Source organism: Lepus europaeus, chromosome 1 (assembly GCF_033115175.1).
Source record: "Lepus europaeus isolate LE1 chromosome 1, mLepTim1.pri, whole genome shotgun sequence".
Lineage (NCBI taxonomy): Eukaryota > Metazoa > Chordata > Mammalia > Lagomorpha > Leporidae > Lepus > Lepus europaeus.
In genome coordinates, this window is record NC_084827.1 from 97,174,900 (window position 1) to 97,319,078 (window position 144,179).

Below are 144,179 nucleotides of genomic sequence, written 5' to 3' on the forward strand. Positions count from 1 at the left end.
GCTTCGTTTAAATAAATTTAGTACTTTAAAATAAATTTAACAAAAACTATCGACTAAAATATTTTATGTACAGCACTTTTTTTTTAATTTTAAAGCTATATAGTTATTTTTATTTGAAAGTCAGAGTAACAGAGAAAGAAGAGAGAAAGATAGATCTTCCATCTGCTGAGTCACACCTCAAATGTTGAGATTGGGCTATGTAAAAGCCAGGAAACTAGAAATTCATACCAGTCTCCTAGTGAGTCACAGTGACCCAACAACTTGAGTTATCACATGCTGCCTTCCAAGGTGAGCATGAGCAGAAACTCGAAATGGAATAAGAGGAAGAAGTCAAACTGAGACACCCTTATATGGGATATCAACATCTTCGCCATTGCACCAGTTGCCATTGCATCTTAGCCAATTGCCCAGTCTGCATTAGCATTTTTTAAATCTGGGGCGGGGGACAAGTACATTCATTTTATCTTTTCAAAATCTTCATTTTGAAGCCCCAGAAGTGATAGCTCAGTGAGATCAAGTTACTTTTCAAAGGGCACAAGGGTAATAAGTAGAGGAGCTGGGACACTGATCTTGGTGTTAATATCATAGCAAATTTTCTTTCTACATCACAAGGATAATTTAGATAAGTGTTTTTGTACGTACAGGATTACATTTAAATAAATCAAAATAGGGCAAGAATCTTTATAAAGGTATTGGTAGTCTCTCCTTTTATATCACACCTAAAATTAATAAAAATAATTTTATGCACAGTGAGATTAAAAAAAACTACCATAACTTCCAATCACAGATTGCAAGAATATCTGTAATACACTGTAAAATCTATACAAATAGGAGAAGGGAAAGTTAAAGGCAATTTATGTGCTTTTTTTTGTTAGTCTTCCTTGTTCTATCCTTTCACTTTTTCAGCCAAAGCATCCATTAAGCTCCAGAAGAATTTGGATTTTATTGCTGAGATGCAAAGATAATGAAGGCAGAACTTCAGTATTTGAATTCCAAATTAGGTTCTTGAAACCAGAGTTTTGAAATGCAAATGTTAGGGAAGAAAGTTTTGGAAGACATTGATATACGAAAAAGCAACACCTTGAAGAAGCAGGCAAAATCTTATGAAATAAACTGAATTGTTTTGGTTTTATTAAAAAAAGAATAGAAAATACTAGAGGTGATTATTTCCTTGAGAAGAGAATTGAGGTTGCAGTGGCCGAGTGGGAGCTAAAGATGATTTGAGCAAAGGAGCCAGCCAGGCCTGTTGTAGCACTGAGAAGTTTCTCAGTCTCTAATCAACGAGCACCACACATGATCTACCCATGCTCTGGAACATGAGCCCGTGTGTTTCTAAGTGTTCAGGAGCCGGCACAGTAGTCCTTCTCATTGCTATCTTTATGGAAAGTCTCTTGACAGTTGCCAGAAAGCTCCTGTTTGTTCTCCATAAAGAATGAAACATACAAGACTTTGCTCTCTTATTTAAAATGCAACCTCTCCTTGTCAGTCATTATCATTATTATTGGTTGTAGCCCTGAAACACAGGATATGGCATAGTAGCACCAGTTGAGGTTAGTACCAACATTTGGGGGGAAAAAAAAATCACTCCAACCCTCAGGACCTATACTGGGATCAAACTAATTAGATTCAGTTTTAATTTTACCCTCCAAGAGGGCAGTGAAGAATTCATATCCAGCACGGGTGTTGTGGTACAGCAGTTTAAAATGCCACCTGTCATGCCTATATCCCATATCAGAATGCATGGGATCAAGTCCCATCTCCCTTTCAATCCAGCTTCCTACTAGTGCATCTAGGAGGCAGTAGATGATGGTCCAATTTCCTGCCATCCATATGGAATATCCAGATGGAGTTCCTGACTCCTGGCCTTACCCTGGTCCAGCCCTGGCTGTTGTGGGTATTTGGAGAGTGAACCAATGGATGGAAGATTTCTCTCTTTATCTGTCTCCACCTCTCTTTCTCTGTTACTTTACCTTTCAAATAAGTAAATAAAGTTTTAAATAAAATGAATAAGTATCCAGCTTGTGAGGATTTGATTCCTGCTTCTTTTTTTTTTATTATTTAGTAAATATAAATTTCCAAAGTACAGTTTATGGATTACAATGGCTCCCCCGCCATAATTTCCCTCCCATTTGCACCCCCCCATCTCCTGCTCCCTCTCCCATTCCATTCACATCAAGATTCATTTTCAATTATCTTTATATACAGAAGATCGATTTAGTATATATTAAGTAAAGATTTCATCAGTTTGCACCCACACAGAAACACAAAGTGTAAAATACTGTTTCAGTACTAGTTATAGCATTACTTCACATTGGACAACACATTAAGGACAGATTCCACATGAGAAGTAAGTACACAGTGACTCCTGTTATTGACTTAACAATTTGACACTCTTGTTTATGGTGTCAATAATCTCCCTAGGCTCTAGTCATGAGTTGCCAAGGCTATGGAAGCCTTTTGAGTTCGTCGACTTCGATCTTATTCAGACAGGGTCATAGTCAAAGTGGAAGTTCTCTCCTCCCTTCAGAGAAAGGTACCTCCTTCTTTGATGGCCCCATTCTTTCCACTGTGATGGCCTCGTTCTTTCCTGCTTCTTAGAATAGTTTTCTTTCTGTTGTTCATGCCTACAGTCTCTTGTTTTATATCAACATCAATATATCACAGTTGTTTGAATTTTGATGTTTTCAGGCACATACATATTACAAATATATTCCAATAAGTCTACACACATTTATTGCAACACTGAAGTTAACTGCAATCCAAAAGCTGAAATTTTATTTCTTGTATATTTCAAATGCCCTTGTTTCCAAACAGTTTATACTACTTTTTCAATGTCATCTGTGCAATTCCCCATTCCTTACACAATGTTCCTGTCTCATTGGCCTACTTTAATATTTCCAGACAGTAAAGTTTGTTTTTTGACATGCAGCATGTGTCAAAAAAAAAGGCCTAAAAACAAAACCAACTATTCCAACTATTCCTCTCTCCTCATTTTCTTCCACAAAATTCTGTACCACTTTTCAGAAGAAAAGAGTAGGGGGAAGATAACTTCAGCCCTTCTCTTATTCTCATTCATCCACATCTACCAGGAGAACAACCTACTTACCTGAGTAGGAATTTTGGGAAAATGACCTAAATAGATGTGACTCAAAGCCTTCTTCTCAAAGAGCTGTCTATCTCCAGCAGTTTTGTGCCTGTAGGCACATTTGCACATCTCCTCTCTATAGTAAACCAGTGGGCAGATTCCAGTCTTCTTGGAAAAAAGGCCTGATATTTTGGGCAGGTAAAATTAATTAGGCATACGAAAAAGTTCTCAGCATCACTAATTTCAGAAAGTTTATATTAAACCACAATTAGAGATCCTCTCACACCTGTTAAAATGACTATTACAAGAAAAAAATGGAAGTATAAGTATTGACCAGGATGTGCAGAAAAGGGAACATTTTACACACTATTGATGGGAATGTAAATTAATTTCATTATTATGTAAATGATTAACATTATTACTTTCAAAAAGTAAAGACAGAGCTATCATATTACCCAGCAATCCAAACACTGAGTATATGTCCAAGGATATGAAGTCAGTATATAAAATAATTATCTCAACTCTGATATTTTTAGCAACATCATTTACAGCAGCTAAGATAAAGAATCAAATTGAGTATTCATTCATGAATGAATAGATTTTTAAAGTGTGATATATATATACACAATGAAATATTATTCAGCCTTGTAAAAGGACATTATTTAATGCAGCATGGATTAACCTGGAGGACATTATGCTAAGTAATATAAACTTAGATTTATATTAATAAATATATAAAGTATATAAATAAATTAAATATAACAAATAAAATATAAATATAGAAAGCTGAAAACTCCATAATCTCTCAAATATGGAATGCCAAGATAGTAATTCTAAGTTTACCCTCCACATAGAAAACAAGTATGTGTAAATCAAGGCTTATGTTAAATAGTTTCATTACCAATTCTATAATGTTTACATATATCAAAGCAGATTATATACCACAAATAGCTAAATTTTTACTTTTCATCTAAGCAAACTTAAATAAGAAACTAAAAACATTTTATATGGTTGTGCTTAAGTTTACTGGTTAAACAAACTACACCATGTTAGATATTTAAGACGTGTTTTCAAATACATGATTCTTAAAATTTATAGAAGGCATTGGACCTTCCGGTAAATGTTTTATTAAGTTCTTATCTAAGGGTTGAAACGGTTTGCTAAGTATTCATGTAATATTGCTATTGTCAGCAAGTGATCTAGGACTTGCTCCCTCATTTCTCTATTCTAAGCCCAACTTGTTCTTTCACTTCTCTATTCTCTTCAAGGTAGGGAACTAATTCTATTATGAAGGAATCTGTAGGATGCACAATTTAATCTTTAGACCTTATAAGAGATGGCTAACATTTTTCTGTAATAGCATAGCCAAAATAAGAACTTAACTAATAATCTCATAGCTAGATTCACATCGCCATCAGCGAAGTATACAGTAAGTAAAAAAAAAAAAAACCTCCCTTTCAGACCAAAGGGAAAGAAAGTTTTAAAGTGAGAATATAATTTTCCTCATGGGCATTGTCTACCTTAGAAAAACTACTACAGAACATGCCTGTGACTATAGACTTGTAGTTCAGGCCACCAAAGATTAGAGATGGGACACGGGCACTCCCTTGACTTGCATCGTCTGGTCTGCTTTAACACAAACCAGGAGGAAAAGAAAGCTAGGCATCAGAAGCAATGGGTGGCAGGCCTATTAATGGCTGATCTGTACAGTGATCTGCCCTCAAGGAGATCCAACAGGCCAGTCCACTGCAGTGGCTTTCAATGTGGTAAGCCTGGGCTTCAGCAGAAGTCAGCTTGTGAAGAGCCCTGGCAGCTCTGCCAAGAGTTGGATCACTGGAAATGGACCTGCCCTGGAATCGAAGGATGCCCAGGTCAGAGCCACAGATCTTATTGGCTCCAAGCTGAAAAGCCCTTCACTCAGCCCAACTTCCAAAGTGACCACTGCAGTTGAGGGGACAGCCAAGTAGGGTCAGCAACATTGCAGGCAGAACTGTAAATTTCTTGTTAGAGATGCCCCCTGCCTTTACCTGGCCAGCTCTCCTCCCAGGCCAGCCAAGTAATGAAAGTCAACAGAGTGCCTTCCCCTAGGAGGTTCACACCTCCCTTAGGATATACCCCATGTGAAGAGATAGATAGGTCTGGGCCTCTTAACTTACAAGGCCTAAAGCCCACCAGATTATTATCAAGCCCCTTCTATCAGGTTCTATTTGCCTCTCAATCAGAAAAATTACTTGTAGCTTAGACAGCACCTTTCTTAGCTCCTCTAATAATGACTCTGTCCTTTGTTCTAGACCCTGTCTAGTCCACTTGGGCCTCATTCCTTTGTAATCATAACCTCTACTCTACCACCAATGGCTCTACTCCCAACCTGTGTGTACTGATGGTCCTCTTCCCCACTTAATGCTGTATAATTGTTCAGACCTGGTTAAGGCCACTCTTAGGATCATTGGTTACTATCCTCACTCTGTCTTTTACGACCTTGTCTAAATATGATCAGAGTCGGGGAACTTGGAAGGCTTCCATAGCCTTGGCAACTCATGACGACAGCCTAGGGTGGTTACTGGCGCCATAAACTAGAGTGTCAATTTGTTGGGTCAATAACAGGAGCCACTGTGTGCTTGCTCCTGATGTGGGATCTCTGTCCTTAATGTACTGTACATTCTGATTTAATGCTATAACTAGTACTCAAACAGTATGTTTCACTTTTTGTTTCTATGTGGGTGCAAACTGTTGAAGTATTTATACTAAATTGATCTTCTGTATATAAATAGAATTGAAAATGAATCTTGATGTGAATGGAAAGGGAGAGGGAGCGGGAGAGGGGAGGGTTGCGGGTGGGAGGGAAATTATGGGAAGGGGAAGCCATTGTAATCCATAAGCTGTATACTGGAAATTTATATTCATGAAATAAAAGTTAAAAAAAAAATAATGGCTGGTGCTGTGGCATAGTGGGCTAAGCTTCCGTGTGTGGCTGCAGCATCCCATATGGATGCCAGTTTGTGTCCGAGTTGCTCCTCTGCCAATCCAGCTCTCTGCTTGTAGCCTGCGAAAGCAGCAGAAGATGGCCCAAGTCCTTGGGCCCCTACACCCGCATGGAAGACCCAGAAGAAGCTCCTGGATCTTGGCTTCATATCAGTTCAGCTCCAGCCGTTGCAGCCATTTGGGGGAGTGAACCAGTGGATGGAAGAGCTTTCTCTCTGTCTCTCCCTCTGTCTGTAACTCTACCTCTCAAATAAAGAAATAAAATCTTTTTTTTTTAAAAAAAAAAAAAAGAAAAGAAAAATCTGGAAAATATTGAGGCACATCCATCACTTACATTAATGTGTCCATGATGAATCTACCATCTAAATTAGAAGTCTATGGTAATAATAAAGTTACTTCTATGGTTTTCAAACTTCTTTCCTCACTCCAACATCCACTGGAGAGGAATAGCTTCCTAGTGACAAACTTAGAAATAGCCCCTGAATGTGATCCAATAGTTTTGTTATGGTTTGGGTGTATTTCTGGAACTTATGTGAAAATCCCCAAAATGTTAATGATCTTCTTTGGAAGGGAGGCCTTTGGGATGTAATTAGGATTTGATGAGGTCATTAAAGTGAGACCCTACTGATATCGGACAAGACCCCCTAAAATTCACACTAAACCGTGGCCCCTTAAAGTTCCATAGAAATGCTAGCCGGGGTGCCACATGTACTACCAGAATTTGGGGTGCCTTACAATTTTACCACGGGCTTATTACTAAATCCCCAATATTAATAAGCCCAAGAGGGTTCTTGCCTAATATTTAGAGAAGAATTCTAAATACCGGCACAAATAAACGAGGCAGCATGGTACATTTTAAGCTTTTATTTAGTAAGAAAGATGCACAGGAGAGTAAGAGCTTTATTTAAGAAAAAGAGGTAATTAGGGGTTCATACCGAGCACCAGGAACCAGCCACGTGGAAGAGCATCTAGGCCAGGATGCCCAGAGCACATGGCCCGAAGGCCATGCGCCCTGGAGGCGTGGGGCTACAGCAAGCCCCTTCCTAGCAAGACGCCAGGGAAAAAGAGCAGGCTGGGCACACTGTGCCCCAGGCTTTTAACCCACTCCAAAGGGGAGTGGTCAATTAACCTGATTGGCTGGTGGGCACCCCGGTAAGGTCAGGTAGGGGAATGAAGCCACACAAGGGCGTGGCCAAGGCATCAGGTAGGAGCATGAGGTCACACAGGGGCGTGGTCTTCCAGTTCACAAATCCGATCAACTCCAACCTGTATGCCTGCCTACTTCACTACTGATTGCATTAGTTGTTTTATAAGAAGGAGAGAGATTTAAGCTAGCAAATTTGTTCTGTCCACATGCTATGCTCTGCTCCTATTGTGCCTCTGAAGACTCCACCAGCAGGAAGAACTTCAACAGGTACAGCTGAATGATCTTGAGCTTCCAAGCCTTCAGAATCATGAGTTGAATAAACCTTCAATTTTTATAAATGACAGTCTGTGCTACTTGGTTATAATAGAAAACGGACTATGGCAAGTCTCTTCTCTAGTTTACTTTGTGTGCTAGCATTCTACACTAGACATGCACCTGCATTAATTCATGTGATAAGACCATTGGGACAGTGTCTGCCTCTGCATGGCAGGCACCTTCAGTTTGGGATAGGGAATTTTAATAAAGCTGATGTATTTTTCTATCTCTGAGTATCTTTAATTGTTCATAATCAAATAAATAAATAAAAGTGATGCATTGTTATCAGCAAATTCTAGCAGTAATATACTTCCAATATTTTAAATTTCCAATAGCCTTCCTTCACTTTGCAAAATCCCTTTAGTCACATAGTATTAGTTCTGAGGACAGATTTTATGGCCCCTTACAGAGCTTGTTGCTCCATTTTGAAGGATGACACAACACTTTGCTGTGTATTTGTCCCAGTTCCTTTCATTTGATCTATTTCCATGTCTTCCTCCAAAGAGTATATAATAAATAGTTCAAAGGTAGCACTTATCTATTTTTGCACCCCTTCGACATAGCATTTAAAGATATTTATTAAGTAGATTAACCACACCCTGCTTTTACTGTGGGTGACATATATAGCTTTCTCAAATACAGAGGTAGGATAATTTTAACAAAACCTTAAAATCACATCATTGAAGCAAAAATTCATTCTGGTTTGATATACTTGGTATGCTTCTTTTTTCTGTGTAAAGGAAGATTCTTAAGTTTTGTGTCTTGATTCCTTTATTACCACAAGAGCCTGGCTTATGATGGACACTCAAAGTTAACCATTACAAACCAAAAAAGGAGGTATTTCCACCTCTTAGCAGCAGTGTAGTACATCTTTGCTTCAAAATAAATTTTCTCATTTAGTCCTGTTTAATGGACATATCAGCTAAACTATCCTGTTTGCAAAATACCTTCTAATTTTTCTAACAATTAGAATATGATGCTTAGAGGTTATAAGCCCTACTCAGGTAGTATAAAAGCACTCTTATTTCCTTACACAAAAGTCACAGGAAAACTTTAGAGAAATATTGTTATTCAAACTATATATTAAGAACTACTGGGCAACTTTCTGAAAAATATAAATGAAAGTGTTCTTCTGTAGTTTCTGATGTATTTTCACATATGCATTTGATACAGAAAAAGATATTCAATGCTTTAAGAAAAGCAATAGAGAACAAATGAAACTCATGTTCCAGGAAATTTAAGTAAAATTGGAAGATTAACTTTTAGATGTGTCATGTTCTTTTTGGTTATAAATTAATGTGATTTTTGATACAGATATTACTGTTTCCTGCCTGTGAAGAATTATTTTTTAACTAGAAGATTAAAAAAATTAAGCAACCATGATTTTTCTTTTATATTTATGTTGCTTGTTGTATACCTCTTTAATCTTTCAGGTCTTTAAATTGCTTAACCTATTTGAACTAAAGGCTTTGTGAATGAATATGTTTCGTGAATTTTGGATATAAGTAATCAAATTTTAGACACATTACAATATATTTCTTGTGAATTATCCATCTCAAAGAAAGAAGATTTTCTCCATACAAATGGTAATTTGGGGCAAATATTTGCATAAAACTATTTCACAGTATGCAAACTGTGAGAACTGAAAAGAGTTTTTGTGTGAAAACTAGCAGGAGGATAGATATTGAAAAGACAGTTAACAGCATACAATCTCATTTTAAATATGCAGAAAATGGCTTTAATGGCCTACAGTGTTACAAGCTAGGTATGGACTTACTTTCACTTGTCTATTATTCAGTTTAATAATTCTTAATATGTATTATGTGGAAACACTGTGCTAGAAGATATAAATGTACTGTTAGGAAAAAATAGAGCTATTTCCTGTTTCTCTTGGTATTTAAAATCTCAGACACTAGATAAATATGACATATTTAGTCTTTGTGCTTACAGTTGTAAGGTTGACTGAGAAACAGACATATCATTAAGAACTGTGAAATGAACAGTTGTGAAAATGGCAATGAAGTAGAAATATGGAGATATACAAAGACATCTTTGAGACATTTGTACTGAGATCTGGAGGATAACAAGCAATTATTAATTGGAATTTGGAGGCAGTGATCCTTGAGTTAGAAACAGTCACATTTTGCCTAGAAGTTAATTCCAATTTGGAGTGTTTGAGTTCAAGTCCTGACTTTGTGCCTTATTCCAGTTTCCTGCTAATGTGTACTCTCAGAGTCAGAAGACGCTGGCACAAGAGTGCATCCTTGCTACTCACATGGGAGACACAGGTTGTGTTCTTGTCTTTTGGCATTTGCCTATCCCAGTCCTGGCCATTAGAGGCATTTGGGTAGTAAACCAGTGAGTGGGAACTTTGTGTCTGTCTGTCTGTCTCTGTTTCCCTTTCTGTCTCCATCTCTCTATGCCTCTCTTACTGTCTCTCACATGAATAAAATTTGAATAAGAAGAATATAAAAAAGGAGGAGGAGGAAGGGGAGGAAGGGAAGGAAAGGATAAGGCCAAAGAAGGAAGAAGGGAGGAGGGAGAGGGGAGGAATAGCTTGAATAAAGGTATTAGGCAAAGAAAAAAAGTATAATGCATGCTTAGAATTAGAATAAGTTGTTGAAAAAGATAAGGTTCAGATCCTGCACTGCTTTGCCTAATTAGAAATGAGAAAAATTTTATTTTTATTGTAATTTCATTAGGAAGACATTAAATTATTTTAAGCAGAGAAGTTATATGAAGCACTTTTAAACATTTTTATCTTTTTTGATAAAAGATCACAGTGTCTAGACTTGACAATAAATTGTCAAAAGTAGTAGGAGAGACAGTCATTTAATGTAGCAGTCAAGATGCTGCTTGGGATGTCCATATCCCATACTGAAGTGTTCTGGTTTGAATTCTGACTCCATTTACAATTGTAGGTCCCTGCTCACACACAGTCTGGAAAGCAGTGGTTGGTTCCTTGCCATTCATATAGGAGTCCCAAATAGAGTTCCAGGCTCCTGGCATCAGTTTGACCCAGTCCTAGCTTTTGTAGGCATTTGGAGAATGAACCAGTGACTGGTGATCTCTCTCTCTCTCTCTCTCTCTCTCTCTCTCTCTTTCTCTCCCCCTGCCACCTTTGTCCCCATCTCCCTCTCTCTCTGTCATTCTGCCTTCCAAAAAAATAAAATAAACTTTAAAAAATCTTTACAGATGATGATACCTAAGAATCAAATGCTGATAAAGGAGAAAAATTGTAAATTCAATGATATTTAGGAAAAAAAGACTAAATTGCATTGTTGATTGATATAGCATAGCCTAAAGTCCAAAATAATTTGTACATTTTAGATAATCTGAAACAAGATACTCACCAGTGATCAATGCTCTGAGATTTAACGCTCATCTGCTGAACAGCTGTGTGTTGTCTGAAGAACTAAAAGAGCTTCACCAAGCATGGAATGTCTCAGACTTATTCAAGTTATAAATTTGAGTCACTACTGAAATCAGTCTTTTGAAAATTAATTTACCTCAAATTTCTGTTTCAGGCTACAAACAATCTCAAGTTACATATTTTTAATCCTCTTTCCATTTTTATCTACATAGACTCTAATTCTCTTTGTAAGCTTAGAGATCAGTAGACACCCCATAGGGTTGTAAGCTTTCATCACCAGCTCAGTGGCTCATTCTTGCCAATAATCCACATAGCAGTAAACATGCCATTCAGAGTTACAGCCTAACAAAATGATAGATGATTTATGTTATAGGCACGGGAGTTCTACTAAAATGATTGTTTTAACCATGGCACACAAAGCTCTACCCTTTCTATTTCTTAACAAGCTGGTTGACTTGTTCTCCTTCCACTAACCTGGGTCAATCTGCTCTTCCCACTGATGCTTGATCATGGCAAAATTAATGCTGCTTCAGGACCCCTGCACCAGCTGTTGCCTTCCCTGAAATGCAGTTCTGCTAGATCCCCTAACATTTCTTTCCCTTAGATTTTTCAAATTTCTTTTTTTTCTTTCTTTCTTTTTTTTTTTTTTTTTTTTAATTTTTGGCAGGCAGAGTGGACAGTAGAGGGAGACTGAGAGAAAGGTCTTCCTTTTGCGGTTGGTTCACCCTCCAATGGCCGCCGCGGTAGGCGCGCTGCGGTAGGTGCGCTGCGGCCGGCGCACCACGCTGTTCCAATGGCAGGAGCCAGGTGCTTCTCCTGGTCTCCCATGGGGTGCAGGGCCCAAGCACTTGGGCCATCCTCCACTGCACTCCCTGGCCACAGCAGAGAGCTGGCCTGGAAGAGGGGCAACCGGGACAGGATCGGTGCCCCGACCAGGACTAGAACCCGGTGTGCCGGCGCCGCAAGGCGGAGGATAATCCCTCTTCATGTTTTTGGTCATCCAATCTTTACTGTCTCCATCACTCTGTGTCTCCATACCCTGTTTATTTTTTAGTCAATACACCAATCAGTATCTGATATTATTTTATATTTTAAAATTTTTGCTTCTTTTAAGGCTCAATAAGGCACTTTTCTATCAAAAGATATCCATGTCTCTCTGTAATCTACCACCTTACATGGTTAGACGGACTTTCCAAACGTGATTAAATCAAGAATTTCTCAAATGATGGGATTATTCTGATGTCTCTAAGGTGATCATAAGGATGCCTATAATTCAGGCAAGAGGGTCAGATTGGTGGAAGCAAAAGGCTGGAATCACATCAGGAAAGGGTCTCAAACTTCCCTTTCCTGTCTCTAAAAGAAAGTTTTCCCTTGATTTTAGATTCCTGACTTTCAAAATTATCAGAGTGAATATGTTTTATTTTAAAGCCATAAGACTGTAAACTGTTATAGCAGAAGTAGGAAAGTAATATGAAGGACTACAAAATGCTTTGGAAGATGGAATTAAAAATAAGTTTATTTTGATGCAAAAAAGTTTAAAATAGTATATTTGGAGTAGGACACACAGTTAAAAAGTTCATGAAATGGGTGAATATTGTGGTGCAACAGGTTAGAATACTACTTGGGACACCCACATATCTGAGTGCCTGGGATCAAGTTCCACCTCTGCTTCCCATACAGCATTCTGCTAATGTGCACCCTGGGAAACAGCAGATGATTGCTTAGGCAGTTAAGTCTCTGCCACCAGTGTGTGAGACACAGCTAAAGTTCCTGTTCCTGACATCAGCCTGTTCCAGATATAGCTGTGGCAGCTATCTGGGGAGTGTATGATAGGATGGAAGATCGATACTCTTTTGCTCTGTCACTCTATCTTTCAAATAAATAAGTAAATATGAACATTTTTTTTCTTTTTTTAAAAAAAGATTTATTTATTTATTTGAAAGTCAGAGTTACACACAGAGAAGAGAGGCAAAGAGATAGAGAGAAGTCTTCCATCTGATGGTTCACTCCTCAAGTGGCTGCAACAGCCAGAACTACGCTAGTCCGAAGCCAGAAGCCAGGAGCTTCCTTGGGGTCTCCCACGCAGGTGCAGGGGCCCAAGGAGCTGGGCCATCTTCTACTGCTTTCCCAGGCCATAGCAGAGAGCTGGATTGGAAGAGGAGCAACCGGGACTAGAACCCGGTGCCCATATGGGATGCCGGCGCTTCAGGCCAGGGCATTAACCCACTATGCAACCGAGCCAGCACCAATATGAACATTTTTCAAAAATTTCATAAAAATGCATATTATAAAGAAATTATGCATTGGATTTTTAAAAATTTGCAACAAAATAAAGTCATACTTTTTTTTTTTTTTTTGGACAGGCAGAGTGGACAGTGAGAAAGATAGACAGAGAGAAACGTCTTCCTTTGCCGTTAGTTCACCCTGCAATGGCCGCTGCAGCCGGCGCGCTGTGCTGATCCGAAGACAGGAGCCAGGTGCTTCCTCCTGGTCTCCCACAGGGTGCAGAGCCCAAGGACTTGGGCCATCCTCCACTGCCTTCCCGGGCCACAGCAGAGAGCTGGCCTGGAAGAGGGGCAACCGGGACAGAATCGGGCGCCCCGACCGGGACTAGAACCCCGGAGTGCTGGCGCCGCCAGGTGGAGGATTAGCCTACTGAGCCACGGCGCCGGCCTAAAGTCATACTCTTAATTCTAGTTTTCTACAAATATTTTGAAGTATCCTCATATATGTTATACATATATATATATATATGCTACGTATATGCATATAAGTACATTTTGAAGACAATTTATTATACTTTTCATTCTCACTAATGTAAAAAGAATGCAGATGAAGAAATGTTGATTTAGTATAATACCCATTCCCTAGTGCATTAGGTGAATCATGTTAATTAAATAAATGAACTCTTATACCAACACTTCTTGGTTCACATTGCAGTGCAATTGAAATAAAGTTGATACGGCTTTTATATAATTTATACTATGTGTGTTTTATACTATATGTGTTTTATTTCTTGAAATAAAAGAGTGAAAAAAACTTTTGTAACAGCATTTTTTAAAAAAAATATATTTACTTGTTTATTTGAAAGTCAGAGTTACAAAGAGAGAGGGATAGACACAGCGAGATCTTCTATCTTCTGGTTTACTCTTCAGACGGTCAAGGCCAGGCCAAAGCCAGGAGCCAGAAGCTTCATCTGGGTCTCCCATGTGGGTGGCAGTGGCCCAAGTACTTGGGTCATCTTGCACTGCTCTTGTCAGGTCATTAGCAGGGAGCTGGATTGAAAATGGCGCATCTGAGACACAAGCCAGTGCCCACATGAGATGCCAGCATCACAGGCGGTGGTTTCACCAGCTATACCACAATGCTGGCCACTGTAACATTTTTAAGCTCTAGGGGGTTCAGCAATAGATTGCTGAACTTAAGAAGAAGAAATGTATAATCATAATACAGCCCTGAGGAAGAAAATATAATATGCCATTACTGTATTTACAGGCTGACTTCATACTTTTGGGGGAGCAAGACTACTGCTGGAGCCAGCCAATAACTCAACAATCAACACTGAATGGCCCAGCCTGCCACCTACAGTAATATCCTGGCAACCCTGAATGCTTCATTCAAGTCAGAAGCCTTATAATACTCCTACTGTGGATTTAAGAATGAGATTGTGATGCCTGATTTGTTTGGAATTAAAGTAAAAAGGCTATTACCAAAGGTAATTCAGATGCTCATATCAATAAGTGGTTTCATCTTGCCAGTTACACACCACAGTTCCCTTTGTGGTCTTGTTACATAAAGAGAATACTCTTCAGCTTCTTCCTTTGCCAAATAAATTCCTTACCTACACTGATGATGCAATTTCCTAGTCTTCCAATGTATTCAGCTATTAAAATAGAATAGCAAATGTTGGAAATTTATATAGAAGCCGATCAGTGGTGTACATTTTTAGAATAGCTAAGATTCCAAATAGAGATGTTAGGGAGTTGCAATCTGCCATTTTTGTGTTTGAAAGTAAGGCCTACTCATTCAACAAATAGAAATAAAACCACCAAGAAATCATATTCTTTAAATTTCCTGGTCAATATAAAAATATGTGTGTTCTACTTTGTAGGAAAAAACTCGTGAAAACTAAAACACCTTTATTCAATTACATTATTTCAAGCATATTCAGCAGAGACATAACTCAGTATGTTTAAAGACCTTGATATATCATTATAATTTATTCAGAAATCACTGCCAAAAATCTTGAACCATACTATAGTTAATAAGCTTTTGTGGAAACAACATTATATCTTGATCCTTATTTAGTACTTAGATTGATTTAGGATATTTCCAACCTTATTCAAGTTTGCTACTAAAAATGAAACGTGTCTCAACTCAGAAACTGTCACATAACAAATTACTTACAACTGTGGAGACAATTTTTATACTTCGTTTTGTTTCTGTCTTCAGAATTAAATATCAGTTAAAACTCCCACATGTAAATGCTTTGCTGAGTTCAATTTAAATATACACTTAAGATTAGAACTATTTTTGATTCTGTGTTTGACTTTTCAGAAAGCACTCATTGTTTATAAATTTGTGTAGCATTTTAAAGATTTTAACATCACATTTTAAAGCTTAAATTGAGACAGTGACAGCAGAGATGGCAGAGTAAGAACTTCTGAAGATCTTCTTTTTATAAAAACAATGAGGATATTGCCAAACATTTTCAAAATCAACAGTTTCAGAACTCTACAAATGAACCAAATATTTCTCCAAACATAGACAGAAAAATGGGTTCATCTTGGTAAGAGCAAAAAGCTTTATCATGTTCTAACTTGCTGTATTCCTATTACCTTTTTCCTAGTTTCAGAAGTAGCCTTTAAAATTAATAGCTGCATAATCCCTGTGAAAATCAGAAGTCTATCAGACCCGTGAGGTGGCAGAATAATTAGAGCTCTTCAAAGACCCCATTCTCAGATAAATGCCTTTATTTTCCTCATTTGATACTTTCCTGAAAAAAAAAAAAAAGTAATACTTGGAAGGTTTGTCTTCATTTGGTACAACTCAGAGTTTATTTGGTGTAAAGAGTCTTATAGATGTCTGTTGAAAACAGTGACAATAATTTAACATCATCTCCTTATGAGCTGACAATATGAACTGGGGCAAATCAAATAAGAGGAAAACCATTACAGGAAAACCTAGACATAAACTCACGTGTCTACAGCCTACTAATCTTTAAGAGCATGCATTGGAGACGGGATAGTCTCTTCAATAAATGGCTCTGGAAGAAATGAATATCCATATGCAGAATACTTAAAGCAGACTCCTATCTCTCACCATGTACAAAGATCAACTGAAAATAGAATAAAGATTTAAATTTATATTTAAATCATGAAAGTGTGAAACTAATAGAAGAAAATGTAGGGGAAATGTTTCAGGACATGGAAATGAGTCAATCCCTAAAAGAACAGTTTAAAAAAAAAAGCAAAATTAGACAAATAGGATTTTATCATTTTCATTTATAGATAAATAAAAAAGAACAAAGAGAAACAAGAAAATATTTTCAAACTATACAGGTGACAAATGTTTAGTGTCCAAGATATATAAGGAACTCAAACAACTCAATAGCAAAAAAACACAAAAACTACTATTTAAAAAGATCCACAAACTCAAGTAGACATTTCTCAAAAGAACACATAAAATGGTAAGTATATTATAAAATGTCCAAAATCACTAATCATCAAATAAATGCAAAAAAAAAAAAAATCACAATGAAGGACCAGCATTGTGGTGCAGTGAGTTAAGTTGCTGCATGCAACCCTGACATCCCATATTGAGTGCTGGTTCAAGTTCTGGCTGTTTTGATTCCAATACCACTCCTTGCAATTGCTCCTGGGAAAGCAACAGATTATAGCCCAAGTACTTGAGCTCCTGACACCTACATGGGAGACCAGAATGGAGTGCAGAGCTCCTGGGTTTGGCTGGACCAGTTTGGGCCTTTGTGGCCACTTGGGAAATAAACTCAGGATGGAAGATTTCTTTCTCTCTGTCTCCCCCTCTCTGTCATTCTATCTTCCATATAAGGAAGCACATACCTAAAAAAGGAAAAAAAAAAAAACACAATGAATTATTGACACTCAAAAGTAATAATTTTTTGGTTTTGGATGATTTATTCATTTATTTGGAAAATACAGTTGGTGGGGGGGGGGGGGGAGAGTCTTCCATGTGTTGGTTCACTCCCTAAATGGTTACAACCAGGAAACCAGGAGCCAGGAGCATCTGGGTCTCCCACATGGATGCAGGAGCCCAAGGATTTGGGCTGTCTTCTGCTACTCTCCCAGGAGCATTAGCAGGGAGCTGGATTTAAGTAAAGCAGCTGGGACTTGAACTGGTACCCATATAGGCTGCCAGCATCCCAGGCAATAGCTTTACCTGTGATGCCACATAGCTGATCCCCAAAAATCATGCATATTCATGTCAATTGTTTTTATTCTTTCTTTCTTTCTTTCTTTCTTTCTTTCTTTCTTTCTTTCTTTCTTTCTTTTTCTTTCTTTCTTTCTTTCTTTTTTTTTTTTTTTTTTTGACAGCCAGAGTGGACAGTGAGAGAGAGACAGAGAGAAAGGTCTTCCTTTTTTTTCCGTTGGTTCACCCCCCAATGGCCGCTGCGGCTGGTGCGCTGCAACCTGCGCACCGCGCTGATCCGAAGCCAGGAGCCAGGTGCTTCTCCTGGTCTCCCATGTGGGTGCAGGGCCCAAGGACTTGGGCCATCGTCCTCTGCACTCCCCGGCCACAGCAGAGAGCTGGACTGGAAGAGGAGCAACCAGGACAGAATCCGGCGCCCCAACCGGGACTAGAACCCAGGGTGCCGGCGCCGTAGGCAGAGGATTAGCCTATTGAGCTGTGGCATTGGCCAATTATTTTTATTTCAAATTAAGCTACACTGAATGCACTTTTTGAAGGATTAACTCACTGCAACTTAGGCAACACCCTCTTAAGGGAAAACTTAAAATAGAAAACTTAAATGGCCAACAGTGAGTAGTAGTGGGTAAAGCCTCTGCCTGAGAAGCTGGCAGGCCATTAGGGTGTCCTTTGGTATCCTGCTGCTCCACTTCAGATTCAACTGCCTGCTAATGCCTTGGAAAAAACAGAACTGGATGACCCAAGTGCTTGGGCCCTGCCACCCACGTGGAAGATCCATGAGAAGCTCCAGGCTCTTGCTTCAGCCTGGCTCAGCCTTGGTCATTGTGGCCATCTAGGGGGTGAACCAGTGGATGGGAGATTGTCTCTCTCTTTATCTATCTTTATCTCTCTCTCTCTCTCTCTTTTTCTCATACTCTGCCTCTGTCTCTCTCTCTCTGTAACTCTTTCAAATAAATAAAATAAATCTTGAAAAAAAAGAAATGATCAAAGGAAATTAGAAACTTCAATCATCCCAACATAATAGAGATTCCTGATTCAAACTTCCCTCTCAGGTGCTGAACTTGGAAGGAAATGCAATCCAGACTGATAAAGGAAGTTCCAGCCATTCCCTTGGAGGCTAAATGCAAATGGAGGCTGATCTGGTATTGTAGAAAACATCTGTCTCAATAGACATCAAAGGCAAGTCAGATAAAAGATAAAAAATTTACTCTAAGTCACCTTGATACAAAAGAACTACATGAATGTCTCCAGTTTTTAAACAAGAATTACTAGTAGTGGAAATGCTAACAAATGATTAAAATCTAATGAGGTTATTTAGATAAAATTAAATGATCATGTTTATTGGAGGTTCTCTCATGTTACTTTTTATTTAGTGGTCGCTAATAAAATCTTAGAAATCTAAATGAAATATCAAATGTTCAATTAATCCTATTGTGTTTTCAGACATTCAGTCTTTGCTTTCTTTTGATAATGTATGTTTCCACTTCATCCATTTGTCATATTTCAGTCATGATAATACTTTTTTAATTTAGGGACATTCATGTGATTGAAATAAAGAAAAAGAATGAGGAATCATTTTTTTGTCTTTTAAATCATAGTCACATGAAGTACAAGTAAGTCTTTAATTTTTTTTCTGTAGAGAAGGGTAGATTAATTTATTGACTGATGAATTTTTAAAAAATAAAAAATACTACTCATTTGAATTTCAGGCCTAATTAGTCACAAAGCAGATGATCAAATGTTCTCTCTCGCTACCACCTACTCTTACCATTTTCATAGATCACTGACATTCAAAATCACATCCTAAACTGCAATCTCTGGTCATAGTGAAGTGACAGGCATCTCAGATCCCAATTTAGATGTGATGATCTCATACAACTTTATTTTTCTGGTTTGTTTGCTTTTGCTCTTTTGTAAACAGATACAGGAATGCTTAAATCCCTCCATAAGTTTATCACTCTTTTCTTTAAAAAAAAGTCATCTTTTCCATGACTTTCTAGATGAGCCAGATTTGTGTGTTCATTGTGAAATATGTTCTAGTCCCAAAATCATGGAACCAATGACACACAGACTGGGACATGCCAGCAGTTGCATTGTGAATTTTTTACCTGTTTCTTCAGTTATTTGTCTTCTAGAAACTACTGCATAACTCTTCACACGTTAAGCCATCTTTGTAAAACAATTATTTCTATTTCCCATTTTTCTTTGATCTGTTAGCTTGCACATAACTGGTTCTTGACCTCTTACTAAATTTGTGGTTCATAATTGCTTCTATCTTTTGAACAAGTGAAAAAATCACTGTTAAAATTATGTCTGCACTTTACTGTATATAATTTGTGTCAAAATCAGTCCGTTATAAACAATTATGTTAATAAGAGCAACCTGTATTATTTCTCTGATTACTGCTTGAAATTACAAAGTACTAGCAAAACTGAGGGAGGTGTTGTGGCACAGAGGGTTGAGTCACTGTCAATGCCCACAATCCATAGCAGAGCAGAGTGCTGGTTTGAGTTTTAACTACACTGTGCTTTTTTTTTTTTTTTTTTTTTTTTTTTGACAGGCAGAGTGGACAGTGAGAGAGAGAGACAGAGAGAAAGGTCTTCCTTTTGCCGTTGGTTCACCCTCCAATGGCCGCCGCGGCCAGCACACCACGCTGATCCGATGGCAGGAGCCAGGTTCTTCTCCTGGTCTCCCTGGTGTGCCGGCGCCGCAAGGCAGAGGATTAGCCTATTGAGCCACGGCGCCGGCCAACACTGTGCTTCTAATTCAGCTTTCTGCCAACGCTCCTTGGAGGCTGTCAGTGGTGGTCCAAATGCTCGGGTTCCTGCTACCCACATGAGTGACCCTGATGAAGTTCCAGGCTCCTCTTAGGACCAGCTCCAGCTGTGCTGCCATTTAGAGAATTAATCAATGAATGGAAGATCTTTCTCTTTCTTCTTGTTCTCTCTCTCTCTCTGTGTTGCTCGCCTTTAAAATATATATATATGTGTGTGTGTGTGTGTGTGTGTTTAATCAAATATATATATTAAAATCACATAGAATAACAGTTAAAAATAATTTTAAAATAATTATTTAATCATGTATAAAATATAAAATAATAAGGGTAATTTGTTTTAAAAAAGAGGAAGGGAGTAGACATACTAGTTTTGCAGTAAGAGAACTTGCCTACAAGGTTTCACACTTATTGTAAGCCAAGAATGGCAAGAACCAGATGACAACTGAATATCTGGGAGTTACAAACAATAAAATGGACTAATAATTCTCTGAAAATAAAGAGAAATTTTATAATTATATATTTCAAGTTACCGAATCTTCTAAAGTAAAACTAACGTTTATAGCAAGGGATACTTTATGGTAAACCAGTGAGTACCTAGGGAACTGAGAAATTTTTTCAAAACCATGTAACTGAGAGAGACACCTAATCAGAGCATTGGATTCTGTTGACTTAAATCTGCATTATAAGGGCTGGCATTGTGGCACAGTAGGCTAAGCCTCCACCTGCAGCGCCAGCATCCCATATGGGCATCAATTCCTTTCCAAGATTTTCCTCTTCCAATGCAGCTCTCAATATGGCCTGGGAAAGCAGCGGAACATGGCCCAAGTGCTTGGGCCCCTGCACCTATGTGGGGGATCTGGAAAAAGTTCCTGGCTCCTGGCTTCAGATTGGCCCCTTTATGGCCATTGTGGCCATTAGGGGAGTGAACCTGTGGATGGAAGACCTCTCTCTCTCTCTGTCTCTCCCTCTCTTTGTCAGTAACTCTACCTCTCAAATAAAAGTTGTATTACAAAATATGTTAGAGTTTAAATCCAAATGTTAGAAAATATAAATTCGGATATTGTGGCAAATATATGTGAAGAAACATTTAAACTATTAACTTTGAAACTCTCATAGACAGTACTGTGATTGATGACCACTTAAATTTGACTGTTCTTATTTGCTGCAGTGTCTTAATGTTGAAAAGTTTATAGCCTTCCAAACAGTTCTAGTGAAATGAAAGCCATTAGTAGTCAAACAAAATTAAAAAAAATAATGCATTATGATTTCATTACTTAACTTTAGTCCGTTTTTGTTGTTATCAAATAAGTTTTACAATCTAAAGAGGCAGGTATTTGGGTTGACAGTTCTTTTTTAAAGATTTATTTATTTGAAAGTCAGAGTTACCCAGAGCGAGGAGAGTCAGAGAGAGAGAGAGAGAGAGAGAGAGAGTGAGTCTTCCATCCACTGGTTCACTCCCCAATTGGCCACAATGGCCAGAACTGTGTCAATATGAAGATAGGAGCCAGGAGCTTCTTCCTAGTCTCCCACACAGGAACAAGGGTCCAAGGACTTGGGCCATTTTCCACTGCTTTCCCAGGCCATAGAGGAGAGCTGGACCAGAAGTGGAGCAGCCAGGTCTCAAACTGGCACCCATATGGGACGCCAGCATGGCAGGCAGCGGCTATACCCACTACACCATAGTGCCAGCCCCTGAGTTAACAGTTAAGATGACACTGGGAACACTTACAACCCACATCAAAGGGCCTGAGATCAAGTCCCATCTCTGCTTTTGATTCCAGCTTTCTTCTAATACGCACCCTCATATTCAACAGATGATGGTTCAAGGACTTGGGTATCTGCTACTCCTGTGGAAGTCCCAGACTGGATTCTGGCTACTGGCTTTGGACTGGTCCAGGCTCAGCCATAGTGAGTATTTGTGGAGTGACTCCAAGGATGACAGATATGTGTGTGTCTGTCTTTCTGTTTCTCACCATGTTCCTAAAGTTGTAATTATGACAAGTATGAAGTTTGTATTCCTTAAATAAAAGGTTTCTGGGGAAAAAAATAAAAAAATAAATAAATAACTTTCAAAAATCTAAGTTGGCTTTTAGTACTCTTACTTAGGGGACCTGTAGTTTATATCATTTAAAAGTACAAAAAATTCAACATCATAGTTTAAATATATATTTTAAATATAAATTAAAACATCAAAATCATTTGTTCCTGCAATTTATCGGGTATCAGGATTTAATTTAATAACTGATTGGCTGTGATTTCTTGGAAATCATGCATCTTTGGCAAAATCCAATCACAGGGTTGAAGGAGTGAATCCAAGAAAAAATAAAGTTGAACGTGGAGATCCTTCCCTAAGGACAGAGTTCAGATCATGATGGAGAGAGGAAGTCTCAGCTCACTGAGAGTCAATCACTAGTGTCAGAGCTTGTACACTGACAGTGGGAAAGCAAAAAACAACATTCAAGGGAATAGGCAAGGTGCAGCCAAGAGCACAGGGCCTTTTGTGATGGTGCCCACACAAGGGAGGGCCACAGGAAGGTGATCATCAGGCTGGCTGGGACTGCAGCAGAGAGGCCTTTTGTTTCCAAGTGTAGGACCACAGAGGCAAAGCACAACCCAATGTACTTAGGTCTTCATTGCTGGCCATCAATGACGCAGCCAGAATGGACAAGAGCAGCTCCCTTCTTCTGCATTGTCCCTCCATTACCTTCCCTTGAAAACCACTAGCCTCGTGTGTACTGTAAAGGAGAAAAGCTTCCCAGAATTCTGTCCATTATTACAAAACAGTTATTGAAGAATGAATTTGGAGCTGAGAGGCAATACACTGATAGCTGGTTTGTGTTTAACTAAGTTGAGCATCAATCCTACTGATGAATCCCTTAGATAGCAGACATTTTTGTAGAAAATTTAATGGTTTTAGGTTCAGGATTAATATAGAATTCACATTTAGAATGGTCTCTGCTCTCTTTCTCTCCCCAGTGGGGTCTGAATCTCAAGAACAGATCTCACTCCTGCCTTCTCCCCATCAATGGTACTATAGCCTTTATTAATTTATTTGGTTTTACTCTTTTTGATAAAAAATAAAAAATATGAAAAGGCAAGTTTTGATATTCTTCCCATAAAATTATAAGTCTTAGATTTCAGTTGATTTCCTTTTATTAATTTATTCATGAATAAACATTCTTGAGTGTCTATACTGGCTCTGACACTATGTTGTGCAATGGGGACAAAAGATATGGAAAATACATTAAATATTTGCCCTCAAGTAGTATATTTTTGTGTAAGAAACATTCCTCCTGAAGCAACCTATCTTTAGGATGCTTGACAGCTATACCTTTGCTATGAAGCCAAAGAAATATTTGGAGATGAGTATTTCAAGAAGATAAACTTTTCAATTTGAGAAGATAGGAATGAGATAAACAGAGAAAATTGGAAGATAGATGGTATTTAGGAACAGGAGAGGCAATCCTAACACACATTCTGATTCAAAAATGGACAAAGGAATTGAACAGACATTTCTCTAAAGAATGTATGCAAATAGGAAAGATGTTCAGGATAACTAACAATGAGGAATGCAAACTCAAATTGCAATGAGATGCCACCACACACACATTAAGATTGGTATTATCAAAATGACAGAAACAACAAGAAATTCCATTCTCAACATGTACTCAAAAAGAACTGAGGCATAATCTCAAAGAGATATTTTACACTTGTTCTTAGCATCATTGTTTATAATATAAAGCAGGAGAGCCACCCAAGTGTCCATTTGTGAATTTATGTTTAACCAAAATGTGGCATATACACATAACAGAATTTATTCAACCTCTGAGAAAGATGAAATTCTGAAATGCTGCTAACAGAGATGAACCTTTAAGGTGTTATGATAAGTGAAGTAATCCCATCCCCAAAAGACAAATGCTATATGACTTCATATACATATATCATACAGAAAGTAAAATAGTGGTTCCTAGAGACTTGTGGGAGTGGGAGAACGGGGAGTTTTCATGAGTGGGATGGAGTTTTACTGCTACAAAATGAAAATAGGTACATAAATGAATGGTTGTACACTTTTAAAGTATTTAATACCATTTACTCATCTACTCAAAAATATTTTGATTTTTGTATTGCACATATTTTCACACAATAAAAGTTGTTAAAAAATTAGGTAACTTTTCCTTAGATGCACTGGTAAGATATGAAGAAACCAGCATTTAAGGCATAGGAATGTCTGAATTCAATACATGAATTCCTTATGTCTATACTGTAAGAACCAAATAAAGCTACTTTACTATTGAATAAACTACAATTTGAATTCCTCATGTCTATACTATAAGAACCAAATAAAGCTACTTTACTATTGAATAAACTACAATTGACCTAGAGAGTTATATTTTCAGATTTTCTAATATGAATTATTTAGGGTCTTAACCCTTTCTGCTGGTAAGAGGGAGAAAGAATATGGCAAAGGTTAGGTGTGGTGAAGAAGTCTATTTCCAAAGGAAAAAAAATGCGGCATAAGGAGAAGCTTTCAATAATAAACAGGTTCAGAAATGGGCACAGCTACAAATGCTAGACAATTTTCAATATGCATCTTCAGATTCTCTTGCTTCTAGAATCATCCCTCCACTCCTTTCATGAAAACGGAATATTTAAACATTTGTAGAACTGTTATGACACTGATTTAGAAAAGATGTGGTACCTCCTATGTGCTAAGTACAACATTAGTTAGGAGCTAGTTAGAGGGGTGAGTAAAAGCAGACCTCATGAGGCTGATAGTTTGGAAAAAGTTCTGTGATAGACAGGGTTGGCACTATGGCTATGGGGACGGGACTTTGGTCAGAGACTATAGGTGTGGATGGCTCTATGCAGCCTCTGAGAATTTGAATATTTCATGGAATGCTGCAAATCAATGTTTCATTCTTACTAAAATGTTGATTTTTTAAAGATATTTGTATTTATAGAAGGTAAAAAAATTTCATGTATTTCACATATACAGATTTAAAAGCATAATGATACTTCCCACCCACCTTCCTCCTTCCTTTATTTTTCTTTTAATTTTTACATTGACATGATTTCAGTTTACTTTATAATCACAAGCTTAACCCTTCACTAAATAAAGAATTCAACAAGTAGTAAGCAGAAAAACTACTGTTCTTCAAGAGTATACAAGGGCTGTGAGCAATAATCGAATCTCAAAATGTCAATTTTGCTAATATACATTTTTTGTACTCAGTATATTAGCTGCCACAAATCAGGGACAATGTGATACCTGCCTTTTTGGGACTGGCTTATTTCACTAAGTATAATGGTTTCCAGCTGCATCCATTTTGTTGCAAAACACTGGATTTCATTATTTTTATGGATGGGTAGTATTCCATAGTTTATATATACCACAATTTCTTTATCCAGTCATCAGCTGATGTACAATGGGGTTGACTGCATATCTTAACTATTGTGAATTGAGCTGCAACAACTATGGAGGTGCAGATAATTCTTTCATAAGATAATTTCATTTCATTTGGGTAAATTACTAGGGATGGGATGGCTGGTCATATGGTAGAACTATTTTCAGATTTCTGAGGTATCTCCATACTGTCTTCCATAATGGTTGTACTAGTTTATATTCCCAACAACAGATTAGAGTACCTTTTTCCCACATCCTCTCCAGCATTGATTGTTTTTTGATTTGTGGCTGATAGCCATTCTAACTGGGATGAAGTGAAACCTCATTATGGTTTTGATTTGCATTTCCCTGATGGCTAGCGATCCTGTGCATATTTTCATGTGGATTTTTTCCCTCAGGTATACAATTACCTTCCATAAAGTGGATTCATATCCACCTCAGGTATAAATCCTGAGTATTTTAAGTATCATTTCTCAAACTTTTTCATTGGAATCACCAGGAGGACTTGATAAAATAGTAGACTACAGAATCTTGTTCTTGGATCCGGTGAGTTTGGCCTGAGAGACTGCCTTTTTAACTAGTCCCAAATCATAATGTTGCAGTTCAAAGGATAATAGTTTGTGTACTACTGATCTAAGCTAAACATGCTAACCTCATTCTTCTTGCTGATTTAGTATGAGTGCACAATGTCATTCTGGCCTATGTAAAGGTTTATGTTTTGCTAAATTCCTGAGAAAGGTCTTCTTGCTATTATATGGGATACTCAAGAATAGAAAATCATTGTTTTACTTGAGTTTGTGGTCACTTTCTTATAATTCAAAGCCTGAGGGAGCTATAAGTACAAATAAACTAGGGATGATGGAGTAGCAAGACAATACCAATCCTGGAGATGCTCTATATTTTGACTTCTTGTTATAATAACAACTGTCTTTCTGTCTGGGGGATGGGCAGAGACACAGAGAGGCAATGTAGTATTTTAAGACCAACTGAAACTTCATAATTGCCAGAGAGGAGTAATTGAGATGATTTGAGAGGAATTGAGAAATTTTAATTCATTTTATTATACATGAATGTTTTCATCTGAAATGTTTTAAAATTTTATTGTGTTATAATCTAAAGAACATACAGCTAGCTCATGGTCACTCGCATACAGTAGAGCTGCCCAGTGTGGCGAAAGGACAGTCAAGCAAAGACACAAGCAAAACCATCATGTTTAATGATGAAGAAATAACACGTTACAGTAAAAGGGAAGCCCTGACTGAGTCTAGATAATCAGGGAAGTCACTCCTATTCGTTCTCTTTAAGCCATAATGGATGTGGTGGTAAATTAGGCAAGGTGTGGAATGATCAGTTGCCATATGGTGCAGTGGGGAAAGAACTCAAGGTACAGGAAACAGGTAGACTCAGGTAAAACTAATTTTGGGGGTAGAAATTTTGGTCCATTATATTTTCAGTCAATTTGAACTCTCCTATCATTTACAAGGATGCACTGTAGAATTAGGGTATAGTTAGTGTACTAAGGCAACATCTCAGTTCTACAGCTTCACTATTCTTCCATTTAATCTTCCTTTGCATATGTCATTTATTTTCCTTAAAGTAGTTGTGTGATTTAAATCTGAAATATTTAAAAGTGAATTTCCTACATAGCAAATCAAATTCAAAATGCACAATCTGTTTTCCTTCACACTGTCTATAGATCATTTCTAGTTTTTTAAAATACACTTGGCTTGCACTATAGTACATGCCAAATGTAGACTCAGTTTTAAGGTTTTGTTATTTTTTATTTAAACAATAAAATATTTCCATAAATTACCTTGTAGTCCATTTATCTGTTTCATTTTCTTCAGGTAGTTATTATTAAAATGATTGTTACCATATTAATTTTGGTTTCCTGGTTGCCTGCCTCCTGACACAGAGTGTAAATTCCATTGAAAGAAGGACTATCCAGCCTTTTTCATTAGTGTTCTCATAACAGGAGATACAAGGATACTACAATTGTTCGCAGAAAATTGAATTAAAAGATAAATTTATTTTGGTTCAAATAATTTAGGAACTCATTCAGAGTTTTTTTAATAGCACACATTTTCAGTGATCTTTTCAAAGACTCCTCATACACTATATCCATATTTGCTAATACTTTCTTTTTTCCTTCTTAGTTTCCTTCATTCATTCATTTCTTGTTTGCTTGCTTTTTTCAGCAAATGTTAATGGAGCACTCTACAAGGGGTATTCAAAAAGTTCATGGACAATATGCATTATGGAAAAAACTATTCATGAATTTCAAAAAGTTTGCACCCAAATAAACTTGTCTTTTAGTTTCACTTTCCATGAACTTTTTGAAGCATCTTCATGTATAATATATAACTATGCTTATTAACATTACCTTTGCATTTAAGTAAATGCATAGCTTTTAAAAGTATTATTTGCAAAATTTTATAAGGAGAGAGTTGACAGACACTATAGTAGGAAATTATTGCTCACATAATTACAGGAGGAAAGACAGAAACCATCTTTTTCCATTTAAAGGTAGGCAGCAAAACTTGTGGAATGAGAAACAAAGCATAATTTAGCATTTAAACTCATGTCAGAGGAAAGTCATTATACTAAGAGTTTCATATAGGATAAAAATGGATAATTTCAGCTTCTGTTAGATATGATTTTTATTGCATTGACATGTTCCATTTACTTTTATGGTCTAAAAATTGGCCTGAACTCTAATTTAAAGCAAATCCCATAAAATAATTATGAAACAATTTTACTACAAGTAATGGGAAACATAAAATACTGTGAGGCTCTTAAAACAAACATCAATTATAACACATTCTTGGAGAACAATTTTGCAGACGATTTGAACTAAAAACTTTCACATGCATTCTCTTGTATTTGTCTGTATAACTTTGAGTTCTAATAACGTAGCATAAACATTTGAGCTCTGCCTTATTTTTTCCCTATGCTAGTAAAGAGTGTAATAAATAGAGGTTCTTGCGTTAGTAAAGACGAATAGAAAAGTTGCCCAATTCGGAGGATTTATGGATCCGTTATATTCATCCTTCTGAAACTATCCTGCCTATTTGTTTTCTCATTTTTCTTCCTTGAAAATTTCCTACAAAATAAATTCCTAAGCTCAATTTGAGCCTTAGAAGATGGAATTTAAGTACAGTTTTATTTCTTCACATATTATTTATCAAAAAATGTATAAATTCATGATATTATACAAAAATTATCAAAGTCCTAAAAGAAATAATGAATTAAAAATCTTTGCACTCTTTAGGATTGACATTTGGATTAGTGATTATGCCACAGTCGGAATGTCCTTATTCCTTATTGGGTTGCATTGGTTTGATTCCCTATGTTCAGGTCTTGATTCCACTCTCAGTTTCAGCTTCCTGCTAATGCAGGTAGACAGCTATCGTGATTCAAATAGTTGAGAACTGCCACCTACATAGGAGACCTGGATTCAGTTCCCAGCACCCACCTGGGAGACCTGTATTGAGTTCCTTGTTCCTGACTTTGTCCTGAACATTGCCTTACTGTTGGAAGGTAACCAGAGGATACAAACTGTCTCTGTCTGTGTCTGTCTCTCAAAAATGCTTCTCTGTCTCTGACTCTCCAAAAAAAAAAAAAATTATAAAAAAATTTTTAAAAATGTTCACCCTTCTTGTCTGTAATTCAATTTAAAAATAAATTGCCACTAATGCATCAGAAAAGTCTATCATTTCACTATATTTAATCAGCAATTATTTTGACTTTCCAGCATATATAATTTTGGGGGAAATTATATCTAAGCATATTACATATTATAAAGAATGATTTATGGAAAAGAAATTCTGTAATTTCTGTGATTTTGAATACTTATAGGTTATTTATTATTGTTTTAATATCTTATTCACAAGCTATGAATCAGTCAGAATTTATAGTATAGTATCAAAAATATATAAACTATTGCATTTTTTCAATCTTTTTTTAAAGATGTATTTTATTTACTTACTTGAAAGGCAGAATAACAGAGAAGGAGAGACAGAGATAGAGATCTTCCATGCACTGGTTCACTCTACAAATGTCTGCAATAATTCAGGCTGGAAAGACTGAAGTCAGGATCCAGGAACTCCTTCATGGTCTCTCACATAAATGGCAGGGCTCAATATTTGGGCCATCTTTTGCTGTCTTCCCATGCACAGTAGCAGGAAGCTGGATTATAACTTGAGTAGCTGGGACTTGAACCGGTACTCATAATGGGATGCCAGTGTCGCAACTGGATAACATAACCTCTTGGGCCACAATGCCAGCGTCTAAACTATTACACTTAAAAATATCTCAAAACCAACCTAGCAAATATAGCCCTTGACATTCCATTTATGATTGCAAGGCACACTATTCTAATTCACTGAGTAGCTATACAAAAATATCAGGTACATATACAATTTCTCCTGCAAATCTTTGACTCTTGTTTCAAATAATTTCTCTTTGTAGCTCTAGTAATGGAAAGTTAAATTTATAAAAGCAATCTTTCCTCTTGTATGTACATCATATTTTATATGTTAATGATTAATTTGATATGTCCAAGTTGCAATAAAAATAAAAGGAATCATTTAAACACAACAATAAATATATACTAATGTCTAATTTCTTCCAAATGATAATGATATGCTGATCATCCATGATGTACATCATTTGTGATGTACAAGACATGGTGTTAATTAATTTGCACTTATCACAATCCAATATTTTAGTTCCAAAATCTAGTATCCCTTTATACTACAGGAAGTTATTGCCCAGAGAAGATATCTTCTCAGTTTATATGGCTCATACATGATGGATTTTATATTTTAAACATTTTATAGATCTGCTACCCATGTTTAAGATACTGTATCTTTTTACTTATTTATTGTTCTTATTTAACTTGATACTTCCAAATTATCTTCCAAAAGGTTGTTTAAACTTTCATCTTAAGAAAATAGAAGGATTTTAGTAAGTACTTTACAACATTATCAATTCTAATTACCCTAACAATTAGAATTTGCCTTCTCAGTGTGGTAGAAACATGAACTCACTGGGCACATCTTTGGATATGCTGAGTTTATGCTCTGAATTCAGTAGATTCAATTCGTGATAATCTCATAACTGGAACTGAAATATCTCCATTTGACATATACAAAGGCGTGAAAGTATGTTTTGTTTCATTTATGGTCATTTCTTTCTGTGACAAAAAAAAAAACAAAACAATCGTTGTTTGGGAACCTGATTTCACCACAAAAATAGTAAATGAATGAAGAGACACATCACAATTACCTCATAATCTTATTACACAAGTTTATCAACATCTTGATGTTAAGGACATTGGGTGGGCTATGTGAATCTAAAAGAGAAATTAACATGCACTCAGAATGTCCTCTCTCTATCTTCTAAATAGGTGTCTTGCTCCTAATTGCACAGTCTTTTGAAGTCATACCCTTTCAAGGAAAGTTAGTGATTGAAAGTTGACATACTATTAGCCAAAGGATTGATGTTAGATAATTGCATTGTGGAATATAGCAGTTACAAACAAGAGTCTTCTCATTTTCACCAGCTTGGCCTGTTTTCCTGATAAAGCACCAGAATCTCACTTCGCAACTGTTATTATTCACACTTTGCTTTATAACCGAAACACAATATAAGAACAAAAGTGGTGGTAAGATAGGAAGAATGCCAGAGTTAAACATTAATATGGTCATATTTACCTCATATTAGGAAAACATTAATATGTTGTACAGATCTAAGGAATACACAATGAAATAAACTTCAAGTAAAATATGCAGGGAAGAGGAATCTTCAGAAATTCCACAATCAACAATTAGTATAATTAAAAATTAGTATAATTAAAGAAATAGTTCTTTTAAATTTATTCAATTCAATTACTTCAAAACTAAGTATTATACTAAATACTTGAAAAATAAAAGTGAAAAGAAGAAGTCTGTGCTCTTAGTGTGGAAATGTACCATCTGACAGATAAAAAATGTATGGAGTGGTCTGTAGGTCTATGAACAAATACTTTACACAAACTAGAAGTAAAGAAACATCAGAGAAGCTACTATACCTCAGAGATACTTGGGATTTCAATTAAAAGGAAAAAAGGATAATTCCAGAAGCAGGAAATTACATAAATGAAGGAGACACAATGAAACTACACGGAGCATTCACATAATATTTTGCAATTCTGCACAGCTAACATAGAGTGCCTGCAAGCAAGTGGTGGGAGACAAAATGAAAAGGTGGGTTATACAATCTAATTACCAACTCCAGTTTAGCAAGATAATTGTGGCAGAAATTTAGGGCAAGGAGTAAAAACAAAGGATTAACAATTATTTCTAAGTCTGTGGAGATATCTAAGTGACAGCTGATAAGTGAGTCTAAGAAAGTAAATTAGAGGTTGAATGGACTCAAGAACCAGAGCAGGGTGCAGGTAAAGTCACTTTCAACCCGGGATGTGTGTGTGTGTATGTGTGTGTGTGTGTTTGTGTTTTAAAGAAACTGGTATACTTCAACTGTGAAAAGTGTGTGATGCTTTGAGAACTTTCATTCACTTATTTGAACATCTCTACCAGCACTCTATTCCTTATTTGTTGATAAGACAACTGAAACCCAAACATGAAGTAGTTTACTATGTTCACAGAGATTCAAATCTATAAACAAAAGCTATTCTGGCTATCGTTCTGATAGTTTAAAAAAAAAAAGAATAGCTTTATTTATTTATTTTTTTTTACATAGCCATAAAAACGCTAGAAAAAGGGGATGTTTAGTCCACTTGTTAATCTGACTACATCCCACATCAGAGTACTGGGATTCAACTTCTGACTCAAACTCCTGACTCCAGATTTTCTTCTGACACAGACCTAGGGAGGCAGCAGTGATAGCTCATGAGCTTGATCCCTACCACTCACATGTGAGTTCAGGATTCAGTCCCTAGCCCTTGGAGTTCCCATCCTTGTCCACCCAGATTGATACAGGCATTTGGAGATGGACCCTGCAGATGGGAGATATTTTTCTCTTTTTCTGTCTCTGCCTTTCCAATAAAGTAAATAAGTAAATAATTTGTAATATATTAGAAGCACAGGAGAAAATTTAATTTTTTTTAACTTGATAGACGTCAGTCAGCCTATCTCAATGAGTGACATCATATATGCAACAAACAAGTAAAGAAAAATAATATAAATAAATAATTCAAAGAAACATTATGTTAAAACTTCATATATTAGACAACTCAAGAAATTCCAATGAGTTTCAAAAATTTAAGAATCCTATATACCACATTACATGACAATAATGCAATAAATCCAGAATATAACAACAAAAGTATGGCCCTAAAAGTGTGTTCACTCATAAATTCACTTCTAATTATAATTTCACAAATTAAGCTGGCATTTAGATATTTTAGAACTCAAAGGCAATTATGATTATTCATTTATCTATGAAATATAGTCAAAACAGTGTTCAGGTAAGATGACAGATAAAAGCCAAAATTAATAAAATTCCTAAAAAATGAAGTTGTGATCATCAAATAATTTGAAAACAATTCGTTAAAGCTATCAAAGATAATTAAAGGCATGGTGCTAAGTGAAATATTTCAAGTACAGAGAGGTAAATACTGCACAATATTTATCTATAGAGTCTTAAAAAATCCTACTAGCAGAAGGAGAGACTAATGGACAACAGCACTGGGCAGTAGACAAGGAAAGAGGAGATACTATAAAAAGGTATGAAGTTTACCTATGCAAAAGAAACAGGTTCTGGTGATCTACTACACAGTGTAATTTCTACAGTTAATAATAATTATTACACATGAATATCTCAAAATAAGTAAAAGTATTTAGTTGTACTCTCTACAGACAATTGATAAGCATTTGATGAGCTGGATATGTTAGTTAACCTGATTTCATCATTCCATAATGTAGACGTGCATGGAAACACCATCTTATATAGCAAAGTATAAATATTGTTTTCCAATTTTAAAATTTAACTGTAAGTAAAAATAATTAAGAAAATCTAGTGATGCAAATAAATGTTAACAGGAAAATCCATGAAGAAACAAATTTAGTAGGCATATTACATTTTTATATAAATACATTTGAACACCTAGAAATAACAGATTAATTCTTAGGGATACGTAAAGAACCAAAATGTAGCAAGAAGTAGTAGAAAACCTGATTTGATTAGTAACTATACAGGAAATTGAATAGACAAAGTTAAAGGATGAGCTGTATCAATCTGGAAAATAACACAGGATTTCTCTGAGTAAAGATTTAGTAAGTAGTAAACCTGAGATTCAAGCTTCCCTTGGTCACATTAAAAATCCGTTGTCTTAAATATTATACTAAAATAATAATGAAGAGACTAATGATATTGTAGTACAGTATACCCTAAAACACATTTGAATTATTATGAATTATTTGAGACTGAAATATAATATGAAATTAATAATTTTTCATATATTAAAGCAATTACAACCACCAAATATAATTAAAAGAAAGCATCCAACGAAACAGTTATAAATGCTATAAATATTAAAAAGTCAACACAAATAAGAATTTATTGTTTTTATCACTTTTTGAGTATCACAGAAGAGAAACAGAAAAATACTCATAATGTTCATGTATTGGTAAGTATGTGATGAAGTAGGCATTATCACACATTTATGAAGGAATGTGAAATTGTCCATCCTTTTAGAATTAGAATTTTCATTGCAGAAGAAAAATGCATAAATTTCACTGTCAGTTTAATTGCCCAGTATGTGTGGAGGGTGGGGAGAAATATCCATAACAGCACAGATTGTAATTAAAAATTTTTTAAATACAAAAATAATTTTCAATGAATTATACTAAACCCATTGCCTGAATCCAGATATATCTATGTGGAAAGTTCTCCAATCCACAAAATTAGGTGAAAAACAGCAAGTTTCTTAATACTAGATATAGTACAATCTTTTATGTTATCACACATTAAAGTTCACTGGGCCTTTGATTTAAATAATTTAACAATTATATTTATAGGAATATTATTATTCTTTTTATCATTGTTAACATACCTGAGATATGTATTTTACTGTTGCTCCTAATTTTCAGGAAAAAAGATAGGAATTTTATATATCTCAGATTATTATTTTTAATTTACATATAGATAGTATTAGAAATTTCACACACTTGAATCAATGAGCCATTTTGGCTCAAACAACAAAGTTTTCTTTCTCATTTTTCATTGTATTTATATTTATTAAGTAAATACTATCATATTAAGTTCAGATTTTCTGACAAAACCTATGTTTGATGTACATTTTGTTGAAATCACAAGCTGAAACACCTCAGTGATTTTAACATACATTAATAAATCTCTAAATTGCATTGCCTTGTGACATCTTGATAAACTGTTAATGTAGCAGTCAGATATTTTGACTGTCTTCAGATGTAAAAAGAGAAAATAAATAAGTGGTGGAAAACTTCAGTTTATTCGTGGTTTTGTCACTCTTCCTCCAGTTTGTTGAAAGACACTCCAGGAAGGGATGAGGGAGGGAAAAAAGGAATGTTATTATGTTTTTATAATTATATCTATAAATCATGTTGAATCTATGCAAAAAAAACCTAATTGAAATTAAAATTTAAAAAATTGCAAGAGGTTGGTGCTGTGGCATAGTGGGTTAAGACACTGACTGCAGTGCAAGCATCTCATTTGGGCACAGGATTGGGTCCTGGCGCTCCACTTCCTATCCAGTCCTTGCTAATGTGCCTGGGAAAGCAACAGATCACCTAAGTGCACGGGCCCCTGTACCCACATGGGAAACCCAGAAGAAGCTTCTGGCTCCTGGCCTCACTTAGCCATTTGGGGAGTGAAACAGCATATGGAAGACCTCCCCTTCCCTCTGTCTCTGTGTAACTCTGCCTTTCAAATAAATAAAATAAATATTTAATAAATAAATAAATAATTTTTTAAAGTTACAAAAATTGTTAGCCTGTTAGATATTTAAAGTTATAAAAACTGTTGGCCTGTTAGATACTGTCACATTTTTAAATATATGTTACATGGAGTGGTATATTTACTTAAATTCTTCTTTTATTAAAATTTTGGATAGAGTTAGATAACTCAAAGCATACAGTCTGCATCATATATGAGTATGGGAAAAATTTATTGCAAGCTATTGGTAACATAATAATTATTCAATCGCTCTACCTCCTTTGAATGTCTCTGTAAGAAAGGGAAATTGATATTAATAAACTTCATGGAAACAATTTCACGAAGAACATAATTATTATGTTCTTATATTCTAGAACAAATCACAACACTGTGTATACACATGTGTTTAAAGGAATGAATACCTGTTTACTTAAATTAATAAATGGATAGAAAACTAGGAACACAGGATAAAGACTATATTACCTTTAAGTACATGCCTGTAGGTATAATGAAAGAATTATTTAGAAAGTTCATTTCATTTTATCTACTAAGCAGTTCACTGAACACTGAGACACATATTAATATCCCAGAAATCACATCTGTCATTAAGATGTAAACAGTATAGAAAAAGATAAAACCAAAAACAGAATTTAAAAATAAATAAGTTAAATATTACCAAAAGTGGAGGCCAGATTAGATTCATAGAGGAAACAAGAAACCCAGAAAAATCTAACGAATCAATAGAACTTATTCGTGACAAAGAAGATGGAGAAGCAGTAGAGTGTTGATGTCACAGGTTACAGAACTAGTTCCTTGAGTGTCTTATAGTATCCTCACATGCACAGCGTAGAGATCTGGAATTCATTTTTTTTAAAAAAATCTCAATTGGCCAGCGCCACGGCTCACTAGGCTAATCCTCTGCCTGCGGCGCCGGCACACTGGGTTCTCATCCTGGTCAGGGCACCAGATTCTGTCCTGGTCGTTCCTCTTCCTGTCCAGCTCTCTGCTGTGGCCCGAGAGTGCAGTGGAGGATGGCCCAAGTGCTTAGGCCCTGCACCTGCATGGGAGACCAGGAGAAGCACCTGGTTCCTGGCTTCGGATAAGCGCAGTGCGCCGGCCACAGCGGTCCTTGTGGGCTGAACCAAGGGAAAAAAAGGAAGACCTTTCTCTCTGTCTCTCTCTCTCACTATCCAATCTGCCTGTCAAAAACAAAAAAACAAAAAACAAAAAACAAAAAAACAAAACAAAACAAAAACAAAAAAAAAAACTCAACTAAAAAGTCAACCAAGATGTCTTTAATCTCCACCTCTTTCATGCAAATTATGCCTAACACAGTTTTTAAAAGTTTCTTGTAGTGTTGTCCTAATTCTGATGCTTCTCATCTGTCTTGGGTGATTGCAGTGGGTTTCTAATCTCATCTTCCCACTCCCATAGAGAATTTTTTCCAGTGGATTCTTTTTATTAATGATTAGTATATTTCTAGAAGAGCAGATTGATCGTATAATACCTGTGGTTATGAGAGTATCATGGCTCCATGGATGAACACTCTTACAATGACAAACAACTCCCACTGTGTGGCATTAAGAGAAATTTCTCTTGTCCTTTTCTAACTAGCATTACCATTATAGTGGAACAAGAAATACTGTGTTACTTTAATCATAATGTTTTCTAAACTTTACATTATTTTCCGACTTTCTTCATTCATTCATTCATTCATTGAGCATGAATATGGTGACTGTCTACACTAGGCTAGGTACAATGTTTGGCATGAAGAACAGTAGACACTGGAATTGGTCAATGCCATAAAAGAAACATGGACAAAAACTGATGCAGTTCAGTGTTTCAATATTTTTTCTTCTTTTTTAATAAAGCTTTTATTGAAATCTTGAAAAGAAATGAAATTCATTTTTCCCTTTTCTGTTATAATACTTTCATTGTATCTTCATTGGAATGCTATTTAATGCTTTTTTGCATTATTATTTCATTTGGTTATTCAGTGAATATTTCATTGTCAATTGTGCTACATGTTCCTCTGTGCCCTCTACTGGATTATAAATTATTTTAGGATCCATTGTATACAGGATTCCATTGTTTTCACTTTAACTAGAAAGATCGGTGTGTAGATCAATGTATTTATATATTCAATGTTTCTTTAAGCAGTGTTTAAAATATCCATTTGTAAAACATAGATTTCCAGAGGTAAAAGATTTATAGCAGTATGTGGAGACTGGGCTAGATCGAATCTGAGATGTACCTGAGAAACCTGAAGGACACTTCAGGGGACGGGGGCAAAAGTCACCGTGCATCATGTACTAGTCTGAGAATGTTCCCTGGCTGAATACTGCAACCTCCTTTTCGCATGCATCTGAAGGCTTTATCTGTCCTTGAAAGCAAATATTGTGACCACCTTTTTAATACGGATTGTTCCTTCAGATTATATGAAACGTGAATATTATCTCCTTTAAGGGAAAATACATTTCCTTGAACTAATCTTATACTAACTCCCTAAGAAAAGAAACATGCTGTGATTGTGCCAGTTTAAAAGCACTTGTAAAACTAAGAAAATTTGACTATTGCTCTGACAGTAGTTCCTGCCCATCTTTCAACTCGCGGTTCTAAACCTCGCTGGAAAAAGCACAGCAGTATAAATTAGCAAGTTACTAAAAATGTAGGGGTTCTTGCAAAGTATTCATAGGTTGCATAATTAGTCATAAATGAAGTAACACTTGTTTCAAGTATAATGCTCTTTCTTAATATATGTACAATTGCAAAAACTGTATATATTTAACAACATTAAATATACAAATATTGTATTTGCTTGACATGGCCTCAAATACTGCATTTGTTTGACATACTCTGCTCTTTTACACACTTAGTCATAGTACTTACCATGTTTATATAATGTCAAGATAAACACTATGTTAAAAACTGAATCATAAATCTATCAAAGTATTTTTGGTGTAACATGATAATAATGTTTGATGAAAGAATGATTAGTAAATCTTAAGGAGAAAAGGACAAACACAGTGATGAGACTGGATAAAGATATCTGTAAAAGAAGAATTAATAAGATACATTCCTTCCGGCACCGTGCTCAATAGGCTAATCCTCCATATGCGGCGCCGGCACACCGGGTTCTACTTCCGGTTGCCCCTCTCCCAGGCCAGCTCTCTGCTGTGCCCAGGTAGTGCAGTGGAGGATGGCCCAAGTGCTTGGGCCCTGCACCCCATGGAAGACCAGGAGAAGCACCTGGCTCCTGCGTTGGGATCAGCGCGGTGCGCTGTAGCGCACCGGCCACAGTGGCTGTTGGAGAGTGAACCAACGGCAAAAGGAAGAGCTTTCTCTCTGTCTCTCTCACTGTCCACTCTGCCTGTCAAAAAAAAAAAAATACCTTCAAAAATTCATAAGAGGAACAATCCATAAAGTGACCAGGTTCACGGCTTTGGGCCATGTAACCAGCTTCAGTCTCACTTTTCTTGCCACTATAGTGAGGTTGTTATTACAGATTACCTGAAAAAAATCCCTTAGATTTCTAAACAAATAATTTTATAAAAATTCCTTCTGTGTTCACCAAGAAATAAAATGCATCCAAATGCTTTGAGAAACAGATAGTATTTATTATTTGGACAGGAAAGATATAGCTATTATAGCTTTGGGAATATCTTTGAATTATTCAGTTTGGGGATATCCATTACTTTTATTTAATTTTGTTCATTCCATTGCCTACTTTAAGTTACTTTACAGCTTATTAACACCAGAGGACTTGTAAGGAATAGATCATGTGGGATATTAAAAACAGCAAATGCTGCTACTATTTGCTCCTTTTAATAACATGAGTATGAAATAGATTAAAATAAGACTTTTGAATTAACCATGGACCAAAGGATTTCCTTCTCAAAACTATGAATAATTAAAATGTTGGTACTAGTACTACAGAGCCATTTGGTAAGAATTCCCTCCTTAAAACCTAACTAAAACCAACAAAAATTAAGATATAAAAATAATTATAATTGATACATTTAATTATTAGTATCTTGCCTAATGGGAATATTAGATTTGGCTAGTAATTAAGGTCATGAGTTTAAATATTGATAACAGTTGTATCCCTAAGGCTAGAACAAAGTAAACAAATCATAAAAAGTATTCATTCTATAAAAATCTGATTTAACTTGGATGTGCAGTAGTGTAACACAGATACATGTCACATAAATGAAGACATTAATTAGCAATGTAAGTACTCATAAGTCCAATTAAGATAAACAATACAATTAGGTTTGTAACCTTGACAAACAAAATATGCTAATGTAGCTTATAGATTTGTTTGTAGAGGACACTATAATATAATTTTAAATAGATTTTTGTGTTTTACCAAGTAAGATTTGGCCTGATGAAACATTTTATGTTCATGTCATTTGAGCAGCCTTCACTTAATGACAGCTGAGGAATTACAGATATCATCACTGGTTTTCTAAATGAATAATCATAAAAATTGTTTAATGATCTTTGTATATCATTGTTAATATCTATAATGTATTGATACAGATTACAGATTCGAAGAGCTCTTCCCTTCTTGTACAATGATCACATAAACATGCACTATCTACATAGGTCTGTTCTATTCTCATTTAGCTGAAAATGTTTACCACTAATGGGCATTCATTTTTGACAGGTGTTTTGTATGACGTGTACTAGATTGTGTTTTCCAAAAGTGGCTGCAAAAATATTTCCCATTCAACATGTTTTCTACAGTCTGACCTTGCCAACTGAAGTTTATTTCGCCATTCCCTTGAATTTGAGCAGACGTTGGGATTACGTTCTTTGACAGGGATGCTAGGCTGGCTAATTCTGGGTGTGGCATTTTACTGCATATGTACTTTCTGCTATCTGACAGTTGGAAGATAGCCACCATATAACAAATGCAGCAACCCTGAAACTGCCATGCTGTTCTGAGAAGTCAAGTCACCTGGAGTGATACTGGAAAATGATGTAAGCAGAAAAGAGGGATAGGCCAAGGAGCATTAGGCACTAAATATGCAAGTGATGATGCCATCAAGGTAGTGGATATTCCAGGCTTAGCCACCCCAACTGAATTCAAATGAAATAGACAGTCACCCGGATAAGCCCTTCCTGAGTTTCTGACACACAGAAGAGGGAAAAAAATAAAGTTGCCACTTTACCAACTAAAAACCACATTACTTGTAATGTAGCAATAACTAAAATATACAGCTATTGAGATGATTATATAAATTTTTCTTTTTGATTCTGTTAGTGTGATTAAAAAGTGCACTGCTTCATCTTCAAATATTGAAACAAATTTGTATTATTGAAATACAGTGAATGTATAGGATGCATTATCCATTTATATTGTGCTGGACTTAATTATTACCAATTTGTTGAGGATTTTTATTTATATGTTCATGAAGAATGTTTTCTTGTTTTTCTAGTAATTTCTTTGCTGATCTAAAAAGAACAAACTGCTAAGGGATTCCTCCTTTATTTATATAAGATTGATTCTGTTTCTTTAAATGATTGACAGAAATTATCCAAGAAAACATTTGACCCAGGGTATAACTTTGCTTTATATTATAAAGTCAACTGATTTAATAAGAAATGGTTTTTATTTCTTCTTGTCTTTTAATGTTTGATTAAAATTTTTATATATGTGAATTTTATATCTGTTATATATAAAATATGAATTTAGATACATATTAAAATATGCATTATATATTATATATAATTATATATCTTATATATTTGTACAAAATTTTATTAACTATAACTGTACATATTTAAGGGCCACAGCATGATATTCCAACACATGTATACATTGTGTACTGATCAAATCAGGGTTATCATTACTTTATGACTAGGTTCCTGTAGCTGTCCTCTTCCACTTGCTCATAAAATATGTAATAGGGTAACGTGACTTAGATTCATCCCACTATGGCATGTAACTCCATAAATTTACTCTTTGATCTATGTCTGATTTGCTACCCATTATCTAAACTCTATGTACCCCCTACTCTTCCTAACTCAGTCTATTGCAGTAACTTTTCTGTGTTCAGTTGAATACAGTATTTGTTTTTGTAACTGGCTTATTTCATTTAAGCTGATGTACTCCAGTTCCATTCATTTTGTTGCAAATACTGGATTTCATTCTTTTTATGGATAAATAATATTCCATTGTGTATATACACACCAGATCCATTTATCTGATGTTGGACATCTGGTTTTATTCTGTATCTTAGCTATTGAGAATAGTGTTGCAAAGAATATTGGTACAACAGGTATCTCTTTGATGTGATTTCTTGCCTTTTGTATATATACAAGCAGTGGATTTCTGGATCTTATGGCAATTTTGTTTGTATTTTTTTAAAGAAATCTCCATACTGTTTACCATAGAAACTACACAAACCACCAATACTTGGTAAGAGTTCTCTCTTCTCTACTTCCTCACCAGTCCTTGCTATATTTAGTCTCTTTGGAAATAGCTAATCCTACTGACATGAGCTAATCCTACTGGCACAATATCAAATTGTGGTTTTAATTTGCATTTCTTTGAGCATTGGTGATATTGAGTATTTTTTCATGGACCTGTTGGCCATTTTTGTATCTTCCTTAGAGAAATGTTTGTTTACATATATGGCCCATTTTTCAGTTGGATATTTGTTTTACTGTTATTTAGTCGTTTGAGTTCTTTATGGATAATGGATATTAATGTCCTATCAGATATATAGCTTTCAAATATATTCTCCCATTCTCTTGGTTACATTGTCCAGATTGTCACTTACCATTTTACCAATTTTTGCTTTTCAGGTCTGAACTAAAAATTCCTTGATCATTCCAATGTCTTGAAGTGTATTACCTGTGTTTTTTTCTAGAGTTTTCAGTTTCCAGTCTCAGATAGAGTTCTTTAATCCATCTTGAGTTGCTTTTTGTACATGGTGAGAGGTAAGGGTCATGCTACTGCATGTGGATGGCCAATTTTTCCAGCACCATTTATTAAAAAGTCTATCCTTGTTCCACTGTGTGTTCTTATCACCTTTGTCAAAGATCAGTTGGTTATAAATGTGTGATATTGTTCCTGTTCTGTTCCACTGTTCTATAGATCTGTTGTTATGCCAATACTAGGCTGTTTTAATTAATGTGGCTTGATAACATGTTTTGAAGTCAGGTAGTGTAATACAATGCTCCCTGTTTCATGCTTTTTATCAAGATCACTTTGGCTAGTCATGATCTTTTGTGGTTGCACAAAAATTTTTACAGTGGTTTTCAAGTTCTGTGAAAAACGTCATTGGGATTCTAATAGTAGTATCCACATTTTAACAATATTGAGAAACTATAGTTTTCAGATGAAAGATTGCTGCTTAATTGTGTTCACTTGCTTCCATTTCTCTAGCTAATCTCTGTTCTACTATTGAATCATTTCTCTGTGTTCTCTTGAATATTGTTGAGTTTCCTGAAAACAATTTCTTTTAAATTTAAAACTGTAAGACACTGGTTATGGCATTTTATTTTAGTCTTTAGATGAAGTTGTGATCCCCTGGAAGTTCTTGTATTTGTTGTTGTGCAGCTTCATCTAAGCATTGACAGATTAGTTTTAGTAACCTGGCTTTATTTGCTGCTCTCTGGAAGTTGTAAGCAGTTTATTTATTAGCTATTTCAGCACTAGACAGCACTCTGAGTTGTGGTTTGCCCCAGGTTTGCTGTTGATATATTTTTACTGACCCAGTCCTACAATACTCCCAAAATACAAACTTGTCTTAAATGTGCAATTGATGTATTATTCAGTATGAATCTGAGGAAATGTTTAAAAAGAGGGTAATCTATCCCTACAAATCTCTTTCTTGCCAGTGTTAGGCTGACTCCTTATCCTGTGTCCATGAAAGCTATATTTTTATTAAGTACTTTCTAAATTCCATTTTCCTTCAGGTATCTTAATAATATGGATATTAGTTTGATTAATGATATCCCATTATTCTTTTTAGCTTTTCTTTATTTACCTTTTATTCTATGTCATTCAAGAGGATTATCCTCAGATCAGAAATTCTATCTTATGCTCAGTCTATTCTGTTGTTGGATTTCTCAATCCTGTTTTTTTATTTTATTGACTAAAGTTTTCAGCTCCAAATTCTGGATTGATTTCTCTTAATAATTTCTATCTCTTCAATGAATTTCTAATTCATATGAACTATTTCTTCATTTTTCTGAGTTATCTATCTGCATTCTCCTATGTCTCATTGAGTTTCTTCAGAATTATTATTTTTCATTCCTTTCTAGCATTTCACAGATTTTCTTAAAATTGGGAAATGTTGGCCAGCGCCGTGGCTCACTTGGCTAATCCTCTGCCTGCAGCGCCGACACCCCAGGTTCTAGTCCCGGTTGGGGCGCCGAATTCTGTCCCGGTTGCTCCTCTTCCAGTCCAGCTCTCTGCTGTGGCCCGGGAGTGCAGTGGAGGATGGACCAAGTGCTTTGGCCCTGCACCCACATGGGAGACCAGGAGGAAGCACCTGGTTCCTGGCTTCAGATTGGTGAAGTGCAGTAGCGGCCATTTTGGGGGTGAACCAACGGAAGGAAGAGCTTTCTCTCTCTTTCTCTCTCTCACTAACTCTGCCTGTCAAAAAAAAAAAAAATTGGGAAATGTTGCATTCTTTTGGAGACACCATGCTTCCTTGCTTCTTCATGTTTCCAGTATCCCTACATTGATGTCTTCACATCTGATACAACAGCTGCTTTTTCTTTTTGGAAAGGCTTATTTCTCTTTTAGATGGAATGCACAGTTTTAGTTAGAGTAATTGCTTTAGCTTTGGTTCTAGGTGAGCCTAGAAGTGTAGCCTCAGTGATTTGTTCAATTTAATCAATGTTAGCATTTCTTTTGAGTGCCACAGTTATCTAGTCTGTGGAAGGTCACAGAGGTAGTGGTGTGACTTTGAAGTGAACATGGGCTTGGGTACAGTTCACTATCCCCCTCACAGCTCTTTGGAGCTGAGGGAGAGGTGACATGGGCATGGTGTATGTCTTCATCCATAGTTGTGTGTCTATCACACTGGGGATATGATGTCAGTAGCCACATTCCTAGTAGATTTGGGTCACAGGGAGCCTATCCTCTCATCCTACTAGCTAAGTCTGCATGATTTTACAACTTGTGGCACCAATAAGATCCTCACAGTGTCCTGCTGGGGCTTATAACACTAAATGCCCCATCCTAGCATTTGAGTGGTATGATGAGTATTTTATCCAGGTCACATTGGATAATATAGGCTATGTGGAGAAGTGTACACTGACAGGTGTGGGCATAGAACAGTAGAATGGAGACATGAAGGACCTTCTCCAGATTTTTCAAGGTAAGTCCAGATGTTTCTGGCACTTAAAAAAACAATGGTCATGGTCCCACAGCTGCAGGATACAGTGAGGACCTTCCTTAGCTTCCATAGATTGAGCAAAGTTTTTCTGGGAATTGTACAATGGCAGGACAACATCTGGAGCAGTGAAATACAGATAATTAATTTCTCAGGCTCCATCAGGTAAACTCAGGTGACTCTGGGTTATAGCTTCAACAATCATAATCACAGAAGGGCCGGCATAGTGGCGCCCTTCTGGGCATCTGTTCGAGTCCCAGCAGCTCCTCTTCCAATCCAGCTCTCTGCTATGGCCTTGGAAAGCAGTAGAAGATAGCCCAATTCCATGGGCACCTGCACCCACGTGGCAGACTTGGAAGAGACTCATGGCTCCTGGCTTCAGATCAGCTCAGCTCTGGCTGTCGCGTTCATTTGGGGAGTGAACCAGCAGAATGTAAGACCTCTCTCTGGCTCTACCTCTCTCTGTAACTCTTTCAAATAAATAAAGTAATTCTTTAAAAAAATCGTAATTGCAGAACTTCAGTAATAAGAGGGTAACATATCCATGTCTCACAGGCAGATTCTAGGTTATTCTGGGGTTTTGCACCAGGAGATGCAGTCCTGGAGTAGTGGAATGCAGAAAAGGTCTTCCTTCTGAGTGAGCACAGGAGTCTGTGGAGTTTGTAGAATCAACAGTCACAGTCTCAGAGCTAGAGGATGTGATAGGGTCCTAACCCAGGTTTCAAGATGTGAGTGAAGGTTGTTGTGGGGATTGTGAACTGGTACCCACCATCCTGAAGCAGAGTAAATAAAATAAGACCCTTAATGTGAAAGTCATTTTGGAGATTGTAGCACTAACAGTCACAGTCCCTGAACAGCAGAACACAAAAAGAACCACCTCTAGTTCCCACAGTGCATGCAAGGGTGACATTGGGTCTTGTGCTCTGGTCATCCAACACCCTGAGCTAAAAGATGCAGAAAAGAACTTCTTCAGGTATTGTCTTCTGCCTTGTGTATTGGCTGCTGTTGCTGCTAAACCCCAAGAAACAGAGGAAGTTTTCCTAGATCATGCAGAGTGAGGAAGCATGGCTCTGGATCTTGTCCCCTGTAATCCTGCAGCTGGATATGAAGGATATATAGCAGCCTGCTCCCTGCTGTGTGAAGTACACTGGCTCAAGGAGCTTTGGAAACTGGCAGGGACTGCCTGCTTGTCCCCTAAGACAGAAGGGAGTCTAGCAGTGACTGTGCTATGGTAGCTCGGATCTGCGACTTGGGAGTAAGAAGGAGGACTGTGGGTCGTTTTTCTGGCACAAAGCAAGCACTTGGACCCCAATCAGCTTTCTAGACTGGATTTAAAGCCATCAAGGGTTGTTGAGTTTCCCTGCAGTTTGGACTGCATGTTTGCAGCCAGCAATGATTGGACACTGAGCTCTCCTGTCCTTTTTTGGCGATGTGTAGCCCCCACTAAAGAGCCAAGATAGGAGTCATGGTAGGCTTTGTTTTGGTCTCTGAGATGGCTTTACTGAGTCTGCTTTTAGGGGCCTGCTACTTTTTTTAATGGAGATTTTCCCTCAATTTCCTGAAAACACACTCCTTTCTGTATTATTGTGGTTCTTCTCTGTGACAAAGGTGAGCATGGGACCTCACTATTCAGTCTTCTTAGTTCTCCCCTGAATTAGTCTTGATAAATTGTTTTCCAAGGAATTTTTTATTTAAGTTGTCAACCTTGTTACCATAAAATGTATCCCTTTATTTTCTTTTACTATGTGTACAATGTATAATAATAAACCTCTTTTATTCCTGATATTGGTACTGTGTTTCTTCCTACTTCTTAAGTTATTAAGAGTTATCAATATTACTGATAATTTCAAACACCGAACTTACAGCATTGATAATTTATTCTGTAAGTTTTTATTCTAATTTATTATGTCTACTGTAATTTTTATTATTTATATCCTTTTACTTACTGTACTTATAGGTTTACCTTACTATTTCTTTTCAAACTTCTTAAAAAGGAGACGTGGGTCCCTGTTCTTAAGCCTTTCTCCACTTCTCATATTTAAAGCTTTGTATTAAGCAAGTACACACAACAAACAGTTTGAAAATTTTATGACTTGATTTGAGTCATAAAGAACAAGCTTTAAACTCTTTATCTCATGATGCCTCTTAATGAATGTAAATAAAACATCTGGGAAAGGTGGCAAAATCTGTAATTATATATGAGTGTCAGGATATGAGATATCTTTCTAAGATAGTGGCTAAAATTGAACATATTTGACATTTATTTGATACCAAAAATTAACATATTTATCATTAAGGTGGAATTTTGATGCTATTTGTTTTTTTTAAAGATTTATCTTATTTTATTTATTTGAAAGGCAGGATTACAGAGAGTAAGACAGAGAGGTCTTCCATTGGCTGGTTCATTCTGCAGATAACACCAACTGCTGGGGCTTAGCCAGTCAGAAGCCAAGAGACTGGAGCTTCATCCATGTCTCCTACAGGAGTACAGGGTTGCAGTTATTTGGGCCACCCTCTACTGCTTTCCCAGGTGCATGAGTGGGGAGCTGGATTGAAAATGGAGCAGCCAAGAGTCAAACTGGTGCCCATATGGGATTTTGGCATTGTAGGTGCAGCTTAACCTACTATGCCACAATGCAACCATTTGTATAAGTTTATTAGTTTAAAAACCAGGGAGAAGGAGATGTGAGAGAGAAGATGTGGAATGACAGGAGAGGAAGTTGTTCATCTGCTGGTTCATTCCCCAAATACCGCACAGTCAGGCTGTGTCAGGCCAAAGCCAGAAACCCATAACCACATCCAGGTCTCCTATGTGAGGGACAAGGACGAAGTCCTCTGCTGCCTCCCAGGGTGTGCATTAGCAGGAAATTGGATTGGAAGTAGAATGAGAAGTCAAACTCAGCCTCTCTGATATGGGATGCCGCCATCCCAGACAAGGTCTCAAACCTGATGCAATCCTTCTCCTGATGGCATAATTTAACCATACATACAAAATGTACTTTAGGCCGGCGCCGCAGCTCACTTGGCTAATCTTCCACCTGCAGCGCCGGCACCCTAGGTTCTAGTTCCGGTTGCTCCTCTTCCAGTCCAGCTCTCTGCTGTGGCCTGGGAGTGCAGTGGAGGATGGACCAAGTGCTTGGGCCCTGCACCCGGATGGGAGACCGGGAGAAGCACCTGGCTCCTGGCTTCTGATCAGCGCGGTGAGCCGGCCGCAATGGCCATTGGAGGGTGAACCAATGGAAAAGGAAGACCTTTCTCTCTGTCTCTCTCACTGTCCACTCTGCCTATCAAAAAAAAAAAAAATGTACTTTAACCTTCTAAGGTATTACTGCAATGCAGATGTTTACCGATGACTCATTCTTGTGTTTATGCTAAAAAAAAAAAATGAGAAGCTGGATTTATAACTAGAATTCACTGAGAAAGTGATTAAACATCAAAGACTAATTTGTCATCCACTCTTCCCCCAGAAACTATTTACATTAAAAGACATCTCTCTGCCTAGAAATATTTGTGCCTTTGTAGTTTTAGATAATTATCTGAACCAGCACTATGAGGTTTTTTTTTTTCCTACTATGTATGTAATATATTTGGTCCCTTCTTCTGAATGTGGATGAGTCAGGGGGTCAGGATCCTGGACCACCAGGACCTGGTCTGCATGCTGTGCAGAAGGCTGTCTACAAAATAAAGGGGCATAAAATATAAATCAAGGAGCAAAGGTAAGTTCAGAAAGTGGCAACTAGAAATAAATTCTGAAGAAAAGTGAGTGCTGGGAAAATCTCCTGAGACAACGTTACAAGGTTCAGATTTGAAGTAGAGAGCCTTTTAGAAAATGCTGGTTGAAGAGCTCTTGGTAAGGCACAGTGCTGTTAAAGGGCTCTCAGCTAGTCACGCTAGTTGAACATGTGTTAATTTTAGGAAAAGGGTGTAATAATTAGAATTACAAGGTACTGAAAAATATTTCACTTGTCACTTAACAAGAAACTCTTTAAAGAACAGGACAGGGGCCAATGCTTGACATAGTGGGTAAAAGCCACAACTTGTGGGTGCTTGTTGGAGTTCCGGCTGCTCCACTTCTGATCCAGTTCCCTGGTGCTGCACCTTCAAAAGTAGAGGAAGATGGTCCAACTACTTGGGCCCATGTACCCATGTGGAAGATCTGGAAGAAGCTCCTGTCAGTTCTGGCTGTTGTGGTCATTTAGGGAATGAATTAGCAAATGGAAGATTGATTCATTCTCTTTTTCTCTCTCTCTCAACTCTGCCTTTCAAATAAAATAAATAAATCTTAAAAAAAAAAAAAAAAAAGGACATAGCTGTAAAGCCAAACCTGGTAGCTCCAGTAAGAATGAATAAAGAATATGCATTTGTGCCTTAAGCAAACACTTAAGAAAGAAAAACTTGTTTGTTATTAACCAGTAAGACTGAAAATTAAGAAGAAAATGTCAGCCTTTCTTAAATATATTTATGACTTATAATGGTATATGTTATGCTTTTGACTTAAAAGAAGGGAGATTCCTTTAGTTTGGGTTTTAAGTTTTCAGTTGTATACCTAATCATTTTCGTGTCTGTACATTTTCTTGATTTATTTATTTATTTTAAAGATTTATTTATTGGAAAGTCAAAGTTACACAGAGAGAGAAGGAGAGGCTGAAAGAGAGAGAGAGGTCTTCCATCTGCTGGTTCACTCCCCAGATGGTCGCAAAGGCTGGAGCTTTGACAATCCAAAGCCAGGAGCCAGGAGCTTTTTCTGGTTCTCCCACATGGGTACAAGGTCCCAAGGACTTGGGCCATCTTCTACTGCTTTCCCAGGCCATAGCAGAGAGCTGGATAGGAAGTAGAGCAGCTGGACTCAAACCAGCACTCCTATGGGATGCCTTCTCTTCAGGCTAGTCCTCTTCCCAGGCCAGCTAAGTAATGGAAGTCAAAAGGGTGTCTTCCCTAAGGAGGTCCACACTTCCCTTATGATGTCTCTTCCAGTACACATGTGAAGAGATAGATAGAACTGGGCCTCATACGTGGCCAGGCCTTAAAGTCCACCTGATTATTATCAGGCCTCTTCTGTCAGTTTCTATTTGCTTCTCAACGGGAAAATTTTCTCATGGTTTAGACAGCACTCTTCTTAGGTCTTTCAATAATCAACCTGTCCTTTGTTTTAGAACCTGTGAATTTAATCTGCTTATTAGATTTGTTTTCTCCAAACTTGAAGCAATGAAATTTTCTAGATGGTCATGCACATAAAACCTCAGATGGAAGTAGGTTCTGCAAGCTGGTACTGCATCCCCCTTAAGAAGCCAATTCCTGCTGGAACCTTGTCTTGACTGCCATTCCCAATAACACCCCTTTTCAGCATGAAGCAGTCAGAGTGGTCACCACCCTATTCCCCTAACAGAAGTTAGGGTCCATTTTTCTTGAAGGGGAATGTGAGGAGTCGATGGGTTAATAGACAGGGTGGTCCCAGAGGAGATTGAGGGTGCAAAATCTGCCTGCCCACTCCTTGAAAGCTTCCAATCTTATCATGCTAATACAAGGGAGTGGTAATTCCATTGAGCTCCCAGTTTACTGTAAAGCAAATTAGGTATCCCACCCTTCTGAAGGCTCTTTGTTTTATCATGAGCAAACCAGACAGGATAAAATATTGCAAATCAGGTCATTTGATGGGTTTTGTTTCTGCTTTGTAACTGAATGTCAAAATTTTTCTTCCCAAAAATTGTGCTTAAAAACCTCAGTACCACCGGCCCCTTCAGGATTTTTCCTCTGTTGAAAGCCCCTTCCATGCCATTCTGGCTGGAGGCCTTTGAGTCTAATAAATCTTGCTTTTAAATCTAATATGTATATATATATACACACACATATATACATATATGTACATATATACATATATATACATATATATGTACACATATATATACATATATATGAGTGTGTGTGTATATATATACACACACATATATATACATATGTATGTATATATATGTGTATATATATATGTATCTATATACACACACATATATATACATATATATGTGTATATGTATATATATATATATATACACATATATATGTATATATATTTACTGATTTACAAAAGGCAGAGTGACAGAAAGTGAGGGATTTAGAGAGAGACAAATTGATCTTCCAACCATGGCTTCATTCACAAAATGCCAGCAACAGCCAGTTCTGTGCCAAGACAAATGCAGGAACCAAGAGCCAGGAACTCCATCTGGGTCTCTCCAGTACTTGGCCATAATCTGCTTATTTTCCAGGCACATTAGCAGGAAGCTAGATGAGAAATGAAGCAGCGAAGACCCAAACCAGCACTCCAATATGTAATGCCAGGGTCAGAACTTGTGGCTTAACATGCTGTGCTACAACACTGGCTCCTAGTCACTAATAAACATGAGGTGGTGCTGAGAGTTCCAACCCTCTAATCACATAGTTTTTCCTCCTGACAACCCACTCAACCCCTTGGGGCATTCCAACAGTCACTTCATTAACATAAACTCTAGTGTGATTGAAAGGAGCTTGTTAGGAATAGCAAAATGGCCTTTTCACTCTTCAGTTTTATCACTTAGGAAAGGATTTTAGGAGGTCTGTACCAGAACTAAGATGACCAAATACATATTTCTTGTGATAAATCACAATCTCCTAGTCTCATTGCTTTGATTTAGTCCAGCTAAGGCTGCCCTTAGTGTCTGGTAGACCCTGCTGATCCAAAACAATTGATCTTCCCTTTCACTTTGAATGTTGGTATTTCTTCTTTTCATTCCTTCTTATTATTATGTGTGTTAAATCAATGATGAACTACTTCCATATTTCCTGTTACATTATTAGGAATCTCACTGGCCTTTCTCTTTCTGTTCTTAGGAGATTTCTCATGGTGGGTTTATACTCTACTCAGTTTTATTCTTTTCTGCAGCTTACTAGGTCCTTCGTGATTTTTTAAAATGTAATAATTATAACACTCAATATTTCCTACCAGAATTTTTAGTGACTTTCTTGACCTCTTGAACTCTGTTAAGAACGTGTAAAGAACACTTCTGTTTCTCAGAATGTTTAAAAGTTTAACATTTAGTTGTTCATCTTCATATAAATTGCCTTCTTTAGAATGTTTATGTATATTTTTTTCTCTTTACTCATTCGTTGAGAAGAAAGCATATGTTTAGTCCTCATTATAGTTAAGAGGGTTTTTTCAAGGCTGTTATAGGTGCAATTTAAAAATGTGTTCTTGGGGCCAGCACTGTGGTGTAGTGGGTAAAGCTGCCACCTACAGAGCCAACATCCAACTTGGGTGCTGGTTCATGTCCCAGTTGCTCTACTTCCAATCCAGCTCTCTGCTATGGCCTGGGAAAGCAGTGGAAGATGGCCCAAACTCTTGGGCCCCTGCACCCCTGTGGGAGATCTGGAGGAAGCTCCTGGCTTCAAATGGGCCCAGCCATTGCTGCCACTTGGGGAGTGAACCAGCAGATGGAAGACCCCTTTCTCTCTCTGCCTCTGCCTCTCTTTCTGCCTTTCAAATAAATTAATTAAAAAATAAAAATGAAAATTTATTCTTGGGGCCAGCATTGAGACAGCAGGTTATGCTGCTGCTCATATGGGTACCTGTTTGAGTTCCTGCTGCTCCACTTCTGATCCAGTTCCCTGCTAATGTGCCTGAGAAAGCAGCAGAGGATGACCCAAGTTCTTGGTTCCCTGCACTCTTTTGGGAGACCCAGATGGAGTTCTAGGCTCCCGGCTTTGACCTGGCCCATCCCCAGCCACTTGGCCATTTGGGGAGTGAACCAGCATATTTTTAAGATATCTCGCTCTCTCTATATCTCTCCCATCCTTCCTTCCTTCCTTTTCTGTAACTCTGCCGTTCAAATAAATAAAATAAAAATGTATTCTTGGGGCTGGGGTTTAGCACACAGCTGAAGTCACTGCTTGGGATGTCCACAGGTCATATTGGAGTACCAGGTTCTACTTCTGCCTCCACTTTTGATCAGCCTCCTTACTAATGCACTTCCTAAGAGGCAGCAAATGATTACTCCAGTACATCAATCCCTTCTACCCATTTGGAAGATTTGGAAGGAGTTTCTGGCTTCAGGCTCTGCCCTGACCCAGCCCTGGCTTCCCTTCCAAATAAACTGAAAATAAGCAAATAAAAAGTTATTAAGCATTTAAATATAAACAAATAATTAAAAATATGATAATCAATGCCAAGTTATAAAAATTATGTAGCCAATAAATCAGCAGTGGGGCTGGTGCTGTGGCATAGCGGGTAAAGCCACTGCCTGCAGTGCCGGCTTCCCATATGGGCACCAGTTCGAGACCCTGCTGCTCCACTTCTAATCCAGCTCAGCTTTGGCCTGGGAAAGCAGTAGAAGATGGACCAACTCCTTGGGCCCCTGCACCCACGTGGGAGACCCGGAATAAGCTCCTGGCTCCTGGCTTCACATCAGCTCAGCTCTGGCCATTGCAGTCATTTGGAAAGTGAACCAGCGGAATGGAAGACCTCTCTCTCTCTGGCTCTACGTCTCTGTAACTCTGTCTTTCGAATAAATAAAATAAATCTTTTAAAAAAAAATCAGCAGTACTATTTCTGCCTTACATTTTAATACTAAAAATATTTTAAATGTATTCTTAGACAACTAGAGAAAATAAGTGATTATATAGTCTGCATTCTCATGTTGTTAATTGGGAACTGTGTTTTTCGCTGAAGCACAGTTTTGCAAAAAGAATTCTTCAGAGAGGAATATAGTGACGGAAGGAATGATCTCTCCTGTGGGATTTATCATTATAGTTTGGAGTTAGCATGAGGCAACACTCTCCTGTTTAACTGGCACACCTGATCTTCTTGAGAGTCTGTTCCAGAAATAACCCTTTACACAACTTCTCAATGCCTTCAAGGAGGTTCAGTGAGAAAACACTATAGCACCCCTCCTGATGCTGAAATGTTCTGTAAATCCATATTTCCTTTGTGGAGCTGGCACACATAAACTCCACCTTCCTTACTATGTCATGGCCACCCACCAATCCAGTATCTGACACTCTCACTTGGGGATATTTTTGAAGATTTTAAAGATTCTATTACACATTTTTCCAGTTGAGTTTTTCCTTTAAACTCATAATCGTACTGACTGGCTCATATTTCCCACTTACCTGGTTTCTTACACATTATACTTTGCAAAACAATTTGTATATTTTGTCATTTCAATATGAATTTTAGATAAAGAAAATTCAGATATAATGGTTCAAGTAATTAACTTGAAACAGAATTGTTTCCTGATCTTCTGGCATAGCATATCACCCATGAAAAGTAGGAAATTGAAGTTTGACAGCACTTTTGAACTTCTTGAGCATGTTCTCTGGAATAATGAAATAGCTGTTCAGGACTGAGTCTTCGTGAGAAAATCACACATAAATGTAAAGATAAACCATGCCTCAAGTTGAAATGTTCTCTTGAATAGCCTGCATAATGATCTAGAAATTCCAATAGGCATCAACATTCTTCAAAAACAGAAGAAAATAAAATAAAATAACTCTTTCTTAGAATTCTGCCTCTGATTTACCTCTTTCCATATTTAAGAGGGTATATTTAAATTATTTATAAAATATTTGCATATTTATATTGATTACACTTTGTACCATATCATAGACTACTTAAGTTTAATGTATTTATTAATGTTCTTTTTCCACAGAATGATTAATAAACACAGTTCATTTAGAATTCCACAATTTTAGCCGACAATAGGAGTGAAAATAACTATATGCTGCCTCACAAACTTGAATGTCTTGCTTAAATCTTAGATTGAATTGCCTGATTAGCACAAATATTTGATTTACTATGGAAGTAACATTTTTTAAATTAGTGCTTAGATTAGTTTTCCTTTACTCACAATAAAATGAGAAAGGATTTTTGTTCAACTATTATTAATTATAACTTCACTTTAGATATTTACTCCTGATACAAGTCATCTATTATTCTTGCTTTGGTGAGTTTATACTGACTTATAACCTTATTATCACTGATCTATTTTTTAATAAACATAACTGCCAATATGTTACTGTAAATTTGTAAGACTGATTGGCTGCATATTCACTTACCATATTCAGCCCATATTTTCTCAATGTCACCTAATTCTACAAAGGGGTCAAATAGAGCTTATCTAGTATAGAATTATTTACAAGAATATGTACTGAAAAACCATTACACACTTAGTAGTTTTACAACTGAAATGTTAGTGATAGAGGGCGTGTGTTGTTTTTTTTTTTTTTTTTTTTTTTGTATGCCCTTGGTCTCAAAAAGCTCTTTCTGTGTTATTCAAAAACATTCTTGTGTACTGTTTATAGATGGTCAAATTGCATTATATAGATGGAAAATGCCAAAAGAGATCAAAAGGTAGAAAACAAGGAAAATGTTTGTTATTCAGATGTGTTAATAGTGAAGACATAAACTTAGATTTGGTTTATAGGTTAGTAAGATTTGAGCAGATAGAAGGGAGAAGCAGAGATATTCCAGGAGAAAAGATCATCAGCTTGAAGAAACAAAGGCAGAAGAGACTGTGTGAGAGAGAGACATTTCCTATAAAAAGGGATATACTGTAATAAGCAAAAAATAATGCAATTGTTCTCTAAATTTACTGGACAGTGACTTTATTTGCAGGAGAACGCAGAATAAATGCAAGTCTTTGATTATGTAATCCATTTTTATATCCAGTATTCTTCCACTACAATGACTTCCCACACTGAGAAAGAACTATGGAGATTTAAAATATATTTAAGTAAGGTTGTGAGATATGAATAGAGGCAGGTGTGTGCCACACAGATGCATAGGTGGACCCAGCATGTGGTTCTGACAACTGAATACAGTTGGACTCATAAAATAGAATAAGAAGTCTAGCAACCAACACAAATAGACAGGGAAATTCATTATGGTAGAAGATCATACTTCATGAAGCTGTATTTCTTAAACAAAATTAAGAAAATCATATTTCAAGTAATTGAGGCAAAGATGGATTTTAAATATATAGTATTAGGACAAATAATAGCCTGTATAGATATATATCATTATATTATATCATATCATAATAGATATGTGTATATATGTATCATTAGATACATACCTAATACTACTACTGTTAAAAATGAACTCTAGTGGATCATAGACTAAATGAAAAATAATAAAAGCCTAAATGTATGAAACATTGAGAAACCCTTCTACTGAGGTATAGGAAAAGTCATTGTAAAAATAATTCAGTATCAAGATGTAACAAAATAAAATACCCATATATTTAAATAAATAATAAATACTTTGGTCATGAACACTAAAATGAACATGAAAAGATAAATGAGGGCATCTAAGACACCACCATTCCATGTTGGAATGCCTGGGTTTGAGTCCTGGGGTTGAGTCCACTCCTGATTCCAGTTTCCTGCTACTGTGCATCCCAGGAGGCAGCACTGATGGCACAAGTACTTTGATCACTGTCACCCATGTGGGAGACCTGGACTGAGTTCCCAGCTCTCATCTTTAGCTGGCTCAGCCTTTGCTATTGTGGGCATTGGAGAATGAACAAATTATGTATGTAGTCTCAGTCTAAAGTAAAAAATAATTGCAAACACATCCTGAGTTATACCTATTAGATATTTTCAATGAGGTATTGGTTACCATAATTTACTTTGCATTACACTATTGAATTAAGCAAAGAAACACATACACTGATCATGTTGTGAAGCCGATTTCTTACTGCCAGAATAGAGATAAAAATGCAGAATATGGTTAAATATTTAGCAGAGGTTAAGATGTTGGTTGGAACTGTTCATCCCATTTCAGAATGCTGAGCTTCAAGTCTCAGCTCTGCTCCTGATTTCTGTTTCCTAATATTGCACATCCTGGAAAGTAGCAAGTGATAGTTTTAGCACTTGTCACCTATATTAGAGACTAGTATTAAGATCCTGGCTGCTGGTTTTCTGATTTTGGCCTTACCCAGCCCTGGCTGTTGCTGACATTTGTGGAGTAAACTAGCAGACAGGAAATCTATTTCTATCTCTCTTCCTACTTACAAATAAATAAAAATAAATTTTCGTTAAACTATGAAATGAAAACTGTGAGGAACTGTTGATCTGAGATTGAAAATTGATTTAGGAGAATAGTTTCACACTTTTATAGATACAGCTAAAAATATAGATAAATGTATATATATGTCATATATGGGTTCCCAATATATTTCTGCTGATCTGCCCCAGAGGGAATGGCAACACACCAATATTACTGTACATTAAGAGGATTTAGACCTCCATAGCTGATTTCTTGACTGAATCAGGAGAAAAAAAATTCTCAACCACTTTGTATGCCAAAATACAACAACATTGAAATTATAGGGGCATCTCAAAGAACACAAGAACCCAGCTTGAGTGAGCTTCCACTGGCCAAATATGGGCAATTTGAACATGACAGCCACTAACAGTAAGGATCGCAAACCAGTAAGCAAAGTAAAACAGATCACACCGAAAATGATAGGTAGATAAATGATAGAAAGATCAGTAGATCATAAAGGAAACTCTCATAGTAGAATACCAACTACTAAATAGAAAATTCCCAGCTGACAATCTTGACAGTACTACTTATTTCAAACAACAATATATTCTGGATGCAAAACTACTGAGCAAAAGTTTGAGAGGAACAGTATGTTGATATAGATATCAAGTATCTTTCCATAAATTAGTTATTAATTTTAAAGAGAAAAATAATAATAATTAAAACATTTAAAATACATGGGACATCAGTTAGTCAAATGATCAAAATTAACAAAATCTATACTGGGACAACTCCCTACCATGAATCACCTAATGGGTGTGCTGAGAAGGACACATCTCTTCCGTGATAGTCCTACCTCCAATGCAGAACCTGAATCTAATTATGAAAAAAAAAAAAAAATCAAACAAACCAATAAAAGCTGAGAGGCTACATTTGCCTGTTGCTGCTGTAACAAATTACTATGTACTTGCTGGATTAAAACAAGACAAATTTATTATTTTGCAGTTTTGGAGATTAGAAGTTTGAGATCTGAAGGAACCAAAACATGAGTATATACACAGAGCTATGCTCCCTCTGAAGACTCTCAGAGAGAATCTATTTCCTTGAATTTTCCAGTTCCTAGGGAACATTGTTAGTTGCCTACTCTTTTATGTCCCCTTGTGAATACATTAGGCTCACCTGAGTAGTAGAGAATGCGCTACTGATCTTGGAAGTCTTAATTTAATCACATCTACCAGTCACTTTTGCCACGTAAGAGACCATAGTCCAGGTTTCAGGGATTAGTAAGTGTGTATTTCGTGCCATCCATGAATATTCTGTCTATCACAAAGATATTTTATAAAATATTTGATTGTATCCTAAACTAGCATCAATGTCACGAAAAAAAAAAAAAAGCAATCCTGATTGAAAATATATCAGGATAATTGGTAGAATTTGAATAATTGAACTATGGTTATATAAGTGAATGCCTTTGTTCTGGGTAAAAAAAAATATGTCAAGCTAAAAATATGTCATACTACTTATAAGTAAGGGAACATTCTGCTGCAATATACTCTCAAATAGACTCATAATAATAATAAATCCACATGAGAGAATGAGAGAACCAATGTGGCAATATACCAATAACTGATTCATCTGTTAAAAGCATACAGGAGTTTTGTGTAAGATTCTTGCTATTTTTCTGTATGTTTTAAATTATTTCCAAATAAAACCATACAAAATCAACTTTACAGATCTCTTATGATCTTCTCAGGCAAGTTCTTTACTATTAACACATGCCTTAGGAGAGATTTTCATGGTATGTCAACAGAGGAAAGTATTAAAATATAAATAAATGAGACTCAGGTATGAAGGTACTGCAGGTAAATATTCACAATCTACATTTCTAAAATGAGATTTTCTCTGTGTGTGTGTGTGTGTGTCTTCATCTGTCTCTGTAACCCTTTCAAATAAATAAATATATCCTTTAAAAAAAAGGAGGGTAACCTTGTGGTATAGTGGGTAAAGCCACCACCTGTGACACCAGCATGCCATATGGGCACCGGTTGGAGTTCTGGCTGCTCTGGAGTTCTGATGCAGCTCCATATTAATGGCCTGGGAAAGGCAGTGAAAGATGACACAAGTATTGGGCCTTTGTTATCCATGCAGGAGACCTAAAAGATGCTCCTGGCTGCTGATTTCGGCATGGCTCAGCCCTGGCCATTGTGGCCATCTAGAGTGAATTGGCAGATGAAAGATCTCTCTCTCTAACTCTGACTTTCAAACAAACAAATAAATCCTTTATAAAGTATAATAAAATAAAATTAGGCTGTATTCTAATACAACAGGATGGTATTACATAAAACTAAAGTCAGTAATAAATTAGAACTTCTTCCTGATTATAGAGAATTTCAGACATTTTTTCAGTAAGGAGCAACATGATACAAGCAATAATTAAAGAGTAAGTGTTCATGATGGATTAGAAAAAATAACTTTGGAATTTGACAGCAAATGCAACATGCTCCGTGATTTTTCCGGCAATCAAATTTTGAGATGGTAAGGATTAAACTGGAATACTTACGGGTGGCTTGGCGAGAAAGAGATGCAAAATTATTGCCAAAAAGGAATCTATAGGACTTAATAATAATCAAGATACAACTAGACAAAGAGAAAGATAATAAGAGGAATTCGATGTTTTCATTTTTTTTTTTTCAGTTTGGATAACTAACCAAATAACTTGGTATGTGAAGATGGATAATTCCATCTTTTGAGTAAGTCTGACAAAATAGTAAGATAGACAATAAGAAATTGCAGGTTTGAGACTAGAACTTTGTAGACACAAAAGAAGGTTCAGTTCTTTTACTTAGTTATCTGCAGATTTTTATTGATTCTGGTATCCTACATTTTTTTTTTTATTTCATAAATGTGAATTTACGAAGTGCAACTTTTGTATTGTTGTGGCTTCCCCCCCCCAACCTCCCTCCCTCCCTCCCATGGCTCTCCCCTCTCCCTCTCCCATCCCGCCCTTTATCGAGTTTCATTTTTAATTACCTTCATATACTGAAGATCAACTTAGTATATACAAAGCAAGGATTTCAACAGGCTGCATTCACACAACCGCACAAGGTATAGGGTATTGTTCGACTAGTAGTGTTTTTAAGTTTCATAGTAAAACACATTAAGGACAGAGATCCTACGTGGGGAGCATGTATCCAGTGACTTCTGTTGTTGATTTAACAATTGGCACTCTTACTTATGACGTCAGCAATCACCCGAGACTCTTGCTATGAGCTGTCTAGGCTATGGAAGCCCCTTGAGTTCACCGACTCTGAACTTGTTTAGTCAAGGCCGTGTCACAGTGGAGGTTCCTTCCTCCCTTCAGAGAAAGGCGCCTCTCTCCTTGATGGCCTGTTCCTTCTGCTGGGGTCTTGTTCACCAGGGTCTTTCATTTAGATTGTTTTTTGCCACCGTGTCATGGCTTTCCATGCCTGTGAGACTCTCATGGACCTTTTAGCCAGATCCAAATGTCCCAAGGGTTGATTCTGAGGCAGGTATCCTACATTAACCTTAGAGTTAGTCATTTGTGTTGAAAAACTTAAAATGCAAAAAGAGTATGAAGAGGAGTCTATTTTAACTTAATCTATTTCCATACTTACACAGCAATATGCTGTCAGTTTATACACTTTCAAATTTCCATTTCCTTTCAAGATAAAGTTGATTTTATATGTATAATTTGTCTCTAATTTTATCGTAAAGTGTTATTGTAAGGCAATGTAACAGATCTATTTTAGTCAGGATATTGTAATTTTAGAATCTGTGGGAAAATTAACTTTTAAAATCTATATAACTGTATTCAAATTGTCATCAGTAATTCCTCCTGGTACAACTCAGAAAAAATTTCATTTCCTTGAAATATGCAATATAAATTCTACTATGTTATTGAATCATGCAAAATTGATGTTTCTCACACTGTAGTTACTCTTCAGAATTTGTCTTCCTTTTCATATTTCCCAATGCTATAAATCTCTGAAGAATTTCTAATTGAAAAAAATTACTTTTTTATACATTTTCTCTATATACATTTCTACCTAGAGTCAGTGAACTACACCCCAGTTGGATCACATGTTTGTGTGGCATTCTGAAATAGCCTCCATCAGCATAGACAACATTTTATAAAAGATTTATTTGAAAAGCACAGTTACAGAGAGAAAGAGAGGGAGATTAGATAGATAGATAGATATCCTCTGTTGGTACACTCCCCAAATGGTCATGGCTGGGCCAGGAAGAAGCCCGGAGCCAGGAGGTTGTTCTGGATCTTCCATGTGGATACAGAGGCCCAAGTGCTTGGGCCATCTTTCACTTCTTTTCTCAGGCTATTAGCAGGGAGATGGATTCTAAGTGTAGAAGTCAGGACTTGAACAGGCACACATATGTGATGCCAGCATCTCAGACAGTGGCTTTACCTGCTATGCCACAATGCCAGCCCTCCACCCCCAGACGATTTTTGTTGAGCCTCGCAATGCATAAATATTGCAGGAAGAAGATAGTCATTTAACACATAAGGAAGTATAATGCATTTGGTTTCTTTTGCTGCTAAAACAAATTACCCAAACTTTGTGCCTTGGAACATTGACAATGCATATATATATATATATATATATATATATATATATGATTTTATTTATTTATTTGAGAGGTAGAGTTACAGACAGAGGGAAAGACAGATAGATCTTCCATCTGCTGGTTTATACTCCCCAAATGGCTGCAATGACCAGAGCTGGCAATCTGAAGCCAGGAGACATGAGCCTTCTAACAGGCTCCCACAGGTGTATAGGGGCCTAAGCACTTCAGCCATCTTCTACTGCTTTCCCAAGCCATAAATAGAGTTGGATCAAAAGAGGAGCAGCGGAAAATGAACCATCTACCATATGGGATGCTGGCACCACAGATGGATGCTTAGCCTACTTTGCCACAGTGTGGGCCCCTGCATATATTCTTTAGTTCTGGAATTCAGATGTCTGGAAATGAGATATTAGCAGGGTTGTGTTTCTTTTGGAATTTTCATGGGAGAATTTATTTTCTTATCTTTTTCAGTTTCCCAGCCACATTTCTTGGCTTGTGGCCCTTCCGTTTTCAAAAACCATCACTCCAACCTCTGTTTCTGTTGTCCCAACTCTTTCTGCCTTGGGACTTTTTACTTCCCTCCTATAAAACACTGGAGTTACATTAGGCTCACTCAGATAACCTAGGATAATCTCATCACCTTAAGATCCATGATTAATCAGATCTTCAAAGTCCCTTTTGCCATGAAAAGTAACAAAGGACTAAAAAGAGAAAATATTTGGGAGGTCATTATTGTGGCTACACCACATGAGTCAAAGAGATAAATATCTTGCAAATGTCACTCAATTTAGATAGCAAAAATCAGAATATACCCAGAATTTTTTGAGTCCAAATCTGTGTCTTGGATTTCTACACTATACTACCTTTCCTAATAGTTATTATTGACTCCAACCTTCTTAAAATTCCTAGTTATATTTGCTCCCAATGTTAGTGTCACAAAAAGTATATACTTAACCTATTGAGGACTATGAAAATATAATCACCATAAGAATATTTCTTTTACTCCCTCAAAATAATCGAAGCACATAGTATTTCTCTATAGATTATGGTAATTTTTGATTTTTCTCTTTTACTTTTAGACAAAGTAGAGATTTTAGAATGATGGTTGTTTGATTTTGACTCTAAAAAATAAATGAAAAAAAACAAATGAAAGCTTCTCTTTGCTCCATATTCTTTCCACTGTATTACCATCCAAAGCCAGTATGCTGTATTGCTCTCTATCCTGTATTTGTGTGATTTAGAAAGATATCCAGGGGCTGACGCTGTGGCATAGTAGGCTAAGCCTCTGCCTGTGGTGCCAGTACCCATATAGGCACCAGTTCATATCCCAGATGGCCCTCTTCTGATTCAGTTCTCTGTGTCCTGGTGAAGTAGTGGAAGATAAACCAAGTGCTTGAGCCCCTGCACCTGCGTGGGAGACCTGGCTCAGCTCTGGCCATTGTGGACAGTTGGGGAGTGAATCAATGGATGGAAGACCTCTCTTTCTGTCTCTCCCTGTCTGTCTGTAACTCTAGCTCTAAAATAAATAAATAAATCTTTAAATAAAAGAAATATATCTAAAATATATGAACATGGTCAGGGAAATTGATAAGTACTTTAAAGTTATTGCATGAAAAACTTTAAAGAACTGATACATCTGTATCATATGTATATGAAAACAAACACAATAGACACCTATGAAACTCTAGTGCAGAACAGAGTATATCATTATTGTCATGGACTGCCTTATTTCCTGTACGTATGTGTTCCTTTGATGACACAGATATCTCCCCGTGCTCAGCAGAATTTCAGATCTAAAAGACAGGAGCATTATGGTAATATCAATTAAACAAAAGACTAAAGTTGATACTGGAAGTGGGGTGGGGTGCTCCAAATAATTTTTAGAATATATTCCAAGCCACATACTACCTTGAAATAATATTTTAAATATTTAGCTTAGAAATTCATCTGCATAGAGATAAGTAATCTGGTTTTATTTAGATCTTAAAATTCAGTCTCTCATTTCTCAGGTTTGAGCCAGTTCTTTTTTTATTTTTGATTTTTCCAATAATAACATATACTCTGTTATTAAAAAATAAAATGGCCCTAAAACGAGTCTATATTACCATATTCTGATGACAAGTATAAATTTGCTAGTTATTATAATGTTATTTAAAGTAGCTGAACTATTTTTGTATCATCTTTTCTACCACCTTTGATTTTTCAATGTTAATTTTCAAATGATCCTTTACTGTAATGATTTAAAATTTTTCATAAAATTATTCTGCAAACCCAGATCATTTTTAAGTCATAGCACTAGTTTTAAATAGTCGCTTTTTTCCCCCTTCAGTATCAAATTTTCAAACTACATAGAGCAACAAATCTTTATCATTCTTTTTCTGTATTCTAATTATATTAGTTAGACGCTATTGTAAACTGACATAGTATGAAATCTAAACTTCTTAATGATTTATTTTTATTAAATATTTGAAATAAAAGCAACCCTAAAATTTCTTTTGAATAGAATAATGTTCATCATTGTATCTGAAAGGACAAGAAATAATTTGAGTATCAGATTCGACAGAACAATCTCAAATGTAGCTTATGTCATTTTTCTGCATAACATTAATGTTATTGTAATTCAGGATTTGGCACATTTTTTCAATTAGTTGTATTGCATCAGGATCATAGGTGTAGAATTCAGTTTTTATGAAAATAAATAGAAAACAGATAAGCAGTATGCCACTCACTTTGTTCACATTTTGTGTAGTTGTTAAATACTTAGATTATATTCCAAATACAGATAAGTATGGTTATTATTATACCAGAGACTGAAACAGGACATATAAGAAAATTGTTTTACTTCCATTGAGGAAACACGTCCAGGCTATTTTAGAAGGCTTTCTACTCATTATATTTTTATTTTCTCAAAGGAGTTTAGAATAAATTTACACAAGAAGTACATGTGCAATGATTTAATAATATATTTCATAATATATTTTGAAAGGAAAAACACATTCATTCTTAGCAGTTCTTAACACTGCCTGTAAGTTACATTAGCAGAATTCTGTCCTTTGAGGAAAATACTGATACATTGCCAAAAATGTTGAATTAATTCTCTGGCACATAATTTTTCCATATGTCATATTTGTTTATAATGCTCTGTTTTATAGCACTTAATCATTTATATTTTGATAATTTAAGAGTGGGCATTTGGTGCAGTCATTACTTATCTGACAAGGGAATAATATTCAGAATATTATCAGGAAGTCAAAATACATGATAAATAAAATAAGTCCAAATAAGAAATGGGCAAATAACCTGAACAGTTTTCAAAAGAATATATTAATAATATATATATAATAAATATATTAATACCTGAAAAAAAGTGCTCAGTATAGCAAATGGCCTCTCTCATATATTGAAGCTAATCTGAACACAGAGTAGTAATCATTAATTACTAGTGGCTGGAAGGAATACATGAGAATAGAGTGAGTTTGCATAATGGGTACTAAATCAGAGTTTGATGGAAGGAATAAGTTCACAGGTGTTACACATCATAGTGGGATGACTATAGTCCACAGTAACCTAGTATATATTTTATGAACAAACAGAAGGAGAACCAAGCCTCCAGTCATTAAAAAAAAAAATGCCCAGGAAGGGTAAGTGTTGATTATCCTGATTTGATCAGTACACATTATACATGCATTGAATGCCACACTGTAGCTTATAAATATAACTTTTGTTAATAAAATTTTCTGTAAAAAATTAGAACAGTGAGTCTAAAGAGTGTTACCAGAAAGACATGTGGTACCTGAAGCCATCTCATGAAATGGAAAATACTGGCACATTAGAATTATGGTAAAATTTTACTTCTGTTGTGATGTTAAAGATTTTATTCACTGATGTGTTTATGTTCTAAACAATGAACTGAAAACTTTAAAACAAATATACACCTTTGGAGGAATCATAAACCCACTCCCTTAACACAAAAGTTCTGTCCCCTGTATTTAAACACACTCCCTCATTAATTATATTGCTTTGTTCTACTAGCAGAAGAGGGCACCATTAAATTAAGAATCATTCAAAATATTGCACTATCACAAAAACTAACAGGAGGAAAGTCAGATCAATTCAGTTATTATAGTAAATCAACTGATAAAAATGCACCTGTTACAAAATACTCATTCACAAAATATGCTTTGAAGCACAAACTAGAAGTCAACACTCTAAATATAATTAATACAAAAATAATATGTAGAAAAGATAACTGATTGAACTCAGGAATGAAACAAAGTCATTGCAATATGGGGAATAATTTTAAGATGTCCAAGAGAAAATAGATGCAAAAATGAACTTAATAAGGGACATCAAAGAAACATAGGAAACAAAAATAAGAGAATGAATGAGTAAAAATATCTTTCCACATAAAATCTGCCAAGTAAAGCCTTTACTCCAGCTTATGGTTGGATTGGAAGGCCCTACATAGGATCTTGGCCTGCACTCAGATTCATATGTCACAAGAATGTTTATAAAGCAAAAAGTCTACAAGATATGCAAGGAGATAAAGATATAGACACAATTTCAGTAGTATGAGAGACTTTAAGCATCACTTTGGAACAAACTCTCCCAAACACATTAAAATACAGAATGGCAAAATATAAAACTGGTAAGATAAATAACACATTTGATATATATGTCAGACATAAATGTAATACATATGGAATGAAAACACATGAAAAAATTTTCAAACTCTCATAATTAGAGAAATGTGAATTTAAACAATATTTAAACACATATCTAATTTGTCAGGTTAACAAAAATTTAGAAATATGACCATACATTCTTTTGGCAAAGCTATGGGGCATATGCCTGTATCATTGGTTAAAATACAAACTGCTAACATCTTTCAAGAAAGGAATTAGCTGTATCTAACAAAATTACAACTGTACTTGTCCTTTGATCCAGAAACACCACTGCTGAAAAACTGTTTTAAAGGTTTACCCACAAACATATATATTCATGACATTGCGCATTGTATTGCTTATAACTGAAAACTACTGAACACCGTCCAAGTGCTCATACATAGAAGAATGGCTGACCAAACTATGGTATATCTACACAATAAAATACAATCTGGTGATAAAAAGATTTAAAGAATCTTTATAAATTGATTTTTAATCACTTCCAGGATATACAGATAGGCAAAAAGAAACAGAATGCAAAAAGTTTAAATATCATGTTACTTCTATGGTTTGTGTATGGTTTTATTGTGTCCCTCAAGGCTTCATGAGCTGGAGTTTTGGTCCTCAGGGTGGTAATGGTGGGGCATAGTGTGAAAGTTTTGGAAAACAGGTCCTAGAGAAAAGTTCTTAAATCACTGGGAGAGCTGTCCACAGAGGCAATAAAGTATCTCTTGTGGGATTCTTGAATTCTCATAAGAGTCAGTAGTTATAAGAACAAGCCCGCCCTAAGTCACTCTTCAGGTTCCTGGTTTCAAAATGTGATCTTTCAATTCCCTAAGTTCTCTTGAAAGCATCACCTACCCTGAGGTGCTCTGTGGGGCAGAGCTGATGCTGGGCCATGGTCTTAAACCTCCAGAACTATATATTAAATAAATCTCTTTTTTTTTTTTTTTTTTTTTTTTTTTTTTTTTTTTTTTTTTTTTTTTTTTTTTTATTAAACTTTTATTTAATGAATATAGATTTCCAAAGTATAGCTTATGGGTTACAATGGCTTCCCCCCTCCCATAACTTCCCTCCCGCCCGCCACCCTCCCCTTTCCCCTTCCATTCATGTAAAGATTCATTTTCAATTCTCTTTGTATACAGAAGATCAGTTTAGTATATATTAGGTAAAGATTTCAACTTTTTGCCCAAATAGCAACATCTAGTGAAAAAACTACCATTGGATTACTAATTATAGCATTAAATAGCAATGTACAGCACATTAAAGACAGAGATCCTACAGAATTTTTTTTTTCAAATTAATTAATTTTCTATGCCATTTCCATTTTAACACCAGGTTATTTTTTTTTCATTTCCAATTCTCTTTATATACAGAAGATCACTTCAGTATTAATTAGCAAAGACCTCATCAGTCTGCGCCCACACAGAAACGCAAAGTATAAAAATACCGTTTCAGTACCAGTCGTAGCATCACTTGGCTTTAGACGACACATTAGGGACAGATCCCACATGGGGTGTAAGTACACAGTGACTCCTGTTGCTGACTTAACAATTTGACACTCCTGTTCATGGCGTCAGTAATCTCCCTAAATAAATCTCTTTTTAAAACAAAGTTAGCCTTCCTCAGGTATTTTATTATAGTGTCAGAAAATGCACTAATACAGTTCTTTGTGTAAGAAAGGAGCATGAGGAAAAATATATTTATTAACTTGTGCAAAGTGGATGGAGGAAGTTTAAACAAGCAATTAAAGAGATTAGTGACTTACAGAGACTGGATGGGAACAGGTGAATAAAATGAAAAATTGGGAATTGAATGTCAGAGATGAGGAGAAGGAAGACATTACTATGAATATTCTTTGTATCATGTTTTCTCTAAAAATATATTACTGTTTACTCTATAATAAATGAATTAAAATCAACAAAGATATGATGGGAACCTAAAATAGAACACAAACAGTAAAAAAGTAAATCAATTGTATTAAAAATTAATTATATTACTGCATTGAAGAAGATAAGGAACGTTTAAGGCTAAAAAGTTAGATAAATCTTTGATATTAAAGGACTTAAAGATTTACATAATTGGACTTTTTTTTGAAAAATTTATTTATTTATTTGAAAGTCAGAGTTATACAGAGAGAGACAGGAGAGGCAGAGAGAAAGGTCTTCTGTCCGATGGTTCACTCCCCAGTTGGCTGCAATGGCTGGAACTGTGCTGATCTGAAGCCAGGAGCTTTTTCCAGGGCTCCACATGAAGGCAGGGGCCCAAGGACTTGGTCCACCTTCTACTGCTTTCCCAGGCCATAGCAGAGAGTTGGATTGGAAGAAGAGCAGCCGGCACTAGAACCGGCGCCCATAATGTATGCTGGCGCTTCAGGCCAGGGCGTTAACCCACTGCCCCACAGAGCCGGCCCCCATAATTGGACTCAAAAGACATCTGCTATGAGATAATACTGGTTAATCCTATGTTTAAAATAAATATTGGACCATGTTTTTTGGAGTATACACTCAATAAGTACATGAATGAATGATTAATTAAAAATACGTAAAGGTTATTCAATCTTTGGATTAATATTGGTTTTCAATTGGATATTACTTTGCCCACTGGGAGACATGATATCATGTAAACCAGTTTTGGTTTTCATAACTACTGCCATCTAAGTGGTAATCCGGGTGTCTAAGTCAGTAGAGGTCAGGACTATGGCTACATATCCTACAACATATGGGTAGCCCTCCTCAAAGAATTGTCCATCCTCAAATGTACAAAGTGCCAATAATGAGAAACTATGGTTTAGACCAAGAACAGTTCTGGCAATTAATATTAGGATAATGAGACTCTCTGCCTTTTTAACCGTAAGAAAAAAAGAAATGAGCACTCAACATAGCCCATGAATTATTATAAACAGATTCAAGTGTTAACACAAAAATAATTTATTCAGAATCTAAGAGAGCAATGACAATTGCACTGATCTTGATTATAGTGGAAAAACAACCCCCTTTCTTTTGTTTCACAGTTGTGTAGAAAATCACAGATATTAAGTCAGGTTTGCCCAACATCTGATCAGAGAACTATATGTTCTCTTTTTTGGAGTGAAAATATCTTTTAAAAACTCACCAAACACTCTAATTACTCTATTCTTTGTTCTGCACAGAAATTAGCCATAGCTTCCTGCTGAAGACAAGGATGCAGATGTTGCTTTTACACTCAGCCAGATGATTTCATTAAAACCAAACTGTAAAATCAAATATATGTTTCAATTTCTTCTCTTCCTTATAACTTCAGAATTTTAAGTATTAGATTACCAACTTTATATAAAATATAGGCTAAGAAATAAGTCTGGGCTATCACACTAAAATCCATTCCAGGAAAGGTTTTTAATTTACATTAATTTAAATCTATTTTTTATATTTTATACCATTCAGTACATTTCTCAGAAGGAATTTCAGAAATATCTCAGGACATTTCCAACTTCAAAGTTCAGCATTTCACTACATCTAAAATCTTTTCTAATCCCAATAAGACTGAATTCTTGCCCTAGCAGAATATTTACTGCCTCATTTACTACTTGATATTGTTAGTTAGCCACATGTATCAAATGAATCACTGAATATTTTACATTTTATAGTGGAGACACATTCTCTATGATCACATAAAATTAGTATATTATATTGTTTTCATTCAAAGAAATATAAAATTTTGGTTTATTGTTACTATTAATTTTAAGAACAAAATGAGTTGTGGGTTCTCCCAAATTATCATGTGGCTTAGGCACAAGTAGAATAGTTTAAAATGCTCAACTGGGTAATGCATATGACTTGGATTTCAATGGATTATTTACTTGCTAGCCTACTCCTTTGAGATAACACAGGACTTTCCAAAAAATAGTATTCAAAGAAAGATTTTTAAATAATAAAATTCCTAAAAGTCTTCAATAAGATCAGTATACTTAACCTAAGACTATAGCATAAAGCATTTTAGCCCTAGATAGAAAAAAAAACTGGCAAAGAATTATCATTTTATATGGGGCAAAAATCATAAGAACAACAACAGATGCTACTATTCACTGACCACCTGCTCTAGCACTGTGTTCAAAACTTCACAGATACTACTATTACCTCGTGAATAGTAACAGTAGTTGTATAAGCAAGTTTGAGTTGCTTCATTTGATTCATGAGGAAATGGAGTTTCAAAAATGATCTGGGATTGTCCTAAAGCTAACTAACATGAAATCAGTAGCAATAAAATATAAACACAGAGCGCTCGAATTCTGACTTTATATTGCTGTCATCAGACTAATATCTCATTTTGCATTCTTTAACCTTAAACTACCTGATAAGGCTTGAGAGAAAGTGGATATCCTGAAAGCTTTACTCTTGTCAACAATACAAATTAATATAAATTAGCATGCTGTGTTATTCTCCATCAAAGCCAGTTCTTACCCAAAATATAATCAATTAGTTCTTAAAGGCACTATAAAAGATGGAAACTGAAATCATATTCCTGGTATCTGTTAAGTGCAAACCCCTAATCTGCCACTTACCTATTTTTGTGACAATTGGAAATTTACTTAACTTCTTTGTTTCTTTAATCTCTCACTCCCATGCTCATAGACAGTAGATGCTATTAGATAATACATGTAAAAATGCCTGACATTTAAGATATATGCAATTACTGCTGGTTGTTTTGTTGCTGCCATTGTGTTGCTAATATGGTTGTCAACATCACTTTAGGATAGCATAGAACATATACTTCCACTGAATAATCCTTCTACACATTACCAGATATGATGCTAGAATTATCTTGTTAATGGCATCTGTCTCTAACATCATCATTCCCAGAAAAGCATTTGTTTTCATTTTCCAGTATACTTGATAGGTTACAAATTCTCAAACTATTAGAAGAATTGTACATATTTAGGAGATTTTTTTACCCTCTGTAACCAGATGAAAAGTACCAGAAAATATCAACTGGTGTAAATTTTGGAAGTAAACATTTTATTTCCCTTTCATAAAATCACAACTCTCTTATTTTGTACACCTACATGGTATGAGGACATTGGAGCCATCCCGACCATTTTGTGTAATCAGAGGACAGCTGACAGTGACATACTAAGGATGACAAAGTGGAAATTTAAGCAACATTTTACTTGCAGCTGGGAACATTCTAACACATTCGTAGGCATGCTGACCCTTCCTACTCTTGTCACTTGATGCTACTTCACAGAGATAAAAGCATGCACTTCAGTCTAAGGTTGAATTTGAAAGGTTGTCTGTGTTTGTTAATCCCTCTTCTCTAAACCTGAACTTCTTCCATTACAAAATGGGGATTATCACAGTAAATATTTTGCTACTATTATTCATATTATTATTTCCTTCTTTTATGATTGCTATCTATTTGTGGGTTAAAGCCAAATGTATCTTTCCAAGGCTGATGTTTCAACTACTCAGAAGCAACTCTTAACTGCCTTTAAAGGATACATAGCAGATTGCTCTTATATTGTCCTTTAAACTTCTTTATTTGAAAATCAAATATGTAGAAAATTTGAAAGCAGTGGATTATGGATGCCTGCTTAAGGGACGTGACTGAAAAATATCTAGGAAATGTCTGGACTAGGGATGCAAGCTAGGAAGTAGTATGAGATGGAATCCTGCAAAGTGTTCATGCAACTGAAAGACAAAGGGCTGCTGAACTAAGGTGCTCTTTTCTCAAACAGTAAAGACTGAACATCAAAGACAACAACGCTGATATAAATAATATTATGAATGAGTAGAATTACACTAAAATAATTCAAGTGTCTTGAGAGCCTTGATTCCAATATCTTATGGAAATATATGCTCATCCCCCTTAAAAACCCTCACTAATTAGTGTTTACATTTTCTGGGGAAGACTCTTGTGCAGTTTAAAACACTGCTTGGGATGCCTAACTCCCACATCACAATGGCTGACTCTGTTTCTCTACCAGCTTCCTGCTACTGCACTCCAGGAAGTCAGTAGATGATGGCTTAAGCACTTGTGTCCCTACCATCCATGTGAGGGACATGAATCCAGATTGGGTTCATGGCTGCAAGCTTTAGACTGGACCAGTCTTAGCTGTTATAAGCATTTGGGGAGTGAATGGCAGCTAGAAGATTTCTTTATCTATCTCTCTTTGCCAGTTCCTCTTTCAAAAATTAAAAATAAGTGATTAAAACATTTTTTAAAAAATTATGTTGCAATACTCATTCTGTTTGTGAGTTATTTTCCACTGGTATGTTTTTCTTCTGGATTTCTGACAAAACATTTTTTATTATAAACACTAACAGTTAAAATGAAATTATTATTTGCACCCAAAGACAATGAAAACATAGATTCCTGATTTCAGTATCCTACTCACTCAGCCTTAATTCGTGGAGCCATGATTTATTTAGCTTTTTGCCTTCTGAATGTTCTCTGTCAAAATTGTTGCCAGACCCTTTCCTTTTTCTTCTAATCTCTTATTAACTTTCTCTTTCCATTCCTGCTTCTACCATCTTCATTCAGATCCATTTTATATAATGTATGATTCAGTTGCAAAAGCCTCTACCTGGTCTCTAGCTCTATGCTCTCCAATGCAGGCTTCCTTTCCTCTCTCATTTCTTCCACCTTGAAAGTTTATATTAAGTTTCCACCACAGTATTCTTCCATGAAACTCCTAGAATCCTTTCAGTACCAAGCAAGACTATTTTCTCCTTCCTAACAGAAGACCTCAACTTTAAGTGATGCTTTGACCCTCTAAAATTGTAAAGCACTGGCCAGTGGGATTCTTCACACATTACTTTTGATGGTTACTTATGAACATCTCAACATCCCAGCAGAATAGCTGAAACTGTGATACATATTTTCATATAAAAAGCCAATTACTGGTATAGTACCAAGTATAATCAAGGGCTCCCTCAAGTGTTTTTTTGAATGAATTAACAAATTATGAATAAGATTATTAACTTTCAAGAAAAATGCTGGAAAGAAATAACCAAGCCTCAATGTTATAAGTGGGTAGTGCTATTAATTTTATGCAAATGAGTTATATACTTAGTGAACCATACAAATGTAGGCAAAATAATACAAAAACTTTGAGTAAAACTTTCAGGGTCTTTTCTTCCTAGTAACAGAATCAATATTTTAAAGTCATTCATAATGTTGTAATTCTTAATTTCATTGGCCATGTTTAGTTATTCTCTAATACATGCCTTGATCTGATGCTAATGATTTAACATCACCTTTTCCAAGTTCTCTTTCTATTTTTCTGGCCAATTAATTTCACTTTTTGATAAGTAATTATTTCTTTATTCAATTTTAAAACATAATTTTTAACCTTTAATTGTAAATTGGCAATATAGAATATATAAATTTATACAGAGATAGTACTGAGCTATGAATACAATGTTGAATAATTAGTCTAGGGAGCTAACATATCCATCTCCTAAACTACTTAATTTTTTTGTGTGAGGACATTTAAAATTTGCTGTCAGAAATTTTGAAATGCACAATATTCTATTATTTACTATATCGACTATGCTGTAGTATTAATACTTTTTAAAGATAACCACACACTTTACATTTCAATTATATCCCTGAAGCCAATGGCCCCCAAATATTCATCCATCTATAAGAGTATTTTCTTACTTCTATTCCTGTGTCTAATTTTCCATTAAACATCTTCAACTAGATGTGTCCAGAACCCTTCACATCTGCTAATCACCAAAATAAAACTACTTTTTGCTCTTTACTTGTTGAACTATTTACTGAAGTGTTAAGCACTTGACTGCAATGCAAATTAAAAATATGTTATGCCAAAAGTAAAGAGGAAATGTGGGAAACAGGGAGAGAGAAGTAGAGAGAGTTAGAGAGTATCATTACATTTTCAGAACTGTATCTATGAACTACATTGAACCTGTTAAAAACTGAAAAATTTAAAATTAAAAATAAAAATACACACAAAAGAAGCAAGTTTTTTGCTGGGAAACTTGGAAAAGTATATGCTGATCACCGAAAGATAACAAGATCCATATGTTTTGGTACATATGACTATAAGGATGGCACTATATTCACCTCCTCATATTTCAATGTCCAAAGCCCAAAACTGTCTAGTTTAACTTTCCTTACTCCTTACCAATGTGAAGACAGCAATGCTAACAACTGAACTTCTACACATATCTCAAATTCTTATCAACTTTTCCAGTTCAGGGCTGTATCATTTATTGCATGGGTTATTTAAATATTTGTACCCTTTATTGGTCTGCTCTATTCTTTCCTCGTTTTTCATTCTGAAACTTGAATGACGTTTCTAAATTAAAATATAAAATCAATCTCTTGCTTAAAACTTGCTAATGACTCCTCATCACATTCAAGATTAAGTTCTAATTAAAAGACATATAAAGTATTCCAAGCTATATGCCTCCTGCTAATCAACTGGTGTGTCCTCCCTACCTATGGCCCTATTTAACTGCCATTCTGAAGGAACTGCTGTAAAATCCCTAATGATTACTTATGTTTTAGTCTTACTGTCCTATTTAAATAAAGGTCCTTCAACTTCTATTTTCCTATTTATTCGACCTGAAAGTTCCCTATTTATCTGTTAAATATTAGCTCAAGGATAATGTCTCTAAAATTTTTCTTACATCTTAATTTGTCATACTTTCCTGATATTTTCATTATGCTTATAAGCTATTCATACTTTAATGCAATCTGATATTATATTGTGTTATACTAGTTTCATAATTTAAAGTGTCTCTCCCATCATCCCACTGTAAGGTGCTAAAGAAAAAGACCTTTCAAAAAAGCCAATAAAATAGTTTCTGATGAAAACCCATGGACTGATTAAATGCATGTGTGTTTTACTGAATTGTGTGCTAATGGAAGTAGAGAACTAGGAAACATTTTGCCTTTGAGCAGAGACATGATGTATTTTTTTTAAAGATTTATTTATTTATTTGAAAGTCAGACTTATATAGAGACCGGAGAGGGAGAGAGAGAGAGAGAGATCTTGCATCTGCTGGTTCACTCCCCAGATGGTCGCAACAGTGGGAGCTGCGCTGGTCCAAAGCCAGGGGAGCCAGGAGCTTCTTCCAGGTCTCCCATGTGAGTACAGGGGCCCAAGGACCTGGGCCATCTTCTGCTGCTTTCCCAGGCCATAGCAGAGAGCTGGATTGGAAGTGGAGGAGCCGGGTTTCAAACTGGCGTCCATATGGAATGCTGGCGCTTCAGGCCAGGGCGTTAACCCACTGCGCCACAGTGCCAGCCCCCATGTGATGTATTTTTCCAACCACTTTATTTCTCTTCCATTTCCAAATTCCTTTGCAGCTAATGTGTCTTGCAATTAATTCTATACAACAGAATGTGGGTTCCAATAATATGACATTGATACAAAACCTGTTATTTTCTTCCCATTGCCATCTAAATGAAGATGCTCCAGTCAAGAATTCTGGGATACCAGAGATGACACTAGATGACTAGAGAACCAAAAAGTGGAAAAAATTCATTTATTCATCTAGAACAATCACTCACCAAAGAGTGTGTTGTCTGAGCACTGTGAGCACTGTTGGTTACTAGAGGGCTCAATAGTCATTTCTCAGGTATCTTCATTTGTGACTATACTGCTTTATGTAAAGTTTATATCTGGAAAATACGGGTTTCAATGTATTTATTTCTGTAGGACTGATCACTCTGCTTCATGTATTTGTTTTCTTTCATTTTCTTTGGAATCATTCTGGTTATATGGCTCCTTGTCTTGCCTTTTGCAACTCAGGCTTCATTCACAACTATTAATGAAAGAAAGTTGGAAAACTGCTCTCCAACATCAACTCCACAACCCTAAAATTACATCCTCCATACATGTGAGAGATGCAGATGGAGTTCCTGCCTCCTGGCTTTGGCTTCCAGCCCATTTAGTGAGTGAACCAACAGATAGAAGACTATCATTCTGCCTTTCAAATAAAAAATTTTTAAAAATGCATGTGTAAGATTCAAAGTTTGATTTTGTTTCCTTTAAATCCAGAAATAAAGCATCTTCCTTATCTACTTCTCTACAGGTGTTTTATATTTTCTCTAGCCCATCCTCTTCCTAAAGATGGTCCCTTTCTTGGAGAGTAACTTTTTGTAGGCTACTCTTTTCTAGCTCCTAACCTAAACTACTCTAAGCCCTTAACTCCCATCCCCACACATCTAGGCCTCATATTTCAGAGATTAACACCATCTTGTCCACACCTAGTATGCCCAATGGTCTTGGTGTACTTAGGAGATGGGCATTTTTCCATCTTAAAACCAGGACAGTCCTGGGCAAACTGGTAAGACTGGTCACCCTGGAACTTAGCCCTCATACCCACAGCCAGAGAAGAATAAGTTCATCAGGTTATTGCTATGGCTTTGAGATTATTTCCATTTTTGGTACATTGGGATTTTTCTTTTTTATGGATTTAGCATCATTAAAAATAAGGTTATTATTTCATTCAACATTACTAGGTATTGCTACTGACAGTTTTGTTATAAAAGTCCACCATTTTGTCAGCACTTTAATGTTTTTCCACAGTATTAAAGTGAAGTTTGAGGATAAAAATCATAGCGAGTTACCCCTGTGGGTAACAGTTCCCACAGTTCTCACTTACTGAAAGTCCTATCCCTGACCTTGAGAATTTTCTAGAATACTCTAGGCAGGCCAAGCTTCTTCCAGTTGGATCTAGAAGATAAACTTTCTCATTACTGTTCAAACTCCCTGAGGCCGGCCAGTGGGGCTGGGAGACTGTGGGAACTGTCTACATAGGTAGAAGGTCCTTCACAAGCAGGCTGTCAGCTGTGGCTGGAAAGCCTGTCTCCAGGCCAACTGGCATCTCCCCCACTAATAGCTTCTTGAGCTGTGTGTGTGACCTTGCAGCTTTAAATCACACCTTCAGGGTGGGTGCAATCTTTGACTCAGAGCTGATAGAGGAAGGAGCTGAGCACCTGGGGAGAGTTGGACTGGCTCCAAGAGACCCTGGCTACCTTGTGTGACCTTGCGGTTGCAAGTTAGTTGCAATCTTCCACCCAGAGCCTGCAGAGGGGGAGGAGGCTGAGCCCCTAAGCAGACAGTCTCCAGGAGACCCACCCCCCCCCATCTCCCTGAGTCCCAAGCGAATCAACAAACATATGGGAAACCCCCTGTCCAATGGGAACCCCCAATAGGATAACTGAATGAACAGACAGTATCGCCTTAAAAACCCGGGACACTTCCTCAAAGCCAGTGTCCCACTCGGCACTCCACCTGGTCTCCTCTTGGACCACGCGCTGTCTCTGTCGCTTGCCAATCAAATAAACGATTCTTTTCTGTCAGAAGTTTCCGCCTCTTTACAAATTGTTTCCTGGCTTTTTATTTCTAACTAAGCTGAGGAAAAGAACCCACGAGACTCGCTCCGGCAACCGTCCCCGTCCCCCCCCCCCCCCCCCCAGTAACACTCCCCTAAGGAAGCAATATTCTCTTTTGTTTGTTGCATTTCTTCTCTCTCAGTCCCTGGTGCACATAGGCATTGGGTAGGTAACTGTTTCATGAAAGGAGGAGGTCTGGGCCAGTCCATCCTGCTTCTCCAATCCAACCCCATCTACCTCAAACTTTACAGAAAAGCGTCCAAGTATTTGTCCTATTAATATATCCTTCCCCATGTTCCACAGACTCATTGCTTCTAGTGCACGTATTTCCTATCTCTATAGTCACTTCAGTGGATTTTGGGGTAGGCGAGAGGGCTAATCCTGTGCGCGTTCATGACGCCATTTTGAAACCGGAGACTAGACATTTCTTAAAAAATAATATACTCATTTTCAGTATGCAGCCTGTTTACAAGGGTGCTTCAAAGGCGTTTTCCAGCTATTTCCGGGTGTGCGAGGGCCCAGGGGCCCATCACCAGCCTGCGCACCCTGAGTACCCCCCAGCAGGCCCCCTACGCGGGGGCGGAGACACTGTCACCCATGGGCTGAGGCAGCTCCCACACGCCCCCCGGAGCCCCGCGAGTCGGTACCTTCAGGAGTCCCCTCGGGCCACGCGTCAGTCACTCAGACGGCCAGCTTCCCCGGGTTCCTCCATGTCTGCCATCTCTGGTTTTCCTGACGCTTCTGCTTGTGGCTCCTCTGGTTCCTTTGCGCATTCAAAACCGGGCAGCGGGTAGGAGCCAGCTCACAGCAGCCCTAGCAGCGGTGCCAGAGGGCGGCCGCCTCCTCAGCACAGTCCCCTGCTGCTTCCGGGTGAGTGGAGGCGGAGGTCCGCCAGGGGGTAGGGGATCCTCAAGGGCGGACAAAGTAGCTTTCTGCTTGTGGCCGGCAGTGGGGTCACCCCGACCTTGGCTTTTCCGTTGTGGGGCACCTATCTGGGCGCCCAGCAGAGAGGCAGGTGAGGCAGAACGGTGGGGAGGTGGCGTGGCTGGTGCGGCCCTCGGCCTGCTTGCTCCGCTTAGCTTCCCCGGGCCGACCACGAGTGAGGCCTGTGGCCTCCTCCCTGCTGCACTTCCTGCCTCAGTGGTGGGTGCTGTGTTGGGCGCTGTGGTTGCTTTCCTTCAGCAGAGATTTGGGGGGCATGGTACCCCACTCTACCTGCTCCCCAACCCCGGAGGTCCCCGGCTTCATTTCCGGCCTCAGTTCATTGGCAGCCAGCAACCAGGGGCCAGATGCCTCCCAGCCTGGCTCTGCTGGGAGCCGCTCTCCTTAGAGTGGAGGACCGGAGCTTGCTCTGGAACATCCCATCAGTTCTCACCCAGGCTGAGCCCGGAGGGCTGTGCAGCTTCAGGGAAAGTAGTTTTAAGTCCTCCATTATAGTGATTCCCGTCTCCTGTGTTAACTATTCCATGCAATTCACCTGGGAGTCAGGGCAAATTCTCGAAGAAATTCCTCCGTTTACTATTTGTGTATACCTTAGGCCTCTGTCTATCGTTGCAAAAGAGTTCATTTGTGGGCTCAAGTACCTACTGCTAGGAGAATAAAGTCGCACTGTAATGAAGATAGCAATTTGACCTGAAGAATGTTGTCCCGCACTTTCTCCTTATGAATCTGTGGAAGTGATATGCAACTGTCAACGTATAAATAATCCTGAGTACTAGCTAAATATGTTCGAACGGAGTTTATTGCTGTCACAAAACAAAATTGTATACATTTGTTAATTTTTTGTTTTCTCATACATGTAAACATAATTCGAAAATTTTTGAACAAGTTCAGTGAAAAAAAAAGGGGGGGGGGCTAGCACCTGGAAACCGTATACCCATACTGACCTGAAATAAAAACACCAAAGTTTTTCCTTTTTCTAAGCATCACTGTTCTAAGAAGGAAATATTAGGATTTAAACAAAAGCATGATTTGGGATAGAATGACAAACAAGATTTGGGGTTTCTTTTTCTTTTCTTTTTTTTTTTTTTTTAAGTTTATGTATTTATATGAAAGGGAGAGTGACAGGAAGAGGGAGAAGAAGAGATCTTCCGTCCACTCCTGAAATGCCTTAAACATCAGAGGCTGGGCAAGGCTGAAAGCAGTTACTAGGAACCCCACTGGGGTCTACCATAAGGGTGGCAGGAATCCATGTATTTGAGTCATCAACTGCTGCCTCCCAGAAATGTTAACAGGAAGTTGAATCCAAAGCTGAGGAACTGGGACTGTATCCCAGGTGCTCTGATATGGGATGCAGGCCTTTCTTGTGGTGGCTTAACCATCCCTGCAGCAACACCAACTCCCAAGTTTGGTGTTGTGTGATAGAGTTAACAAACATTTTATGCTGAAATTTCACAAATTGTGCTTATATAAGTACAACTTACAAGAAAAAAATGAGAATTGTGACATGAAGTTTTGTATTTCTTAAGGAAAATCTCTGTTTTCCCCTAACCTCCAAAAATCACCTCTTTCAAAAGCATCCTTTATCAAAACATTATCAATAGAAGCTACTTTATGCTACATTGCTGAACCTTTGTACTGCCTTGTCTTATTAATGCTTCATAGTTTTTAGCATTTTCTTCTTGGGGACACCCTCCTTGTTGTCCTTGTTTATCTTAGCCCCTCAATTTCCCTGATTTGTGTATTACTCAATAGGCAACTCTTCATTTGTTTGGCCTTATCTGTAGTAAACCACAGCTGACTGTCCCATGTCTTTATTTCCACACCTCAGACATTAACTATTAAAATTCTAATGTTCCACTAGAAATGCCTACATTTTACAATGCCTACATTTTACAAGATGTGTGAATACATATCTAAATTTCTAATTTTTTTCCTTTACAATAGTAGTTCTTTGTACCTTCCCACAGTAGTAGTTCCTGAATACTCAGTGGGGAAAAATTACTAAGTATGATGAAAAAATTAGCAAACTTTTGGCAATAAGCTATGTCGCATTTCCCTATTTCTTGGATCAAGTCATGTCCGTTCAAGTAAATACAATGTAAAATGGTCTTGGTAGCAGTGAAATATGTGTGTGTCACAGAAATAACCCAGAATAGAGGCCTGGTGCTGCAGCATAGTGGGTTAGACTGCCACCTGTGATGCAGAAATCCCATATGGGTGACAGTTCGAGTCTTGGCTGCTCAATTCAGCTCCCTACTAATGTGCCTGGGAAAGAAGTAGAGGATGTGTTAAAACACAGAATAGTAAAAACATTAGGTGTTTCTCTTTTAGGGACTGGTTATTTTCACTAAGTATAATGGTTTCCAGTTGCATCCATTTTGTTGCAAAACACAGGACTTCGTTCTTTTTTATGGCTGAGTAGTGTTCCATAGTGTATATGTACCGAAATTCCTTATCCAGTCATCAGTTGATGGGCATCTGAGTTGATTCCACATCTTAGCTAATGTGAATTGAGCTGCAATAGACATGGGGGTACAGATGACTCTTTCATATACTGATTTCATTTCCCTTGAGTAAAATCCCAATAGTGGAATTGCTGGGTCATATGATATTGATATATCTGTTTTCATTTTTCTGAAGTATCTCCATACTGTCTTATACAGAGACAATACTAGTTTACACTCCCACCAGCAGTGGATTAGGGTACGTTTTTCCCCACTTCTTTGCCAGCATTTATTGTTTGTTGATTTCTATATGAGAGCCATTCTAACTGGGGTGAGGTGAAAGCTCATTGTGATTTTAATTTGCATTTCCCTGCTGGTTAGTGATCCTGAGCATATTTGTCATGTGATTGTTGGCTATTTGAATTTTCTGTTTTGAAAAATGCCTGTACAATTTCTTTTGTCCATTTCTTAACTGGATTGTTTGTTTTGTTGTTGTTGAGTTTCTTGAGCTCTTTATAGATTCTGGATGTTAATCCTTTATCAGTTTCATTGTTTGCAAATACTTTTTTTTTTTCCTTTCCTTTTCTTTTCTTTTTTTTTTTTTTTGCAGCACAGAAGCTTCTCAGCTTGATGTAATCCCATTTGTCAATTTTGGCTTTGGTTGCTTGTGACTCTGGGGTCTTTTCCAAGAAGTCTTTGCCAATGCCAGTGTCTTGTAGAGCTTCCTCAATGTTCTCTAGTAATTTGATGATATTATAGATTTAGATTCTTGATCAGTTTTGAGCTGATTTTTATATAAGATGTAAGGCAAGGGTTTTGTTTCATATTTCTGCATGTGGAGATCCAGTTTTCCCAGCACCATTTGTTGAAGATACTGTCCTTTCTCCAGGGACTGATTTTAGCTCCATCGTCAGTGATTAATTAGTTGCAGATGTGTGGATTGATTTCTGGAGTTTCTATTCTGTTCCATTTGTCTACATGTCTATTTTATTCCAATTCCAAGCTGTTTTGATTACAACTGCCCTGTAGTATGTCTTGAATTGTGGTATTGTGATACTTCCAGCTTTGTTTTTATTGTATAAGATTGCTGTAACTATTCTGTAAATATTTCTGTTACTTGCTTTGGATTTTCTTTGTACTTTTACTGGGAGATTTTCTGCCTTCACCTTCTTTCATAATGATGATTATTGTTCTGTGTTTCTGTGTGTAGCATAAACTTAATCATCATTTGTCATGCTGGATGAGTGGTGACAAATTCTTTCCATTTCTATTTGTTATGGAAGGCCTTTATTTCACCTTCATTCATAAATGAGAGCTTAGCAGGGTACATTATTCTGGGTTGACAGTATTTTTTTTTCTCTTTAAGATTTGTACTATGTCCATTCTCTCCTAGCCTGTAAGTGTTTCTGATGAAAAATCACCTTTGAGTCTAATTGGAGATCCTCTACAAGTAATCTGACATTTCTCTCGTGTACATTTTAGGACTTTTCTTTATGATTTACTCTTGAAAGTTTACTACAATATGTTGTGGTGAAGATATTTTCTGGTCATGTTTATTGGGGATTCTATGTGCCTTGTGTACTTTTTTCTCCAAATTAGGAAAGTTTTCTGTAATTATTAAATGAAATAGGCCTTCTAATCCATTCTCTTTCTACACCTTTAGGAATGCCTAAGACATGTATGTTGAAATGTTTGATAGTGTTCCATAAATCTCCAATACTGTTTTTAATTTTTCTGACTTCTCCTCTTTTTTTGCTTTTTTGGTCTGAAAAATTTCCAGAGATTTGTCTTCTAACTCAGGTATTCTTTATTCTGTCTCACCAAGTCTGTTATTAAGGCTTTCCACTGTATTTTTATTTGACATATTGAATTCTTCGTTTCTAATATTTCAGTTTGATCTCTTTTCAAAACCTCAGTCTCATGGGAAAATTTTTCTTCCATGTCATGTATGCATTCCTTTAACTCTTGAATTTGCTTCTTATTGCTTCTGAGTAATCCTGTGATCAATCTCTTGAATATATTTTTAGGCATTTCTTTATATTCTAATATTGAAATGTTGTTGTCTTCCTTGGGGGAGCAATGTTGTCTTCCTTATTCTTGTTTCTTGAATTTCTGCATTTATTTTATGCATTTGTGGAAATATTCATTTTTCTCCTCTGATGGTTTTTGTCTTTGAACCATGCATCTGTAACTTAGTGGAGTGTCTGATCTTTCACTGAATACCAAGAGGTGTGTGCTGGGTGTGGCCAGGGAGCTCTCCTTAGTGCTCCAGGGTAGGGCAAAGTAGCCAGGGTGACACCCAAGTTGGGCGTGGCAGATCTCTCTACTGAGGGCAGGGGCAGGGGTGTTGATCTAATCATACCCTCACTTCCTCTATTCCAAGATGATTAATGCCTTGGTTTAGCCCACAGTAGGTGCAACACTCACCGCTGCTGCCACATGAATCACAAAAAGGATCCGCGCAGTCTTCATGTGAGTACAAATCCTACTACTGTGACCACCCCAGGCCATCAGGGAGCTCTGAGCATGTGGTGCCACACATAGTGAATGGCCAGAGACCCAGCTACACCCTGCACCCTCTTATGCAATCACAGGAGTTCTGAGAGCCTCAGCACACAAGGCTCCCACAGTCATGGGTGGTAGAGGATCCCCTCCACCCTGCTTGCCTGCCACATCCACCAAGAGGCAGAGATGTACCCAGTGCCAGCTACCTGTGTGTACTCTTATCTTGGTGATTTTGACTCCAGAGCCTGTGATATGTTGAGAGGCTGAGTATACCTCACTGTCCTACATAGATACCTGGCTCCCTGTCAGTCCCTCCAACCAGAACTCAAGTCAATGGGGAATGCTGATTTTTCCCTCTGATAAAATCACTGGATCACACACATGCACAATACCTGTCATAGCTACTTGTGTCAGAATGGTGCCTTCACCCTGCTCATTGCCAGGCGGTGTAGTGGGGGGTTTGGGAGAAAGTGCCCTTTTTTTCTCTGGATTAAGTGGGTACCCTGTTCCCCTTAGGGCTCCAGTCTGGACTCAAAGACAGTGTACTCCATCAGGTTCTCCCTCTGGCTGTATTGCTGGTGGCAAGGGCTGCTGCAGTCTGTGGTCATCTTGCACTCCAAAGCTGGCAATTCCTCCTGCTCTCAGCTGTGGAGATTGTTTTGTGTCCATGCTCCTTACTGTGCCTCTGCATCTTCCACACTGATCCATGCCATCCCTTTTCTTTCTATAGAATGTCTTTTTTTTTTTAATTTTTTTAATTTTTTTTATTTTTGACAGGCAGAGTGGACAGTGAGAGAGAGACAGAGAGAAAGGTCTTCCTTTTGCCGTTGGTTCACCCTCCAATGGCCGCCGCGGTAGAGCGCTGCGGCCGGCGCACCGCGCTGTTCCGATGGCAGGAGCCAGGTGCTTCTCCTGGTCTCCCATGGGGTGCAGGACCCAAGTACTTGGGCCATCCTCCACTGCACTCCCTGGCCACAGCAGAGAGCTGGCCTGGAAGAGGGGCAACCAGGACAGGATCGGTGCCCTGACCGGGACTAGACCCCGGTGTGCCGGCGCCGCAAGGCGGAGGATTAGCCTGTTGAGCCACGGCGCCGGCCCTATAGAATTTGTATTGCATATTCTTCTTCAACTCTCCCCTGGGAATGCACTTCCTCCACTTCTTTTGCTAGTACTTCCCCTTGCCGAAATCAGTGTGTCCTTTCCCTGTTGTGCCGTCTTGGAATCCTCCATGAATAAACTTTATTAAAAATAAAATTTGAGGCCAACATTGTGGTACAGCAGGTTAAGCTGTTATCTGCAGTGCTGACGTCCCCCGTGAGTGCCAGTTTTGATCCTGTTTGCTCTACTTCCAGTCCAGCTGCTTCCTAATGTGCCTGGAAAGGCAAGAGAAGAGGGCTCAAGTACTTAGGTCCCTGCTTGCATGTCAGAGGCCTGGATGAAGTTTCAGGCTCTTGGCTTTGCCCTGGCCCATCCCTCGCCATTTGGGCCATTTTGCATGTGAACCAGCAGATGGAAGATTCATTCTCATTCTCTCTCTCTCTCTCCCTGTTTCTCTGTAGATCTGCCTTTCAAATAAATAATCATAAAAAACAAAAATAAGTCATACCTAGCTATTACTTGATGAAACATATAGAGAATATGAGAGTAGGGGGATTGATATAGATATAGATGGAGATAGATACAAGTAGAGATAGACATAGACAGAGATTGAGAAATTCTCTCTCCATCTTCCTCTCTAACTATAAGCTAAGATTAATACAGTGAAGGAGAGTTCTAAAATAAATATTGGTGAGTTCACACATGAATCTTCAAAGCTGTCTTGGTTCAAAACTTATTTTCCTGAAATTTTAAATTGAACATTATAAAAATTAAGAATGGGAATCCGAGGAGGGGGGAAAGGGTTGGAAAGCGTTGGAAAGGGTGGAGGGAAGGGAAGCCCCACTTTGTTCCTAAGGCTGTATATATGAAGTATATGCAACTTGTTTAACTTAAATTAAAAAAAAACAAACAAAAAATTGTCCTATATAAAAGTGTCGAAGTGAATGCAAAAAATTCATTTTATTATTGAAAGGAAAAATACAAAAACAAGAAAGTTGAAAAAGAAGCATATGAAGTGTTTTTATGTGGGCCAACACTGTGGTGCACTAGGTTAAGCTGTGGCCTGTAGTACCAGCATCCTGTGTGGGTATCGGTTTGAGTCCCAGGTGTTCCACTCTAGATCCAGCTCCCTGCTAATGTACCTGGCAAAGCAGCAGAAGATGACCCAATCCCCTGTGCCCCTGCACCCATGTGAGAGACCCAGAAGAATCTCCTGGCTCATTGGAAGAATCTCCTGGCTCATGGCTTCGGCCTGGCCTAACCCCTGTCATTGCAGCCATTTGAGGAGTGTACCAGCAGGTGGAAGATTGATCTCTCTCTCATTTTTCTATGTAACTCTGTCTTTCAAATAAATAAATAATCCTTGAAAGTGTATTTACTTAAGATTCGTAAAACTGAGTAATTATCACATTATCTATAATTATAAAATAGCTAGTTGAAATCATTAAAATCATTCATTACAACAAAAATCAATTTGAATGGTAAAATTAATAGAATAAAAATCCTTAAGCAATCATAATTTAGAGTATAGAGATAATTGCAGAGAATACAAAATAACAGTATATGACCATTTAGATTATTTTCCAGAAATTTTTTGCTGTCTTTTTGTGTTACTGGGAGTGAAATAGAATTCCTTCCTGCACTGGTGTTGAGTTTTGCTATCTGTTTGGCTAATAGAAAGTAATGGTATTGCTTCAGAGACCTGAATCTTACCATCTGATGATCTGCCATGAGAAGAACACATTCCAGAGGGCCTGAGCCTCAGGATGGGACATACAAAACAAACCATATGCACTGTAGGTATTGTTTCAAGGAAGATGAAATAAAATGGAACAATTCTGAATTTATCCTGGACCCTGGACCCTGGGTCTCTGGGCACAAGACCTGAAACCTCAAGAGTACTCTAGCCCAACTGACTTTCAGCCAAGCCTCATGTCCATGAGCATAATGTTATTTCAACTCAAAATAATCTCTGAAAAGATAGAAGGGGCCAGGGCTGTGGCGCAGTGGTTAAAGCCTTGGCCTGAAGCACCGGCATCCCATATGGGTGTCAGTTCTAGTCCTGGCTCTTTCTCTTCCAATCCAGCTCTCTGCTATGGCCTGGGATAGCATTGGAAGATGGCCCAGGTCCTTAGGCCCCTGTACCCACGTAGGAGACCCAGAAGAAGCTCCTGGCTTCGGATGGGTGCAGCTCCAGCCATTGTGGCCATCTAGGGAGTGAACCAGCGGATGGAAGACCTCTCAATCTGTCTCTCTCTCTGTAACTCTTTCAAATAAATAAAATGAATCTTTTTTTTTTAAAAAAAAAAAAAAAGCAAAATCTGAAAAAAGGAATGTATCAAAGTCTTCTGCACAAAATTATTTATGTTTCATTAGTTTTTGCTCACTGTGATTCTTCTACAGTTGGTAGATGAAAAGTCATATGTAAGGATGTTCATAGTTTAGTGAAACCTTGATTTTACATGAAAATAGATAAAATGGCTACAGAGTACAAAGGGTAAGCATAATGGCTTACTGTTCTTCAACAATGGGCTTTAGGTTTTAGAAAGTAACAATTCCTGATACTTTAAAGATTCTCTGGCCTGGTATTAGTATTTATGAGTAAATGAGTTAATAAAATAAAACATTTTAGGAATGAATGACAAAGAGGATAAAAACCTGTTAAAATGAAAATGTCAGTGGTCAATTTAGACATGTGCAGTTGAGTATAAAAATGAACCCTTGATTTGTGGTTTTATTACAATTCTGTTTCTCGAGGAACAGTTCTGACATATAAAATAATTGAATATTATGGTTAAATAGGTACCATATAAAATCCAGTTTGTTACAAAGCAGTCTACTTTCTTCTTAAATTAATAAAAGATTTCCAGGTGAAATATGAAAAGGGGAATTGTGGCATAGCTATCTTCTGATCAAATCCAAAGAGATTTGTTTGTCTTGCACACACAATGCCTTGTATTTTGAGTTATATCCTATAATTAAATCCTGGGAGAATTAGTTGTAATTCTCTCTGATAACCCATCGTTCAATGTTTCCACATATATTTTGGAAATGTCTTGGTTTAATAAAGCTAATTGGTCTCTATGGGAAATACAAAAGTGCATTTGAAGATAGTTGCTTTCATTTTACTATAAGTTCTGTTTGGTTTACTATTAATATCTGAAATAAAGAAGTAGATATCTAAGCATATGTAGAGTTCCTGCAATCCATATAATAATCCATTCTTTGGAACACAGATTGAACTTTTTCAGAAAAAATAATGGTATCCCCAAGGATTAGGTTTCCACATAGAACTGAAAAATAACTATTTTAACTCACAAACTAATCTAAATCCTGTTTGGAATAAGGCAAAGTATATTAAATACATATGAAAAAACAAATAAATCTTAATGTAATTGAACTGTAGACTACACATTAACAATGTTGGCACAGAAAAAAATAATTCATAATTTCACATGTGTGACTGGAAATAAATTACCTGTGCTGTAAATGAGGTATAAAAAATCCCTAGTTTGAGCAAAGTTAAACATCCTAAACATATCATTAGATTATGAAAATTTGAACATATGTTAGAGGAAACAGAGTGTTCTATAGAGTGATGCTGCTTTTGTTGCAGGGTTGGAATAGGATTCATGGATGGAGTTTTATGAGTAAGAGAGACTGACAGTGAAGGTAAACTATATATGTGTGTATGTAATACTTTATGGACTATGTATTTATGTACTATACTTTCATACTTAATATATATTTTACTTTAGTGAAGAGACACAGAAATATGGTTAATAACAAAAGGATATTATTTAGGACATGCTCAACAATTGTAGGACAAGCTGCTGATAGCAAAATTGGTCTGTCTGCAGTGGTTGCAAAATTAGCAAGAGCAAGGAAGAAACCTGTTGAGAGACATAGAGTAGGCAATATGGTGAGAGGCTATAAGAATGAGGAAAGATGACAAATCCCCAGCAGCAATAAAATGGAGAAAGTGCACCAGCTGAGTATTTCCTTCATAAATGCCTGCAGAGAAAGAAAAAATTAATCTGGGTTGCTTTTGTTATGTGTGGGTTAATGGCTCACTGTAGTTAAATATAGGTGATTCCCTTGTTAAAATTAGCACAACACATTTAGATCACAAGAATAGACCTTAAAACTAGTAGTTTATTTGTGTGGCTTGATGAAAACAATTCTCAATGTTTAGCAAAGTGTTCAAAACCAATTTGTTGAGGTTATAGATAAAATATGGAAAATTAATCCAATTTTATTTATATTTAATTAATATGTGGGATAAGAATTTCAATTCATTTGGGGGAATCATATTTAAAAGATTAAGCAGTAAACTGATATTCTTCCTAAAACAAAGTCAGTGAATATTTTTTCAGCTTATGTTATGTCTGAATAATATCACGTGATGAATTTTTATCAGTACTGCTATTTCTGTTAAATACCCAGTCAATTTCCTCCCTTTGCAGGGGTGTTGGAAGGAGACTTGCTTAGTCATGTGTCACATAAGGACAACAGGAGTTTCAAGACTAAATGTTGGCAAGGAAGGATTTTTAACTGAGCTGAGAAGACATGGAATCCTGAGGCACTGTTATGTGCCAAGTGGGAAAGCTTGAGTTCAGTTTTCATATCCAGGTTGCCACCTAAGGACTTTGGTGACATCATCCAGAATCACAATGTAGTATCACAGAAGTAGGCTTTTCTTAATCTGTCTTATTTATCCCTGTATACCAAGGAATGACACTGAGCAGGTACCTTCCTATTTTTTGCATCTTAGGGGCTGGATATACAGCTACCTTATCCCTACTGTCCCATAAGATGCACAGTGCTGTGTGGTCTAGGGTTCTGAGGTCACTCTTGATTTATGTGAACCAGGTAGACCTGTGAGACTCAGTCTTCTTTGCTAGAGAACTGGAATGACCAAGGAGATATGCAAGGACTGCTCAGAGTACAGTATGATTTTAGACAGTGACTCCTTTCTCAATATGGTGCTACACTGCTGCAGCCTGAGCTCTGTGGGATGGGGTAGGGGACAACATGATGTTCTCTAAAGCAAAGTGGCTGGGAGTTTTCCCAGGAGCTCTCCTTACTGAGCTTCTGTGGTGTGGTGAATGAATTCCTCTCCAGCAGGGACCTCCTGTGCAAAGTGTTTAGACTGATGGGCTCCACTACTGCTCTGCTGCTCATGCTTTCACCTGAAACAGAATTTCCATCTGCTAACCTCCACCTCCAACTCCCATTGACCTTGAGGCCAGGGATCATGATGCCAGTGAACTTTCTCCCTCTCCATGCTACTGCTTTTGCTCTCAGGGCCCCATCTTATTCCCACTTTTCCCTTCCTATGCTCAGGTGCTCCTCTTGGCCCTCATCTTGAGATGTAACTGCTTTTGATATTCTCAGTGGAAAAAGCAAATCCTGGGATTCTCTATCTATTCATCTTGGAAACTCCCCATAATTAGCATTTCTATTCTTTTATTAAAAGAAAAAAAAAAACACCTTTAGGGGCCAGTGCCATGGCTCAATAGGCTAATCCTCCACCTGCATCGCCAGCACCCTGGGTTCTAGTCCTGGTTGGGGCACCGGATTCTGACCAGGTTGCCCCTCTTCCTGTCCAGCTCTCTGCTATGGCCCAGAAGTGCAGTGGAGGATGGCCCAAGTCCTTGGGCCCTACACCCACATGGGAGACCAGGAGAAGCACCTGGCTCCTGGCTTTGGATCAGTGCAGCTCGCCGGCCACAGAGCACCAGCCGCAGTGGCCATTGGAGTGGTGGAAAAAAGTAGATGTTTATTGCAAAGCACAGAACAAGGGAGCTATTGTGTAATTCCAAGCCTCCCCTAGATATTAGCAGTAAAGGTCTTATAGATTGAAACTGGGACCGAAATCTTATAGATTGAAAGTGGTGCATGGTCAGCTTGTGTCCAAGTTCCTGATTGGTCATTGGTGTTCATGACCTTTCTTGGATTGGTCAGTAATGCTGTGCTGTGATGGTCAGATGGGCTTCAGCTGGTCTGGGGGTTACGTGTAAGTGGTAATTACCTTCTGCCCCAAGTGAAATGTCCCTGCCTGGACCTAGAAATACCTTAAACAAAGCCCTACTGACAGTATTGTCAACAGGATTTTTTCTGTTGGGAAGCAAGTCACTTCTTGAATTCATGATTAGAACCTTGTTGGGCCAGCTGTACAGCTCTCTCAATTCAGTGAATTCCTTTTGATAAAGAAAAGGCAAGGATACCTTGGGCTAAGAGAGACAGATGAGAAACTGGGTCCTGCCTTTACATTAAAGGGGTTCAGTCTCACTTGTACAGTTAATGAGAAGTAGTGCAATATTTCAAAACATATGTACACAGTACAAACCAATATGCCGATTAAACTTTGTTGCCTACCAGCTCCTCCTTTATACTTCTTTTTACAATATATACACCAGGTTCTGGTCCTGGTTGCTCCTCTTCCAGTCCAGTTCTCTGCTGTGGCCCAGTGGAGGATGGCCCAGGTGCTTGGACTCCTGCACCCACATGGGAGACCTGGAGGAAGCACCTGGCTCCTGGCTTCCAATGGGCGCAGCTCCAGACATAGCGGCCATTTGGGGGGTGAACCAATGGAGGAAGGACCTTTCTCTCTGTCTCTCTCTCTCTCTCTCACTGTCTATAACTCTATCTGTCAAATAAAAAAAAAAATTATAGTGAACTACTGTACTAGAGAACACCAGAATCCATTACCTCCACCTGACTGGGTTGTAATACCCCAACATAATTAGCATTATTAACCCACAGTCAACATCATATTGAACAAAGACAAGCTAACATCATTTCCTCTATGTCCTATAAGCAGACAAGAATACCCACTCTCACTGTTCTCATTCAATAATAGCCTTGGAAGTGTTATCTGGAGAAAATAGGCAAGAAAAAGAAAGAAAATGCACACAAATCAGAGGAAGCCAAATTACTCCTATTTGCAGATGACATGATTCTACATTGAAATAAATCTGAAGACTGTACCAAGAGACCATTGGAACTGAAAAATGAATTTAGTAAAGTTGTGGGATACAATATCAAAACACAAAATTCAGTAACATTTTACACAGCAATAATGAATTCACTGAGAAAGAAATTATAACCACAATGTAATTAATAATAGGCACAAAAAATACCTTAGAGTAAATTTATCCAACAATGTAAAAACTTCTACAATGATTATTATAATGCACTAATGAAAGAAATTCAGAGACACACAGAAATGAAACAATCTTTCATGTTCATAGAATGGAAGAATTAATATTATTAATATTACTAAAAGTCATATTTCTATCATAGTTTATAGATTCAAAGAAATTCTCATCAAAATATTGATATTATTCTTCATATAATTAGAAAAACTGATCCAAAAATTCATATGAAAGCACGCTAAATAGTCAACACAATTTTGAACAAAAAGAAAAAAACTGGAGGCATCTCAATAGCTGATTTCAAAATATACTAGAGAGCTAATTGATCTATAATTGAGAGCCTGCCTGTAGATGTTTTAATCCAGGGTTGTTTTTTTGTTGCATCATTAGAGTCATTCAACCGAAAGACAAAAATGTGCAGTTGGGCAACAGTATTCCCTTGGTACAAGTCATATACCTGGCATTATGCGGTAAGGATGAGGAAGAAAACACTAATTTTCTTCACCTAACCTAGAAAACATAGCAGCCATTCTGATTTGTTGCAGATCCAAATGCATGTTTGTAAAATGCTGATAAAAAGTGATTAATTCAAGAATAAACTTGGTTATACTGAGATATCTTTTAAGATTATCTCTTTCAGTTTTATAATTTAGTACTTTGAATACCATTTACATTTGAATACAGTTAGTCTGGTTATAAAATGAGACTTTTTTCACTCAATTTAAATGCCTTTGCAATTTTTAGATTATAAATCCAAAAGAAGCTATCCAAAGATCTCTAAAGTCATCTGAACTAGTTATTACTTCAGTGAAAATAAAGTAGCACGTATTTGAAAAGCTCATATATTAAATTGAGAACTGTCAGAACAAAAGGCTCCAAGTTAGTTGGCATAAAACAACCTAAATGTATTGTCTTAGTGTTCTGGAGAACAGAAGTCTAAAATCAAGATGTCAGCAGGGCCACTCTCCCTTTGCAATGCAGGGGGATACTTCCTTGCTTCTCTCTGACTGCTAGTGGTTACTGTCAATCTTTGCCATTTCTTGACTTGAAAATTCATGACTCTACTCTCTGCTTTCGTGGTCACATGATATTCTTCCTGTGAAACTGTGTCTTCTCATGGCCATCTTATAAAGAAACCAGTCACATTGGATTAGGGGCTTACTCTACCACAGAGCTACCTCATCTTAATTACATCTGTAAAGACCATATTTCCAAATAAGTTTATATTCTAGGGTATTAGGGATTACAATTTCATCTTTTCCATGTAGGTACAATTCAATCCATAAAAAACACGAACAGTCAAACCTCCACGTCCTACCACTGTGATTGGTTAATACTAAGTAAAGGAAAATACTTGACACAAAGAATTTCTTGGTTTACCTCAGAATGAAACTATAAATCCCCCAATGTTTTAAGAAGACAACAAGGTACAAAGTCTTTATTAATCATCCTTGCACTTTTAAACTCTTAGAGTAGTAGAGTCATGTTTTCTGGTATTTCACCTTCAATGTTGTTGTACAATGGTATTTCATTCACATGGTTTGGTGAATGGATCTCTGAGTTGGCCTGAGAATCAGATGTGTGTTTCAGAGGAAGATGGGTGAAAATCAAGTACTTTACATTATTCCCCAAGTTGTTTTGCTGTATGTATAGTACAACACCCACATCACCATCATAATTTTGAGCACTAGTTTTTAGTTATTGTGATCTTGCTGTGATAAGTGATGCAATGACTTCAATTTTGAAAAAATTTTAAAAATAATAATTTTTCTAACTAAAGAGAAAAGATACATGTAAGACCAATATTCTTTCAGAATGCGAGCAGGCACATTTTATTCTTCCATAATCTCTAGGCTCTATTATTTTGGAAACCTTATGATCTTAAATGACCATATTTAAATAGACCCACATTTAACATCAAATGCAATTTTTTTCTAATATAATTTTCAAACAGTTTCATGAGCTTTGTCTTTTAAATTATTTAATGATATTAGTAGCTCATTTATTTGACAATAGGTCATAATTCCTCAGCAGTTAATATGTACTTAGAAATTCTTGCAAAATGAAAAATCTCATTTACAATTAATTTCCAGTGTAATTGCTTCTAATACAATTTCATAGTATTAATTTAAAAATTAATAGCAACCATACAATGTTATGTTTTATAGATATCAGTTGAAATACTTCCCAATTTTAATTTTCCTTCTTTTAATACAAAACAGTTTTCCTAGGATTCATTATTATTTAAGTCTTGGAAAATCACAATGACCTTCTACTCATGTCTTCAGTGACTGCTAGAAAGCATCCTAGACACGATCATGCGCTATCATTTCACTCAAATTAGCTACCCTGCTATGATAGTCAACTCTGAAAACTTGTGCAGTCCACTGATAGCTAGCATTTTAACATTCAACTACATTGCCTGGACAACAGTATCAATGTGGCTTTCTTCACCTCCCTAAATTCTATGTTTTCTTTTTTTTTAATTTTTAATTTTATTTTATTTTTGACAGGCAGAGTGGACAGTGAGAGAGAGAGACAGAGAGAAAGGTCTTCCTTTGCCATTGGTTCACCCTCCAATGGCCACCGTGGCCGGCGCACTGCGGCCGGCGAGCTGCGCTGATCCGAAGGCAGGAGCCAGGTGCTTCTCCTGGTCTCCCATGGGGTGCAGGGCCCAAGCATTTGGGCCATCCTCCACTGCACTCCCGGGCCAAAGCAGAGAGCTGACCTGGAAGAGGGGCAACCAGGACAGAATCCGGCGCCCCGACCGGGACTAGAACTCGGGGTGCCAGCGCCGCAAGGCGGAGGATTAGCCTGTTGAGCCACAGTGCTGGCCTCTATGTTTTCTTTATCTTTACAGAAGTTAAGGCACACAGGACTGTTAAAGCCACATATACACAGAAGGTCTTTGAGAATTTCATGGCAAAATGCAAATTATGAAAGCATTTTGCATGAATTTCAAAAAATGTTCAAACAAAAATGAGCTAATGTTTTAATTTTATGTTTCTATGAACTTTTTAAAATACTCGTGTGTGTGTGTGTGCACATTATAAGTAATTACTTTCATAGTAATTAAAGGTAATAGCTCTTGTATATAGATGAAGAAACTGAGACACTGTAATTTGTTCAAACAACACAGGTAGCAGATGGTAGAGAAGATACTAAGATTCAGACTGGCTTCTAAGCCTGCTTACTCAGACACTGTGCTATATGATTTTGAGAAGTGCAGCAAGATCCAAATTTGAATCACAACCAGTTTCGGACATGTCTGTGCATTACTGATAAAATGATAAACCCATTTTTTGAGTGTCAGTATTTACAATGAAAAGAATGAGAATGAAGATTGACAAAGGGATTACTGGAATTACAATAACAGAGAAGTGTCTGCTAAATATCCTTGCTCAGCACTAATGTATGTGCACCTGAGAAGATCTTCAGGAAAAAGCTAAACTACTTGCTTTGTGCAGAACTCTGGGAAACATAGAAACACAAAAATCATACTTTGATATTGCCATAGATTGGGTTTCTTGGAAAAACAGACTTATGAGATGGAGATTTTCAATCAGGTAATATATTGAGATGTATCTTCAGGGACAGAGGGGGCTAAAAAGGATATTTGCAATATATGTAAGTGAATGAATAAAAGAGCAATGGGAAAAGTAGAAAGCTCCTAAATTTCATAATCTAACCCCACTCATCATTCAACAGAGATGGACTACACCTGAGAAGGGGCATAGACTTGGGTGTACAGCTTTCTTCTAGGGATGAATTGAGCTGAGCTGTCAGCAATAACTCTTCCAGTGGTCAATGCAATCAGTGTCTGTATCCTGAAAGGATGATCTAGAACACTATAAGTGTCCTGAACAAAGGAGAGAAACCTTCCTTCAACTATAAAAATACAGTAAATTTGTGGGGGAAAAGAACAGTGTGGATACTCTCTTATCTACTCATCCACCACAATTATGGACAGCAACATATTCTTCATGCTTCTCTGATTCTCATGGTCCACAAGTTGATTGCTTTTTTCTTTCCAGGACAAAGGAAAAGAGGAGGTATTTTCCTTAGCTAAAAGGAAAATACTAGATACAAGTTTAGAATGTCACTCCATGAACTCTTTCATTACAAGAAAAATAGTCTCCTCATGCAAACCTTAAGATGAACCAGACTGGACTAGCACTGTGCAGTCTCCACCTGCAGTGACAGTAATCGCATAATGGTGCCGATTCAAGTCCCAGCTGCTCCATTTCCCATCTACATCCCTGCTAAGGCACCTGGGAAAGCAGTGGTTAATGGCCCAAGTACTTGGGCTACTGCACCCATGTGGGAGACCCAGATGAAGCTGCTGGCTCCTAGATTCGGCCTGGCCCAGGCCCGGCAGTTGTGGCCACTTGGGGAGTGAACCAGCAGATGGAAGATATATCTTTCTCTCTCTGCATCTCTGCCTATCAAATAAAATAAATAAATCTTTTAAAAACATGAACCAGAGTCTGCCAAAAGAATATCACAAAAAATAATCCTTACTTAGTTGATACAACCAGTGGACATTTGTGAATTATGACCACATTTATTCCAGTAGTTCTGGTTAGATTTATAGGACAGTGTTGTTTTCATCCTGGAATATGAAAAACAGCAAGCTAATACTAGGGAAAGCACCAACATTGACATTTTCATAAGTTATTATAATTTATATTGACTTATATTAAATAAGTTATTGGTAGACATGATTTGGAAATAAATACTGTAATACCTTATAACATGCTATTAGTCCTGAGAAAATAAACTATAAACACATTCAATCATGTGCATTGAGGAATTCTTGATTGTTTTAGAATATGAAATATATGATATAGATATTCTATCTTTTTTTTTTTTTGACAGGCAGAGTGGACAGTGAGAGAGAGACAGAGAGAAAGGTCTTCCTTTTGCCGTTGGTTCACCCTCCAATGGGCCATCCTCCACTGCACTCCCTAGCCACAGCAGAGAGCTGGCCTAGAAGAGGGGCAACCGGGACAGGATCGGTGCCCCGACCGGCACTAGAACCCGGTGTGCCGGCGCCGCAAGGTGGAGGATTAGCCTAGTGAGCCGCGGCGCCGGCCTAGATATTCTATCTTACATATAGTTATGTGACACCCAAAATGATTAAGGTTCTAGTACTTAAATCATAATCAATTCTAAAATATAAAAAATTTAATTTAGATTTATACATGTTAATTAAAAATGCAATAAAATAAAAAGAGACTCTGTTCTTGAAAATTTGAGAACTACCTGGATAAAATTTCCAAGTTAAAAATGTTTGATAAACTGTAGAAAAAATATGCCTCTGGGGGCCACACACCTGTGACTTTGGCATCCCATATGGACACCAGTTCATGTCCCAGTTGCCTTACTCCTGATCCAGCTCCCTGCTAATGGTCTGTAAAAGCAGCAGAACATAGGCCAAGTTTTTGGGACCCTGCCAGCCACATGGGAGGCTCACACAAAGCTGCTGGCTTTTTTTTTTTTTTTTTTAAGATTTATTTATTTATTTGAGAGAGAGAAGGAGAGGCAGGGCGGGTGGGAGGAACAGGTCTTCCATCTGCTGGTTCAATTCCCAATTAGCCGCAACGGCTGAAGCTGCACCGATTCAAAGACAGGAGCCAGGAGCTTCCTCCCAGTCTTCCCATGCGGGTGCAGGGGCCCAAGGACTTGGGCCATCTTCTACTGCTTTCCCAGGCCATAGTAGAGCTGGATCGGAAGTGGAGCAGCCGGGTCTCAAACTGGCACCCATATGAGATTCTGGCACTGCAGGCAGTGGCTTTACCCCCTACGCCACAGCACCAGCCCAGCTGCTGGCTTCTGGCTTCCTCATGGCCTACTTCAAGCCATTATGGTCATCTGGGAAGTGAACCAGTGGATGGAAGATTTTCTCTCTCTCTCTCTCTCTCCCTCTATAACTCTTTCAAATAAGTATATAAATAAATAAATAAAATGCTTTATAAAAATCCTAATTAATTGATAAGCTAGAAAGAAAAGTAGGCAAGTTAAGCTTTGAAACTATTATTTAGCCAAAGAAATTCCATAATTTCTAAATTAAAAGAAGGTAAGAGAAGAAAGTAACAGAAATAGAGAAATAGAATGAAGATTAAACTGTGGTGAAACTCTGCAATGGAATACAGTAAAACTTTTAAAAGGAATAAAATAATGTCCATATTTATATAAGAAAATATAAAATATTAAAACAAGTTCTAGGAAATGTATAGAAATTACTACTTCAGAAATGGAGAAAAATAAAATATATCTTTATGTTGGTTTTTGTTTACATTAGTAAACAGAAATGATAAACAACTCAAAAGTATTATGTGAGTGAACAGAGAAAAGAGACATAGGATGACATGTACAAGGCTACTATTGAGATATCTCAGTTTATAGTTTTGAATTTGTTTTCACTTTGGATGAGAATATATAACAAGTCCATAAAACTACATAGTGCATCATAAAGGACAAAGAAATTGCAATGATAATGATAAATACAAATATCATAACTTATAAGAAGTACAAAAGGATAAATACTCCATAAATACTGAAAAGTTAGTGTGAATTACAAGAATAAGACAGCTACATCTCATTTACCAAAGACAGGATATAAAAGTCACACTAAAGCAATTTAATTAGGCTTTTCTGTCAAACATTAACAAAAATAAAGCTAAAGTAGCATATTAATGCTGGACTAAATAGAGTGTAGGGGAAATTTGTAATGAGGTAAAGAAATTGTCTATAAAATAATTTTAATTCACCAATCGGTTATGGTAATTCTTTTAGAGTGAATATCTTATTAACAAATGTAAAACAATTGTAAAGTAACTACAAGGAGTAGACATATCCATCACCACAGTGCTGTATTTTTTAAGTTAAAATTGGTGACAGCTTGGCTTTATTAATTCTTACACCTAATAAACAACTATCCTACAACTGCAGATGGTACATCCTTTTGAAACATATGCAAAAGTCAATGTCAACAAATTAAAAAATTTAACATTGTGTACCATAATTCTCTAATTTAAAAATAGCAATTAGGATACATTTTTTTACACAAAAGAAATATGTTTCAAAACAAACTACTCATCAAATAAAAATCACAATAAAAATACTTTGAACTAGGTTATAGACAAAAAATATAAATTCAGAGGTAAAGACAAAGTAGATGTTCAAATAATTTTATAGCTACAAATATTTAAAATACCTTAAAATTAATGAGTAAAGGAGAAAATGTAAAATTTTGGCCTGTGCCATGGCTCAATAGGCTAATCCTCCGCCATGTGGCGCCAGCACACGGGGTTCTAGTCCCGGTCAGGGTGCCAGATTCTGTCCCAGTTGCTCCTCTTCCAGGCCAGCTCTCTGCTGTGGCCAGGGAGTGCAGTGGAGGATGGCCCAAGTGCTTGGGCCCTGCACCCCATGGGAGACCAGGATAAGCACCTGGCTCCTGCCATCGGATCAGCGCGGTGCACCGGCCGCAGCACTGTCACAAAAAAAAAAAAAAAAAAAAGTAAAATTTTAAAACCAGAATAAAATGTCTCAAAAGAGAAAAAGATACTAAGCAATAGAATGTTTCAAAAAGTCAATGGATACTTTGTAAAAGACAAAAGTAATAATTCTTAGGCAAATTAGATCAAGACATAAAGACATAAAGAAAGACACACTGCATTAACCACCAGCACAACTACATAGCTAAGACATAAGAAATAAAGTGTTATGAAAATAATACTCAAATACCCAGAAGAAATTAAAAAGACCTCTGAATTATTCAGATTGACTCAATATTAGAGAGAAAATGAGAAAAAGGGGACTTGAAAAGCCAAATAAGCAAAAGTGTTTTTACTATTAATGTTTTTTGTGTAGAAATCTCAAAAGGAAAATACATACAACTACCAGGATAAAAAATAATTTAAAGAAGTAACCAGGTTTTAAAAATCAGTATATAAAATTAAATTGAAAAAAAAATTGAGCTGCATACTTATTTGTGCATTTTGATATATGAGCATTACAGATGAGTATAAAATTTGTTTTTTTTACAAAGTTCAATTTTTTAAAATGAATATTTCTGAATTCCAGGCAAAAATAAATTTTTTAAAAATGTAATCTAGCCCTAAAAATTAACAGTATCTAAGAAGAAGTCTAATAAATAATATTAAAGCAGTTTTTACGATACTATAAAATTATATTGTCTGTTCAAGAAGACAAAAATAAAGACCTAAATTAATATACTGTTTTCATGAATTAGAAATCTATTTAAAGGAAGCAGTTTTTTCCTGATTGTAGAGTCACTGCAACTACAAAACAGCAGTGAAAGACTTGCAGAAATTCATAAACTGAATCTGTAAGTTTACATGGATAAGCAAAGAACCAAGAGTAATTGAAATGCTGATGAATAAAAGCAACAATAAAGTGAATCTGCCTCATCGGATAGGAAGTACCATCCTAAAGCAAAATAATGAATATATTGTACTGTTGACTAAAGGCAAGATAGTCAGGCTTATGCATATAGAATAAATGTAAGTAACAGATAATTTGAATATGCAAGAGTACATCAAAAAGTTTATGAAAATTGAATTAAAAGATGCTTATTTTTGTGTAAAAAATCCATGAATATTAGGAGTCCTCAAAAAGTTTATATGAGTGCATATTTTGAAATGCTATGCATGGATTTCAAAACATTTTGCACCAAAATAAACTACACTTTCTATTTTTTTTAATGTAACAGACATACAAGTACTGTACATATTTATGGGGAATTATATGATGTTTCTGTATATGTTTACATGGTATAATGTCCAATCCTGATAAGTAGATCTGTCTCCTCAATCACTTAACAATTTCTCAGGCCATTTTTTTTTTTCAAGATTTATCCATTTATTTGAGAGACAGTTACAGAGAGAGGGAGAGGGAGAGATCTTCCATCCTTTCTGGTTCACCCCCAAAATGACTGCAACAGCCAGTGCTGAGCCAAGCTGAAGCCAGGACTTAGGAGCTTCTTCTGGGTCTCTCACGTAGGTGCACTTCTGGGGCCATTGTTGTGGCACGACAGGTTAAGCTGTGGCCTGAAATGCCAACATCCCATATGAGGGCCAATTGGAGCCGTGGCTGTTCCACTTCAGATCCAGTCCCCTGCTAATGCACATGAGAAATCAGAGGTACTTAGACTCCTGCTACCCACCTGGGAGACCTGAATAGAGTGCCAGGCTCCTGGCTTTCAGCTGGCCCAGCCCTGGCTGTCGTAGCTATTTGGAGAGTGAACCAGCAAATGGAAGATCTCTTTCTTTCTCTATCTTCTCCTTCTCTTCCTCCTCTTCCTCCTCCTCTTCCTCTCCCTCACTTTATAACTCTGACTTTCAAATAAATAAAATAAACCTTTAAAACAAAAGAACAAAATTTCTTATAGTAAAACTACCAAAAATCTTTTCTAATTTTAATAGAGAAATGCAATATATTAACATTTAATTCCATTTTTCCATGAGATGTTTTGCTTTAATTATTTTTAAATATATGTTTTCTTGGTCTTTTTATTTTATTTTCTTTCTCTCTCCCAAGGCCCCCAATCTTCCTGTTTGAAAGGTAGAGCAAAAGAGAGAAAGGAAGCGAGATCTTCAATTCAATTTGGGTTCAATTCCCAAATGTCTGCAACATTTCAGGGCTGTGTCTGGAAAATGCCAAGACCCAGGAACTCCATCCAGTTCTCCCATGTGGATGGCGTGGACTCAAGTATTTAGCCATCACATGCTGCTTCCCAGGATGTATATTAGCAGGAAGCTGGCTAGGAAGTAGAGGCAGTAGTCAGTTCCAGGCACTTCAATATGGGAAATGGACATCACAGGTAGTGGCTTACCCAACTGTGTCACAATGCCCTCAGTCCATGAACTTTTCAAAGCCCTCTCTCATATTGAGAAATTCACATTCTAGGGACCTTGATTAGAACAGAGCTAATTTTGCAGCCAACTGTGCAGTGAACTCTTCCTGGTCATTTCTGCTAGAGTAATTTTTGTTCATATTTTAAAAATGAAGCTGGATCTCACATCAGATAAACATATGAAGGTACTTCAAAAATTCATGGAAATGGAACTGAAAGGTTTATTTTGATGCAAAAACTTTTGAAATCGATGCATTGTTTTTCTTACAATGTGCATTTTCTATGAATTTCTTTAAGAACCTTCTATGCATGTTTTTTTTCTTGCACCAAAGTTACTTACCTTTAAATTGCAATACTCACAAACTTTTAAATGTACTTTAAAATGATTGAAAAATATAATTTAGGAATAAAAATATGAAAATTATGAAGACAAGGGAACAACATACATACACAAAATTTAGTATTGTAATTTTTTCATTTGAGAAAATAAAGGGAGGGTTCATGTAAGGAAGAGAGGGAACTTCAAAATATTTTATTTCCAGGGGCCAGCACAATAGATTAAGCCACCAACTGCAATGCTAGCATTCCATGTGAGCACCAGTTATAGTCCCAACTGCTCTGTTTCCAAACCAGCTCCTTGCTAGTGCACCTGGGAAAGGATTTATTTATTTATTTATTTATTTTAATTTTTTAAAAAATTTTATTTTTTTTTTTGACAGGCAGAGTGGATAGTGAGGGAGAGAGACAGAGAGAAAGGTCTTCCTTTTGCCGTTGGTTCACCCCCCAATGGCCGCTGCGGCCGGCACATCGCGCTGATCCGAAGGCAGGAGCCAGGGGCTTCTCCTGGTCTCCCATGCGGGTGCAGGGCCCAAGCACTTGGACCATCCTCCACTGCACTCCCGGGCCATAGCAGAGAGCTGGCCTGGAAGAGGGGCAACCGGGATAGAATCCGGCGCCCCACCCGGGACTAGAACCTGGTGTGCCGGCGCCGCAAGGCGGAGGATTAGGGATTTATTTATTTTAAAAGCAGAGTTAGAGAGAGAGAGAGGGAGCTCTTCCATCTGCTGGTTTACTTCATAGGCTGGCCAGGGCTGGGCCAGACCAAGGCCAGGAGCCAGGGCCTTCTGGGTCTCCAATGTGGGTGCAGGGGCCCAAGTTCTTGGGCCATCTGCAGCTGATTTCCCATGCTTATTAGCAGGGAACTGGATCAGAAGGGGAGCAGCTGGGACTCTTATTTGATGCCGGCATTATAGGAGACAGCTTTAACCACTATGCCCCAACACAGGCTCTTGTATTACTACTTAGAATTGCATATGAATCCACAAATTCCTAAAAATAACAAAGTTTAATTAAAAATAAAACGTGTGTTCATAGGAGGTAATTAAATTAGTCCACACAATTAAAAAAATCTGACATTAAATACTTTTTCTTAAAAGAGTAGTTTAATCTTTTTATACCTTTGTAGTTTTAAAATATAACTTAATCAGTGAGTTATATGGAAAAATTATATTGAGTTTGTTTCATTTATTCATGATCACTCATCATCATTCCCATCCTTATTCACTTACAATTAACAAGCCATTTAATAGCTTAAAATGACTTCAGTCAGTAATGCAATCCAATCCCTCATTTAAAATTGGAAATCTAAGGCAAAGTTTCTCAGAGTTTAGTGAGCAAAGATCATCTGGAGAGTTTAAGAAGTGGTGCTGAGAACCACCGTGAAATCTCTAATTCAGATGTCCTAGGATGTGCCTAAGAATCTGCGTTTCTGCTTTGCAGGTGTTACTAGTGTTGATAATGCAGGTGATCTGGGTTTTAATCAATAGGCCACAATTTTGGGTGGTATCCTAAGCCAGAGAAATTTTCCTGACAATCACACAATTCATGATAATCAAGCACTATTTCTCATACAATTACATTCTCTATCACTAGTCTATTCTAGAATTTTTCTGTCATTCATATTTATTGTTTTTTTAAATAATTATAGTGTATGGCTTTTCATATGCACTGAGTGGAATAATATACTGTAAACTAGGCCGGCGCCGTGGCTCACTAGGCTAATCCTCCGCCTTGCGGCGCCGGCACACCGGATTCTAGTCCCGGTCGGGGCACTGATCCTGTCCTGGTTGCCCCTCTTCCAGGCCAGCTCTCTGCTGTGGCCAGGGAGTGCAGTGGAGGATGGCCCAAGTCCTTGGGCCCTGCACCCCATGGGAGACCAGGATAAGCACCTGGCTCCTGCCATCGGATCAGCGCGGTGCGCCGGCCGCAGTGCGCTACCGCGGCGGCCATTGGAGGGTGAACCAACTGCAAAAAGGAAGACCTTTCTCTCTGTCTCTCTCTCTCACTATATACTCTGCCTGTCAAAAAAAAAAAAAAAAAAAACAACAGATGAATAAAAAATGATACATTTAAAAAATATATACTGTAAACTAGAATTCTAACTTCAGTAGCACATACTTCACAAGTTGGCTGAACGTTATGAAAAATACGAGGCTTGAATTCACCATTTGATTTCAACCTAAAAAACTAAAATCATCTGAGGTCTTTAAAAGCATAAGCTTGTCATAAGGTGACTTTAATACGTAGCATGTGTGTATCCACATAGGAACATTCTCTTTGCACATAGTCACCTTTAAACTGTAAGGTAGCATTCCATCATAAATCTTAATTTTGAACTATAAAATAAAACATCAGTGTTATGTTAGATTCAAAATTCCAAGTATATATGATGACATTGCCACCTAATGGATAATAAATTTAGAAAATGTACAGTCTACAATTATATATGCTGTTTCTGTTCAAATTCCCCTCTGAATCTAGAGGAAAAATCTCAGGTTATAAGACTTGAGAATTGTGGAAAATAGGATGCTAATATTTTCCTGTTATGGAAAACAGTTACACAACAAATCATAAACTAAGGAATTTGTCCAAATATTCATCTACTTCTTTTTAAAAAATTATTAATTTGAAATTCAGAATTACAGAGAGAGGGGAGAGACACAGGTAGATCTTCAATCCACTGGTTTACTCCCAGAATGTCCACAACAGCCAGAGATGGGCTGGTCCGAAACCAGGAGCCAGGAGATTTTCCTGGTTTTCCCAGGTGTGTACAGGGTCCTAAACACTTGGGCATCTTCCACTGCTTTCTCCAGCGCATTAGCAGGGAGCTGCATTGGAAGTGGAGCAGGTGGGACTCGAATTGGCATCCACATGGGATGCCCGTGTCACAGGTGGCAGCCTTACCAGCTATGCCACAGCGCTGGCCCCCTACTTCTTTTTCTTTTTTTCTACTTTTTTTTAATCTAATTTTTCCTACTCTTCAGGAAATGAAAGGGATAAACATTTATTTTTAATATGATTCCTAAAGCTAAATATTCATTTTCATTCAAAATATTTGAACATTAATTGCATTTTGTGGCAAAATAAAGTTCAGGGAACTTTAGAATGCAAATTAAAGAAATAATCAAAAATTAAGGGGAATAGAGCTGCATATACTGCTTTGCTATAGAAATTGCCACAAATAAAAAAGGAGGAGAGATTGTAGACTGGTGAGAAGCATGAGGCCAACTGTAATCTGAGTTAAGCAAATAGATTCATCATTTAAAAAAATAAAACTTTGTGATCAGTTGATCTTTTAGGTACGTTTCTGATTAAATATTCATAATTAGATGCTTTTTCTGTGAGTTACAGTTCCTTTCTTACTGAGGACAAAAGTTGATTCCCCGCCTTGCGGCTCCGGCACACCAGGTTCTAGTCCCGGTCGGGGCACCGATCCTGTCCCGGTTGCCCCTCTTCCAGGCCAGCTCTCTGCTGTGCCAGGGAGTGCAGTGGAGGATGGCCCAAGTCCTTGGGCCCTGCACCCCATGGGAGACTAGGAGAAGCACCTGGCTCCTGGTTTCAGATCAGCGCGCTGTGCTGGCCACAGCATGCCGGCTGCAGCGGCCATTGGAGGGTGGACCAATGGCAAAAAGGAAGACCTTTCTCTCAGTCTCCCTCTACTGTCCACTCTGCCTGTCAAAAAAAAAAAAAAAAAAAAGTTGATTCCTGTTGGAAAATTCCTCAGAGATTTCATGCTTTTTAGAACACTAGAAATCAGTATTTTTCTCATGTATTGCAAACCAAAATTACATATAATGTATTTCCATGTATCATTACATTTTCCTGCAATACTGTGCCTCCAGGAAGAATCATCAAATACTTTGCAAATAATGTCTTCCAAGTGTTTATCTACTGTAATTTCAGCAGCATATATAGAAATAAAAAACAGGGTATCTAAAATTCTATTCTATCTAAGCTTGCCTAGGTTAAACTAACAACCCTGATATGCTTTAAACATTTTTTTTGTTTGTTTTTCCTCTGTCAATAAAAACAAGGAATGCAGAACAATATATAGAAGATGGAATGGAAGAAGGAAAAAAGGAAGGAAGGAGGAGAAGGGAAATTATAATGCAAGCAAAAAAAAAAAAAAAAACCACCTGTCAATGCTACGAAATTGCCTTGAGACAATTTGATTTGCAGATGCCATATGTCATGTCATGCACGCCACAAAATTTTTGCATAAATATTTAAGTATTTATTGGGATGTGTTATTGGAACTAAAATTGCTATTCCAGAGACTATGCATATTTAAATTTTGAGTGATGTGGTCAAAATGATCTACTTAAAAAAGGGGGAGGAAAATGGAGCAGGATGGCTGCTGAGTAAAATCCCCCACTGACTGACCCCACCAGTTTTTACAGCTCTTCAAACACTAATGTAGCTTTACAAGAGCTGTGGAAGCCAGGTGAGAGACCATCGTACCTGATAATAGCCTAATAATAAGAAAAGATGCATTCCTGAATGCAGGAAGGAAAGAGGCTTGCATGATCCCTTCCCATCTCCAAGTAGCACAGGTGAATCTGTTGTTTTTAAATATGTAATCTAAATCTCTGCCATCATAGCAATTACACTCTATCCTGACAGTTCTAGCATGGCCAGAAATTTGGTTCATGTCAACTAGATACTTGGTTGTTCAGTGATTCTTACAGATGAATACCTTCTGAGAGGTAATTAAAAAATCTTCAGAATTCACATCTACTCCTTTTTGTTCATTAATATGCTTCAACCTCAAGATTTCTGTGTCAGACCTCTAGTAGTCTTTCATTGTCAGATCCCTGAGAACACGGTGAGGCTGTCAGCTCAGGCATCTGTATACCTTCTCACCTCAGGCTACCAGCCACTGTTCATCTTGGATATATCCTGTACCTCAGGGTCACTTTTTTCCACCCTAAATTCATGATCAGGTGCACCACCCACATCTCCACCTATCCATTATTAGCTTGCTTTCACATATTAGCTATAAATTTGTAAAACAAACTTGGGTTTTTCTCTTTTCAGTTAATAAAAGAAACTTGAGCTTTTCTTTTTTCTTTATTTCTTCTTCTTCTTCTTTTTTTTTTTTTTTCATGATTTCTCATGGCTAGACTCGTAAGCTAGGGAAAGAGCACCAATACAACTGTGGAGTAATATGTGAGTTTCACCTACCTGATTATACATCTAGTTTATTGTATCTAGCCTTGTCCAGTCTCAGTCCTGGATGTTCTATTTCTTTTTTGTTTTTTTAAGATTTATTTATTTGAAAGTCCAAGTTACACACACACACATAGAGAGAGAGAGAGAGAGAGAGATAGAGAAAGAGAGAGAGAGAGAGAGAGAGGCCTTACATCTGCTGGTTCACTCCCCAATTGGCCACAATGGCTGGAACTGCGCCGATCGAAGCTAGGAACCAGGAGCTTCTTCTGGGTCTCCCACATGGGTGCAGAGCCTCAAGGACTTGGGCCACCTTCTACTGCTTTCCCAGGCCATAGCAGAGAGCTGGATCGGAAGTGGAGCAGCCAGGACTCGAGCTGGAACCCATCTGGGATGCCAGCAATGCAGGCGGTGGCTTTACCCACTACACCACAGCACTGGCCACTGAATGTTCCATTTCAAATCCATGATAGACTGCTGCAGGGAATGTCCACATGTCAGTTGAGCTGAGCCATCGCTGAACTATGGCTGAGTCAGTTCCAGATACATAGTTACTTAGTGTGCTCTCATCAAAAAGTTCAGTCTCCACCAATCACATACTTAGAGATATTCCTCAGTGGGCACACAACTCTCTGCTGATGCACTGGTGCTGGCATGTCTTTGTTCTAGACCTTTACTGAACCTTGCCATGGCCTCTATTCAGCATAGTTTTCTGTCATTGACACTACTTTCATAGACTATCATTAATAATACTATAGACTTTTCTAGAATATTTAGCATTATTTGCATGACTGCTTGCATAGTAACCTGGATCTGCTAAAGAGCATTTCCTTACTTCATACAGAACTCTAAGCTTACAAGTCATTTCTTGGTGTGAGGTATTTTAGCTATAAAACCCAAAGAGATTCACCTGGTGCTGTGTTTCCTTTATTATGGTAAAGGCTGCAGGATGCCACCTATCTGTCTTTGACATTAAAGAGATTATAATAGAATGTTTTTGATCACCAGATCTTTAAAATCTACTAATGCGGCTGGCACAGCGGCTCATTAGGCTAATCCTCCACCTGCGGCGCCAGCACACCGGGTTCTAGTCCTGGTCGGGGCACCAAATTCTGTCCCAGTTGCCCCTCTTCCAGGCCAGCTCTCTGCTGTGGCCCGGGAGTGCATTGGAGGATGGCCCAGGTGCTTGGGCCCTGCACCCCATGGGAGACCAGGAGAAGCACCTGGCTCCTGGTTTCAGATCAGCGCGGTGTGCTGGCCACAGCATGCCGGCCGCGGCGGCCATTGGAGGGTGGACCAACTGCAAAAAGGAAGACCTTTCTCTCTGTCTCTCTCTCTCACTGTCCACTCTGCCTGTCAAAAAATAACAAAAAAAAAAAAGGAAAAAAAAATAAGATAAAATCTACTAATGTGACACGTGCCTGCATCTTCATAGCGAATTTTTTTCTTTTACCTGTATCTTACCAAGGTCTGCAGTATACTAAACACCTATTTCTCATCCTCTCTAATCAACTTAATGTTACCAGTACAAATAGGTCTATGAAATATCAAGTTAGTCTAGACCTCAGGGTACTTCAAAAAGTTCATGGAAAATATTTTAAATTCATACTTTTTTTATAGCATGCATTTTCGTGAACTTTTTGTTTTTGTAAACCCTTCCTATGCATGGATTTCAATGTTTTGCACCAATATAAACTTATCTTTTAATTCTTTTTTTCCATGTACTTTTTGAAGTATCCTTGTATTATGATAGTGGATAGGTCAGTTACCAGAAATCTGAGACTAACCTGTAAATGAATATTGCATGTACGTTTGAACAGTTTCTGAATTTTCTCTTGCATTTGAAACAGAAAATAACTCATTCACTAAAGTAATCACCACATATCATGTAGCTGAGGCCTTGTTAATTAGGGTAAGATTTGAGCTTGTGTTTGGTATCTTTGTAGAGAATTTAAAGAAGCAAACTTGATGCAGTATCATCAGAAGCAGGAATAATATTGTGATCGGATGTTTTAATAAATCTTATCTGGAGGTTTTGATGGAAGATTAGACCAAAGCTAAAACTAACTGTATCTGGTAAAGAAGAACTAGTTGCCCATGTTAGCTGGGAAAATATTTTGGTATTTTGTGGCTAGGGCAATCAATGTTCACCTGTTGTCTCTGCTCAGCTATGATCATGGAGTATTTTTGTCTGTCTCTCTCAAGTCACAAGATGGCCTTATCTGATGTTGACATTATGTGAAATAGTGTTTCACCAAGGTCTGTCTCTGAATATCAAGTTAGCTCATATCAACACCAAAGCCCAGGTGACAATAAGAAGCCAGATCATATCAAGTGATGCTTTTCTATTCCACAAGGACATAAGCATAGTGCATGGTACAAATCAAAAAGAGCTCTTCCAGAGTCCATTTCAATTCACAAAATTACATGAATCTGTGGGACAAAAGTCATTTACAAGTGGACTGTTAGTGGGAAATTAAATTATTTGGGGGAGATTGATAAGTAAATGTTTGCACTCTTACATAATTTATTTGTGATGTAACTATTTAGAAATCCACATGTCTAAGTTAGTGTAAAATTATGACTTTCATTCTTTGTTTAACATGGTATAATATATGCTTATGTTGTATTAAATTTTCTGGGACATATCTTTTTTTGGAAGATTTATTTATTTTACTTGAAAGTCAGATTACATAGAGAGAGGAGGAGAGGCAAAGAGCAGAGAGAGAGAGAGAAAGAGAGAGAGAGAATCTTCCATCCACTGGTTCACACCCCAGATGGCCACAACGCCAGAGCTGCGCCGATCCGAAGCCAGGAGCCAGGAGCTTATTCCGGGTCTCCTATGTGATGCAGGGGCCCAAGGACTTGGGCCATTGTCCACTGCTTTCCCAGGCCATAGCAGAGAGCTGGACAGGAAGTGGAGCAGCCGGGTCTCAAACGGCACCCATATCAGATGCCAGCACTGCAGGCGATGGCCCTACCCGCTATGTCACAGCACCGGCCCCATGGGCTATATAATTTTTTTTTATTTTTTATTTATTTTTTGACAGGCAGAGTGGACAGTGAGAGAGAGAGACAGAGAGAAAGGTTTTCCTTTTCTGTTGGTTCACCCCTCAATGGCCGCTGCGGCCAGCGTGCTGTGGCCGGCGCACCACGCTGATCCGAAGCCAGGAGCCAGGTGCTTCTCCTGGTCTCCCATGCAGGTGCAGGGCCCAAGCACTTGGGCCATCCTCCACTGCACTCCCAGGCCACAGCAGAGAACTGGACTGGAAGAGGAGCAACTGGGACAGAATCTGGCGCCCCGACCGGGACTAGAACCCGGTGTGCCGGCATCACAGGCGGAGGATTAGCACCGGCCGCGATATACAATTTTTAAAAGCCCTTATTTACTACCGCCAACATATTCCACTTAGTTCCTTGTAACTTATGTGGTTGAATTTCACAAGTATTATTTAATCAGAATTTTTAAGGATTTGACCATTCTAGGTAAATTATTTTTTTGTTGAAGATAAAAGGAGGTTTCTATGTGTACTGGGGGAAGCATGCTGCATTTGGTTTTGTTTTTTAATTTTTCTTAATTGAGAAGCAAGGGGCAGGCAGTTGGCATAGTAGTTGGGACATTGCTTGGGACACCTACATCCTATAGTGGAGCACAGGAGTTTGAATTCCAGTTCAGCTCTTAATTCCACCTTCCTGCCAAAGTACCCTGTGTGAGGTGGCAGGCGCTGACCCAAGGACTTGGATCTCTGCCACACATGTAGGAGACCTAGGTTGAGTTTCAGGCTTCTGTCTTTGGCCTGGTCCAGCTCTGGACTTTGGCCAAGTATTTAAACCAGCAAATGGAAGATATTGCTCCCTGTGTCTGTCTCTTTCTGCCTTTCAAATAAAATAAATAAATAGTGAACAAAAAATCATGTATATTTATTATGTACAGCATCATGTTTTGAAATAGGTATTTGTAGTAGAGTGAGTCAGTTAAAATAAATAATGTGCATTATTTCACATCCTTACTTTTTTGTGGTGAGAACACTTAAAATTTACTTCTTCCATGATTTTCAAATATAATGCAGTTATTAACCATAATCATCATGATGAATACTAGCTATCTAGAATCTGTGTAACTGAAATTTTGTACCCTTTGATTAACATCTCCCCAGTCTCCCTCGGCACTAGCCCCTCAAAACCACTATAGTATCCTCTATGTCTAATGACTTCAAATTTTTCAGATTTTGTATATGCACGAGATCAGGCAGTTTTTGTCTTTCTGAGTATGTCTTATTTCCCTTACCATAATGCCTGCCAGGCTTATTAATCATGTTTCAAATGATGGAATTTCATTTTTTTAAAGAGGGTCATGTGGTTATACCACATTTTCAATTTTCTAAGTGAAGAACTGATCAGAAATATAATAAATTATAATTCCAGAATCATCAAATAAATTATTTTTTCAATTTATTTACTAGCTCTATGAAATATATTAATACATTTTAAAAAATATTTTAAATGTTAAATATGTTTAGGGAAAAAAATCTATAAAACATGATGTTTGACAAGAATTTCAAGCTAATTGCATTAACCCATTTCATAGCTCAGTTTCTTGAGATTTGGCTCTCCTAAGAAGTCCTGATAAATAATATATGAAAGTACTAGAAATCATGTGTCAGTTTTCTACGATAACTCCTGCTATGATTCATCCCATTCGGAGGAAAAAGCAGCCTCGATATGTGTTATAGCTCAGTTGATATACCTACATGTCTTATATAAACATTTTCCATTCCCTCTGCTGATGTTCCAGATAGTTAAATCAACTGTACAGCTGTGGCTTGTCCTGTGACTGTTATCTACTGCACTAGCTGCTAGACCTGGCCAGCTTTCATAATTAGCCAGGGAATGCCTCTTCTCCATCTGTCACCGTCTCAGTAATCCAATTTAGTGCCCAGGAGAGATTTGTTGTGAATGAGAAATAATGGTAAATAATGGTTAGGAAATATAGATTGTACATATAGAAGTACATTTTACTCTCTCGCTTAGAATGTTCAATAAGAGCAAAGAGTTGAAAGCATTCTGTAAATCACATATTTAAATGAGCAGATGACAAAATCTTGTACATGTATCCATAATTTTTTTTAAAGATTTATTTATTTACTTGAAAGAGTTACACACAGAGAGAAGGAGAGGCAGAGAGAGAGATAGAGGTGTTCCATCTGCTGGTTCATTACCCAGATGGCCGCAATGGCCGGAGCTGTGCCGATCTGAAGCTGGGAGCCAGGAGCTTCTTCCGGGTCTCCCATGTGGGTGCAGGGACCCAAGGACTTGGGCCATCTTCTACTGCTTTCCCAGGCCATAGCAGAGAGCTGGATCAGAAGTGGAGCAGCCGGGACGTGAACTGGTGCCCATATGGGATGCTGGCACTGCAGGTGGAAGCTTTACCCTCTATGCCACAGAGCCGAGCCGGCCAACATACCTTCTTTATATGCAAACAAATGCAAAAGACCTTTGTTTTATATACAGATTTGGGATCAAAGGTCCTTAAAATCATTTCTAGGTATAATATTCTAAAATTCTAATATAGAACATTTCTTTTGAGAATTTTTCTATAACCTCATATTGTAAAAAGTACATTAAACTGGAGCAAAAGCTTCCTGCCACCATGTTAATTACAAATAAAAATTTCACTGTATTTCACGCTTCTTTCATAATCTAAAAGTTTTCAAATAAATGCTCCCACTGTAGAAATTAAGGGCAAGAAGAGATGGTCTCATGATGTCCTTATCTATTTCTGAGTTAAGTTTTCTTTGTGTCAATACAAAGTGTTCATAAAGTCCTTTTTTTTTAACATTTATTTTATGAATATAAATTTCCAGTGTACAGCTTATGGATTACAATGGCTTCCCCCTCCCATAACTTCCCTCCCACCCGCAACCCTCCCCTCTCCCGCTCCCTCTCCCCTTCCATCTGCATCAAGATTCATTTTCAATTATCTTTATATACAGAAGATCAATTTAGTATAAAGATTTCAACAGTTTGCACCCACATAGAAACACAAAGTGAAATATACCGTTTGAGTACTAGTTATAGCATTAAATCAAAATGTACAGCACATTAAGGACAGAGATCCCACATCAGGAGCAAGTGCACAGTGGCTCCTGTTGTTGACCCAACAAATTGACACTCTAGTTTATGGCGCCGGTAACCATCCTAGGCTGTCGTCATGAGTTGCCAAGGTTATGGAAGGAGATATCAATTAATTTAAACAGTAAAACTTTTTCATTATTATTTTAACCTTACTACTGATTTACAATGCTTAAAATTAGATATCTTCCACTCATTACCTTGAAGTAATTAATCTACTTTATAGCTCATTAATATATGCCACGTAATTTTATTATGCTCGCCATTGTGACTGCATGGTTCACCAGAGTCTGGAAGGTTCTAGTGTCTGTTTCTTGGGATCATGTTGAATTAGCAGCAGCTAGTTTTTTATACTTTAATCCCTGATTTTTCCCTTCTTTCTCCTTCAAATCAAAGATTAAAAACTAAATTGAGTATGCCTATGCCAATATGTCATTCACTTTAATTATTTTACATTTTAAAGCTATTAAAACACATTCTACATTGGTACTGATTATTTGTTCCAAAATGAATCACCAAGAGTGGGTAACTGTTAATGAGAATTGAGAGGTTCTACATTACATCTGAAAAACAAGCTTCAGGAAGATAGAATGCCCCTAATTATTCATGTCAGGTCTAAGCGGGACCTCTTCCGTGCACTTCCAAAGACAATCACCCACCGACCACTTTGTGTCCATGATTGTGAAAGCACTGACAGCTATTCAGCCTCTTAGGTTTTAACTGCCAATGAAGAATCTTAACTTTCAAAAATAGACAGTTCTCATGACTAGATGAGATTCTCCAGTGCAAATTCACAAAGCTTTAGAGTATGACATAGACTCAAGGATATTTGTACATTATTGGATCAGTAGAATGTGTTGTTGTACTTGAATATTGGTTGAAGCTTCTTTTTTCCAAAGAAGTGTCAGTTCTAATCCCATGCCTCAAAAAACACACAATAAGGACTTGTCGATGGGAATGTGCAATAACAGATGAGGAAGATGGTTTATTAAAAATAAATATTCTATGCCTCTTGGAAAAGTAGCTTAGAAAGAAAAGTCTTCATTTTCCAAATTACTGCATTGTTAACTAATATTATAACTAAAATTATCAAAAAGTCTTAAATTTTCATTATTATAAATTAAAAATACAATCTTTTTTCTGATTTTTAAGATATATGCGGACTCAACTCTTTTCTTTATATATATATATATATATATATTTTTTTTTTTTTGACAGGCAGAGTTAGACAGTGAGAGAGAGAGACAGAGAGAAAGGTCTTCCTTCCGTTGGTTCACCCCCCAAAATGGCCACCACGGCTGGTGCTATGTCGATCCGAAGCCAGGAGCCAGGTGTTTCCTCCTGGTCTCCCATGTGTGTGCAGGGGTCCCAGCACTTGGACCATCCTCCACTGCCTTCCCGGGCTACAGCAGAGAGCTGGACTGGAAGAGGAGCAACCGGGATAGAATCCGGCACCCCAACCAGGACTAGAACCTGGTTCACTAGGCGGAGGATTAGCCTAGTGAGCCGCGGTGCCGGCCTCCACTCTTTTCTAATAGTGAATTTTAAGACAAAAATAAAATTTAAATTCATAATACATTTAAATATTGATATATTACTAGCTGAATGTCTATCATGAAGCTAAAAATTTGCTGTAAGATTTCTTAAACTAGAAGAAAACCATCATCTTTCACATTCATAAATCATATAGTACTTTCATAAAACTTATTCACACGAACTTTTTTTAAAGTTCATATGAATAGATTTCAATTTCTTTACACCAAAATAAACTTATTTTTTTGATTTTTGTTTCCATGAACTTTTTGAAATACCCTTGGATAGACACAAACATATATAAGGCGAGTTTTAAAGGTAAATTAGTTTCTGGTAGGCTTTCAAAAAATAAAGATTAATTTTCAAAATTTTACACTACTATGAAAATGTATAAAGTAAGAATTTCAGGCTTTCTTATTTTCCTAATTATTCTCAGCATACATATAGAAGCATCTAGAAGTAAATTACTATTGTAGCTACAACTTACTCTTAAATGGTTAATAAATTATGATAGGAAAAAATGTGGTAAGCATTAATAATTGATGAGCCTGATTAACTGATATGACAGTCCTTTAAAGATTTTATCATTTTCCCCATAACTGAATTTATGATAAGTGTACAGAAAAAGATATCATTGGATACATAAAATAACTGCATTTTGGGCAGTCATTTTGCCTCAATGAGTTAAGCTGTTGCTTAGGATGCCCATGTACCATAGTAGTGTATCAGTTTAAATCCCAGCTCACGGCTAAGTATGCCTGGGCAGCAGATGAGTGTTCAAGTATTTGAGTTCCTGACACCGAATGGGATCCTTGATGGAGTACCTGGATCCTAGTTTCAGCCTGACTGACCATAGCTGTTTTGTGTATCTGGGGAAGTGAACCAGCACATCAAAGATCTCTGTGTCTCTCTCTCTGTGTCACTCTTGACACTGCTTTTCAAATAATAAACAAATAAAACTAAACAAAATTTACTTAGTTTAGATAAATATAGATACATTATTTATGTATCAACATATGTCGGGGTCTTTGTAAATATTTTTGTTCAAGGTCAAAATCTTGTTTTAAAGATATATTTTATTTATTTGATATTTCTTGGGGTCTTTGTAAATATTTTTGTTCAAGGACAAAATCTTTTTTTTTAAGATTTATTTTGTTTATTTAAAAGATGGAGTTACAAAGATAGTAGAGACATAGAGAGAGGTCTTCCGTCCACCGGTTCACTCCCCAAATGGCCTTAATGGCCAAAGCTGAGCCAATCCAAAGCCAGGAATCAGGAGCCAGGAGCTTCTTCTGGGTCTCCCATGTGGGTTAAGGGGCCCAAGGACTTGAGCCATTTTCTGCTGCTTTTCCAGGTGCATTAGAAGCGAGATGGATTGGAAGTAGAGCAGCCAGGACTCTAACTGGAGCCTATATGGGATGCCCCAACAGGAGATTTAAGCCACTGCACCACAATGCTGGCCACAAGGATAAAATCTTTAAATGTATTTATGTGGTCAATAAATATCAATACATGTCCACTTTAGAATGCTTAAAGCTACAGAAATATTGTAAAATAAGAGCAAAATAGTTACCATTCATATAAATTTTAGGCAGATAATATAATATTCCTTAGCTATCCAAAGGATAAAACTAAAAACTAAGATTTTAAAACGAAGTGTTAACTTTTTCACCAAACTGGAGAGCCAGATCGCATTGTATCATCTAGGTTAGAGCTCCTCTCAGTGGCTTCTTTTAGAATTTCACATGGCATGTGTATAAGAGTACTAAATTTAAGGCTCCACAAAATTTGACTGTACCAGCAATAATAAAGTAGGAAGTAGACTTGAACACTCTGGAAAACAATGAAATGCAACTATTTAGATTTATTTGGCATGCCTATGAAATGTTAAAACTAAACTACGTGGAAATAATAGGAAGTGTACAAAATCTTCAAGTTAACCAAGTCATGGTCATAGGCTTTTCAGAGATATGAAAACAACACTTTAAAAAAATTAAAGATTAATTAAAATTAAAAATTAATAAAAAATTTAAAACATTAAGAGAGTAAAGTTCAACTATAAAATGTAGGGCTGGTGCTATAGCATAATGGATTAAGCCACCACCTGCATTGTCAGCATTCCATGTGGTCGCTGGTTTGAGTGCTTGTTGCTTCACTTCCAACCCAGCTCCCTGCAAATGCTGTGGGAAAGCAGCAAAAGATGGCCTTTTTTGTTGCCTGTTTTCATAGGAAATGCATGTTTAGGGGACTGACATATAATCTATAACACCATGTATTTGTTGTCTTGTTTCAGTAACTGATGAGAAACTAAATTTCCTATGCCTTAACCACTTAGAAACACAATCCAACGATACTGTTTAAATGTGTAGAAAGGTTCTCAGTTTATATTTTGAATATAAGTACTATGTTTGAGTCCTACAGTTTTTAACCTGTAAGCCAGAAGGAATGTGGAGTGGGAAAAATTGAAAGACAGAAAAAGTAATATGTAGAATGTTTTCTTTTGGTGATTTTGTGTGGTTTTGGGGGTGTCTTCCCCGCACTCTTTTCTTCTCTCAGGAACAGTTTTCCCGGTATTAGAGGTAATTATTTTGCCACCCAGCTTACAAATGTATTTCGAATGAGAAGTGGTATTGACCTATTTTTCTGACCACGGTGAGCAGTGGCCCTCTGCCCCCATGCAGAGCTCACCTACAAGTTGATCCCAGTGATTCTCACCTCATGGTTTCCACACTCTAACACACAGTATTAGAGCTGACCAATAGGATCAGAATCTTTAACCAGAATCCACAAAGAGATCAAGAAACTCCACAACAACAAAACAACCAACTTAAGAGATGGGCCAAGGACCTCCATAGACATTTTTCAAAAGAGGAAATCCAAATGGCCAACAGATAAATGAAAAATGTTCAGGATCACTAGCCATCAGATAATGCAAATCAAAACCACAATGAGGTTTCACCTCAACACGGTTAGAATGGCTAACATATGAAATCAACTAACAACAGATGCTGGCGAGGATGTGAGGTAAAAGGGACACTAATCCACTGCTGGTGGGAATGCAAACTGGTAAAGCCACTATGAAAGTCAGTCTGGAGATTCCTCAGAAACCTGAACATAACCCTACCATACAACCCAGCCATCCCACTCCTTGGAATGTACCCAAAGGAAATTAAATTGGCAAATAATAGAGCTATCTGCACCTCAATGTTTATTGCAGCTTAATTCACAATAGCTAACACATGGAATCAACTAAATGCCCATCAAAAGAAGACTGGATAAAGAAATTATGGGATATGTACTCTATGGAATACTATACAGCAGTAAAAAATGAAATCCAGTCATTTGCAACAAAATGGAGGAATCTGGAAAACATCATGCTGAGTGAAATAAGCCAGTCCCAAAGCGACAAAGATCATGTTCTCCCTGATCTGTAACAACTAATCGGGCACTTAACAGGAAAACTTGACGTGAAATGGACAATATGAGAAACAATGGCTTGATCAGCCATTGTCCTGATTGTCGAGGAACAACTTACTATTTTATTCCTTTTAGTGTTTTGTTGTTGTTGTTGTTGTTGTTGTTCTACTTAATACTATTGGTGGAACTCTTTAATTAACACATAATTATTCTTAGTCATTTAAATTTAACTGAAAAATGATCCCTGTTAAATATAAGAGTGGGAGTAAGAGAGGGAAGAGAGTGAGCAAATGCTCACTCGGACTTACCCCTAATTGTAGAATTAGAAATGTTCCAGGGGATTCCAATTCAATCCCTTCAAGGTGGCAGGTACCATTGCCATCTTACTTGTTAAAGTGATCAATTTAAGGATCGGAGTTGGTGAACTCAAGAGGCTTCCATAGCCTTGTCAGCTCATGACAAGAGCCTTGGGTGAATACTGACCTCATAAATAAGAGTTTCAATTGTTAAATCAACAATGGGACTCACTATGCACCTGCTCCCCATTAGGACCTCTGTCCTTAATGTGTTGTACTATGAGAATTAACGGTAAACTACTACTCAAACAATACTCTATACTGTGTGTCTTTGTTGGTGCAGTCTGTTGAAATCTTTACTTAGTATTTACTAAGTTGACCTTCTGTATATAAAGATAATTGAAAATGAATCTTGATGAAGAACGGGATGGGAGAGGGAGTGGGAGATGGGATGGTTGCAGGTGGGAGGGAGGTTATATGAGGGAATGCCACTATAATTAAATAGTTGTACTTTGGAAATTTATATTTATTAAATAAACATTGAAATGAAAAAATATAATCAACTTCTGAACATGTATGAATTTATTTGTCATCTCAAAAACTGAGAAATGATGAGAAAGAATCAAGGGTTTAACTTACCTTTCCTTCATGCATTGTATTAGCAGATAATCAAATAACAGTGCCTCTTCATAAAAACTTGTGCTGATTGAAAAAAATGGTAGGGTTATAATATCACCATTTTATAATGTCTTCCACAAGGAATTAATAAATCTGTTTGAATTCCTTATTGGAGGAACCAACTGTTCAATAAATGCCATATTCAGAAAGAGAAAATTCTAGTGAAAAATTGCTCTGAAGTTGCTAGAAAGGTAATGAGATTTGTTTTAAAAGATCTCAGTATGTGGACATCAATTAGTGAAATGTGCAGGTGGAGCTATCAAGCAGAGTATTGGAAAGTAGATTGGAGATTGGGAGAAAAAACTGAAATAATCTAAATCTGTCTTTATAAAATTGGGAAAGAAAAAGTCAAGAACATAACTGAAGTTAAGTTAGCAAAAATATTGTTTTTCATGAAGATAAGAACAGAGGAAAACACCACAGGCAGATTTAGTGATAGAAAACTAACTAGAGTTAATGTTAAATGACCTTGACCATTGTAAAGTAAGAAATTAGAGTGGACTTAGCTAGTGCTGAACTGATTCCAGTGTTCAGAAAGCCTGTGTAAACAGAATCCTTCCTTTGTTGCTGTACCTGTCAGAAGAAACTTAATTTCTTTTTTTTTTTAACACTTCTTTTTTTTTTTTTTAATTTTTGACAGGCAGAGTGGACAGTGAGAGAGAGAGAGATAGAGAGAAAGGTCTTCCTTTGCCGTTGGTTTTCATCTAGGTTTATGTCTCTGAAACCCTCTAGATCTGAGTCTCTTTCAGTGGCTATAAATATAATCCTACCTGAGATATAGTTTCTCTGTTTATATTCACCGCTTCTAGATCTCTGTCAAGGGCTCTGTGACCTCTAAGGTCTCCAGAGTGCCAAAATTCTCTGACCTAGTAAATAATTCCCCCCAGTGAAATCATCCTTTCTAACATGGATTTTGTGTACTCATCCTGTCTTCCAATCATTTTTTCACAGATTATGTAGCAAAACTCTTGCAAAGTCACTCACGCCTTAACCAATGTGTCTAGGAAAAGACTTTTGTAAAAATGAATGGAATTAAACTCATTTATGAATTAATCTTTTTAACAGATATAACTTTAAAATGCCCTTCAATTGTTTCAGACAGTAGTAGGTTATAGAGTGGACATCTTCTCGAGGAAAAATATGTAACATGGACTGTTGTATCCACTAAAATCCAAATGACTTCGAATTTAAACTATAGCAGATATTTCTATTTATCTCTGAAATAGCCAGCAGGATTTCCTTTCTCTCTTCTTTTGCTTGTTCTCTGAAAATAATGCTATACTGCAAAATTAAGTTTAAAATAAGTACAAAGAAGAAATGTGTATAAAATACACAAATTGATATAGACTTATACTGTAATGCAAAAAGAGCTTGTAAAACAAAGTTTGATAGACAAGCATTTGGTACAGAGGTTAAGATGTGGCTTGGAAGGCTAACATTCCATACTTGACTGTCTGGGTTTAAGACTCAACTCCAGTTCCTATCCACTTCCCTGCGAATGTACACCCTGGAAAGAAGCAGTGAGAGGTCTCAAGTACTTGGGACCCTGCTAACCATATGGAAGACCTGAATTGGTTCTCCATCTTCCTTTTTTTTTCCATTTATTAAACTTTTATTTAATGAAAATAAATTTCCAAACTACAGCTTATGGATTACATGGCTTCCCACCTCCCATAACTTCCCTCCCACCCGCAACACCCCCCTTTCCCGCTCCCTCTCCCCTTCCAATCACATCAAGATTCATTTTCAATTCTCTTTATATACAGAAGATCAGTTTAGTATATATTAGGAAAAGATTTCAACATTTTGCCCTCATATAGCAACACAAAGTGAAAAAAATACTGTTGGAGTACTAGTTATAGCATTAAATAACAGTGTACAGCACATTAAAGACAGAGATCCTACATAATATATTTTTTAAAAAAATTAATTAATTTTCTATGCCATTTCCAATTTAACACCAGGTTTTTTTTTTCATTTCCAATTATCTTTATATACAGAACAGCGATTCAGTATATAATTAGTAAAGATGTCATCAGTTTGTACCGAAACAGAGACACAAAGTGTAAAAATACTGTTTCAGTACTAGTTATAGCATCACTGCACATTAGACAACACATTAAGGACAGATCCCACATGGGGTGTAAGTACACAGTGACTTCTGTTGCTGACTTAACAATTTGATACTCCTGTTCATGGCGTCAGTAATCTCCCTAGGCTCTAGTCATGAGTTTCCAGGGCTATGGAAGCCTTTAGAGTTCGCTGACTTTGATCTTATTCCGATAGGGTCATAGTCAAAGTGGAAGTTCTCTCCTCCCTTCAGAGAAAGGTACCTCCTTCTTTGATGGCCCTGTTCTTTCCACTGGGATCTCACTCACAGAGATCTTTCATTTAGGTCTTTTTTTCTTTTCCATGGTTTCTTAGCTTTCCATGCCTACAATACTCTCATGGGCTCTTCAGCCAGATCCGAATGCCTTAAGGGCTGATTCTGAGGCCAGAGTGCTATTTAGGACATCTGCCACTTCCATAGTGGCTTAACCAGTTTGCATTCCCACCAACAGTGGGTTAGTGTCCCCTTTTCCCCACATCCTCTCCAGCATCTATTGTTGGTAGATTTCTGGATGTGAGCCATTCTCACCAGGGTGAGGTGAAACCTCATTGTGATTTTGATTTGCATTTCTCTGATTGCTAGTGATCTTGAACATTTTTTCATGTGTCTGTTGGCCATTTGGATTTCCTCTTTTGAAAAATGTCTATTGAGGTCCTTGGCCCATCTCTTAAGTGGATTGTTTGTTTTGATGTTGTGGATTTTCTTGATTTCTTTGTAGATTCTGGTTATCAACCCTTTATCTGTAGTATAGTTTGCAAATATTTTTTTTCCCATTCTGTTGGTTGCCTCTTCACTTTCCTGACTGTTTCTTTTGAAGTACAGAAACTTCTCAATTTGATGCATCCCAAATGTTAATTTTGGTTTTGACTGCCTGTGCTCCTGGGGTCTTTTCCAAGAAGTCTTTGCCTGTACCTAAATCTTGCAGGGTTTCTCCAATGCTCTCTAATAATTTGATGGTTTCAGGTCGTAGATTTAAGTCTTTAATCCATGTTGAGTGAATTTTTGTGTAAGGTGAAAGGTAGGGGTCTTTCTTCAAGCTTCTGCAGGTGCAAATCCAATTTTCCCAGCACCATTTATTGAATAAACTGTCCTTATTCCAGGGATTAGTTTTGGATCTTTGATCAAATATAAGTTGGCTGTAGATGTTTGGGTTGATTTCTGGTGTTTCTATTCAGTTTCACTGGTCTATCCATCTGTTTCTATACCAGTACCATGCTGTTTTGATAACAACTGCCCTGTAGTATGTCCTGAAATCTGGTATTGTGATGCCTCCGGCTTTGTTTTTGTTGTACAAGATTGCTTTGGCTATTCGAGGTCTCCTGTGTCTCCATATGAATTTCAGCATCATTTTTTTCCAGATCTGAGAAGAATGTCTTTGGTATCTTGATTGGTATAGCATTGAATGTATAAATTGCTTTTGGGAGAATAGACATTTTGATGATATTGATTCTTCCAATCCATGAGCATGGAAGATTTCTCCATTTTTTGGTATACTCTTCTATTTCTTTCTCTAAGGTTTTGTAGTTTTCATTGTAGAGAATTTTAACATCCTTGGTCAAGTTTATTCCAAGGTATGATTGTTTTTGTAGCTATTGTGAATGGGATTGATCTTAGAAGTTCTTCCTCAACCATGACATTGCCTGTGTATACAAAGGCTGTTGATTTTTGTGCATTGATTTTATATCCTGCTACTTTGCCAAACTCTTCTATGAGTTCCAGCAGTCTCTTAATAGAGTTCTTTGGGTCCCCTAAATAAAGAATCATATCATCTGCAAAGAGGGATACTTTGAGTTCGTCCTTCCCAATTTGTATCCCTTTAATTTCTTTTTCTTGCCTAATAGCTCTGGCTAAAACTTCCAGAACTACATTCAATAGCAATGGTGAGAGTGGGCATCCCTGTCTGGTACAAGATCTCAGCGGAAATGCTTCCAACTTTTCCCCATTCAATAGAATGTTAGCCATGGGTTTTTCATATATTGCTTTGATTGTACTGAGGAATGTTCCTTCCATACCCAGTTTGCTTAGAGTTTTCATCATGAAAGGGTGTTGTATTTTATCAAATGCTTTCTCTGCTTCTATTGAGAGAATCATATGGTTTTTCTTCTGCAGTCTGTTAATGTAGTGTATTACGTTGATTGTTTTGTGAACATTGAACCATCCCTGCATACAAGGGATAAATCCCAGTTGGTCTGGGTGGATGATCTTTCTGATGTGTTGTTGCATTCTATTAGCCAGAATTTTATTGAGTATTTTTGCATCTATGTTCATCAGGGATATTGGTCTGTAATTCTCTTTCAATGCTGCATCTTTTTCCGGCTTAGGAATTAAGGTGATGGTGGCTTCATAGAAATAATTCGGGAGGATTCCCTCTTTTTTGATTGTTTTGAATAGTTTGAGAAGAATTGGAGTTAGTTCTTCTCTAAATGCCTGGTAGAACTCAGCAGTGAATCCATCTGGTCCTGTGCTTTTCTTTGTTGGGAGGGCTTTTATTACTGTTTCAATTTCTGTCTCAGTTATGGGTCTGTTTAGGTTTTCTATGTCTTCCTGGCTCAATTTAGGTAGGTTGTATGTGTCCAGGAATCTGTCCATTTCTGACAGATTTCCCTGTTTGCTGGCATACAAGTCCTTGTAGTAATTTCTGATGATTCTTTTTATTTCTGTGGTGTCTGTTGTTACGTTTCCTTTTTCATCTCTGATCCTATTGATTTGGGTTTTTTCTCTTCTATTTTTAGTTAGTTGGGCCAATGGGGTGTCAATTTTGTTTATTTTTTCAAAAAACCAGCTCCTTATTTGCTGATTTATTGTAATGTTTTTTTTTTTTTGGATTCAATCCTGTTGATTTCTTCTTTGATTTTAATTATTTCCCTTCTCCTACTAGATTTGAGTTTGGTTTGCTGCAGATTTTCTAGATCCTTGAGATGACTTGAAAGCTCATCTATTTGGTGCCTTTCCAATTTCTTGATGTAGCCTTAACACTGCTTTTGTTGTATCCCATAGGTTTTGGTATGTTGTGCTGTTATCCTCATTTACTTCCAGAAAATTTTTGATTTCTCTTTTAATTTCTTCTATGACCCATTGTTCATTCAGGAGCATGTTGTTCAATCTCCATGTGTTTGCATGTGCTCTAGGGATTCCCAAGTTGCTAATTTCCAACTTCATTCCTTTGTGGTCTGAGAAGCTGCATGGTATGATTCTAATTCTCTTGAATTTGCTGAGACTTTTTTTATGGGCTAATATTTGGTCAATCCTAGAGAAGGTTCCATGTACTGCTGAGAAGAATGTAAATTCTTTATGTGTAGGATGAAAAGTTCTGTAGATATCTGTTAGATCCATTTGGGCTATAGTGTCAATTAAATCTACTGTCTCCTTGTTGATCTTCTGTCCTATTCATCTGTCTATCTCTGAGAGTGGAGTATTGAAGTCCCCCAGAACTATTGTATTGGGGTCTAAGTCTCCCTTTAAGTCCCTTAACAAGTCTTTTAAATAAACTGGTGCCCTGTAATTAGGTGCATATACATAGATAATCGTTATATCTTCCTGTTGAATGCATCCCTTAATCATTAAATAGTGCCCCTCTTTGACTCTCCTAACAGTTTTTGTGGTAAAGTTTATGTTGTCCAATATTAAGATGGCTACGCCCGCTCTTTTTTCATTTCTGTTGGCATGGTATATCTTTTTCCAGCCTTTCACTTTCAGCCTGTATGCATCATTGTTGGAAAGATGTGTTTCTTGTAAGCAGCAAAAAAGATGGGTTTTGTTCCTTAACCCAATCAGCCAATCGGTGTCTTTTAACTGGACAGTTCAAGCCATTAACATTCAATGTGACTATTGAGAAGGAGTAACTTTGCCCTGCCATTTGCCAAAAATATTTTCTAATATATGGTTTGAGATTCCTGTGATGTTTTGCTGTGAGGTTTCCTTCCTTTATCTTCTTTCATATTGGTGACCGTGTTTCTGTGTTTCTGTGTGTAACACATCTTTAAGCATCTTTTGCAGGGCTAGACAAGTGGCGACAAATTCTTTCAATTTCTGTTTGCTGTGAAAGGTCTTTATTTCACCTTCATTCATAAATGAGAGCTTTGCAGGATATAATATTCTGGGCTGGCAGTTTTTCTCTCTTAGTACCTGGACTATATCTCGCCATTCTCTCCTAGCTTGTATGGTTTCTGATGAGAAGTCAGCTGTGAGTCTAATTGGAGATCCTCTGAGAGTAATCTGGCATTTCTCTCTTGCACATTTTAGGATCTTTTCTTTATGTTTCACTGTGGTGAGTTTGATTACGACATGTCGTGGTGAGGATCTCTTTTGGTCATGTTATTAGGGGTTCTATGAGCTTCCTGTACTAGGATGTCTCTGTCCTTCTCCAAACCTGGGAAATTTTCTGCTAGTTTCTCACTAAAAAGGCCTTCTAATCCTTTCTCCCTCTCCATGCCTTCAGGAACTCCTAGAACCCGAATGTTGGATTTTTTAATAGTATCCTGTGGATTCTTGACAGTATTTTTTAGATTTCTGATTTCCTCTTCTTTTCTTTGGTTTGAGTGTTTCCTTTCCTGTTCTCTGTCTTCTAATTCCAATATTCTCTCTTCTGCTTCACCCATTCTGTTTTTAAGGCTTTCTAATGTGTTTGTCATTTGATCTATTGAGTTCTTCATTTCATTATGGTTTCTTGTCACTATCACAGTTTCCTGTTCTACTAGTTGTTTCATTTCATTTTGATTCCTCCTTAATATTTCATTTTCGCATGAGAGATTTTCTATCTTGTCCATTAAGGATTTCTATAGTTCAAGAATTTGTTTTTGAGAACTTCTTAATGTTCTTATCAGTTTTTTGAGATCTGCTTCTTGCATTTCCTCTATCTCTTCATCTTCATAATCTTGGATTGGGGTGTCTTGTTCATTTGGGGGCGTCATAGTGTCTTCCTTGCTCTTGTTACTCTTGTTACCTCGGCTTCTACGTTTGTTGTTTGGCATGTTGGAGATTATTTATGTTTTTTTTTTTTTTTGCTGTGGTGATTTTTCTCGTTATACTATGCCTCTAAGTGGGCTGTCTGCTTTGATGGATCCTTGGAGGCTGTGATGGGTGTGGCCAGAGAGCTCTGCTTGATTCTTCAGGTTTAAGGCTGTGTAAAAAGTGACTCACCCTGCTCCTTGCTGGATCTCTCTCTCTCTCTCTTTTTTTTTTTTTTTTGAGTCAGTTGGGAAGTAATTCCGAATGGCTGAGTGGAATTGAGGGTAGTTGAAATCTGGCCTCTGTGAGTATTCATTTGATCTACCCCTGGGACCACACAAAGAGTTTATGCAGCCCTCAGTGTGTTCTCATGTTTCAGCATAGTCCCAAAGTTACTGAGTTTGTGTACAAGTTGGTGCTTTAGATATGTAAAATGGCACCTGCTTTTTGTTTTGCTCGGTTTTGTTAGGTGAGTTGAGAGAGAGGCCTCTGCCTTTCCCCACTAATGTCTCGGGTTTCTGAGGTTTTTGTCTTACCTCCCATTCGTTCCCGCGCTGGCGAGATTCTGCGGCTCAGCTCCTGTGGCTGGGCTTCCACGCGGTGGGCTCCCTGTAGGTCCTCTGTGTCACATCCTCTAGATCCGGAAGCGTTTCCTCTGCAGTTTTTTTCTTGAGCCTTTTCCTGAGGCTACAGTAATTCCACTTTTATGAAACTTTATTCTCCCAGACTATTGGCGCACATCCTCACTATCTGCCTTCTTGGCTCCACCCCCTTATCCATCTTCTAAGTTCAGACTGGCCTATACCTGGTTGGTATTTGAGTGAACCAATGGATGGAAGATATCTCCCTCTGTCTGTTTTTGTCTCTCTGCCTTTCAATTAAAATGAAACTGAATAACTAAAAAAAAAATCTGTATTTGATTTGCTGCAAAGTTATAATGAATGTCTTATTTTGTGTATTTAGATATATTAATACATCAAAAATATTGATTTCATAAAAATATATTTCCTGATTTTTTTAAAGATTTATTTATTTATTTGAATGGCAGAGTTATAGAGAAGGAGAGACAGAAAGAGTGGGAAAGAGATCTTCCATCCTCTATTCTCTCCCTCAATGACTGCAACAGCTAGTGTTAGGCCAAGCTGAAGCTGGGAGCCAGGAGCTTCATCTGTTTCTCCCACATAAGTTCAGTGGTCCAAGTACTTGGGACATATTCTGCTGCTTTCCCACAAACATTAGCAGGGAGATGGATCAGAAGTGGGCCAGCAAGCACTAAAATTGATGTCCATATGGGATGCTGGCACCGAAGGGGCCACTTTACCCACTCACCACAATGCTATCCCCATTTTTCCTGATTTTTAACTCAAGGAAGAATTCATCTTCAATGTTTTGGGGTTAAAGATACATAATCATAGTCTTTTTTTACATTTTTTAAAAGATTTTATGTATTTATTTAGAAGTAGAGTTACAGACAGTGAAAGGAAGAGACAGAGAGAAAGGTCTTCCGTCTGTTGGTTCACTCCCCAAATGGCTGCAATGGCTGGAGCTGTGCCGAACCAAAGCTAGAAGCCAGGTGTCCCTTCCCAGTCTCCCAGGAGGGTGCAGGGGCCCAAGGCCATTTTAAACTGCTTTCCCAGGCCATAGAGGAGAGCTGGATTGGAAGAGAAACAGCCTGGACTAGAACCTGCACCCATATGGGATGCTCGAGCCTCAGGCAGAGGATTAACCTACTGCACCATGGCTTTGGCTCCAATCAGTCATTTTTAAGCAGGGATCCTACCATCCTTGTGGGAGACCTGGATTGAGTTAGTGGTTTCCAGCTTTGGACAGGCCCAGTCCTGGCATTTATTGTTATTTGATTAGTGAACCAGTTATTACATTGCATTCTCTCTCTCTCTCTCTCTTTCTCTCTCTCTCTCAAAATTTTTAAAAAAAATATTATTTCACTGAAGTATTTTATTCAAAATGCTGATGGTAATTTATGTTCTTTTTTTCATTTTCACGAGAGATTTTTTCTATCTTGTCCATTAAGGATTTCTGTAGTTCAAGAATTTGTTTTTGAGAACTTCTTAATGTTCTTATCAATTTTTTGAGATCTGCTTCTTGCATTTCCTCTATCTCTTCATCTTCATAATCTTGGATTGGGGTGTCTTGTTCATTTGGGGGCATCATAGTGTCTTCCTTGCTCTTGTTAACTCGGTTTCTATGTTTGTTCTTTTTAATTTTCTTATGCTGTAAGAACTTTGACAAAATAAATTTAAAAACTCTTTGTTAATCTTTTACAAAAGATAATTTCACTTATTGTTTCAAGATTCAAGATTAATTTATCCCATACTTTTTGGAAGATTCTTAAAGGTTTGCTGTTTTTCGTATGCCACACAGAGACAGAATAGAAGTGAACAGATTAGATGAAAACACCACCCAAGAGATGAAATGAGGCTTCATTTTTGTCACGTTCTACCTGTTTAAAAACTCTGTCATGATGGATCTTGAGTATCCCTGAATTATGAGTTACAACTTGTTTATGCAGAAAACACTTTCTATGTTTTGCACATATCTACAGTTGACTTTTTTCAGTGCTACCATCAAAGTTTATGCACATACTTTGAAGAGAAAAACTCAAATCCTTCTGTGCATATAAATCATATATTAGCTGACTTATTGTAGCAAAATGAGGGACCTTTAAAATTCAATGTGATAGGAGCTGGTGATGTGGCACAGAGAATTAAAACCCTGGCCTGAAGCACCGGCATCCCATATGGGTGCCGATTCTAGCCCTGGCTGCTCCTCTTCTGATCCTGCTCTCTGCTATGGCCTGGGAAAGAAGTAGAAGATGGCCCAAATCCTTGGGCCCCTGCACCCACATGGGAGACCCAGAAGAGGCTCCTGGCTCTTGGCTTTGGATCGGCGCAGCTCCGGCAGTTGCAGCCATCTGGGGAGTGAACTAGCAGATGGAAGACCTCTCTCTCTGTTTCTACCTCTCTGTAACTCTGTCTTTCAACTAAATAAAATAAATCTTAAAAAAAATTCAATGTGATAACATAAAGGCCTAAGTGGTGACACATATGGATAAGAAATATAGAGAGGAGGAACTCAAAATCAAATCTGAAAAAGTAGGTAACATCAATCTTAAACTTGAGTTAGTTCAAAACACTAAAAAAACCAAAACTGTGTGGTTTTCTAGAATTCATCATGTTTTCAGAAGCCATTCACTCAAAACATTCTTTTTTTTAAAAAATTATTTAATGTATACAAATTTCATGTATTTCATATATACAGGTTTGGGAATGTAGTGACATATCCTACCCTACCCTCTCTAGAGCCCATAATCCCACCCTTCCTCCTTTCCTCTCCTATTCCCTCTCTTAATTTTTACAATAATCTATGTATAGTTTATACACATAAGATTAACCCTACACTAAGTACAGAGTTCATCAAATAGTAAGAAGAAAAAAACACTGTTCCTCAATATTAGAAACAAGGGCTATAAACAATCATTGAGTCTTAAAATGTAAATTTTACTCATATACTTTACATTGTTGATACTCCATTAGTTGCCACAGATCAGGGAAAACATATGATATTTGTCTTTTTTGGGACTGGCTCTTTTCACTAAGTATAATGGTTTCCAGTTGCGTCCATTTTGTTACTAAGACAGAATTCCGTTCTTTTTTACATCTGAGCAGTACTCCATAGTGCATATACCACAGTTTCTTTATCCAGTCATCAGTTAATGGACATATGGGTTGACTACTTATCTTAACCATGGTGAATTGAGCTGCAAAATCATGGGGGCACAGATAACTCTTTCATATGCTGATTTCATTTCCTTTGGGTAAATTCCCAGGAGTGAGATTGCTAGTTCATATGGTATATCTACTTTCAGCTTTCTGAGGTATCTCCATACTGGTTTTCACGATGGCTGTACTAGTTTACCTTCCACCAACAGTGGATTAGGGTATGCTTTTCCTCCACATCCTCACAAGCATTTACTGTTTGCTGATTTCCATTTGAGAACCATTCTAACTGCGTTGAGGTGAAAGCTCATTGTGGTTTTGATTTGCATTTCTCTGGCAGCTGATTTCTCAGTGATCCTGAGCATTTTATCATGAGTCTGTTGGCCATTTGAATTTCCTCTTTTGAAAAATATCTGTTCAAGACCTTTGCTCTTAAGATGATGCTGGCTTCATAGAAGGAGTTTGGGAAGATTCTTCTCCTTTCAGTTGTTTTGAATAGCTTGAGAAGAATTGGAATTACTTTTTTTAAATGCCTGGCAGAATTCAGCAGTGAATCCGTCTGGTACTGGGCTTTCTTAGTTAGGAGGATCTTTTTTACTGATTCAATCCATCTTGGTTATTGATCTATTTAGGTTTTCTATGTCTTCATGACTCAATATTGGTAGATTGTATGTGTCTAGGAATCTATCCATTTATTCTAGTTTTCTCAATTTGTTGGCATACAGCTCTTTGTGTAATTCCTGATGATTCTTTTTATTTCTGTGGCATCCATTGTTAAATTTCCTCTTTCATCTCTGATTTCATTAATTTGGGTCTTCTCCCACTTTTTTGTTAGTTATGCCAATGATATAGCAATTTTGTTTATTTTATTAAAAAACCAGCTCATTTCACTGATCTTTTTATATTTTCATTTCAATTTTGTTTATTCACCCTAATTTTAACAATTTCATTTTTTAAAGATTTTATTTATTTATTTTAGAGATAGAGTTACAGATAGAGAGAAGGAGAGACAGAGAGAAACTTCTTCTATCCACTGGTTCACTACCCAAATGGCCTTAACAGCTGGAGCTGAGCAAATCTGAAGCCAGGAGCCAGGAGCTTCTTCCAGGTCTCCTACCCAGGTGCAGGGGCCCAAGAACTTGGGCCATCTTCTACTGCTTTCCCAGGCCATAAGCCAAGAACAGTATTGGAAAAGGAACAGCTGGGACATGAACTGCCATATGGCATGGCAACACTGCAGGCAGAGCCTTGGCTTACTATGCCACAATGCTGACCCCCTTTTAAATGCTTCATGACTCCTACTAATTTTGAGTTTGATTTATTGTTGTTTTTCTAGGTCCTTGACATGTGTTACTAGCTCTGTTATTTGGTACCTTTCCAGTTTCTTGATGTGGGCACCAATTGCTGTAACTTCTCTCTTAACATTGCTTTTGCTGTATCCTGTAAGTTTTGGAATGTTATATTGTCAACTTCATTCATTTCCAGAAATTTTTTATTTCTTTTTGAATTCTTTTATGACCCATTGTTCAGTCACCAAGATGTTGTTCAGTCTCCATGTGTTTGCATATATTCTAGAGATTCTTTCATTGTTAATTTCCAGCTTCATTCTGTTGTGGTCAGAGACAATGCATGCATGATCAATTTTTTTAAACTTGTAGAGACTTGCTTTGTGGGCCTTACATATAGTTTATCCTAGAGAAAGTTCCAGGCACTGATGAAAAGAATCTGTACTCTGCAACTGTGGAATGAAAGGTTCTGTAGATATCAGTTAAGTTAATTTATTCTATAGTATAGATTAGATCTGTTGTTTCTTTGTTGATTTTCTGTCTAATTGATCTGTCCATTGATGAATGTAGTGTGTTTGGGGATGGCGCTGTGGTGCAGTGGGTTAATGCCCTGGTCTGAAGCCCTGGCATCCCATATGGGTGTCAGTTTGAGACCCAGCTGCTCCATTTCCAATCCAGCTCTCTGCTATGGCCTTGGAAAGCAGTAGAAGATGGCCCAAGTCCTTGGGCCCCTGCACCTGCATGAGAGACCAGAAAGAAGCTCCTAGCTCCTGGCTTCAGATTGGCACAGCTCCAGCCATTGCAGCCAATTGGGGAGTGAACCATCAGATGGAAGATCTCTCTCTCTCTCTCTCTCTCTCTCTCTCTCTCTCTCTCTCTGTCTCCCCTCTCTCTGTGTAACACATTCAAATAAATAAATAAATATTAAAAAAAGAAAGTGGGGTGTTGAAATTCCTCATTACTATTATATTGTAGTCTGTGTCTCCCTTTAGATCCATTAACAAGTGTTTTAAATAGCCAGGTACCCTGGCATTGAGTGCATATACATTCATTATAGTCACATGTACCTGTTGAATTGATACCTTAATTGTTACATAGTACCCTTCTTTGTCTCTTTGTGTTAAAGTCTGTTTTGTCTTATACTGGGTATGCTTGCTCATTTTTGCTTTCTGTTACCGAAGAATATATTTTTCCATCCTTTCACTTGCAATTTGCATGTATCTTTGTTGGCGAGCTATGTTTCTTGTAGGCAGCAAATAATAGATGGGTTCTGTTTTTTTAATCTATTCAGCCAGTCTATACATTTTAATCAGAGAGCTTAGGCCACTTACACTCAAGGTTGCTATCGATAAGTAATGACTTGGCCTGCCATTTTTCCATAAATGTTTCTATTATTTACTATGGAATTTCTTTGTACTTTTACTGGGAGATTTTCTTCCTTCACATTCCTTCATAGTGATGTCCATCTTTCTGTGTTTTTGTGTGTAGCACACCCTTAAGCATCTTTTGTAAGGCTGGAAGAGGCGTGACAAAAGTCTTTTAATTTCTGTTTGTTATGGAAGGTGTTTATTCCACCTTCATTCATAAATAAGAGTTTTGCAGGATACATGTTTTTTTTTTTTCTCTTATGACTTAGACTATGTCTCTCCATCTCTCCATTGTCTCCTGCATGTAGGGTTTCTGATAAGAAGTCAACTGTGAGTCTAATTGGAGATCCTCTGAAAGTAATCTGGGATTTCTCTTGTGCACATTTTAGAACCTTTATATTTTACCATAGAAAGTTTGACTATAGTGTGTTGTGGTGAAGATCTTTTCTGGTCACATCTATTAGGAGTTCTGTGTGCTCTGTGTACATGGATGTCCCATTCTTTCTCTAAATTAGGAATTCTTCTGTAATTATTTAATGGAATAAGCCTTCTAATCCATTCTCTCTTTCCATACCTTCAGGAACTTCTGAGACCCATATGTTGGGACGTTTGATAGTATTCCATAAGTCTCCAACATTGTTTTTAATTTTTCTGATTTCTCTCTCTCTCTCTCTCTCTCTCTCTCTCTCTCTCTCTCTCTCTCTCTCCTCTCTCCTCTCTCCTCTCTTCTCTCTTCTCTCTTCTCTCTCTCTTTGGTCTGAGAAATTTCTAAAATCTGTCTTCTAACTCTGATATTCTTTCTTCTGCTTCACCAAGGCTGATTTTTAAAGGCTTTCCACTGCATTTTTTATTTATTTGACAACCTGAATTCTTCATTTCTAATCCTTCAGTTTCATTTATCTACAAAATCTCAGTGTCATGGGAAAATTTTTCTTCCCTGTCATGTTTAGATTTCTTTGACTCATGAATTTGCTTATCCTTCTTTCTGAGTATCCTATGATTAATCTTTTGAATTCTGTTTCAGGCATTTCATCACTGTCTTCTTCACATTCTAATATTGAAGTGTTGTTGTCTTCCTTTGGGAGAATTATATTGTTTTCCTTGTTCTTGTATCTTGAATTTTTGCATTTAATTTTGGGCATTTGTGGAAATACTTGTTGTTTTTCTCAACTGTTGGATTTTATATTTGAACTATGCCTCTGTGGCTTAGTGTGGTTTCTGTTCTTGCAGGGAATACCCAGAGCTGTGTGTTGGATGTGGCCAGGGAGCTCTTGTCAGTATTCCAGGGTGAGTATCCAAGGTGACACCTAAGTTGGGCATGGAGGATCTCCTTTGTCACCAGGAAGGAGAGTATGATTACTTCTGTTGGCATAATCACACACTCACCTCCTCTTTTCCAAGCAGATAAATGCCTGATATTAACCCACAGTGGGTGCAATGCTCACCTGTGTTGCTGTATAAACTGCATAAAGGACTGGTGCAGTCCTCAGTTTGAGCATGGATCCCCTTGCAAAGACTCACCACAAGAGGTCAGGGAGGTAAGAGTGTGCGACATCACACACAATGATTGCCCAGAGACACAGACACAACCTGCTCCATCTCATGCAGTCACAGAGTCCCCAAAGTCTCAGAATACAAGGCTCCAACAATTCCATGAGGCAGAGGATACACTCTATCCTGCTAACCTGTCCCATCCACGGGGAGGCAGAGATATTCCCAGAGCCAGCTGCGTGTGGGTGCTCCACCTTGGCAGTTTGAGCCCTGAAGCCTATGATATTTTGCAAAGGTTAGGACACTTCATAGCCCTACATGGGTTCCTAGCCCCCTGTTAATTCTCCCAGCCAAAATTAGTGGGAAACGTGAGTTTTTCCTTCTGGTAAAATCCCTGGATCATACATGTGCACAAAAGGTGCCTCAGCTGCTACTCATTTCACAATGGTGCATTCTCACCTCCAGTTTTGGAGCATGCACAATAGCTGCATAGCCACTGCTGACCTGAAAACACTATTATTTTAAATCTTTTATTTAATGAATATAAATTTCCAAAGTACAGCTTATGGGTTACAATGGCTTCCCCCCCATAACTTCCCTCCCACCCACAACACCCCCCTTTCCCGCTCCCTCTCCCCTTCCATTCACATCAAGATACATTTTCAATTCTCTTCATATACATAAGATCAGTTTAGTATATATTAAGTAAAGATTTCATCAGTTTGCACCCACATAGCAACACAAAGTGAAAAAATACTGTTGGAGTACTAGTTATAGCTTTAAATAACAGTGTACAGCACATTAAAGACAGAGATACTATATGATATTTTTAAAAAATTAATTAATTTTCTATGCAATTTCCAATTTAACACCAGGTTTTTTTTTTTTCATTTTCAATTATCTTTATATACAGAAGATCGATTCTGTATACACTAAGTAAAGATTTCATCAATTTGCACCCACACAGAAACACAAAGTGTAAAAATACTGTTTTAGTACTAGTTATAGCATCACTGCACATTAGACAACACATTAAGGACAGATCCCACATGGGATGTAAGTACACAGTGACTCCTGTTATTGACTTAACAATTTGACACTCTTGTTCATGGCATCAGTAATCTCCCTAGGCTCTAGTCATGAGTTGCCAAGGCTATGGAAGCCTTTAGGGTTCGCCGACTTTGATCTTATTCCGATAGGGTCATAGTCAAAGTGGAAGTTCTCTCCTCCCTTCAGAGAAAGGTACCTCCTTCTTTGATGGCCCCGTTCTTTCCACTGGGATCTCACTCGCAGAGATCTTTCAGTTAGGTCTTCTTTACTTTTTTTTTTCCCCCAGGGTGTCTTGGCTTTCCATGCCTACAATACTCTCATGGGCTCTTCAGCCAGATCCGAATGCCTTAAGGGCTGATTCTGAGGCCAGAGTGCTACTTAGGACGTCTGCCATTCTGTGAGTCTGCTGTGTATCCCGCTTCCCATGATGGATCCTTCTCTCCCTTTTTGATTCTATCAGTTAGTATTAGCAGACACTTGTCTTGTTTGTGTGATCCCTTTGACTCTTAGACCTATCAGAGCCATCAATTGTGAACCAAAATTGATCACTTGGACTCGTGAGATGGCATTGGTACCTGCCACCTTGATGGGATTGTATTGGAATCCCCTGGCACATTTCCAACTCCACCATTTGGGGCAAATCAGATTGAGCATGTCCCAAATTGTACATCTCCTCCCTCTCTTTTTCCACTCTTAAATTTAACAGGGATCACTTTTCAGTTAAAATGTAAACACCTAAGAATAATTGTGTGTTAATTACAGAGTTCAACCACTAGTACTAGAACAACAACAACAACAACAAATACTAAAAAGAATAAAGTATTACATTGTACATCTAGAGTCAGGACAAGAGCTGATCAGGTCATTGTTTCTTATAGTGTCCATTTCACTTCAACAGGTTTCCCCTTTGGTGCTCAGTTAGTTGTCGCCGATCAGGGAAAACAAATGATATTTTTCTCTTTGGGACTGGCTTAATTCACTCAGCATGATGTTTTCCAGATTCCTCCATCTTGTTGCAAATGACTGGGTTTCATTGTTCCTTACTGCTGTATAGTATTCTAGGGAGTACATGTCCCATAATTTCTTTATCCAGTCTACTGTTGATGGGCATTTGGGTTGGTTCCAGGTCTTAGCTATTGTGAACTGAGCTGCAATAAACATTAATGTGCAGACGGCATATTTGTTTGCCAAATTAATTTCCTTTGGGTAAATTCCAAGGAGTGGGATGGCTGGGTTGTATGGTAGGGTTATGTTCAGGTTTCTGAGGAATCTCCAGACTGACTTCCATAGTGGCTTAACCAGTTTGCATTCCCACCAACAGTGGGTTAGTGTCCCCTTTTCCCCACATCCTCTCCAGCATCTATTGTTGGTAGATTTCTGGATGTGAGCCATTCTCACCAGGGTGAGGTGAAACCTCATTGTGATTTTGATTTGCATTTCTCTGATTGCTAGTGATCTTGAACATTTTTTCATGTGTCTGTTGGCCATTTGGATTTCCTCTTTCGAAAAATTTTCTTGAGTTCCTTGGCCCATCTCTTAAGTGGGTTGTTTGTTTTGATGTTGTGGAGTTTCTTGATTTCTTTGTAGATTCTGGTTATCAACCCTTTATCTGTAGCATAGTTTGCAAATATTTTTTTCCCATTCTGTCGGTTGCCTCTTCACTTTCCTGACTGTTTCTTTTGAAGTACAGAAACTTCTCAATTTGATGCATCCCAAATGTTAATTTTGGTTTTGACTGCCTGTGCTCCTGGGGTCTTTTCCAAGAAGTCTTTGCCGGTACCTAAATCTTGCAGGGTTTCTCCAATGCTCTCTAATAATTTGATGGTTTTGGGTCATGGGTTTAGATCTTTAATCCATGTTGAGCGAATTTTTGTGTAAGGTGAAAGGTAGGGGTCTTTCTTCATGCTTCTGCATGTGGAAATCCAATTTTCCCAGCACCATTTATTGAATAGTCTATCCTTGTTCTGAAGGACCCTTACGGGGGGAGGGACAAGAAACTAGGCCTGGGAAAATATCAGGGGCTTCTTAAGATGTTAGATGTTCCCCAGAGTCTAGCGGGCAGGATGTTCCCTGGGAAGGAAAAGTAAATCCCCTTCAGAGAATCTCTAGGCACGCCCAGAGCAGAACTGCCCCTCCCCTCCGGGAAACTTCTAGGCATGCCCAGAGCAGAGCTGCCCCTCCCCTTCAGAGAGTCTCTAGGCATGCACTTATGATGTCACTGCAACCGGCCAATCCTGTAACACCTCAGCCCTCTCCCTCAGCACTCTCCCTCAGCATTCTCCGGTATGCTAATTGTGCCTCCAAACCAACCAATCCTGTAACACCTCTGCATTCTCCACCAGCACTCTCCACCAGTATTCTTCGCTGGCGTTCTCCCATATGCTAATGGTCCCTCTGAACTGACCTATCCTACGCATGCGCATTAAGAATATGCTAATTCATTGCCTATATAACCTGTGTGAAACTGCTGCTCAGGGCTCATCACCGCCTGAGGTGGGGGCCTGTTTGCACAAACGTTCAATAAAAACCTCGTGCTGTTTGCATCAACTCGTCTGGAGTCTGGATCTTTGGGCGTCCTCCCGAGCAAGTGGGCATCTTTGCAACTGAGAGGTACAACAATTCCAGGGATTGGTTTTGGATCCTTGATCAAATATAAGATGGCTGTGGATATTTGGATTGATTTCTGGTGTTTCTATTCTGTTCCATTGGTCTATCCATCTGTTTCTGTACCAGTACCATGTTGTTTTGATAACAACTGCCCTATAATATGTACTGAAATCTGGTATTGTGATGCCTCTGGCTTTGTTTTTGTTGTACAAGATTACTTGGATATTCGAGGTCTCCTGTGTCTCCATATGAATTTCAGCATCATTTTTTTCCAGATCTTAGAAGAATGTCTTTGGTATCTTGATTGGTATTGCATTGAATGTATAAATTGCTTTTGGGAGAATAGACATTTGACTATATTAAATAGCAGTGGTGAGAGTGGACATCCATGTGTGGTACAAGATCTCAGTGGAAATGCTTCCAACTTTTCCCCATTCAATAGGATGTTCGCCATGGGTTTTTCATAAATTGCTTTGATTATATTGAGGAATGTTCCTGCCATACCCAGTTTAGAGTTTTCATCATGAAAGGGTGTTGTATTTTATCAAATGCTTTCTCTGCATCTACTGAGAGAATCATATGGTTTTTCTTCTGCAGTCTATTAATGTGGTATATCATGTTGATTGTTTTGTGAACGTTGAGCCATCCCTGCATACAAGGGATAAATCCCAGTTGGTCTGGGTGTATGATCTTTCTGATGTGTTGTTGCATTCTATTGGCCAGAATTTTATTGAGTATTTTTGCATCTATGTTCATCAGGGATATTGGTCTGTAATTCTCTTTCAATGCTGCCTCATTTCCGGCTTAGGAATTAAGGTGATGGTGGCTTCATAGAAAGAATTTGGGAGGATTCCCTCTTTTTTGATTGTTCTGAATAGTTTGAGAAGAATTGGAGTTAGCTCTTCTTTAAATGTCTGGTAGAATTCAGCGGTGAATCCATCTGGTCCTGGGCTTTTCTTTGTTGGGAGGGCTTTTATTACTGTTTCAATTTCTGTCTCAGTTATGGGTCTGTTTAGGTTTTCTATGTCTTCCTGGCTCAATTTAGGTAGGTTGTATGTGTCCAGGAACCTGTCCATTTCTGACAGATTTCCCTGTTTGCTGGCATACAAGTCCTTGTAGTAATTTCTGATGATTCTTTTTATTTCTGTGGCGTCTGTTGTTACGTTTCCCATTTCATCTCTGATCCTATTGATTTGGGTCTTTTCTTTTTTTAGTTAGTTGGGCCAATGGGGTGTCAATTTTGTTTATTTTTTCAAAAAAACAGCTCCTTGTTTGGCTGATTTTTTGTAATGTTTTTTTTTGTTGTTGTTTTTTGATTCAATCCTGTAGATTTCATCTCTGATTTTAATTATTTCCCTTCTCCTGCTAGGTGTGAGTTTGGTTTGCTGCAGATATTCTAGATCATTGAGATGACTTGAAAGCTCATCTATTTGATGCTTTTTTCCAATTTATTGATGTAGGCACCTATTAATATAAACTTTCCTCTTAACACTGCTTTTGTTGTATCCCATAGGTTTTGGTATGTTGTGCTGTTATCCTCATTTACTTCCAGAAAATTTTTGATTTCTCTTTTAATTTCTTCTATGACCCATTGTTCATTCAGGAGCATGTTGTTCAATCTCCATGTGTTTGCACGTGCTCTAGGGATTCCCGAGTTGCTAATTTCCAACTTCATTCCTTTGTGGTCTGAGAAGCTGCATGGTATGATTCTAATTCTCTTGAATTTGCTGAGACTTTTTTTATGGGCTAATATTTGGTCAATCCTAGAGAAGGTTCCATGTACTGCTGAGAAGAATGTAAATTCTTTATGTGTAGGATGAAAAGTTCTGTAGATATCTGTTAGATCCATTTGGGCTATAGTGTCATTTAAATCTACTGTCTCCTTGTTGATCTTCTGTCCTGTTGATCTGTCCATCTCTGAGAGTGGAGTATTGAAGTCCCCCAGAACTATTGTATTGGGGTCTAAGTCTCCCTTTAAGTCCCTTAACAAGTCTTTTAAATAAACTGGTGCCCTGTAATTAGGTGCATATACATAGATAATCGTTATATCTTCCTGTTGAATGCATCCCTTAATCATTAAATAGTGCCCCTCTTTGACTCTCTAACAGTTTTTGTGGTAAAGTTTATGTTGTCCAATATTAAGATGGCTACGCCCGCTCTTTTTTCATTTCTGTTGGCATGGTATATCTTTTTCCAGCCTTTCACTTTCAGCCTGTATGCATCATTGTTGGAAAGATGTGTTTCTTGTAAGCAGCAAAAAAGATGGGTTTTGTTCCTTAACCCAATCAGCCAATCGGTGTCTTTTAACTGGACAGTTCAAGCCATTAACATTCAATGTGACTATTGAGAAGGAGTAACTTTGCCCTGCCATTTGCCAAAAATATTTTCTCATATCTGGTTTGAGATACCTGTGATCTTTTGCTGTAAGGTTTCCTTCCTTTACCTTCTTTCATATTGGTGACCGTGTTTCTGTGTTTCTGTGTGTAACACATCTTTAAGCATCTTTTGCAGGGCTAGACAAGTGGCGACAAATTCTTTCAATTTCTGTTTGCTGTGAAAGGTCTTTATTTCACCTTCATTCACAAGTGAGAGCTTTGCAGGATATGGTATTCTGGGCTGGCAGTTTTTCTCTCTTAGTACCTGCGCTATATCTCACCATTCCCTCCTAGCTTGTATGGTTTCTGATGAGAAGTCAGCTGTGAGTCCAATTAGAGATCCTTTGAGAGTAATCTGATGTTTCTCTCTTGCACATTTTAGGATCTTTTCTTTATGTTTCACTGTGGTGAGTTTGATTACAACGTGTCGTGGTGAGGATCTCTTTTGGTCATGTTTATTAGGGGTTCTATGAGCTTCCTGTACTAAGATGCCTCTGTCCTTCGCCAAACCTGGGAAATTTTCTGCTAGTGTCTCACTAAAAAGGCCTTCTAATCCTTTCTCCCTCTCCATGCCTTCAGGAACTCCTAGAACCCGAATGTTGGGTTTTTTAATAGTATCCTGTAGATTCCTGACAGTATTTTTTAGATTTCTGATTTCCTCTTCTTTTCTTTGGTTTGAGTGTTTCCTTTCCTGTTCTCTGTCTTCTAATTCCAATATTCTCTCTTCTGCTTCACCCATTCTGTTTTTAAGGCTCTCTAATGTGTTTGTCATTTGATCTATTGAGTTCTTCATTTCATTGAGGTTTTTTGTCACTATCTTAGTTTCCTGTTCTACTAGTTGTTTCATTTCATTTTGATTCCTCCTTAATATTTCATTTTCACATGAGAGATTTTCTATCTTGTCCATTAAGGATTTCTATAGTTCAAGAATTTGTTTTTGAGAACTTCTTAATGTTCTTATCAACTTTTTGAGATCTGCTTCTTGCATTTCCTCTATCTCTTCATCTTCATAATCTTGGATTGGTGTGTCTTGCTCATTTGGGGGCGTCATATTGACTTCCTTTCTCTTGTAACCTCAGTTTCTGCGTTTGTTGTTTGGCATATTGGAGGTAATTTATGGTTTTTTTTGCTGTGTTGTTTTTTTCTTGTTATACTATGCCTCTAGATTAAGTGGGCTGTCTGCTTTTATGGATCCTTAGAGGCTGTGATGGGTGAGCCAGAGAGCTCTGTTTGTTTCTTCAGGTTTAAGGGTGTGCCAAAGGTGACTCACCCAGATTGTTCTCTCCCTTGCTCATTCTTTTTTTTTTTTTTTTGTCTCAGTTGGGAAGTAATTCTGCACAGCTGAGTGGAATTGAGGGTAGTTGAAATCTGGCCTCTGTGGGTATTTGTTTTATCTACTCCTGGGACCACACAAAGTGTTTATGCAGCCCTCAATGTGTTTTCAAATTTCTCTACAGTCCCAAGGTTACCGAGTTTTTGTACTCGGTGAATTCGCTCGACCCCCCTCATATTTTCACAGTTTCAGATAGTTAGCTCCACCTGCTTTCACTGGATTCTAACCTCCTGTTATTTCTCCCGACCAGAGTCAAGTTTTTCTGCTTGGCTACTCATGGTTGCCACTTTACATATGTAAAATTGCACCTGCTCTTTGTCTTGCTCAGCTTTGTAAGGTGAGTAGAGAGAGAGGCTAGTGTCCATGCCGGTTCCCCTTATTTATTCATTTTTTTTTCTCTCCTCCAGTCAGCCTGGTGAACTTTCCCCAGTGGGGCCTCAGGCCTTGTTCTGCCTTTCCCCACCAATGTCTTGGGTTTCTGAGGTCTTTGTCTTACCTCCCATTCCTGCGCTGGCGAGATTCTGCGGCTCAGCTCCCGCGGCTGGGCTTCCACTTGGTGGGCTCCCTGTAGGTCCTCTCTGTCACATCCACTAGATCCAGAAGCATTTCCTCTGCAGTTTTTTTCTTGAGTCTTTTTCTGAGGCTACAGTAACTCCACTTTTATTAAACTATCTTTTCCCAGACTATCGGTGTGCACCCTCACTATCGGCCATCTTGGCTCCGCCCCCTGAAAACACTCTTAATGAGCTAATGTTATTGTTCTTTTTGGCCCTCCAGAAAATTAACAAGCAAAATTCCTCAGACATCCCAAATATACTATGCCATGACCTTTGCAGTTTGCCTTTGCTTTGACTAAACCAGTTTCACCTCTTGATAGCCTTTGCTTTGACTGTAATTTGTCTTCAAAAACTAGTATATCCGCATAACCTCCCTGTTCCACTTGTTCCAAGCAGTGCTTCAGTATCTTGATCCCCATTGTTTAAAATTTCCATTGAGAGTTCTGTTCTTGTCTGGAGCCAATCCGGGTATAATAGTTTTGGCATCCATCAAGTGGAAAGTTCACTCAACATTAATTTTTCAGTCAGAATTGTGTAAGCTAAACCAATTAAAATGTCTATGGTGTAGCCTATTGTACTGCTCTTAATCATTGGCCTTCTTTAATTCAGACATTAACAAGCTTAATTTATTCCTTGCAAATTTATATAGATGGTCTGTAGTTGTGGGTTTCTATTTTGTTATCTTATCTCTGCAACTTTTTTCAAAAATATATATTTATTTATTTGAAGCCAGAGTGACATAGAATGAGGAAGAGAGATCTTCCATCTACTAATTCACTCCCCAACAGCCAGGTTTGAGCTTGGCTGAAGCCAGAAGACAGAAACTCCATACCAGTCTCCTCCGAGGATGGCAGGAACTTGCCTGTCCTATGCTGCCTTCTCAGGATATTAGCAGGGAAACAGCATCTGATGTTAATGTAGTCCCATCACAAGCAATGCCCTAACCCACTCTGCCATACTGCTGACCCTATCTTGGCCTTTCTTGTAAATAGGTACATATTTGTTAACTGCTGATTTCCTTGGGGTGCTGTTCCTATAAACTTTTCATAAATTGTAAATTATTATTAGACATTATTTTTTTAGATTTATTTATTTGAAAGGCAGAGTGTCAGAAAGGGACAGATAGAGAAAAAGAGTACCTCTATTTGCTGGTTCACTCTCCAAATGGGCACAGTGGTTGAGGCTAAGGCATGCTGAGGCCAGGAGCCAGGCACTCCATCTGGGTATCCCACATGGGTAATGGGGGTCCAAGTACTTATGTCATCTTCCACTGCCTTTTCAGGTACATTAGCAGGGAGTTGGATAAGAAGTGGAGCAGCTGGGAATCAAACTGGTGCTCCAGTATGGGATACTGGTGTTGTAGACAGTGGCCTAACATGCTGAGTCACAGTAGTGGCTCCATTAATCATTCTTTTACTCATTTTTCTGTAAATTTCACATTCATTTTTGCTTCAATTTTAGCAGAAGTTGTAGTGCTTTTATAAGTTCTTTCAAAATGATGCCTTAACCTTCTTAGTGTCTAAAACTTGATCCTTTCATACACACAATACCAGTTGGTACTTGTTTATTTTGGTACAAAAAGAGTTTTTCATAGTATACATTTTTTCCATTAACTTCTTGAAGACCCTTCAAATGTATTCTTTTATTAACTTTTAAAATAGAATTTATAAAATATAGGTGTCATGTTCTTTACTTCATCATTATGTATTAAGCTAACTCAATGGGACAGAAAATTTTGTTTTAATTTGTTGATCACAAGACAGTGAGAAAATATATCCTGAATTTGGACTGTATGTAATTATTGATTAGGATACTGATATATTTTCCCATGCTATTTATAGTTTCATATCACTTTTTCTATTTTATGCTTCAACTTCTGCCAAGATTGTAATTCACCCTGCCATCTCAATTGGCCAGTGCAGGTGCTTCTGCTCACAACATCCATTTCACTAACCACCTTCACCTTGTAGCATCTTCATGCTTGTTTTGATGTGATCAGTGATCATAAGTTCTAACTTACACTGTCACTTCTACCGGTTATTCTGCTCATTAACTTGGCTGAGTCATCACTGAGTATCATCACCGTCTGCTTAGGGTACTACTGCCATTTCTACACCATTTCTATAAAGGCATTAATCATCTATAGGCCTTTGATAAATCTCCCTGACCTATACTATCAATCTTGGGCATCTCAGATGTAATACTACATCCATTACACTAGTCCCCCAACATACCAACCTCTGCAATATTATGAAGCCAAATGAGGAAAATATGACTCTCTTCTTTTGTTACTTTCTATTAGAAACTTGGTTTTTGTTTTTTTCATATCCT